Genomic DNA, 128,140 nt, shown 5'->3' with positions numbered 1-128,140 from the left:
CAAATTAAATTAAGTAAACAAGAATCTTAATGTGACAAAATCGGGTTTTTAATGACTGACAGAAGAGATCAGTTTCAACTATTTTTTGTAACAGTGACCTTGATCATAGGGGCCCCAAACTCAATCGTATGGAAGTCCTCCATAAACTCTTCCTACGTCATAAATTTGGTGACATTATGTCAACCATAACTAAAGTTATTCAATACCGAACAGTAATCTATTTTTATTAACAATGACCTTGACCCTGTGGGGCCAAAAAGCAATCCAATGAAAGCTCTGCAAATACATGCCCTATATACCAAGTTTTGTCACACTATGTCAACCCTTTCAAGTTATTCAGTACTAACCATACTTCTATTTTTAGCAACAGTGACCATGACCTAGACCATAATTCTCGGGGCCCAAAACACAAGCCCGGGAAAGGGCTCTATAAACTCTTCCTAGAAACCATTTAAGTTTGGTCACCATATGTTGACCCTTACTTAAGTTATTTAATACCAACCATTTTTCTATTAATAGTATCTTGGACCTTTACCTTAAAGCTGCAGTCTCACAGAACGTTTTGCCAACTTTTTTTTATTTTTTGTCTTGGAACGAGCCAATTTTTGCGAAAATGCATTGAAACCAGTAACTAGTATATCAGACTGCTGGCAAAAATTAGATCGCACATTTTGATTTTTATGTTCAAAAATTGATATTGTATTCGTTTTTTCTTAAACCGTTAGTAACGGTTTAAACAATAAAACAGTAATTTTCGAACGGAAATATGAAAATCTGCGATCTGATCTTTTGTCGGCAATCTTTTATCATTGGTTTGCAGATATTTACGCAAAAAAGAGCAAATCTTTCCAAGACAAAAAATAAAAAGTTGTAAAAACGGTATATTTGTGAGAATGCACCTTTAATCCTAAGGGCCTCAAACATATTCCAATGAAAGGTCTCCATAAACACATACATGTAAGGTGACCTTTGACACTGCCGCCCCCCCCCCCCCCGCCCAAGGGACATACTTTGTGTATAGGGTTAAAATGGAGTGTGTGACCTTATTGTAAGATGGTTTTCATTAATTGTGCGAAGTATTTAGTGAATTGAATGAAGGGTTTATAATTTATATATTAAAATCCCAACTTGCCCTAAAACTTTAACCTTCCGCAAAACTTCCACCAAAGTTCCTAAGTCAATCAGAGGCAAGAACTTGTACTAAGGATAATATGGAGTTACGTAACCCCATTGCGTGATGGTCCTAAACACTTTTTTGAAGTATTATGTCTATTGAATGAAGGGTATAGAAGTTATTAATAAATATCCCAACCTGCCCTAAAACTTCAACCTAAGTTCGATAGTCAATAAGGGGCCATACTTTGTTTAAATGGTTATATGAAGTTATCTAACCTCATTTTGTGATGGCCCTGAAAAACTATAGGAAGTATTAAGTGAATTGAATGAAGGGTATTGAAGTTATAAGTGAAAATCCCATCTTGCACTAAAACGTTAACCTCCCCTGAAACCGAAGTATTATGAATAATATGGAGTTATGTAACCTCATTGTGTGATGGTCCTGAACGCCGACGCCTGTAGTAAAGACCTCCTTATTCTACGAATAGTCAAGCTAAAAAAGAGAAGAAAATCGATGCCCAGGAACGTTTATATTCTTGTGTATTCATCTGCACATGATCGGTTTTATAGCCCATCCGCTGAAGAATAATAATAATCCATCGGCAAGTATGTCATGTCCAACGGAGTTGGTCATTTGAAGTAATGAAATCATTTCATAACGAAGTTAAAAGTTGGAGTTTTTTTATTTTAACCATATAAACATACTCTTATGTAATTAAAATTCATGCAGTACATTAATCATAATGGCAGTTTAAAACAGTACAACAACAATAAACATACAATGTATATTGTAACTTGTTAACTTTAACACAATAACATGGCAATAATATGCTTAGGTAAACAATCACTACTGTACTGCACATTGCAGTACTTAATTTCATTAATGATTATGTTTACCTATATATCTGTAATATAATAATTAATAATATAAATTATTACACATACACAGTTCTGTAGGTCAACAATCACCAAGTACTGTACAGTACATTGCAGTACTAAATTTCATTATGTATACCTATATATATGTAATAAAATAATAAATAATATAATTTATTACACATACACAGTTCTGTAGGTCAACAATCACCAAGTACTGTACTGTACATTGCAGTACTAAATTTCATTATGTATACCTATATATATGTAATATAATAATCAATAATATAAATTATTACACATACACAGTTCTGATATTTGGTAACATTATTTATTAAAAAGGTGTAAAAATTTAAAATTCATCTTCAAAAACATGCCTTATCACTTAATAAATAATCATTAAAAGTATACAAACAAATGATTTTAAATGTAACACCAATATTCAGTGTCAGTAAGGCCTAGGTTCATTTCTGAATTCACGAGGTAAAAACAAAACACAAAATGTGATTTGGGTACGCCTAAAGATCTTTTTTAAATAGTGGTCTTATTGCATTAGTAAGCTAAACATGCTATCACTTTAAAATTACCAGTTACCCCGTTTACTTGCTTCTGTATTGCTTCGCTAAAAAATGTGAAAATTGAAATTCAAAAGGCATAGCTGATGATCAGCACTATTTAGACCATTTCTTGAAATGCATGTATCCTTTCAAATTCATTCAGAGCAATTTTTCTTCATTGCCCTCAATATTCTAATAACAATCATAGCTTTCCCTACATTCATTTATGATGATTCATTCAGTAAATGTTCTCCTAAGAAAATTATTTGAACATCAATCATCCGCTGGTTTCATGAACTGTTTCTTAGATTTTTTACTGGATGTAGGAGCCTCTTGCTGGGACATTTCAACTGATGTGCGGTCTCGCTTCTTTGAGAACTTCTTGGCCATTGTTCCGACTAGCGTGCTGTACCTAAAAAACAGAGAAAAGCCCCAATTACATTTAACCAATAAAGTATGTTCCTATTCAAATGGCATAACAATTTTCTTCCGCATTAAATAATGCATAAATGATGCCATTTTCTTATTCTTCTTTACATAAAAACCCACATTCAACTAACTGTGTTAAAGCTGCACTCTCACAGATTGAACGTTTTGACAACTTTTTTATTTTTTGTCTTGGAACGAGCCAATTTTTGCGAAAATCCAATGAAACCAGTTATATAAGACTGCTGACAAAAAGATAGATCACAGATTTTTATATTTAAGTTCAAAACTTGACATTTCATGCATTTTTCTTAAACCGGTTTAAGCCATAAAACATTAGTTTTCGAACAGAAATATGGAAATCTTTGATCTGATTTTTTGTCAGCAATCATATATCACTGGTTTGCAGATATTTACCCCAAAATTTGCCCTTTCCAAGACAAAATATAAAAAAGTTGTAAAAATGGTAAGTCTGTGAGAGTGCAGCTTTAGAGCATTTCAAGATTTAACCATTTTTAACTGTTATTTCCTGAATTTAGTTTTATAGACAATTTTTCTAGATTTTATATCTGAGTTTAAAGCTTCACTCTCACAAATTGACAGTTTTGACCTTTTTATTTTTTGGTCTCAGAATAAGCTCATTTTAGCATTAGTGCCTTCAAATCATGTAAGATAACTAATTATAGAACATCTCAAATTATTTGGTAAATTGTCTAAAATTTCATTCTTAACCATTAGTAACGCTTTTAGACATAAGACATAAATGTTCAAACATAAATACTAAAACTCTGATCTGTTCTTTTGTCAGCAGTCTTATACCACTTGGTTTTCTGACATTTATGTAAAAAATTGGCTCATTCCAAAACAAAACAATTAATGAAGTTGCCAAATCAAATAATCTGTGAGAGTGCAGCTTTAAGATTTTGTGATTGTGACAATATCAATCAGTGTGCTTGATTCATTAAGTGACAACAGCAGACAATTTCAATAGGCTTTCTACAGTGTTCTTTCTTCTGACTATTTGGGGCTGAAATTTAGCCCGATTATAAATTCCTCATGCCAAAACGTATACTTTATTCCCCAAATCATTGTAATGTGAAAATATTTGTTCATATATGTTTAGGAAAAACACACACTATAAAAGAAATTGGGCCGCTAAACTGTTTTTGAATGGAAGAGTTGGAGTGTTCAAAAAGAAAACAAGCATATATCGCATTTAGATTCTTCTTTGAAGTTTTCTATCTGTTCCAATTATAGTCAAATGAATGCATTTTTCCCAATCAGAAAAGCCTGGCCCAAATCCTAAATGAGGAGAAATAAGCATAAAGGTATTAAATATTTAGTACAGTTTGTGCTAAAGGTAAAAGATCCATAGGTCTTCTGACTTCTCTTTAAATCTTTACTATATACATGATTAAGCAAAAATTCATAAATAGTTTGACTATTTGTGCCAAGGCACAAAAATAGCTGCGAGACATTCTATTTTTATGCCTCTCTAGTGGTCATGTTTTTTGTGCTTCCTTCATATTATGGAAAAAGGGCTAGGAAGTTAAAACAAAAAAACAAAAAGAAGAAACTAACTTCCCAACATTGGTATGGAATCAATTGCCAAACAATCTTTTATACTAAATGTGGCTATGGGTAAATACTGGTTTTAGGCAACATTTTTTAGGTAAACATTCTAATTATCTAATCTAAATTGTTTTTAATCTGTAGTTTTTATATTTATAAAGTACACAATGTCTCACCTTTCAGCCATTTCCTGGTCATTGACGCTGTTCTCATTTTCTTTCCTCTCAGCTTCATCAAGGGCTAACTGGTTGTTGTGAAGTTTCATGAGTTTCTGCAAATAAAGTGATAATCAGAATGATGAAAGAATGGCCTAATGCTTTGTTAGGAAATTAATTTAACATCTTGCATTCACGAAAGTACACGATGAACATTGAAAATATCATCATATTATAAATATGTGCATTTCAATTAACAAAATGTATGTCTTATACAAATGTATGTCTTGTACATGCTTGTCTTATATAAAATCAATTATCATTGGCAGGAGTATTTCGAACAGAGTTGGGCCATTCTCATTCACCAGAGGTTTGATAATGTTAAATCTAAATCTATGTTGTACACATAGCATCATCACTCTGGTGTACGGGAATGAGTAGAGCAAAACTGTCATGTGTTACTTAACTTTTATAGCCATAGCTTAATGCTTAAGAAATAAGTTAAGATAAATTGATCATGTCATACTTATTACAGTAAAATCAGAATTTTTATTTTTATTTTTAAAGAAATATCGTACCTCAACTTCTGGATTACAACCTTGAAAAGACATCCTTCCAAACAGCAGGTTTTCACATCTTGCTATGCTTGACTCTATCACATATTTGCTTCTGAAATTGGGAATGGATATAGATTGATAAAAATGATATAAATACACAGAGTTTTTTTTTCTCAGGTTTAATCTTTGCCTGCCCATCAGAGACCTCCATCCTCACCACTTTTTATAAGTTACAAAAATAGCCTTTATAGTAAAGAGTGGTCAAAATTCAGGAAAATGAAAACAGCATTTCAAGTGGTATAGCTACATGTATTAAATAACATAATAATAGTATAAACAACAACCAAATCTGCTCATGCACCACATTCTCCTCTTAGAATCAATAGTGAATCTTGCATTTTTTCCTGGCCTTTGATTTCAGTTGAAAACCATTTCATGTATAAAATGTGATATTAATTTATTGAATAAAATTCCAGGCCTTTAAGTTCAACTGAAAAACAGTTTATTCATAAAATGTGATACAAATTTATAATTGTAATTAGTGCTTTTCTACCGGTACATTTGATAATTTGCATGAACACAAGTTAGTATCATGTAACCTACTCCTTGCCCTCAATTTTCGGCAGGTCTAGGACCCAGTGTTCGTCATCAATTATCAGCTTGCGTTCTTCTTCACTCTTCTCTTTTTCAATCCTTAGAGCACTTCTCTTCATAAACTAGGAAATAGAACAGATCTTTGTAACTAAAAGCCATGATAAGATTTTTATTAGTAAATGTTGTATCAATGACATACTCATAGTCTGATAGAAATACAGTACAGGTGATCAATTAACGGGCTTATTAGTCAATTAAAAGCAAATGAAACTACAAGGACAAGTCAATCATTGATCTGTTAGCTATTTATTAATAGAAACTCTTTAAAAACTTAAGCTTTCAAGGTTTATTTTTGACACCTATTTCAATGTCTACATTCATAATGATGTGACATTAGCCCACCTAAATGGCCGTCAATGAGTCTTTTGATGATTTTTTTTACTATGGCATACTTGAGCTACAGGGATACATATGAAATATCAAGTAGCTAGATGTGACATTAACATGCAATTTTGAATAAGCTGTTTTTGTGTGTGAATGTGATTATCATCATTAAATCAATCAATGGGCCAATTGTTCAGAATTTTGTGTTTAAATTTACAACCTGGTTAACGTCATCAATCATTGATAACTTTCAAAATTTTAATTGTTACAACTTTGGAATTAGAACGATATACTTGGGATGTGCTGTATTTCTTAAAAGATTTGTGAAAGACTATTCAGCTGTACTTGTTTAAAAATTTCATTTTTAAAAGTAAGCAATCATGTCTTTAATTATGTTGTTAACTTTAACAAAGTCCTGAAAAAGTGGCACAATGTTTCAGATCTTAAAAGCATTACAATACTTTAATGCACACGTAATGTGTTTGTCGCCTTGTTAATATTTACCTACATTTCTTCAATTATCAGCACACGTAATGTGTTTGTTGCCTTGTTAATATTTACCTACATTTCTTCAATTATCAAACTTTTTCACATAAATGCAGGCAAAAGCTAGATGACAAGCAACTTGTGATGGCCCATGTCTGGCAATGGTTAAACCATTGCTTCTAAAACCCATATAAACAGCCGCTTCAGAGTCTTTTCCAATTTTTTATTTGGGAACTCTACGCGTCCATATCCCACTTGTTGTTTTCCTAGCCAAGAATGACAGATCCCAGTGCTAAGTATATTGAGCGGAAAGATAACGGGCATCTGCTAGATATTGCTAAAATGGCGATGTTTTGTTGACAGAAGTCGTTCTGAATTTGTGTTTCATGAACACTTAAGTGTAATAAGAGAAAGGTAATGGCAAAACATAATTAATCAATGGAGTGTTAAGTTTTGTGGAGTTTCAATTGAAGAATATATTTTACATTGGTATATGGATCAGTTGACTTGTGGCCTTTAGGGGACAGAATGAATATCCAGATGTTAATAAAAAAGTTACCTATACGGGCATTATTGTGGCTAGTAAAACCCAAAAATTTGGGAGATGGGAGGGGTGGGGTCATAAATTAGCTGGCTAATGGGCTAAGAAAAAGTCCAAGATACTTGCCTTCATCTGCAGAACATTCCCAGAAAGACTGGTTTTCGATTCGTCCCTAGCCATGTTGATATGTTGGGGCAATAATTAAAAGAAACAAATGTAGAATTATTTCGTAGATTTATGCCAGAAGTATGGCCTTCTACGTATTTGAGCAGATACAGATGCAGAATATTTTTAAAGAAACGTTTTGGGCAACAACGTTTTGATGCATTTCGCCCATGTCGGGATAAGCAATTATTTTGCGATGTATTTGCTGTGATATTTCGATATATCAACATATTCAATCGATAATTATTTAAGATGAAACTAATTTGTATTCAAATGATAAACACAATATTAATATATTCATATAAAAAGTACAGGGTGTTAATTACATTGTTATATTAATATGTTTAAAAGCTAGTCCCTTAAAAGTAGCACACAACAATATTTGCAAATCTCCTAGCGAGAGTTAACGCTCGTTGCCTTAGAATCATAAGCCTGCAGATTATTTATTCATCTTAAAAAATCGCATTTATATAATTATTTTCACAATATCGATTAAAACTTATGCACACGCCAACCTTCGAATAGCTTTTTACAAAATATTCATGTTTATCTATGTAATTTATGTAAGATTATTAACCTTTTTTGCAAAACAAATTGCAGTTGAAATCATATAGGTTTGACTAACAATATATTTCGCACAAAATGGACTATAGGTCCATGCTGGGGTCAATAACAAAAATCCTTCTCCTTGGTCCGTGTTTATACAAACAAAGACATATAGACAAACAATTTGTATCGGTACCTAGCTGTGTACAAAGCCAAGCGTATGAGACATTTTTGTTATCACAATCGCTATGCAATATTGTGCAATCTTTCCTCTTCCATTCCCATTAAAGTCCAGTCCATAGAATTTTTTTTTTTAAAAAGAAAAGTACTGCAGCTCGTCCCATTCCTTTCTTGATTGTTTGCCATTATTTCCCAATGCCATATTTTTGAATGCGTAAATATATCTGGAGTAAAATTTGACAGATTCAGCTTGGGGAAAATTGTCGTAAATAATATTTTAAATATGGTGCCTGGTACCAATAGGATGTACGATATGATCAAGCGTTTTCTACATTTTGTAAATAAACCAATTTGAAAATCTGTTAATATAAGAAAGGACATCCCTTATGAAAACCTCCACTTGAAAATTTTCAATGCTTTAATTGTTGTCTAGTACATGACTGAAATTCCTTTGAGGGTTTAAAGGTAGAGGTTCGAATCATCCAGTAGCTCAAATATTAATGTTGTTTTTCTCTTTTTCTTTGTTTTCAGTAGCTAAGAATATTAACAGAAGTTGATAATTCACAAGAAAATATAGTGTGAACCAACACATATTTAAAAAACAAACAAGACAATTTGTATTACAACAATACTTGGGCAGATAACTGAACGATTTTTACGAAAATTTTCACCAAAGCAAACTTTTATAATTAACGATTTAAACTAAAAGTAAATATAAAGCCAGCGTATCAAAATTCAGATATATAAAAGATATACTGATAAACATTGTCATGGTGCAATAACACATTGAAAACATTCAATATACAAACATAATTATCTGTAGTTAGAGATTTTTAGGATCTAACACATTGTTGAACATAATTGATACATTTTTTTTCGATACATGTTTTAGCACACCGCGCTCTTAAGAGGCTAAAAAAATACTTAAATACTTGTAATGCTGTTTATGTTTATATGCAGTTTGTTCATGGTATTTTTTACCTGAATACGTTTATGTCTAAATCTTACATCTTTGAAATAATACATACATTAAATGTATGACATTTTTACATTAAATGTACACCACACTTCCAAGTTTTATTAATTAAGTAATTTACGACCACCGGCCCATAATACAGAACATATTTACATCAATGTCATTCCAAAATATCATTGTCATACGTGGAAATCTTCCTAAATACAAATATCTATAAGTTGAAGAAGTTAAAGAAATAATACCAGGTCGATTACAGCTTCTAAATATCAGTATAAATGATAGGAGTATGCTATAGATAGTATTGTGTATGGTCCTAATTAAGATTATTTAGAATTCATACAATCATTGATAAAACATATCGACCTCTACAAGAATAAACCTATTTTAACAGGGGAGATTTTTATACTGTTAAAGACCCTCAAATAGACAACATAACAACGCATAACAATTGCAGCAGACAAATTAGTATGATACTCGAAAGTATTTGGGCTCTGTGACTTAGTTTTTGACCCCAGATGACCCATATTCGAATTTCAACTTGAAATCAATTTAACAACCCCTCTGACAAATTTTCAGGATATTTGGACTGAAAAGGTAGCCTCTAGAGTGTTTACAATATTTTATATTCTTGGGTTATGTGACCTAGTGTTTCATCCCAGACGATCCATATTCAAACTAACTGTTGACGACCGACGGACGACAAACGACGGTCGACGGACATTCGCTAAATGGCTAGAAATAAATTTGTTCGTAATAAAACATGTGCCAACTTACGACATGAATTCAATGTAGCAAAGTCCTACTACATTAATTTGAAACGAAAAACATAAAATAAATTTAATTTGAAAGAAAAAGAATTTTTGGCAAACCTGAGTAAATCAAAACCCAAGGAATTTTTGAAAAAAATCAAAGCCAATATAAGAAAGACAACCCAAATCTGAGAAATTAAATGCGTTGGATTTACATGATCTTTTCACAACACTATATAGTACTCAGATTATATTAACAAAACAGAATTAAGAGCAAACATTAGCGATGAGTATCTTGGTAAAGAAATAACATTGCCAGAGATCAAGGAAGCTGTATTTTCCCAAAACAATAACAAAACGTAACGGTTTAAATGGAATAGTCGCGGAAATTTATAAAACCATTATTACAAATATATCACCGTTCTATTGAAACTTTTCAATAGCATCGTTTCCAAATCCTTTGGGAAAGGTATAACAGTACCTGCTTTTAAAGGGGGCAATGTAGACGAGAATTATAGAGAAATAACTATCATTAATATTATTTCGAAAATTTATTCTCATATATTACTTAATAGACTAACGATGTGGAGCAGTATTAATAATAAAATTATTAAAAATCAACCTGGATTTCAAAAAGGAAAGTCTACGATTGATAGTGTGTATATTTTACATTCAATTAATTGTTGCAAAAACACTTTCTTCGAAGATGCAATTGTATTGTTATTTCATTGACTATGAGAAGTGTTTTGATAATATTACAAGATCTCATCTATTCTATAAGATAATAAGTTAATAACTGAAAATATAAGCACCCGTTTCGTAAAGGCTATCGAGGCGATGTATGGTACCGTCAAGGCATGTGTACGATATAAAACAAACCTATCTCACTTCTTTACATCAAATATCAGCGTAAAACAGGGAGACCCCAGTTCAAGTTTGATGTTTTTATTCTTCGTTAACGATATATTATCAAATATTTATCATAATATTATTAACGCTGCTAAATTATATCTGCTTTTGTTTGCCTATGACGCGGGTTAACCCAGTTTTTCTAAACATTTCTTCTCATAGACGGCACAATTATCCCAAACTAAAGATGAATATTCAAGCAAAGGGCGCATAAACGAGATGTATATTTGATTAAGCATTTTTCTACCAAGTTTATATCTTAACAACCTCAATGACCCAAGCGCTTAAGAGACTGGTTTAATAATTTGGCTTATATGTTCATGGCATGTTCCATTAGCTGTAAACCAAAGCCCTACGTGTTTATGGTTTTGAATAAAGTTAAACAAGTTGCCCTCGAACACGACATTTGGTAGAATCTGATTGCACAGCGTAAAAATCATAACTTCAGTGACAGTGTTTAGGAGATTGAACTGTACAAGCCATTGTTTTGCCATATTTGAAATCTTTATAAGATCGATATTTAATGTAGATTCAATATAGCTATATAGGTCTATATACAACGCATATAAAGAATAATTCTGATGTATCGCTTACATTCAAACATAGCGGCTCTGGTAGTAAATTTTCATAATCGCGAATTAATTTTGGACATATCTGTGCACTTCAATATACGGCAACACCAACATGAGCTGAATCGTCGTTTCGAAATATACTTTCAAAGCCTTCACCAATAGACACGTCATCGTCGCCTATAGCGTTTGTAAGATGTGATTCGGTAAAATACAAAATATCGTAGTCAGAGTAATTGTCTTGGATATATTGTATTTTATTGCGTACAATATTTTGATGCACGATTGAAAGACATCCATTAGTAATGTAAGATGGACCCGGGTTACTTTCAATATCACCACACAATAACAGTAGCTGTTGTTCTATTGGAAATTGTAAATTGTGTAGAAATTCAAAATGAATACAATTGGCAATGTAAGTACCGCTTTATGAGTTGATAAAAGGTTGAAAAAAAACCAACACTTTCATAGCATACAAATGCTTATATTTGAATAACCATGCGTTAAGAACATGGAATGAAAGTATAGCACATACGAAAAAATCTAGAATAATGATCAGAAGTGTAAAATATATACGTGATTGCTTTTTAATAACAAGCGCCCTGTAGTGAAAGCCTATAGTCATTCCCCAAGCCATTATATCTTTCGTTTTTTCTTTACCCATTATGATCTCTATGGAAATGCATTTAAAACAAATTATAAGCGGTGACCATAGCGCGAAACGAAAACATGTCTGGGGTAGATTATCAATGGAAAAAAAGAAGTCAGAGGCGGTAATCACGTGGTACATTGTTTTGATACCAAGCACTAAAAAAATGCTGCGCCCAGTGAGACGGTATATATTTTTGTTTATTTTCTCTCCATAATTAAACAATTAAATTTCCTAACATCAACCATGTTCCAGCGCCCAATTTTCCCTGTGATATGGTACCTTCATTTTGTCAGACAGTTCTGTAGTTTAGTTGAAATGCGTGTCACAAGTTTTCAATCGAGGCGAAATGTGCTGCGGAAATCTTTGACCCAAGCATTAACTGTCCATTTTTTCAAAATTTCGCACGTAATATACGCAATTTCGTTTACATAACTATTCATAAACATTGACCGTACATCTATCAATATGCCCCAAGTTATGTTTTTATAGCAACGTACGCATTTTTTTCTGAGAACAGGACGTTTCGGCCATTACCAATAAGAAGCGAGGTAGATTTACAAAGCTCGATCAAGCGTTGCCCGTGCGAATCGATCACTTGATCCCTATTGACGAGTGGTCTAGCTAATCTCAACAATATTTGACATAAAGCTGTCATCATTATCAATGTATCTGTCAAAATATTTTATGTCGGATAAATCCGCTGTCTTTGAGTTCATATCACCTGAAATAAATATTTTGCCAAGAGATTTAATTCTTTCAATATCGGATTCAATAATCTCGGAAAAATCTATATCATTTTGGTTTAAAACAGTGGAACCTTGTGGTAAAATTTATGTATTACAGAAGTATGTATACATTATGATCAAACTTAAACAATGAACTGCATAATCAAACCTATATTATACCGCATTGCTGTTTCATCACAATATTTATTTTACTCCTTAAACAATCTTTATAGTAAATTGAAATACCACCGCTACATCGACCTTTTCTTGTATTTAATGATTTATTATCATATAAATGTTCACTTAAATATCCTTTAATGTTTAAATTATGTATTAAGAAAGTCTGGGTCTGCAAATTTTCGTGATTGTCCATTAATAGTTCTTGGCATGATCTTTAAATCCTGACATCCCTAGTTCTGGCCCTGTGCGTTGTCACGTGAAGGATCGCATACTTTCCCGTTGACGTACGCCGTCTTGAAGAGGTTGCCGTTTACGTAAAGTTTATCACCAGCAAGCCTTGCGGTTTTACCATTATTCCTCGGCTTTGATTATATCAAATAACGCTTTCCTGGCAATTCTGGTATATTGCGGTGTCTGGACCAAGACCCCCTGCCGTTGGCCTCTTTGAGTGTTTTTGACGTCTTCGTCGTACAATTTTGTCGTACCTTTTCTATGTCGGCGTAATAGTGAAACTTATCGACTATTGGTCGGGGTTTTGGTGCCTTATTCGAGCCTAAGCTATGTATTCGGTCAAATAACAAGAATTTTGTTTCATTGCCGAGTCTAGTGGTTATTCGATCCTTTACGAGAGTGTCAGAGTTTTCCTTGGGACCATGTTCTTGTATTCCGTAGAAAATCAAGTTATCCCTAATTGATCTTGATTTTAAGTCTAAGAGTTTGTCATTCATTTAATCTTTTCGATTTTTTAAGACACCACATGTTTGTTGCAATTATTTAATTTCAATTTTTGCGCCGTTCACTTTTCTGTCACTCAGACCCATTACTGATAAAGCAACATGATGTTTTTACTTCCATAACCTTTTATCCAAATTGCATCATAAGTTATTTATAATATATTTTTTTTCTCTAAAACTTATCGGTTTTATCAGTCTTATTTTCGCCAAAAAAGAATTAGATCGCCCCAAAACTAGCTATATTTTGGTCAAAAAGGTTATTGCGAAAATAACTTTTTTTTCGCCAAAACTTACAGTATTTTCAGATTTTATCAAAGTCTTATTTTCGCCAAAATAACTTTGTTTTTGTCAGAAATGTTATTTTCGAAAAAATAGTTCTTATCAAAACGGTTTTATTCGCGAAAAACCAAAATAACTTTATTTTTGTTAAAATGTTCTTTTCGCCAAAACTAACCCTATTTTCAGATTTCTATAATAATCTTATTTTCGCGAAAATAACTTTATTATTATCAAGTTGTAAGTTTTTATTTATCAAGGCATATAATATGCATGTGATATAACAACACAATGAAACACATACAGTATTCATTTACATCAAATAAAACAGTGAACAAACATGTCAAACACACAAAAAAGAAACTTTAATTAACAACATCAGTGAAAAATATGAAGTAAAAAGACACAGTGGAATGGATTGTTATCATCAACAGATCTTTAGTTAATCAGAGTATGGAGAGTGAGTCATCTGAATTTCATATCAAAAATAACGTTTTTTTCGGATTTTAGTCAAAAATACTATTTTCGCGAAAATAACCATATTCGCGAAAGGGCTGTTTTCGCATTTTAGTCATACCGGACCCACGAGATGTCTGCAGCTGCAACAACTGAAACTTCTGCTGCAATTTTATAATAACATATATATTATCTCGCCGCAAGGCAAAGTAAGTACACTTAATACTGCCTTTTAAATGTTTGACTAGTGGTTTGCATTTTGCACAATCGTAGTATGACAAAATGTAAGCCGAAATCTATAACTTGTTTAGGTTGAGAAATACTTATTTCGGATCACAGACACAGTGTTTCGGATGTCCCTTTTTGGATATGGTCGAATTTTTAGATTATTAATTGCTGTTTTGCTTTTTACAGTTATCAATACCTGTTGTCTAACAAGTGTAGTTTCATTTAGAATGATATTGACTTTTTCGAGTCAAAAGTTATTTAAAAAAAAATCCGGGTCAACTCGGCCCAATTACACCTTATAGTCCTGTTCGGCCTAGTTGCACACCGGTACCCGGTATCGGTACAGTACCAAATAGTCGATTCAAGTACCGGTATATACTAGTACTGTTTTGTATATACTGTTTTGTAAAAAACATTTCCCATATCAATACTTCTCACATTAAAAATACAAATTCTATTCAAATCCCATCCTTAATGAACACATAATAACGATAAAAGTGAAAAAAATTACGTACTTACCTGAAATAAAAATTACGGGTGACATTTTACGGTTTAAACACCGTGAACTAATTAACCTAAGTTTAGTCTAAAATAATAGACGTGTTATACGGGATTCTTCCAATCCCTAACGTCTAAACGGGAATGTGCAAAAAACGGGGGTGTTTTAAAAATATTGAAATTGTTTTAAATGAAGTATTTTATGGTTGAAATTGATCTTAAAGAGTTATATTCATATTTTAACATGTAAGTGAAATGTTATTTTGCACTAAACAAGCATTTAATGCATTAAAACAAGTTGTTTACCTTTCCAATAAAACGAAAGTTGACTGACACAGAAAACAATTATGGGAAGGGGAACAACTCGATACAATCGTAATACCTCGGCCTCCTCCGACAAAGCTTGGAGATAGACCTCGTTATACAATCGTAACAACTCGGCCATAGCCGAAATGTTCCGAGCGATTTAAAACTGTGCCCTGAAGCCTTGCAGGTGCCCTTCATGTATATATCATTATGTTTTGGCAGAATGAAATGAAAAAAAGCCGTCAAACTCATAATTATAAGTTGGATATTTATTTTTTGTGTACGGAACTAATATAAAATAACATTATCTGGTAATATTTCTTGTTTTTATGATATTTTATAGACTCTGTATGCTTTAACCCGGAATCCTGATCGGAACAACTACCCACTTATGATACTAAACAATTTGTACGTGAAGGATTTGCCATATCAAAAATCTAAAAAACATCCGCCAACGTACAATTATTTGGACTAACCTAAGTTTTGCTCTATTACATATATTTTCCGAGTGTTGTTCTTCCTGTCAATATAGATGAATCCATTGAAAACAAAATGTGTTTATACACTATTTATACTGGTTAGCGACCTATTATTCGCCCATACCACTTTTTCGCCCACCCAGTTTAAACCAGTCAAAACGAAATATTTTACACAAATTAGTATGGCGTTTTATTGCGGCATATTTTTTGACAGATATCAGCTGTTTTCTGCGTTAAAATGTAAATAATATGTGGAATTCGACCTAAATAAACATTGTTTACACTTCTAACCTTGTTAGTTGCACGCGGGGATGACGTCATCACGCGCGCGCTCACTTGCATGAGGCCCTGTAATGATTATTTAATTTTCCTTATACCTTGCACTATCAGACGACAATATTGATTTGTCATTATAAAGTATAAATTATTCAAATAACATGAATTGCTGTTTTTAAGTTCTATTTTCGAAAAGGCAAATGGTAAAACCTCAAAACGGTGAAGTAATCGCCAAATTTTTCTTCTAAGGGAAGCAACTCAAATTTCAATTAATCATTACATTGTTGTACCAACAAGCGTTGTCCCTCTTCGGAAGTCTATTAATATGCATACATTATGTAAGGTCATGTTTCAAGAAGGAATCCCAGTGGCTTCTTAAATTTTCTGCTAAAAGAAGAATTACCGAGTAGGTGTTGTATCATTTTACACATACATTAACAGTATGTAATAGTAAACATGTTATATATTTATTGATCAATTGTCGTTTTAAACGGTGGCTAGACTGGTCAAATAAAATAAAAATGTTTGAAGATATAGTTTAAAGAGAAATATATGAAAAACATCGTAAGAATAGCGAATTAATGGGGTGGGCGAATAATTGGTACAGTAGGGTGCTTATTTTAGCGAAATTATAGGGGTACTTTGCGCGTGGGAATATTCGGAATCCCTAGCTATTTTCAAAAACAAATTACACAGTTTTTGTGGGAAGAGCCAACCTATCTGAGTGTAAAGTTTTATCGTAATAGCTATCTTGTGTCAAAAGTAACGTAGGAAAAACCTCCATTTCCGGCCGAAAAGGGGTCGCTAACCAGTGTATATATAACGAACGAATAAATGATTTAAATAATACGAAACTAATTTGTAAACATTAAGTGAGCCTTGTTTTTTAGTTGCAAATTTTGTCATAAATATTTGCTTATCTGTTTTTTTGGACGCTAAAGAGCTTGACAACTAAACAACAATAATAAAACAACGATAATAATTTTCTATTATTTTGTTCTGTCCTATTCAATTCTGTATAAATAATGTAGATTGATCAAATGATACGAAAGTAAATTTATGGCAACAAGGGCAATCGGAGCACCTTTGGTATTGCCTACAGAGCTCAGGATATTTTGCACAATATTCAATTTCAATATACAACTCTATCAGTACTCCAAATACTTTTCTTCCTGTTAGTTATGTATAATGGTAACACAATTTTAATGCATACATGTGCGCTATTGAAAATGTTTTTTGCTTAGCAGGAACAATTTATTATACGTCTTTTAGCTCATTGTTCAACCACAGGGTTTTGTCTCGATTTATTTATCCTGCATATAATCTATAGCATATTATCAGTATGTAGGGTGAAAAAATTGAGAGAAACCCCTGTGTGTTCAACTTGTTAGTGATATAGGGCTTGATTTTCAGCTCGACAATTCATAGAATACTATACTACTCGCCCCAGAGTTGGTTAAGGGCAAGTTGGGATTTTCACATTTTCACTTAAAAGTCAAAACCTTTCATTCAATTCACTTAATTAAATTATTGCCCCTGATTAACTTAGGAAGTTTTAGGGCAGGTTGGCATATTAATTAATTACTTCTTTACCCTTCATTTAATTGTCTTAATACTTCACTAAGTTGCTCAGGACCATCACATAATGAGGTTACATAACTCCACATCGTTCACACATGTTATGGCTCCTGATTGACTATGGAACTTAGGTTAAAGTTTTAGGGCAGGTTGGGATATTTATAAATACTTTTATACCCTTCATTCAATTGACTTAATACTTCACACAGTTGTTCAGGACCATCACACAATGAGGTTACATAACTCCATATTATAAGTTATGGCCCCTGACTGACTATAGAACTTAAGTTAAAGTTTTGGGGCAGGTTGGGATACTTATTGATATCTTCTATACCCTTCATTCAATTGACTTAATACTTCACACAGTTGTTCAGGGCCATCACATAATGAGGTTAGATAACTCCATATTATCCTTAATACAAGTTATGGCCGCTGACTGACCTTGGAACTTAGGTTAAAGTTTTAGGGCAGGTTGGGATTTTTATTAATAACTTCTATACCCTTTATAGATGAGACTAAATACTTAATGCAGTTGTTTATCACACAATGAGGTAACACTATTCCACATTATCAATTAATACAAGTTAAGGCCCCTGATGGACTTAGGAACTAAAGTTAAAGTTTTAGGGCAGGTTAAAGATTTAGGGCAAGTTTGGATTTTAATAAAAATATTTTATCCCTTAATTCAATTAACTTAATTCTTCGCACAATTAATGACGACCATCTTACAATAAGGTTACATAACTCCATTTTAACCCTAAGTACAAATTATGACCCTTGATTGATTTTTTTTTAATTTTCTTTTGACAGGCACATTTTTATATTCTTAACCAGGTTTTCACAAAGAGAAAACAAGTTATTAGAATGACCTGGTCATTGTTCGGGCAGGCTGGTGGGAGGGCAGCGACAAAGTCACCTTATGTATTGTATAATTTTAGCTAGGTTTGACATATAGTGACCAAACTTGGTATATAGGAAAAGTTTATGGAGGCTTTTCATGGGATTGCATTTGAGGCCCCCAGGATCAAGGTCAAGGTCAAAGTTACGGTATTGAATAATTTAGGTAAGGGTTGACAGATTGCGACCAAACTTGGTATATATAAGGAGTGTATAGGGACCTTTCATGAGATTGTGTTTTGGGCCCCCAAGAGTTATGGTCACTGTTTATTTTTATGCCCCCTTTTGAAAAAAGTGGGGTATATTGTTTTGCACATGTCGGTCGGTCGGTCGGTCGGTCTGTCTGTCTGTCGGTCGGTCGGTCGGAATACCAAATGGTTTCCGATCAATAACTTGAGAACGCTTTGACCGAGGGACCTCATACTTGGTATGTGTATTGGTCATCACCAGCAGATGAACCCTATTGATTTTGAGGTCAGTGGGTCAAAGGTCAAGGTCAGTGTGACCTTTACATGAAAAACGGTTTCCGATCAATAACTTGAGAACGCTTTGACCCAGGAACCTCATACTTGGTAGGTGTATTGGTCATGACCAGCAGATGAACCCTATTGATTTTGAGGTCAGTGGGTCAAAGGTCAAGGTCAGTGTGACCTTAACATGAAAAACGGTTTCCGATCAATAACTTGAGAACGCTTTGACCCAGGGACCTCATACTAGGTAGGCTTATTGGTCATGACCAGCAGATGAACCCTATTGATTTTGAGGTCAGTGGGTCAAAGGTCAAGGTCAGTGTGACCTTTACATGAAAAACGGTTTCCGATCAATAACTTGAGAACGCTTTGACCCAGGAACCTCATACTTGGTAGGTGTATTGGTCATGACCAGCAGATGAACCCTATTGATTTTGAGGTCAAAGGTCAAGGTCAGTGTGACCTTAACATGAAAAACGGTTTCCGATCAATAACTTGAGAACGCTTTGACCCAGGGACCTCATACTAGGTAGGCTTATTGGTCATGACCAGCAGATGAACCCTATTGATTTTGAGGTCAGTGGGTCAAAGGTCAAGGTCAGTGTGACTGTAAGCTGAAAAAAGGTTTTCTGATTGTCCATATTTTATTTTCTTATATAGTAGACAGTAGAAATTTATATGTCACTAAATGCATGAGTTGAAGTATCAGTTTTCAGTGAACATCTAGTTTAATTATGCCCCCCTTCGAAGCAGAGGGGTTATATAATTGCTTTGCACATGTCGGTCGGTCTGTTGGAAGACCAAAGCTTGTCCGAGTGATAACTCAACAATTCCCGGACCTATGGTCATCAAACTTGACATGAAGATTAGGTATGACCAGTAGATGACCTGCCTCATATGCATCCAATGACAAATCAGCTGTCATTTCAGTCCATGCATATTTCATTCAATTGTCCAAATATTTCTGGCAACTTGGCGCTCAGGGGGCATAATGTTTGACAAACATCTCTTGTTTAATTTGATTTTGTTATTGCTTTTGACAGGCACATACATCATTATCGTATTCACTTCTAAGTCAAAGGGGTGAAGTCGAGCGCCCTGTCTTACAACAGCTCTTGTATAATATATGTTTCAATATAAATGAATAATTGAGCCCCTAAATGTACACAGATACTCCTTTATCTGGAGCTCTTATATAGGATAACTCAAACTGTGTCAATTTGTAAGTTATCATTGGTTGTCTTTCATTGTTAACTTGTTTGTTGACCTTAAAAGTAAATATTATGGTTACCCGTATGTTGTCTTATATTAATTCGAAGTGTTTAACTAGTCAGTCTACTTAGTCTACAGTAGGATTTACTTCCTTGTTTGTTCATCTCATTGTTTACTGTTGGAATAAAAAAAATATTTCAGGCATATGTGTTCTGTTATAAACATTAACTTTATTTATAGCAAATTAATTTAGTTTGATTGCTAAGCTTTATTTAATTTTAGTAACAGTAATCCCTCAAAATCCAAATTCTGAAAACACAAAACAGTACTGGTGTAGTGTTGGTAGATTATCAAGTTTAAACTTAAGTACACCACTTTTACTATTGGTGTATATCTGTACTTAATTACAGTGAATGTAATTTAATAAGTTGATCAATACTTGAACCTTGCAGTACATAGGTAGAAACCATTAAATGATTTGTTTGGTACCAGTATTGGTATCGTTAAAATACAGTTTTGTTTCATTGGTATCGGTATTGCACCGTTTTGTCCTGAACGGTATGCAACCCTAATGTAAAGGTATATAGATGCTGTTTAGAATATTAACACACATGTTATTTCTTCATAGACAAAATAGATTCAGAAAGAAAAAGACATATGATGTTTTAAAATAAGTTAAGTGGTCATCGCTCTCTTCTGGCAAGATAACTACATAAAAATATTTTTGGCCATTTTAATCAACTGAAAGTATGGTTTTGTTGATTATTTTTACTAAACATGACATATCATTTTATTTTGCTGTTTTAGGTGCACATTGTCAATGTCGATCAGTTAAAAGTACTGTACACCAGTTTCATCAAACATGGAGGAAGAAGTGGTTCTAGAACAAGTAATGGTAAGTAATCAGTGGTTCTAGAGCAAGTTGTGGTAAGTAATCAGTCGTTCTAGAGCAAGTAATGGTAAGTAATCAGTCGTTCTAGAGCAAGTTGTGGACAGTAATCAATTGTTCTAGAGCAAGTTGTGGTAAGTAATCAGTCGTTCAAGAGCAAGTTGTGGTCAGTAATCAATTGTTCTAGAGCAAGTTGTGGACAGTAATCAGTCGTTCTAGAGCAAGTTGTGGTAAGTAATCAGTCGTTCAAGAGCAAGTTGTGGTCAGTAATCAATTGTTCTAGAGCAAGTTGTGGTAAGTAATCAATTGTTCTAGAGCAAGTTGTGGTCAGTAATCAATTGTTCTAGAGCAAGTTGTGGTAAGTAATCAGTCGTTCTAGAGCAAGTTGTGGTAAGTAATCAGTCGTTCTAGAGCAAGTTGTGGTAAGTAATCAATTGTTCTAGAGCAAGTTGTGGTCAGTAATCAATTGTTCTAGAGCAAGTTGTGGTAAGTAATCAATTGTTCAAGAGCAAGTTGTGGTCAGTAATCAATTGTTCTAGAGCAAGTTGTGGTAAGTAATCAATTGTTCTAGAGCCAGTTGTGGTCAGTAATCAGTTGTTCTAAGGCCAGTTGTGGTCAGTAATCAATTGTTCTAGAGTAAGTTGTGGTCAGTAATCAATAAAATAATTTCATTGTTCTAGAGTTGTGGTCAGTAAACAGTGGTTCTAGAGCAAGTTATGGCCGGTATATGTGGTTTTGTATAAATTGCGTGAAGTCATTAATTGGTGATTTTGGAACATGTTATTAAATGGTCAGTAAAATGTGGTTCTAAAGCAAGTTGATGTCAGTAATCTGTGATTTTAGAGTATGTTATTATATGGTCTGTAATGTTTGGTTTAAAGATGCACTATTATTAGAAAATAAGATTTAACATATTTAATACATTTGTTTTAATACACCAAAAGGGATGAAATAATGTTGAAAACAAAAGTTTTTATGGAGGTACCAAGTTCAATTTGAAAGAAATGTGTAGAAAACACGGTATTGCTATCTTATGAGATCATAGTAGATTTCAGTAAATCTTTTAACATTCATCAATCATTTAATATTTTTGAGCTTTCTGCTATTAAATACACAGTTATAATATTGTTAATAATAATTAATATTTTCCATAAATGCATTATTTTGCCCCCCCTTCGAAGAAGAGGGGTATATTGCTTTGCACATGTCTGTCGGTAGAGCAAAGCTTGTCAGAGTGATAACTCAACAATTCCTGGACATATGGTCATCAAACTTGACATGAAAGTTGGTCCTGACCAGTAGATGACACCTATTGATTTTAGGGCTCATCCGGTCAAAGGTCAAGGTCACAGTGACCTTTAATGGTAAAATTACTTTAAAGCTTGTCTGAGTGATAACTCACAATGCCTAGACCTATGGTCATAAAACTTGATATGGAAGTTGGGCCTGACCAGTAGATGACCCCTATTGTTTTTGGGGGTCATTGGACCAAAGGTCAAGGTCACAGTGACCTTAAATGGTAAAAGGTTGGCTGTGTCATTACTCGACAATGCCTGCACCAATGGCCCTCATACTTGACATGGAGGTTGGGGCTGACCAGTAGATGACCCTTATTTTTTTGGGGGTCATCAGGCCAAAGGTCAAGGTCACAGTGACCTTGAATGGTAAAAGGTTGTCCGTGTGATAACTCGACAATGCCTGCACCCATGGCTCTCATACTTGACATGGAGGTTGGGCCTGACCAGTAGATGACCCCTATTGTTTTTGGGGGTCATCAGGCCAAAGGTCAAGGTCACAGTGACCTTGAATGGTAAAAGGTTGGCTGTGTCATTACTCGACAATGCCTGCACCAATGGCCCTCATACTTGACATGGAGGTTGGGCCTGACCAGTAGATGACCCTTATTTTTTGGGGGGTCATCAGGCCAAAGGTCAAGGTCACAGTGACCTTGAATGGTAAAAGGTTGTCCGTGTGATAACTGGACAATGCCTGTACCCATGGCCCTCATACTTGACATGAAGGTTGGGCCTGACCAGAAGATGACCCCTATTGTTTTTAGGGGTCATTGGACTAAAGGTCAAGGTCACATTGACCTTGAATGGTAAAAGGTTGTCCATGTGATAACTCGACAATGCCTGCACCCATGGCTCTCATACTTGACATGGAGGTTGGGCCTGACCAGTAGATGACCCCTTTTGTTTTTAGGGGTCATCGGGCCAAAGGTCAAGGTCACAGTGACCTTGAATGGTAAAAGGTTGCCCGTGTGATAACTCGACAATGCCTGCACCCATGGTCCTCAATCTTGACTTGGAGGTTGGGCCTGACCTGTAGATGGCCCCTATTGGTTTAGGGGTCATTGGGCCAAAGGTCAAGGTCACAGTGACCTTGAATGATGAAAGGTTGTCCGAGTGATAACTCAACAATGCCTGCACCCATGGCCCTCAAACTTGACTTGGAAGTTGAGCTGACCAGTAGATGACCCCTATTGATTTTAGGAGTCATTGGGTCAAAGGTCAAGTTTACAGTGACCTTGAATGCAAAAATGTTTTGAGTGATAACTCGACAATGCCCACACCCATGGCCCTCAAACTTGACCTGGAGTTAAGTCTGACCTGTAGATAACCCCTTATGATTTTTGGGGTCATTGGGTCAAAGGTCAAGGTCACAGTGACCTTGAACGAAAAAAGTTTGTTTGTGTGATAACTTGTCAATGCCTGCACCCATGGCCCTCAAACTTGACATTTAGGTTTTTGGTGACCAGCTGATGACTCCTATGGATTTTGAGGTCAAAGGTCATGGTCATAACACACACTACCCTCACACTTTGAATGGTCATAATCTTAAAACTGCCTCAATGGCATCCATTGTCAGGAACAAATCAGCTGTCATTTTGGTCTATGCATATTTCATTCAATTGTCCATATAATCCTGACAACATGGCGCTCAGGGAGGGGGGCATAATGTTTGACAAACATCTCTTGTTAAGTAAGTTTTTGAGGGTTTACCACTTAAAATTTAGGTTTGTTTTACATATGTATGTTTTGATTTTGAATAAGAGTCACTTTAATTATTTGGTCTAATCATACTTAAATTATTTATAATTTTATTTGGTATGTTGAATTAAGCTCATCATAGCATTTGCACTGTCACAGTCAGGTACTATTATTATCTGTCTGTCCCATACTGGTATTCCATATTGATTGTAATAAAAAAAATGATGGTAACCTTTGTTTGTAACCATCAATTGTAACTGAATGGAAATTGAAACAAGCTTAGATAGTGATCAAAATTCAAGCTAACTTGCCGGTTGAAGAGTTCATATACCAGAAGTTACCTGCAGGAAACCATAATTTCAAACAAACATACAGTAAAATAATTTAAAATATCCTTCCTAGGTTGACAGTCATGGTCAGATTTTGGCCAAAGTCGTCAAGGAGGCGGAGCAGGATGGAGATGGAGTGTTTAAGGATTATGAGGAGATGCTACTGCAACTGAATTCGCTGCTGGACAACAGACAGATGGCTTCCAGCCTGCCGTATCACCCCACTGAGGTAGGATTGTGAGCATGTCATCATAGTCGCAATATCTAGTTTTGGATACTACCCTAGCCAGTTTTGCTGAGGAGTCCTTTTAACTACCCACTTAGGAGTCCAGCAAATGAAGGAAATTCCAAAATAAAAAAGTCTGTGGCAAGATTAAGCTACCCCCCCCCCCCCCCCCACCTTCTAAGTTATGCAAAGATGTAGGGTGCATCAATTAGAGTTTTGGTAAAGGCATGTAGTTTAGCTTTTGATCATGAGAAAGAAATAAAGTAAAACATTTGTTAAACAACAGCTTGAAACACTTTTTGCCAACAGCTTTAGAGAAATCATTAGAATTGCTTTTTTGACTGTAAATCAAACTTTGTATACAATAATATTGACCTTTTTGTCATGTCAGTTGTGAGGAAAAGAGACAATAGCACATTTACAGCAAGCAAATAATCGAGATGTTATTTTTTTTGGCTATGATCCTTTTCTGACTGTCAAAGACAAGTGTTGAAGTTTTCCTTTAACATCGTTCTTGTTCATACTTGTCATTGGAATGTGCATTATGCCATTGATGTGTTAGAATTTTTGTAAATGGTTTAAACTGGGGAACATTTTGTTTACAATTCAATACAGAAGTACATTGTTTTGAATGAAATAAGGTTTCTGTCTACCAAAGATTTTAATCATCTTTTTATTTACAGAATGAGCTTTGTGCAGGGAAAGTGGAGTCAATATGGTTTCGGGTAGAAGTGAAAAACGTTCTGTCAAGAAAAAGTGGGCCTCATGGCACGTAAGTATGACCGGAATATAAAGACTGTCAAAGCATCCGTCTCCCCGGGGCAAACATGTGTAGTGTGTTGTTGGTGATGTCACATATATAAATGAAGTTACAAGCTGTTCTCAAACATTTTTGAAGCAATAGCCATGAAACATTCCAGTTCATAGCAGTGGTCAGCACAAGCCTTGCACTAGTTCAATGGTTTCTGAGTGGCTTAAATTCTTTTTTTAATATAGCAGTGCTTGTAAAAAGAAATTGATGGAAAGCCCAAGGATAAGGATTTGGGAGTCTAATTTCGATGACCAATATTTGGTTACAGTTTGGTAAGGCCTAAAAAAAATATGTCCGTTTCGGGTAACCCAACCCTACCTATAAAAATGCGCCGACCCTAACTATTTCTTTCCATTTCTGAGCAAAAAAATATTCGTTAGCGAATGGAGAGTTACGAAGGGCGGATAAATGTGGATTTTAATCAGAATGATTGTTTATATGATAAAACAAAGTCAGGCAATGACAGTAATGTAGGAAAGACTGCCATGTGCAAGAAAACACTCTAAACTTACGACAGATTTTGAAAAAAAAATAACAAAAAATCCCTACCTACCCTACCTAGAAATTTTGGGAAGGTTACCCTAAACAAACAATTATTTTTTTTGGCCTAATGTAAAATGCCAAAAAAGCACTTGAGGCTGTTGTTCTGCAGTTTCTATTAGACCAAGACGAGATTTTAAACACCTTGGGTCTTCAGAATTTTTCATTTTACAGGGACTGTAGCACTGCTGTTTTCTGTAGCTTTCTATTGATTGATCAGTGGCATGTTTTTCTATTATAATGAAGTGCAAATAGATTTTTTTTTTAATTATAATCAACATTTAAATATTTCATGTCTATGTTTAGGATATTTGCTGGCTAGATTATTGATATGCTTTGTGAAACAAAATTGTTTTGGTTTTAACGGCTTAAGCCACTTGCGGCAGCTACATTAATGTCAAATACCATTCAAATTGACATTTATGCTTCTGTTTGATAGGTGTTACAGGGTGGATGAAGGCGACACATTGACGATACCCGTGGCACAGTAAGTATTGGTCAAGTTTTGGTACATTTAGTTTTGAATTGTAGAGAAAGATATAGTAAAATTTGTATCAGATAAGTTTTGATTTTTTGCTTGACTATTTGAAGAATAGGTGGGCAATACTACTCAACCCGGCGTCGGCGTCCGGTTAAAGTTTTAGGGCAAGTTGGGATTTTCACTTATAAGTCCAATACTCTACATTCAATTGACTTAATACTTCAAGCAGTTGTTCAGGGCCATCACATGATGAGGTTAGATAACTCCATATTATTCTTTACACAGATTATGGCCCCTGATTGACTATGGAACTTGGGTTAAAGTTTTAGGGCAAGTTGGAATATTTATTAATAACTTCTATATCCTTTGTTTAATTGACTTAATACTTCACACATTTGTTCAGGACCATCACACAATGAGGTTACATAACTCCATATTATTCTAAATACAAGTTATGGCCCCTGATTGACTAAGGTTAAAGTTTTAGGGCAGGTTAAAGTTTTAGGGCAAGTTGGGATTTTCACTTAAAACTCCTATACCATTCATTCAATTGACTTAATACTTCACACAGATGTTCAGAGCCATCACATAATGAGGTTAGATAACTCCATGTTATCTTTTATACAAATTATGGCCCCTGATTGACTATGAAACTAAGGTTATAGTTTTAGGGCAGGTTGGGATATTGTTTAATAACTGCTATACCCTTCATTCAATTGACTTAATACTAAACACAATTGTTCAGGACCATCACCTAATGAGGTTACATAACTTCATATCCTTAATACAAGTTATGGCCCCTGATTGACTTAGGTTAAAGTTTTAGGCAAGTAAGAGTTAAGGGCAAGTTGGGATTTTAATAAAAAAAACTTCTATACCGTTCATTAAATGCACTTAATAAAATTCAAAATTCTTAAAGACTATCTTACAACAAGAAACATAACTACGTTTTAAGCCTAAATACAAATTATGGCCCTTGAATTAATTTTTTTATTTTATTAATTTCCTTTGAAAGGCATATTTGTATATATATTCTTAACCACATTTTCATAATGGGAAATCAAGTTACCGTAAATGACTGGGTATTAGACGCACTTTTTTCCCTCAGATTTTGATGCAAAAAAATGCCTGCGTATAATACCCAGTAACAATTTTTTTTAACTTTTTTTCTGAGGTCAATTTCAAGCCGAGAGTTTGTTTAGATTTATGTAGAAAGGGATGTTACTCGCGTCATATTGATCGAGTATATACGGGTTAAAACGGTAGTTGAAGATCGGGATACGGTATATCGTAAGACATTTATAATTTCAACAAAAATAAAAAAAAATAAAAATTATTTCCCAAAATAATTTATTTTGCGTACCTAATTTTCGGGCACCCAAAGGACATCAATCATAACTTTCATAGTTACCAAGTTTCACAGACGAAGATTATTGATTTTTATCTTTACAATGCCTGGCTAGATTACCTTACCGTATACACAACTGAGACAATTTAATTAGTTACTACCCATCCTAAACGATTTATTGCCTGTTGAAAAGGAAGTGTGATATATTTATTTGAGGATTAAACAAACAAGGGCAATCAAGGGATTAAGAAAACATCGACATGGCATGTTTGTAAAACGATCTGCCAATAAGCTTTTAAACTTGTACCACACTTATAGACTATATGAAGCAATACTCGTACAGTTATACATTAATCCTGCATAGCAATGTCCATGCTCTCCACGAGATCCTCGTGGGTATAACTGTAAGTTATGTGACGTCACACAGTGTGACTCTTTGATCTGAAGCCGATAGAATGTGTTTATTCAGTTCAGTGCATGTATAAAATGGTGTTTTAATTAACTTCATGAAGGATTTACACTTATAGGCGTAATAAATAAGTTTATGACCATTGATTACTACGGATAAATTAATAAGTGGTAAAAAGCAAACATGAAGAAAAAAGGCAAGTTAAACAAACATGTAAATAAAATGTAAAAATGATAATTTTCTATGTATTCGGAGAGCGAAAAAAATAATTAATTTATGGTGTCCGCACTCTTGTGAATTACGGTATTCAATATTATTTTGAATAATAAATTGAATTAAACAATAATCAAACTTACATATAAAAAAGCAAAGTTGGGCACTGTCAAAATATTTTTTGCATAACATAACTTTTCATTCTCGACAGTATGGTTGTATGGTTTTAAAGATAACCATCGCCATTTTCACGAAAAAAAATTTTTTTGTCACTGTCAACAAACATGGTGGCTGAAAATGCCGGACGATTTTGACATTATTTCTATGCGTCTTTTAACCAAAAACATAGATTAAAAGTTTTTTCCTCGGATTTTTCACAGATTTTTTTCCCTGCGTCTAATACCCCCTATCGTCTTATACCCAGTCATTTACGGTATTTGAATGACTTGCGTCATTGTTGGGCGGGCTGGTGGGAGGGTAGCATCAAAGTCACCTTATGTATCGAATAATTTTAGTAAGGTTTGACATAAAGGGACCAAACTTGGTATTATTACATCGTTATTGTATTCTAAGTCAAAGCGGCGTAGTCGAGCGCGCTGTCTTACGACGGCTCGTGTTAATAAGTTGAGCCATACATGTACTCGTCACATGTTACTCAATTGTCTGTGCTAATCATTAATTATTTCTACTGATTTTTATCCCCTTCCTTCCTTCCTTCCTTCCTTCCTTCCTTCCTTCCTTCCTTCTATCCTTCCTTCCTTCCTTCCTTCCTTCCTTCCTTCCTTCCTTCCTTCCTTCCTTCCTTCCGTCCCCTGCGTTTTCTCAGTAACTAGCCGGTAGAATTTCATGAAACTTAAAATAAATATGAACCACTATACTGGAATGATGCCTGTCCAAAAAAAAAATGATTGGTCAATTGTCCTTGGAGTTATTGCCCTTGATTTTTTGAAAAATGCACATTCACAGCCATTTCTCAGTCACTAGCTGGCAGAATTTCATGAAACTTATAATAAATATGAATTACTATACTGGGATGATGCCTGTTCATTTTTAGCTCACCTGTCACTTTGTGACAAGGTGAGCTTTTGTGATCGCCTTTTGTCTTACTTGGCTTACTTGGCCTAGAGCTTAGATATTTGTCATGATTCATCGTCTAGTGGACCTCTACAAAGTTTGTTCAAATTATGGCCCTGGGGTCAAAATTGGCCCCGCCCCGGGGGGTCATGGGTATTCTCTATATGTTTATAGTTAAAACTTCAAAAATCTTCTCCTCTGAACTTACTTGGACTAGAGCTTAGATATTTGGCATGATTCATCATCTAGTGGACCTCTACAAAGATTGAACAAATTATGGCCCTGGGGTCAAAATTGGCCCCGCCCCTGGGTGGTCATGGGTTTTCTCTATATGTTTATAGTAAAAAAAAACAAAAATCTCCTCTGAACTTACGTTGCTTAGAGCTTAGATATTTGGCATGATTCATCGTCTAGTGGACCTCTACAAAGATTGTTCAAATTATGGCCTTGGGGTCAAAATTGGCCCCGCCCCGGGGGGTTAGGGTATTCTCTATATGTTTATAGTTAAAACTTCAAAAACCTTCTCCTCTGAACTTACTTGGACTAGAGCTTAGATATTTGGCATGATTCATCGTCTAGTGGACCTCTACAAAGATTGAACAAATTATGGCCCTGGGATCAAAATTGGCCCCGCCCCTGGGTGGTCATGGGTTTTCTTTATATGTTTATAGTAAAAAAAATCAAAAATCTCCTCTGAACTTACGTTGCTTAGAGCTTAGATATTTGGCATGATTCATCGTCTAGTGGACCTCTACAAAGATTGTTCAAACTATGGCCTTGGGGTCAAAATTGGCCCCGCCCCGGGGGGTTAGGGTATTCTCTATATGTTTATAGTTAAAACTTCAAAAACCTTCTCCTCTGAACTTACTTGGACTAGAGCTTAGATATTTGGCATGATTCATCGTCTAGTGGACCTCTACAAAGATTGTTCAAATTATTGCCTTGGGGTCAAAATTGGCCCCGCCCCATTGGGGGGTCATGGGTTTTCTCTTTATGTTTATAGTGAAAACTTCAAAAATCATCTCCTCTGAACTTACTTGGCTTAGAGCTTAGATATTTTGCATGATTCATCGTCTAGTGGACCTCTACAAAGTTTGTTCAAATTATGGGGTCAAAATTGGCCACACCCCGGGGCTGATGGGTTTTCTCTATATGTGTTATAATGAAAACTTAAAAAATCTTCTCCGAACTCACAAAGACAAGTAGCGTCTTAATTTAAACTGGATAACATATTTAGTACACAATTAATAACAAATATACATATATAGATACACACGTAAAATCAAGTAGTGACAAGAGCTTAGATATTTGGCATGATATATCATCTAGTTGACTTGTACCAATATTGTTCAATCTTTGGCCCTGGGGTCACAAAATGGCCCCACCCGGGTGGTCATGGGTTTCCTTATATATGTATATGATGAAAACTTAAAAAATCTTCTTCTCCGAAACCAAAAGGGGAAGACCTTAGATATTTGGTATGAAGCATTGTTTATCGACCACTATTAAGATTGTTCAAACTTTAGCCCTGGGGTCAAAATTGGCCACGCCCTGTGTTCATAGATTTAGGTTTTCAATATTTGTATATAATGGAAGAATGTGCAATATATGACAGGTGAGCGATTCAGGGCCATTTGGCCCTCTTGTTTTTTGGATTGGTCAATTGTACTTGGAGTTATTGCCCTTGATTTTTTGAAAAACTCATTTACAGCCATTTCTCAGTAACTAGTTGGTAGAAATTCTTGGAACTTGAAATAAATATGAACCAACATACTGCGATGATGCCTGTAAGCACAAACAAGCTATCAAGCACAAACAAGCCATCGTTGGCGGTGGATATCTTATCACTGAAAATGCTTGTTTTTGTACAAATATTGTTTGAAGGTAAATCAATTATGCTTTCAGTTTGCGACACCTCCCTGCATAATTTCAAAAACCCAGCATAGTCTTTTTTTCTGAACCCTACTTAATATTCTAAGCATAACTTCACTGTTTTGTATTATCCAGTTTGCGCCACCTTCCTGCCAAATTTCAACAGCTCCCATACCAGGTCCATCCAATCGTCCTTCACGGCATCCAGCCTTTCTCCCTGGTAATCTCGGAGGAAGACCTCATGGTTTATCCTGGGTATGTATACTGGCTGAAGTTTATACTGATTTCTCTTAGCTCAATTGTTACAAAAGCTGATAAATTAACTAACACCCACATCTCTTTCCTGGGTAAGAACCATTGATGATATCTTTCTTGAGAAGAAAGTTCTTCTGGTGGGGATAGAACCCAGGACCAGTTGGTAGAAAGGTTGACATCCTTACCACAAGACCATTCTCGCACCTGGCTTTGATGATATTGCACAAGAAGCATACAGATTTCTGGCCTCAACATTTGCCTGCAGTAATTAAACAGATTTATTGAAATCCATGTTCTTTGCTGCATTTGGTTAAATGAATTGCACCTTTTTGATATTTTCAAAAAATAAATAAATTACATTTTAAGGGTATCTTGGCATGGTGTCTTGATTTGGGGACTGCTTTCTGTTTATGCTTGTAGTAATTGTTAATTTCTCTCTCAAGTGTGAACTCATTAAATTAAATACCTTAGCTTGTGCAAGCATACTTGTATCAGTTGTAGTGCTGGTTACTGTTGGTTGGTTGTTTGAGTCTCCAAGAGATTGAAAAAGAAGAAAGACACCATTATTGTCCCCTTGGTTTCTAATTGTGATGAAAGCTATAAGCTTAAGAATCACTCATGAGTCTTTTTCCTTGGTAGAATCCAGTTCTGGTGTTCATTTTAAACGGCCATGATGAAATACCCCTGTTTGGGCTCAAACTCACAGCCTTTGGGTTAGAGGTGACACCTATGCCACTGGACCACTAACACTCTTATTTCCCCCTTAATGGTGCCTATTTCACATATTAACCACATCTGAAGGCAGTGTTTCAGTTCGCTCAATTATTCTGCATTCTGAGCCCAATGCTTATTCCTTTTCCTTAGGACACATAGGGGGCCATCTTTTTAAAGTACTTATCGCACATTCGCTTTTTTAATTACCATAATGAAGTTAGTCAGTTTCGGGACTGTTAATTTCAATTTGCAAGTTGAACTTTTAATTTGATTTGTGACACACTAAATCATTATATAATTGAAATTCTTGGTTCTACGATATTTTGTCGTTCCCTTGTTCACTTATGCACCAGTCAATTGTAACCACGGCCCTCCCAGGTCCGGGGAATAGCGGGACAGAGGCAAAACCACCGCATTTACCTGGCACTGCAGGGCCACCTGGAAAGTAAAAACACGGTCCATTTCCCCGGCTATCCCCGGTATACCCCCGGACCTGGGGGGCCGTGGTTACAATTGACTGGTGCATTATTCATTAGATGACCCCATTATTCTTATAATAAGCAGAGAATGCATTGTTTTGAAGTAATATGTGCACACAACATGACTTGGTACTCAGATTCCTGGGCAGGAACTATTGTGATCAAGTTATGTGAGTCATTTGGTAGCGGTGTGGCCAGTTTCAAAATGAATCACAGCAAAGATAGGACACTTATTATCTGTTTGCAGAGTCAGACCTCATTGGGATGAAGCAGCAGTAAAGTACATCCATGACAACATCAAAGGTAATATTTTTTCTTAAGAGAAAACATTAACATCACCAAAAGATTCTGAAAATGTGCATTCAATTATTGACGACATCAGTCTGAAAATATCACTTTTTCTTAGTACTCGATCTTGATTCTAACCCATATTAATGTTATAATTGTTACCTTCTTTAATTACAAAGAAATGGTTAAAATAGATAATTAAACTATGTTTATAAGGTGCCCATTTAATGAACATGGGTATCACACAGAATTTTGTATTTGCCAAAATAAAACAAATTTTTATAAATGTATCAACGCATTTCAATTTTGCAAAAAAGTTATTCATATAGATAGCACCCTAAGGATGGATGCTGGTGATACAATTTTGTCATGTATGTTTTTTTCTGTCTTATGCCTCTTGATTGGGAATCTAAATGGTTAACTTGAAGAACCATTTAAGGACTATTCAAGTAAAACATATAACCCCCGGGGGGAGGCAATTATTTAAGTAGTATATAGGTGTGTGTCTTGTTTTCCTTGTTTGGACCCCACAAGGGTAAATTTGCTTCTGTAGGGGGGTAGCATAATTATACCCCCCAAAACAAAGTTTGGGGGGGTATACTGGAATCGGGTTGTCCGTCTGTCCGTCCGTCTGTCCGTCCGTTTTTTTTTTGTCCGGGATTCATCTTTGTCGTTATTGAACAAATCTTTTTCAAACTTTCAGATATTAATGGCCATGATGTAAACTTGCGCCTCTGTGAAATTGGTACGGGTCACATGACCCTGACCAGAGTTATCTCCCCTTGATGTGTTAAAGTAGGCAAAATAAGCCCTGTCCGGGATTCATCTTTGTTATTATTCAACAAATCTTTATCAAACTTTCAGAAATTAATGGCCATGTTGTAAACTTTCGCCTCTGTGAATTTGGTACAGGTCACATGACCCTGACTGGAGTTATCTCCCCTTGATGTGTTAAAGTAGGCAAAATAAGCCCTGTCCGGGATTCATCTTTGTTATTATTCAACAAATCTTTATCAAACTTTCAGAAATTAATGGCCATGTTGTAAACTTTCGCCTCTGTGAATTTGGTACAGGTCACATGACCCTGACTGGAGTTATCTCCCCTTGTAGGCAAAATTAGCTTTGTCCGGCCTAACTCCAGGGCAAACAACCTAGACATGGAGGGGTGGGGGGTATTCGTTAGCCTATGGCTTACAGTTCTAGTTTTAAAGTGCCTTTCCCCTGGTTGTTATATGTTTAAAGGGAATAGCCTTAGGTGGAAATAGAAAGCATAGATATATAGGTTGACAGGGCCCTGTAAGCACTTGTTAAATGATGCAATAAACATGCTACATATTTTTTCCTTTTTTTCAGCTGCGAAGGAAGTTCGCTGCAAAGTAGTGAATGAGGGCTCTGGTGGGGCCTTGTATGTTCTCATGTATCTTAAGACAAGGTCCGGTCCCTGGGTTTTCCTCAATGAAACACTGAAGAACCTTGAATATGCCACTGATTTCTCGGGTATACTTGTATTATCTAATTTTGTACTTATTCGATTATGGTTAATGTATGGAATAATGGATCAACAATTGGCCTGAACGCAACAGAAAAATGTCAAGATGCATCAAAAATACTTTATCATTTACCATTAACTTGCTTTTAATGTTGCAATTGCATTCAAAATCCTTACTGTGCATATTTCAACTTATGGTTATAACATTTACAGTGAATTTCTGATGGTTCAGGTGTAATTATATATAAATCCGGCAATGTTACTGTATTCTTCCTTAACCTTTATGTAATTGCAGACTTCTGACATATTACTAACCTAATAACATCATGACCTTCTTTTTTCAGAGGATGTTGAAGTACCAATTGTCAAAACCAAAGAAGATCTGATTAGAGAAAGATTCAGAAAACAAAGAGAAGATAGAAGGTTACGCGAAGATTTGTCATCACGATCTGACCACGAGTTTGCATGTCATCCTGGGAGACCAACTGGTCGCTTTTCACCAGTCGATAGAGGGTATAGGACAGATGGTCAGTATAATGACTTGGTGGCGAGAAAAACGAGCCCCATTTCAACAGATGAAATGCTTGCTAATGAGAAACGACAAAAGGAGCGAGTTGTGTATGTTCAAGAAGAAAGGCTGAGGGAAGTGCCATCAGGTTTTGCTATTAAGCATGAATCCAAGGGGGACCCACAGGGTCCAATTGGAGTCAAGCTTGGTTCTCATGTGCAGCATGTGAGTGAAGGATCTTATGATAAAGAGGCCATGAGATTGATGAGTAGGCCAAGGGCTATGATGCAGAGACTGGAACGGGAGCAGAGTGACTTGGATGACCATAATATGAATAGTAAGGGTTATGATGCTGGAAAGGTAGAAGGACCTAGTAGAAGTTTCAGTGGAGACTATTCAACAACTGAAGAGGCTATGACTTCAAGAAAAAGTGTTGAAGGCGCCAGTCTCCATGCTGGATTATTCAGAGGCAGAGGTTCCGTTGGGTCGCTGAGTGATACCAGTGGAGAAGGAGGGGTACAGAGACTTGGCCGTGGGTTAATGTCCCCACAGTTCAGAGGCCTACCTGACTCTGGTGCTCAGAGTGACATTGAAGGGTTACTGAGAGGTCGAGGTGCAAAGTCCCCATTGACCTCAGTGAGTGATGATGGTAATAATTCTACCAGGAGTAGGAAGTCTTTATCACCATTGACAAAAGTCATGAACTCTCAACTTACTGTGGGTAGTGGACTGAGCTCACTGTTGACCTCAGGGATTGGCCGAGCCAATAGTCCAGGCAGGGGTAGATCATCGGGAAGAGAGAGCGATGGTGCTAATTCAAGTGCTCTGTCTGCCGATGAAGGTGGCTACAGGTTGCCATTGCATGGGAGAGGGGTCGATCCTAAACTGCCCCAAAGTCCAAAAGGTGTTCTTTTGTACAGATCTCAAAATCTTCAGAGTTTGACAAACTATGATTCTCAGAGTGAGAATGAAAAGTTTGAAAATGCTCTTGATGCGGAGGGTAAATCTGATACTCATATTGCAATAAGTTTGCCAAAATCAAAACAAATTCCTTCAGATGTGTTCAACCAGTATCAGCATTTATCTATCAGAAGTGCCATACATTCAGAAATGGTCATCAACCCACAAACACTAAAAACTGACTCAAATTTAAATGCCTTAAATTCTTTAAGAGCTCAGTCTCAAGTTGATAGCTATGGGAGCGATACAAAGCTAAATACCTCACATCAAATGAAAACTATCTCCCGAGAGGAAAGCTATGGTAGAGGTGAAGTACTGTCGGGATCTGAGTCGTCTACTTCGATTGTGTCAGCACAGATGATGGGACAAGCTGGCTTCAGGAAGGCCAGAATTCCCAAGGAAACCAGCGTGAAACCTAGGGGCATTGTTCACCGGAGCATAAGCAGGCCGTATGTATTGATAGCTTTTAATATTATGGGACATTCCTTTTAAAGGGGCTGTACTCTGTATGATGAAATAGCGATAAAGAAGGAAATTGTCAAAAATTGACATTAACTTGGTATCGATGTGTACAATGCATTGAAACTTACTAACTGAAGTACCACATAGTTTACAGTTAATTCATTTTTCGCAGTTTTTCGTATTTTTTCAAAAAAATAATTTCTATGTACCTTAGTAGAATTCATTCCTTATGCCTGATTGGCTAGTCGATGTTATCACGTGATGTAATCGAGTTAGGTATATAGCTTGAATATTCCAACTGTTTAGGGTAAGCCTTCGTAGCATAGTGGATACAACACTGGACTGTAATTTTGGCGCCACTGGTTATGACCCGGTCTCCTACTCATTTTGCAATTTTTTTTACAATTATGATATCAAAGAGTAAAACATTTTATTAAACAATTGTCCTGAGATTCGTTACAGGAAATAAAAAATTTTTGGTGCCAATCTAGTGTTCAGTCCCTTTAAGTTGTATTTTGACTACAAAACCTCTTAGGCCTAAAAAAAAAATACATTTGGTTCGGGTTACCCGACCCTACCTACGGAATAGGTGCCGACCCTACCGTTTTTATAGTCAGTTTGAAAAAAAAAAAAATGTTTATTTTTTTTTTGCTTTTCAATATAAAGTTTTAAACCTTAAATGCTTATACAGAAGATAACTTTAACACCATTCTCCAATGATGAAAATGACATTCTTATGTAAAGCCTAATATAAAAATAAAATTATTTTTTTTAAAAAGCCTACCTACCCTACCTATTTTTGAAAAGGATGTAACCCTAACCAAACAAATTTTTTTTAGGCCTTAACATTGGTCAAAACATATATTGCAGTCATTGAAATAAGACTTTTGGATGAACAGGCCTGCTATCTTACACAAGTGCTTTGCATAAAACAAAATTCTATAAGCCTTGTTTAGTAAAATACCAAATTCGAGCAAGCCTGAAAGCATTTTACATATGAAAGGCTTTCGTGCTTGTGCAAGTATGTTTTTTTACTAAATGCATTTAGTGTGCTAACTTTTGATGTAACATGATGCAGGTAAACTTTGTCATTAAACATAAGTGTTTTACTGATTTCACTGTGGGATATAAATAATGGTTTATAAGATCATCAAAAAAGATGTAATGAAGTGTGCAAGCTATTTTTATGAAACTTGATGTGGATATAGATCCATTTGCTCATCAGTAAATTTTATTTAAAATATTCTAGATCATCTATTTGATGATAAAAAAATTTGTGGTGATGTGATGGTGTTGGTGTTGTCGTTGACAACAGCATTTTGCAAAACTCCTTTGCCACAACCCCAAAATAATGTAACATCATTAATAAAATAGTAATGTCGAAGATGTGTGCTTAATATTCATGTATTTAGCACTCAAAATCATTGTGTAACAAGATCATAAAATGAATACTGTATTTGTCCTCAAACCTTAAATTGAATTTTTAACTAAAACTGATAAATCTCAATTTATGTTAAAGTCAGTCAGTCAAGACTGAAGACTTGTTTTAACCAGTTTAATAAAAAAAACATTTATTTTTTTTAAAAGTTTGTATTGCATGAAATAGTCCATTTTGAATGGCTATGGTACTCGCTGTATTATTCTCTATGACGATTATATTAAATGATCTATTTTTTAATCAGATCAGACAGCGATGACAGTGATCGGCAGCTTAACATCTCCCAAACCTCTTCCATTCTCTCTGAGCCCCAGAACCCAGGCCAGGTTGCCATGTCAACAAGGGTGAAGTTCAGAGGTGTGGAAACCAGCCCTGTTTCCAGGGGCAACAGACCCCTCGCAACCCAGCATTCTGGACAGGGGGATTGTAGTGAGACGATAAATAGTGACGTTGAGCAGAGAAAGGTGGCTGTATCGCAGCAATTGCCCAATACATTAAATAGTAGGCTTCCTTTAACAATACCTCCGGAAACAATTTCAGCTGATGCAGGTTTAAAAGAGAAGACAAAACTTGTAGATTTAAAGAAATTGCTTCCTCCACAATTAAATAAGTCAAAAGCTACTGATGTCAAAAGTGAGTCTGTACTTAAAGACGCAAACTTAAAGCATGGAAGTCCAGTTACAACCAATGTTGAGGGAAACAACTCTGCTGCCCCTGTAAGCAGAAAGCAGGCCCGTGAAGAGGCTAAGGGGAAGACAGCTAGAGACTTTGTAGACATCTCACCTCCTTTCGCCAATAAAGTGGATAGGAGGTACAAGAAACTTTGCGTTATGCCTCACATTTTCTGTAAATATTTAGCTGACATAGCACAAAAGTACTTTAACTCTTTGATAAGGGCTTCGTTCTGCTGTTTTATGGCTCTTGTTTCCTATGTAAAATGTTCATATGCCAAACTGTATAGTGGTTATAAGCTCCTTGATATAAAAAAAACAACAATTATTGTCTTTTTACATCAGTTTGCAAAGCAATTTTCATGTCTGATTCTTTGTTCCAGGACAGATTCCACAAAAACTGTGGCTGATGCTGTGTTAGGAAAAATGCAGGGTCAAAGGTTAGTTATGTCTCCCCCATTCATGGGGAGACATATTGTTTTAGCCCTGTCAGTCAGTCAGTCAGTCAGTCAGTCAGTCCATCAGTCAGTCTGTACATCACACTTTGTTTCCGCTCAATAAGTTTAGAACACTTAGACCCAGGAACTGCATACTTGGTATGCTGATTGGTCATGTCTAGTAGATGACACCTTTGATTTTGTGATCAGTTGGTCAAAGATCAAGGTTGCGGTAAACTTGAGGTGAAAGAACAGTTTCTGCTCAATAACTAAAGATTCTTGGATCCAGGAACTGCATACTTGGTATGCTAGTTGTTTATGACTAGTAGATGACACCTATTGATTTTGTGATCAGTTGGTCAAAGGTCAATGTCGCGGTAAACTTGAGTTGAAAAAATGGTTTTCGCTCAATAACTAAAGATTCTTGGTATGCTAGTTGTTCATGACTAGTAGATGACCCTTTTGATTTTGAGTTTAGTAGGTCAACGGTCTAGGTTATGCAGTAAACTTGAGGTGAAAAAACGGTTCCCGCACAATCACTAGCACAATCACTAAAGATTCTTTCGGTCCAGGAACTTCATACTTGGTATGGTAGTTGTTCATGACTAGTAGATGACCCCTATTGATTTTGAGATTAAAAGGTCAATGTCGTGGTTACCATCAGGTATAAAACGATATGTTGGCGTTGACCTTAAGCTTAAAAATGGTTTCTGCTCAAAACTAAAGAGCACTTGTACCCCAGAACTTCATACTTGGTATGCTAGTTGGTCATGACTAGTAGATGACTCCTATTGATTTTGAGATCAGTAGGTCAAAGGTCTGTGACCTTGAGGTAAAGAAATGGTTTCCGCTCAATAACTAAAGAATGCTTGCACCCAGGAACTTCATACTTGATATGCTAGTTGGTCATGACTAGTAGATGAACCCTATTGATTTTGAGATCAGTAGGTCAAAGTTTAAGGTCGCCATGACCTTGAGGTGAAGAAACAGTTACCGCTCAGTAACTAAAGAACGCTTTCACCCAGGAACTTCATACTTGGTATGCAAGTTGGTCATGACTAGTAGATGACCCCTATTGATTTTGTGATCAGTCCGTCAGTCAGTCCAGCCGTCAGTCTGTACGTCACACTTCGTTTCCGCTTAAAAAATAAGGAATGCTTGCACCCAGGAACTTCATACTTGGTATGCTAGTTGGTCATGACTAGTAGATGACCCCTATTGATGTTGAGATCAGTAGGTCAAAGGTCAAGGTCACTGTGGCCTTGATGTAAAGAAACTGTTACCGCTCAGTAACTAAAGAACGCTTGCATCCAGGAACTTCATACTTGGTATGCTAGTTGGTCATGACTAGTAGATGATCCCTATTGATGTTGAGATCAGTAGGTCAAAGGTCAAGGTCACTGTGGCCTTGATGTGAAGAAACGGTTACCGCTCAGTAACTAAAGAACGCTTGCATCCAGGAACTTCATACTTGGTATGCAAGTTGGTCACCAAACTCCTACATAAGAAGAGGTTTTGTTGTTGCTGATTTTAATCACTCCTTAAAACATCTCATTCTGACTTGAACACATGCTTGTGCAATTACTCACAGATCATCCAACAGCTTACAACTACACAGAGGACCCTTCTTGATCATATATATATATATTAAAAATGTGAACTGCAAAGAATCTGGTGTAATTCTAATTCATTACAGCTACCATGACATCACATATGCATTAGTCAGCTTTCCACAAAACCATCAGTGATGATTTCATACTCAAGATTGAAATAAAACAAAATAGCACTTCTTACATCCATCTATAACATTAAGTCTTTATATTGATAGGATCACTGATCTTATGCAGTAGATGTTAACTATTTAATACGGGTGAATAAACCAAACTTCACTGTTGGTTCGCCTCCAGTCCAAAATTATAAATTTCATGTCAATCATTTGTCTTTTCTCAGCTACGACCACACTATAGGGGAGACTAGCACTTTTTCAAAAAAGCAATCTCTAGTAATTTTCAGTTATAACAATATTCTAAAAATAGAAAATGAAAGTAGTATAATCCCTGTACTATGTACATGGAAAACAAAAGTAGAATTTTAACAATGTTAACTATATGGAAAGAGAAAGTATGGAAGATATAAATAACTACTTTATACATGCATATTAGTAATAAGGAAATAGAAGTAGATTTTTAAAAAACCAGCATATCAAATAATTATCTTATAGCCATATGACACATTTGCAGGATTCTAGAAAGACTGACCCAAGGGGCAGGGGTGTCCAAAAAACAAGCCATGCAGGTAAATTTTGTCATTGAATTTAAGTGTTTTAATGATTTCACTGTAGGGTACAAATAATGGTTTATATGATCATCAAAATAGGTCATTCAGTATGTCATGAAGTGTGCAAGCTATTTTTATTATGAAACTTGGTATGTGGATAGAGAGCCATTTGCATATCATTTAATTATATTTAAAATATTCTATATCGTCTATTTCATGATATAAAAAAATGTGGTAATGAGATGGTGTTGGTGTTGTCGTTGACAGCAGCATCTTGCAAAACTCCTTTGCCACAACCCCAAAATCATTTAAAGTAATCAATTGAAATTTGGTACATGTTTCTAGTGACAATACACATATATTTAGCCAGGCCTATAACTCTGCCTTAAATTTGTTGAAATATGCCCCTTTTTTGACCAAATAAACGAAAATCTTCAGCCTTATATCCAAAATCATTGGAGAAATTCAAATGAAACTTGGTAAACATGTTGCCAAAAACAATATGCGCATTAATAGCACAGCATGTAAATCTTGACATTAATCATTGCCCTGTTATGTACCTGTTTTGAAAACAAACGGACGAACGTTTGGCGCTCATACCGTGGCGCTTTGTTTTTGGTTGCTATGGTAACCAATATAGCGAATATATCACACTGATCTTGATCTTTGCACGAATAAAAGGTATTAAAGCTGGATCTTGCACAAATGAAATGCATTAAAGCTGGATCTTGCACAAATGAAAGGTATTAAAGCTGGATCTTGCACAAATGAAAGGTATTAAAGCTGGATCTTGCACAAATGAAAGGTATTAAAGCTGGATCTTGCACAAATGAAAGGTATTAAAGCTGGATCTTGCACAAATGAAAGGTATTAAAGCTGGATCTTGCACAAATGAAAGGTATTAAAGCTGGATCTTGCACAAATGAAAGGTATTAAAGCTGGATCTTGCACGAATAAAAGGTATTAAAGCTGGATCTTGCACAAATGAAATGCATTAAAGCTGGATCTTGCACAAATGAAAGGTATTAAAGCTGGATCTTGCACAAATGAAAGGTATTAAAGCTGGATCTTGCACAAATGAAAGGTATTAAAGCTGGATCTTGCACGAATAAAAGGTATTAAAGCTGCCCTCTGGTGAAACAGTGTATAAATTAATGCTAGAGATATTGCAAAGCATAGAAATCAATCCTCATCTTCGTTAATGTGTCAGTATGTTTTCAGGGGGATGGCGCAGAAAGCGTCAAGTTCCAGTCAACAGACAGAGTTTTGGTTCATGGAGGATCTCTGAGACATCCCTGGTTTTCTATACAGGATACACGCTTTGCTCCCACCATCACCAAGGTGGGTTTCGATAAAGGCCCTAATTATTGTGCTATTTAGGAGGTAAGTTTCAGTCATAGTTCAAGGAGGCTCTTTGCAGCATCCCTTGTTACCTATTGTTAGGTTTGGATTGACGGTAAGTACTGGCAGGTTACTGAGTTGTTTGAGTTTGTGTTGTCTGCGGATGATAATGACAAGATAGGATTTAGTTTCAGGGCCGCTCCTATAGGGTTCAGTCAGGATTAATGTGTGTAAAATTGTAGGTTGATTGAGCATTTAAAATATCATATTTGTGTCGATTATTAATAATCTTCAGCAGCAGGTTTTTCAAGATGATTCATTATTGTTTTTCACATGTACTGCCTACTAAGAAATGAATTAGAATATAAAATTGTTATTATCATTGATTTTCATTTATAGATTAATGAAATATTGTTAATGGCTATTTGTTACTTTCTAAAAATCCAACAAAAACTTATTTATTCTCTTGATTTTTTTGTGCTCCAGCCAGGAATTGAAAACAACAGGGTGCTAGGACAGAAAGGGCATGTTTTATGTGCATTGAATGGGCCTTTATGGGGAACTCTCAAGGGTCAATTTTCTATTCATATTGTGTAAATACTATGTGTAGTAACTAATTTCAATACTAAGGGGCATCCTCCCTGTTATTTAGGCCTAGCTGGATAACAAAACTCCACTGAATATGAATACATAGTTATTACCATAATTAGTCCCAAAAGGTATTGAAGAGCGTCAATTTTTATAACATTGTACTATATTCTTTCCTTTGCAGTCGTTTGAGGACCAAGATTTCAGATCACCACAGCTGGTTCAGTCTTACAGCTGGCCAATCATTGTGCGAGGGCGTCACCTGGTGGCATTGTCCCCACCCAGTACAGGGAAAACCCTTGCCTACCTCTTTCCTCTACTCAGCGCTCTTACTGTGACAAGCCACTATGATGAGATCAGGAAAAATGGGTCTGGAGTGAGTAGCACCTTTCTATTACAAGTGTAATAGAAATCTAAGGTTTCTTGCTTTCAAAACATCAAAAAGTGGCGGTGTTATAACTCTGCCCTAATCCAAGATCATCATGATACTGTCAGTGATGGATCTGTAAGAATTACCAACCAGCTTATATATTAAGATATTTGGTAAAACCAATAATTTGATTCGCATTCCTGTGAAAGACAACGTAATGTGTTGATTTCAAATACAAAATCAAAGCCATCAAAACTGTCGAGATCTAACTGTTGAAACTATTCATGTTTGGGTGGTATGTCCTGACCTTGGGCAATATCCACCATTCTTTGGAGTCTTAGTTTAAGTCTTAAGTCAGAAATACAATTTTTTTCAATGTTCATATCGTTCTTTTGGCTGATAGATTAGCAAATGAGGATTGAAAATGAATTATTCATTAAGTCAAACAGACCATACTGGTTCTTTACTTCTACTCTTGTAGTTAACATATTTTTTTTATATAACAGATTCATGGATTTTTTGATAACATTTTTATGTACAAATTTTTCCAGGCTTTTGTTGTGATACTGACTTGGACATGGGAACGCGCCCAGGTGGTCTACGACACTTTCACCCAGCTTCAGGGCAGCAACAGGAGTCTTAGGGCCCTGCTTATACACGGGGGAGGGCTGGAGGAAACCAAAACAGTGTGTTGGGCTAGACATTATGGGGCTATTTTGGTTAAAGGGACCGGACACCAGATAGTCCCAAACTCGGCAAATACAATAACTCCTTAAAACAAGCATAAAATTGGCGATACAGGCTAGAGTGTGGCTGATTATACATTATTTTACATGATTTAAAGAATATACACAAACAGTCATTGTCTTACACGCTGTCTCAGCTGAGTTTCCCTCTTTATAAATAGCGTGGAATGGTTTTTCCAAACACCTTGCAAGTCACGTGATTGCTTCACATACTAACAAGTCATTGTCCTAACCAGTCACATTTTAGCTAATGCGCTGTCATTTTCAGCAACTGGTAATATCTTCAAAAGTTTCCATCGATCAATTTCCATCACGGAGATTAATGATATTAATTGGGCTTTGTGTTTACGTGTTTTTACAGCAGTTTTCCGATTTATTGCACTGTCCATCCATTTGGAGAGCCATGTTGTGTGTAAATTTAGAATGTGAAAGTCACATAATTCTGTCGTGTTTTTTTAAAATCCACTGGGTAAACAAACAGAGATTTTTAATTTGAAAAATAAGCAAAGTCTGGTGAAGATGAAGATTTCATAAGTGATGTGGTACACCAGTAAGTAGTGCACAATAAACAAATTATATAAAAGTTTTTTAACAATTTTCCTTTTTTTTGCAATTTAATCATCTGGGTCTAGTCCCTTTAAGATGTGCAAATTATTAAATAGCTTAGCTGTTTTTAGAGAAAAATTGTTTAGATATTGTCATCCTTTTGTTCTAAACTAGCAGTGTGAATGGCAATCTTTACAAATGTTGCTTTGAAATTACTTCATGAAGAATTCATTTTTTATCTTGCATCATGAATCGAACCTAAGACCTTTTGTTTCTTACCGCAGCATTAATCCATGGCAATTAAGTTAACCCAGCATTGAAGACCCGTAAAATTCAACATTAAACCAAACTTTACAATCAGGCCTTCTGCTTAGCAGTTTGGTATTTGAGAATTCGGCCTACAGTAATAATTGAAAAAAAACAACATTTGGATTGGGTTTGAAAATTCCAGAAAAAACTTGATTGAAATATTTTCCACTTTGGAATGATTCAGCGTATTTGAACCTTCGAATTGAAGCAAGTGTTATTTTAGCCAAAGTTTGAACACAATCATATTTTTAACTTTCCCCAAATAAATTTGAATTTTCAGTATGAGTTGATTAATGGTTGTGACGTGCTGGTTGCTACTCCCCCCAGCATGCAGCGGATTCTCCAGAATGGCTACACCGACCTAAGACGCCTTTGTCATCTGGTAAGTGTTTTTGTATGTGGCATGGCCATCCAGGTCATAGTGCAAAAACTTGAGACTCGGCCATAACACAAAGTAGATATTTGAATGAAACTTGATTAACATGTTGCCAAAGACAATACACACATGTACAGCAAGGCCCGTAACTCTGGATTGAATTATTGTGCAGTTTATGCCTCATTTTTTGAAAAGAAAAACAGCAATATCATACAAGTGTTGACTTTGTTGTGTTGTGCTCTTGTTTGTGGTAATATTCCGGTAAAGGAAATCTTAGATATTGATCCTTTTGGATACAGAAAATAATGGATATTTTTTTGCTGTAGCACCTCTGATGAAACATCAGTTCTGATGTTTATATGGCAATCTTACATATACCTTGAAACACTTTTGAAGGTATGAGTATTTTATTGATGCATGTAAAATGTATCGAAAAGCTTAGTTTAATGCATTGAGAGTATGATAGTCACCATGTTATGAGGACTGCATAGTATGAAAGGTCCATTAAATGTTTGATGGTTCTCCAATTTCAATATCTTTGTTGTTTTTTAAGGTCAAATTTATATAAATTATATAGCACATTAAAAAGATTTTTGGTACCTTTTGTTGAACATGAATGGTTTGCACTGGTGATTATTAGTGGTCTTTCATTACTATGGGAAAGAAACACAAAAAACACTATTGAGTATGTCCTTTATTGTACAGGTTGTTGACATGTCAATTATTTTACAGGTTGTTGATGTGTCCAATATTTTACAGGTTGTTGATGTGTCCAATATTTTACAGGTTGTTGATGTGTCCAATATTTCACAGGTTGTTGATGTGTCCAATATTTTACAGGTTGTTGATGTGCCCAATATTTTACAGGTTGTTGATGTGCCCAATATTTTACAGGTTGTTGATGTGTCCAATATTTTACAGGTTGTTGATGTGTCCAATATTTTACAGGTTGTTGATGTGTCCAATATTTTACAGGTTGTTGATGTGTCCAATATTTTACAGGTTGATGTGTCCAATATTTTACAGGTTGTTGATGTGTCCAATATTTTACAGGTTGTTGATGTGTCCAACATTTTACAGGTTGTTGATGTGTCCAATATTTTACAGGTTGATGTGTCCAATATTTTACAGGTTGTTGATGTGTCCAATATTTTACAGGTTGTTGATGTGTCCAATATTTTACAGGTTGTTGATGTGTCCAATATTTTACAGGTTGTTGATGTGTCCAATATTTTACAGGTTGATGTGTCCAATATTTTACAGGTTGTTGATGTGTCCAATATTTTACAGGTTGTTGATGTGTCCAATATTTTACAGGTTGTTGATGTGTCCAATATTTTACAGGTTGTTGATGTGTCCAATATTTTACAGGTTGTTGATGTGTCCAATATTTTACAGGTTGTTGATGTGTCCAATATTTTACAGGTTGTTGATGTGTCCAATATTTTACAGGTTGTTGATGTGCCCAATATTTTACAGGTTGTTGATGTGTCCAATATTTTACAGGTTGTTGATGTGTCCAATATTTTACAGGTTGTTGATGTGTCCAATATTTTACAGGTTGTTGATGTGTCCAATATTTTACAGGTTGATGTGTCCAATATTTTACAGGTTGTTGATGTGTCCAATATTTTACAGGTTGTTGATGTGTCCAATATTTTACAGGTTGTTGATGTGTCCAATATTTTACAGGTTGTTGTTGTGCCCAATATTTTACAGGTTGTTGATGTGTCCAATATTTTACAGGTTGTTGACATGTCAATTATTTTACAGGTTGTTGATGTGTCCAATATTTTACAGGTTGTTGATGTGTCCAATATTTTACAGGTTGTTGATGTGTCCAATATTTTACAGGTTGTTGACATGTCAATTATTTTACAGGTTGTTGACATGTCAATTATTTTACAGGTTGTTGATGTGTCCAATATTTTACAGGTTGTTGATGTGTCCAATATTTTACAGGTTGTTGATGTGCCCAATATTTTACAGGTTGTTGACATGTCAATTATTTTACAGGTTGTTGATGTGTCCAATATTTTACAGGTTGTTGATGTGTCCAATATTTTACAGGTTGTTGATGTGTCCAATATTTTACAGGTTGTTGATGTGTCCAATATTTTACAGGTTGTTGATGTGCCCAATTTTTTACAGGTTGTTGACATGTCAATTATTTTACAGGTTGTTGATGTGTCCAATATTTTACAGGTTGTTGACATGTCAATTATTTTACAGGTTGTTGATGTGTCCAATATTTTACAGGTTGTTGACATGTCAATTATTTTACAGGTTGTTGATGTGCCCAATATTTTACAGGTTGTTGATGTGTCCAATATTTTACAGGTTGTTGATGTGTCCAATATTTTACAGGTTGTTGATGTGTCCAATATTTTACAGGTTGTTGATGTGTCCAATATTTTACAGGTTGTTGATGTGTCCAATATTTTACAGGTTGATGTGTCCAATATTTTACAGGTTGTTGATGTGTCCAATATTTTACAGGTTGTTGATGTGTCCAACATTTTACAGGTTGTTGATGTGTCCAATATTTTACAGGTTGTTGATGTGTCCAATATTTTACAGGTTGTTGATGTGTCCAATATTTTACAGGTTGTTGATGTGTCCAATATTTTACAGGTTGTTGACATGTCAATTATTTTACAGGTTGTTGATGTGTCCAATATTTTACAGGTTGTTGATGTGTCCAAAATTTTACAGGTTGTTGATGTGTCCAATATTTTACAGGTAGTTGATGTGTCCAATATTTTACTGGTTGTTGATGTGTCCAATATTTTACAGGTTGTTGATTTTACAGGTTGTTGATGTGTCCAATATTTTACAGGTTGTTGATGTGCCCAATATTTTACAGGTTGTTGATGTGTCCAATATTTTACAGGTTGTTGATTTTACAGGTTGTTGATGTGTCCAATATTTTACAGGTTGTTGATGTGTCCAATATTTTACAGGTTGTTGATGTGTCCAATATTTTACAGGTTGTTGATGTGTCCAATATTTTACAGGTTGTTGATGTGTCCAATATTTTACAGGTTGTTGATGTGTCCAATATTTTACTGGTTGTTGATGTGTCCAATATTTTACAGGTTGTTGATGTGTCCAATATTTTACAGGTTGTTGATGTGTCCAATATTTTACAGGTTGTTGATGTGTCCAATATTTTACAGGTTGGTGATGTGTCCAATATTTTACAGGTTGGTGATTTTACAGGTTGTTGATGTGTCCAATATTTTACAGGTTGTTGATTTTACAGGTTGTTGATGTGTCCAATATTTTACAGGTTGTTGATGTGCCCAATATTTTACAGGTTGTTGATGTGTCCAATATTTTACAGGTTGTTGATGTGTCCAATATTTTACAGGTTGTTGATGTGTCCAATATTGTACAGGTTGTTGATGTGTCCAATATTTTACAGGTTGTTGATGTGTCCAATATTTTACAGGTTGTTGATGTGTCCAATATTTTACAGGTTGTTGATGTGTCCAATATTTTACAGGTTGTTGATGTGTCCAATATTTTACAGGTTGTTGACATGTCAATTATTTTACAGGTTGTTGATGTGTCCAATATTTTACAGGTTGTTGATGTGTCCAATATTTTACAGGTTGTTGATGTGTCCAATATTTTACAGGTTGTTGATGTGTCCAATATTTTACAGGTTGTTGATGTGTCCAATATTTTACAGGTTGTTGATGTGTCCAATATTTTACAGGTTGTTGATGTGTCCAATATTTTACTGGTTGTTGATGTGTCCAATATTTTACAGGTTGTTGATGTGTCCAATATTTTACAGGTTGTTGATGTGTCCAATATTTTACAGGTTGTTGACATGTCAATTATTTTACAGGTTGTTGATGTGTCCAATATTTTACAGGTTGTTGATGTGTCCAATATTTTACAGGTTGTTGATGTGTCCAATATTTTACAGGTTGTTGATGTGTCCAATATTTTACAGGTTGTTGATGTGCCCAATATTTTACAGGTTGTTGATGTGTCCAATATTTTACAGGTTGTTGATGTGTCCAATATTTTACAGGTTGTTGATGTGCCCAATATTTTACAGGTTGTTGATGTGTCCAATATTTTACAGGTTGTTGATGTGTCCAATATTTTACAGGTTGTTGATGTGTCCAATATTTTACAGGTTGTTGATGTGCCCAATATTTTACAGGTTGTTGATGTGTCCAATATTTTACAGGTTGTTGATGTGTCCAATATTTTACAGGTTGTTGATGTGCCCAATATTTTACAGGTTGTTGATGTGTCCAATATTTTACAGGTTGTTGATGTGTCCAATATTTTACAGGTTGTTGATGTGTCCAATATTTTACAGGTTGTTGATGTGTCCAATATTTTACAGGTTGTTGATGTGTCCAATATTTTACAGGTTGTTGATGTGTCCAATATTTTACAGGTTGTTGATGTGTCCAATATTTTACAGGTTGTTGATGATGCAGACGTGGTCCTGGAAAAGTTTATCCCCGAGATGAACTACATCATTAAGGAGTATGACCTGTTGATAAACAATGAGATGAAACACTACGAATGCCCAAGGCAGATCTTGGTCTTTGGTAAGATGGGTGTTGCATTATACACAGTGATTTCCCCTGTCCAAAAAAAAGACATAAAATTGCTTGAGGGTCAACAGGGACTCTAAAAGACTATTAGAATAGTGTTTAATATACAGTTTTTACTATAGATTACCAGAATGCAAATCAGCATATATGAGGATTAATGATTTATTGATTTTACCATTTATTTTTCAGGCTCCATGTGGAATCAAGGGGTGGACAAATTCATGGCTACAATGAATGAGCCAATGTTGGTGATAACGTCACACCTGGAGGCCTCTATATATGGGGGAGTGAGACAGGTAGGTGGAATTCCATATATCGGGAGTGAGACAGGAAAGTGGAAGGTCAACACATATGGGGGAGTGAGAGAGGTAGTTGGAAGGTTCCATATATGGGGGAGTGAGACAGGTAGGTGGAATTCCATATATGGGGAGTGAGACAGGTAGGTGGAAGGTCACATATATGGGGAGTGAGACAGGTAGGTGGAATTCCATATATGGGGAGTGAGACAGGTAGGTGGAATTCCATATATGGGGAGTGAGACAGGTAGGTGGAATTCCATATATGGGGAGTGAGACAGGTAGGTGGAATTCCATATATCGGGAGTGAGACAGGAAAATGGAAGGTCAACACATATGGGGGAGTGAGAGAGGTAGTTGGAAGGTTCCATATATGGGGAGTGAGACAGGAAGGTGGAAGGTCACATATATGGGGGAGTGAGACAGGTAGATGGAAGGTCACATATATGGGGGAGTGAACAGGTAGGAGGAAGGTCACATATATGGGGGAGTGAGACAGGTAGGTGTAAGGTCACATATATGGGGGAGTGAACAGGTAGGAGGAAGGTCACATATATGGGGGAGTGAGACAGGTACGTCGAAGGTCAAATATATGGGCAGTGAGACAGGTAGGTACACTACATAAATTCCTTGTGAAAATTGACTGACAAAATCTTGTTGAAAGAATATGCATGAGGCAAGGGAAACAACTCTTCTTCAGATGAATTTGTTTGTTACAATTGCATACCCTTCGATAACCCTTTATTGTCAGAAGCCACTATAGGCAAGTGCTCTAGACTGCTGTCACTAACTATTGTACAGAAAAGGTGGATCTGATTGGATTCCATCTTTTGCCAGAGTACTTTTTCTATGGAAAAACATTAGTATGACCATTTGTGCATATTTCTGCATTTGGTGCCTTGGTGAATTAATGAAACTGCCTCATGAACCATTTATGATTACAAGAATTTCCAAGCCAAATTGCCGCAGGAACACAAGGAAGCATATTGTAGTAGAGTATTGGGGGTACATGTATTTGTTAAGAATATATGTACAGAACAGAGCTTTCAATCGTGCTTCAGGTGCCACATATGTGTCGCCATAACAACAGACTGGACACAGTTCTGTGCATTGTGCAAAATTTGCCCAGCTACAACAGCAGCAGCAGCAGCAGCAGGGCTAGGTTGAAGAATGGGAAGGAGGTCAGAGCAAAGACCATCATCTTCTGTTCTCAGAAAAGTGATGTTGGACTTTTACATCAGGTTTGTTTTCTTTATTCCAGCGAATTTATAAATGTCCACGCTATTAATTAGTGGCCTAGTGTACTAAGGTCTGACAGATATCTGTTTTCTCTCTAACTATATAGAACTGAACAATCCATATTCTGTATGATCATAATACATTGTGCTTTTTCCTGCAAAAAGCAATCTCAAACTTGTCAAAATGTTGATCTTTTTGTAATCATGTGGAAATTAAGAGGGTCAAAACATTGTGCCAAACTTAAGGAATACAAGTGGGGGTCAAAGTGACCAATTATTTACTTTAAGTTTTTTATATGTTGACTGTAAGCGTACTTGTTAAGTCTCTTAGCTCTGAATTTTTTTTTGTCACTTTGGACCATTTTTTTCTAAGAATTATTAGGATTTTTATTAAAAAGGGATTTTTTGTTATGTTGTATATGCATATTGTGAATATATCCAAACTTTGGCTGAAAGAAGTGCTGGTGATGTTTTAAACTTTATAAAACTGATAGTGTATGAAGACATATTCCCATTGCAGACCCTTCGCCAGTACTCTATCTACTGTATGATGGTTCACAGTGACATGGACCTGTACCAGGCACTAGATGTTGCTAAGGAGACTGAACTGCCCTTGCTTGGTGAGAAACCTTTCTTCATGCATAATAGACATGTATGTTAGTTTCTGTAATTTAGCTGGGCCGGGAAATGTAAGTAACCTAAGGTTGTAAACTTTCGCATTTAGTGTAAAATGTGGTTTTCGATGTACAATCATGGAAATCATGTTAATTTTTTTGTCAATATGATATTTAGACCAGTGGGAATATGGGTCCTCTAGGGTTTAAGTCGGGCCATTGTAAAAATGCTCAGCTCTCAGCCGTATTAACCTTTTCTTCTATTAACGTACATCCTGCTGTGAAATTGCATTTGTCAAGATGAAAAATTTGGCTTTAATGAGGTGTCTGCATTGACCCCATTACTGTATTTTCAGTATGTGATGACAAGTATGTCTCAGAGATGCGGATCAGGGATGCCACTGTCATCATCCACTTCGACATTCCCAGGTCAAAGACCGAGTTCAGTAACAGGATGGGTTGCTTGAGGCAGTACTTCCGTGACTTCTCAAAGCCTGAGAATGAACAGGTGACTGAATATCTGTGTTGTTTCTTATTGTTAACAGCTTTAAACTTCTGAGCAGGAAAAGCAGCTTTGTTTGTATAGATTTGAACACATCAAGTGTAAACAGTGTTTGTTTGGCAACCAGTTCAGTGTATCTTATCTAACATTTAAACGGAGAAATTTGCAGGTATGCCAAACTTGTAAATATATAAGATAGATATATTTAATTTGATCCATTTTAGTGCAAGAGCTGCCAGAATGTGGAGTATCTGGCCTTGTAATAACTTAGGAGAGTTGGCAGCAGGCCTAGATTTGTTGGTGTTGATGTTATAGCAGTATAATAACCTGAATCATTTTCTACTCATGTGCCTACACACACAGTAAAAGGAATGTCTCTCCTTAGCATGACAGAGGTGTGTTGGCAGCAGGCCCATATCTGCTAGTGTTGGTGTTGGGGCAACATGAAAGCCCAAATTATTCTCGACTCATGAAGACCCCAGTAAAAGGAGTATCTCACCTTACCAAGACAGAGGAGAGTTGGCGACAGGCCCAGATTTGTTTCCTTAGCACATGCACATAGCCGCCAGTGTGTCTTATCTTGTTTAAGCCTAAAATAACTGGATTATTTTCCATCCGTGTAGCCCCCCATACAAGCAATATCTCACCTGATCATCACAGAAGAGAGCTGGCGGCAGGCCAAACCCGTGCACGACCTTCTTGTGCGCTCAGGAACCAAACAAACTCCAGAGCTACAGAAGTTTATGGGAGGGATTGAGCAGGTTTGTTGGGTTTATAACCATAAGGGTCGTAATGCTGTAAAGCTATTTTCCACATTTATGAATTATTTCTTTATGGCCTATGACACTGCAGTAGTGACTTCCTTCCTGTCATGAAATTGTTGTAGAAAAGATATCTAACATATTGATCTGACTGCATTTTGTAGCAAGTGACCATCGATGTGTACTGTCATTTTTATTACAATGAGCTGCTTCGTAGTTTTTAGTTTGTCTGGGTTTTCTTTAGGAAAAAAGTTGAGGTATTGAAGGCATTTACGATATTCAAATTCAACTTGGTACATATGTTGCCAGTGGCAATATGTACATGTACTTAAAGACCAAAACTTACTTAAATTGTAAAATTTTATCCCTTTTTCAACTAAAATACTGACTAGCGTTTGGCATCTCTCTGCAGCGATCATGATAGTTATTGTGTTAACTAGACATATAGTTTTTAACTTGACTTTTGTTAGAATATGGAGGCTTTACTTCTTGCCCAGACATCGTCGTAAGATTAAGGTTTAAGGGTAAGTTGGCATTTTCACTTTTTGCTCAAATACCCTTCATTCTATTCACTTAATACTTCAGACAATTGTTCAGGAGTGAGCACCATCAGACAATCAGGTTAAATAACCTAATTTATGGAGACTGCCATGGGATTGCAACTTGGGCCCCTAGGTTCAAGGTCACTGTTACTTAAAATAGATAACTGTTTGGTACTGAATAACTTAAGTAAGGGTTGACATATTCTGACCAAACTTAGTTTATAGGAAGAGTTTACTGTGGACTAACCATTGGATTGCATTTGATGACACTAGGGTCAAGGTCACTGTTACTTATGAAAGAAATAACGGATGAAACTGAATCCCACATCAAAGGTTGAAGTTCTTCTGTCATTTAATGAAAACATAGTTTTGGCACTTTGCAGGGCTTCTCCTTTACGTTTGTTATTGACTTTTTTAATTGCTTTTGACAGGCACATATTATACCATTATTGCATTCAATTCTAATACAAAGAGACCTATAGCTGTATGCACTGTCCAAGACAGCTCTTATCTGTATCTGTAGTTTAAGCTCATTTGAATGTTGCTGTTTGTAGTTTAGATAAAAAGTGATAAGCAAAGTCTAATATTTTATATTTTTCTTTTATCAGAGACATGAAGAGGATGAAAGTCGTGATCTATGTGACCAACAACTTGCTTTTGGTGTCTGCAGGTATCTTTATGTTGGATTATATAAAGTTAAAACACAAAATTTACATTACATGTAGGTCAGGGTAGGTTTATAGCACTAAATTCGCTTTCATGTGATAGAATCCACTGAAGGAGTACACATTTCAAATGTTTAGTGAATTTTAATTATAAATGCTTGTGTCAACTCTCATGTAAGTCAGGTTTGTTCATGTATGGTATAAAGATACCTGGATGTATATTTTAATTTCCAAAACCCTCAGCTTAACAGTTTAACTAATAATGCTGTCTGTTTAATGGTATTTTGATCCAAGTTTTAAGCTCGACTATTCGAAGAATATGGAGAGCTATACTACTCGCCCAAGCGTCGGCGTTGGCGTCACCCCTTGGTTAAGGTTTTGCGTGCAAGCACACAGGTTAATATCTCAGCAACTACTTGAGGTATTGCATTTAGACTTGATACAATGGTACTCAACCATCCAACCTACTTAATTAACCAAGTTAGATAACTATTTCTCCCACCTCAGATAAGTAGATCCATTAATTTAACCATGCTAGGAATTCTTATCTTGCCCACGGGCGAAGATAAAATGCCCGGATGAAACTTCTTTTAATGGTCACCACATTGCAATTACATCCATTGTTGAAGACTGTCGTCTGTAGCCCATCATGGAAACCTTGTCTTATGGCATTATTTAGAACGTGAGTTTATTATTTCTCGCTTCAAATGTCACCAGAAAACAGTTTTCACGCACCTTTCAAGAAATAATGCATCACTCTTCTTAGAACTATTTAAACACCGATCAGACCATTTACATACTCTGAATCACTGCGCGAATATCCATGACAACCACGAATTATTGCATATACGTACGCAATTATTTTCACTGAGTACAAAAGAGTTCCGGCAAAAAAATACATTTTTACTTAATTTTGTTTAACTGGGGTGGGAGAAAAAGCATCTACCATAGCCGCTCGTGTGAGATAGGTTCATCCCGACCCTCGCGCCGGGTGTTTTGTGGAAACTCGGTAAACCTCGTTTCCGCAAAACACCCTACACTCGGGTCGGAATGAACCTATCTTACACTCTCGGCCATGGAAGATGCTTATAAGTTTGCATTTAATGCAAATAATAGGCCTTTATTATTTGACTTAGAAATTCTGGTTAAGGTTTTGCGTGCAAGCACACATAGGTTAATATCTCAGCAACTGCTTGAGGTATTGCATTGAGACTCGGTACAATGGTACTCAACCATCCAACCTACCTTATTAACCAAGTAAGATAACTCCAGTTTGCATTTAATGCAAATAATTGCCCTTTATTATTTGACTTAGAAATTCTGGTTAAGGTTTTGCGTGTAAGCACACATAGGTTAATATATCAGCAACTACTTGAGGTATTGCCTTGAGACTTTATACAATGGTACTCAACCATCCAACCTACTTAATTAATCAAGTTAGATAACTCTAGTTTGCATATAATGCAAAATAATTGCCCTTTATTATTCGACTTAGAAATTCTGGTTAAGGTTTTGCATGTAACCACATTTAAGTCAATATCTCGGCAAGTATATCATGTATTGCATTGAAAATTTAGATATGTATTCCCAACTATATAACCTACTAAATTAATGAAGAAAGATAACTTTTTTTTTGAATATAATGCAAATTATGGGCCTTTATTATTTGACTTAGAAATTCTGGTTAAGGTTTTGCATGTAAGCACACATAGGTTAATATCTCAGCAACTACTGGATGTATTGCATGGAGACTTTATAAAATGGTACTCAACCATTCAATCTACTTAAATAACCAAGTAAGATAACTCTAGTTTGCATTTAATTCAAATAATGGCCCCTTTTTTATTCAACATAGAAATTCTGGTTAAGGTTTTGCATGTAACCACTTTTAAGTCAATACCTCAGCGAATACATCATGTATTGCATTGAAACTTTACACACAGGCTCCCAACCATTTTACCTTCTTATTTAATCAAGTAAGATAACTCTATCTTTCATATTATATAATTTTTGACCCTTTATTATGTGACTTAGAAATTCTGGTTAAGGTCTTGCATGTTAGCACACATAGGACAATATCTCAGCAACTACTTGATGTATTGCATTGAGACTTTATACAATGGTATTCAACCACCTAACCTAATTAAATAACCAAGTTAGATAACTGTATTTTGCAAATAATGGCCCTTTATTATTACACTTAAAATTTTGCATGTAACCACATTTATGTTAATATCTCAGCACACCATGTATTGCATTGAAATCTAATATAACAGTGATCCATGCATGTTTTGCCAAAACTTTTCAATCCTTACACTGAAAAGCTGCGGAGTAGTCGAGCGCGCTGTCTCTGTGACAGCTCTTGTTATAATAAATGTTTACCCATGAAAATTTGATATCAACGACACAGTCCATCATACCATGATATCTAAAGGCTGAGTACATAATAACTTGTCAACAAAGAATTCAGTTCAGAATAATTTGACTACTAAAAAGTCTGTCTACTTTAACATAACAACAACAGACTCGGTCCATGATAACTTGACAACTAAGAACTCAGGCCATGATTACCGTAATTGGCAACATAGAACTCAGACAATGGTTACTTGACAACATAGACCTCAGTCCACGATAACTTGATAATAAAGAAAGTCTAAGTCCATGATTTTTTAACAACAAACATCTCTGTCCATGATTACTTACTTATATAGCCTTAATTCATGATAAGTCCATGATAGCTCAACAACTCAAAACAAAGAACTCAGACAGTGACAACTTGACAACAAAGAACACAGTCCATGATAACATGACAACAAAGAACTCTGTCCATGATAACACAACAACAAAGAACTCTGTCCATGATAACACAACAACAAAGAACTCTGTCCATGATAACACAACAACAAAGAACTCTGTCCATGATAACACAACAACAAAGAATTCTGTCCATGATACATAACAACAAAGAACTCTGTCCATGATAACACAACAACAAAGAACTCTGTCAATGATAACACAACAACAAAGAACTCTGTCCATGATACATAACAACAAAGAACTCTGTCCATGATAACACAACAACAAAGAACTCTGTCAATGATAACACAACAACAAAGAACTCTGTCCATGATACATAACAACAAAGAACTCTGTCCATGATAACACAACAACAAAGTACTCTGTCAATGATAACACAACAACAAAGAACTCTGTCAATGATACATAACAACAAAGAACTCTGTCCATGATAACACAACAACAAAGAACTCTGTCAATGATAACACAACAACAAAGAACTCCGTCCATGATAACACAACAACAAAGAACTCTGTCCATGATACATAACAACAAAGAACTCCGTCCATGATAACACAACAACAAAGAACTCTGTCAATGATAACACAACAACAAAGAACTCCGTCAATGATAACACAACAACAAAGAACTCTGTCCATGATACATAACAACAAAGAACTCTGTCCATGATAACACAACAACAAAGAACTCTGTCCATGATACATAACAACAAAGAACTCTGTCCATGATAACACAACAACAAAGAACTCTGTCCATGATACATAACAACAAAGAACTCTGTCCATGATAACACAACAACAAAGAATTCTGTCCATGATACATAACAACAAAGAACTCTGTCAATGATAACACAACAACAAAGAACTCTGTCCATGATACATAACAACAAAGAATTCTGTCCATGATACACAACAACAAAGAACTCTGTCCATGATACATAACAACAAAGAACTCTGTCCATGATAACACAACAACAAAGAACTCTGTCCATGATACATAACAACAAAGAACTCTGTCCATGATAACACAACAACAAAGAACTCTGTCCATGATAACACAACAACAAAGAACTCTGTCCATGATACATAACAACAAAGAACTCCGTCCATGATAACACAACAACAAAGAACTCTGTCCATGATAACGTAACAACAAAGTACTCTGTCCATGATAACACAACAACAAAGTACTCTGTCAATGATACATAACAACAAAGAACTCTGTCCATGATAACACAACAACAAAGAACTCTGTCAATGATAACACAACAACAAAGAACTCTGTCAATGATAACACAACAACAAAGAACTCTGTCAATGATACATAACAACAAAGAACTCCGTCCATGATAACACAACAACAAAGAACTCTGTCAATGATAACACAACAACAAAGTACTCTGTCAATGATAACACAACAACAAAGAACTCTGTCAATGATACATAACAACAAAGAACTCCGTCCATGATAACACAACAACAAAGAACTCTGTCAATGATAACACAACAACAAAGAACTCCGTCCATGATAACACAACAACAAAGAACTCTGTCCATGATACATAACAACAAAGAACTCTGTCCATGATAACACAACAACAAAGAACTCTGTCAATGATAACACAACAACAAAGAACTCCGTCCATGATAACACAACAACAAAGAACTCTGTCCATGATACATAACAACAAAGAACTCCGTCCATGATAACATAACAACAAAGAACTCAGTCCATGATAACATAACAACAAAGAACTCTGTCAATGATAACATAACAACAAAGAACCCCGTCCATGATAACATAACAACAAAGAACTCTGTCAATGATAACATAACAACAAAGAACTCCGTCCATGATAACATAACAACAAAGAACTCCGTCCATGATAACATAACAACAAAGAACCCCGTCCATGATAAAATAACAACAAAGAACTCTGTCAATATTAACATGACAACAAAGAACTCAGTCCAAGATAACACAACAACAAAGAACTCGGTCCAAGATAACACAACAACAAAGAACTCTGTCCATGATAACATAACAACAAAGAACTCAGTCAATATTAACATGACAACAAAGAACTCAGTCCAAGATAACACAACAACAAAGAACTCGGTCCAAGATAACACAACAACAAAGAACTCCGTCCATGATAACATAACAACAAAGAACTCTGTCAATATTAACATGACAACAAAGAACTCAGTCCAAGATAACACAACAACAAAGAACTCCGTCCAAGATAACACAACAACAAAGAACTCTGTCCATGATAACATGACAACAAAGAACTTAGTCCAAGATAACACAACAACGAAGAACTCAGTCCTTGATAACATGACATCAAAGAACTCTGTCCATGATAACATGACAACAAAGAACTCTGTCAATGATAACACAACAACAAAGAACTCTGTCCATGATACATAACAACAAAGAACTCTGTCCATGATAACACAACAACAAAGAACTCTGTCCATGATAACGTAACAACAAAGAACTCTGTCCATGATACATAACAACAAAGAACTCTGTCCATGATAACATAACAACAAAGAACTCTGTCCATGATAACACAACAACAAAGAACTCAGTCCAAGATAACATGACAACAAAGAACTCTGTCCATGATAACACAACAACAAAGAACTCTGTCCATGATCCATAACAACAAAGAACTCTGTCCATGATAACACAACAACAAAGAACTCAGTCCAAGATAACACAACAACAAAGAACTCTGTCCATGATACATAACAACAAAGAACTCTGTCCATGATAACACAACAACAAAGAACTCTGTCCATGATAACATGACATTAAAGAACTCTGTCAATGATAACACAACAAAAAATAACTCTGTCCATGATACATAACAACAAAGAACTCTGTCCATGATAACACAACAACAAAGAACTCTGTCCATGATAACATGACAACAAAGAACTCTGTCAATGATAACACAACAACAAAGAACTCTGTCCATGATACATAACAACAAAGAACTCTGTCCATGATAACACAACAACAAAGAACTCTGTCCATGATAACATGACAACAAAGAACTCAGTCCAAGATAACACAACAACGAAGAACTCAGTCCTTGATAACATGACAACAAAAAACTCGGTCCATGTTAGAATGACAACAAAGAACTCGGTCCATGTTAATATGACAATAAAGAACTCAGTCCATGATAACATGACAACAAAGAACTCGGTCCATGTTAACATGACAATAAAGAACTCTGTAAATGATAACATGACAACAAAGAACTCTGTCCATGATAACATGACAACAAGAACTCTGCCCATGATAGCATGACAACAAAGAACTCGGTCCATGGTAACATGACAACAAAGAACTTGGTCCATGATAACATGACAATAAAGAACTTGGTCCATTAAGACATGACAACTTGATCACTGAGTATAAAACATTTGTTGATCTTCAGGGATGTTTGGAGGTGCAGATACCGCCATTCAGTGATGCCTGATGTGGATGTCCACCCAAGTACAGACTGGCTGCCAAATGAAGGGGAGATCAAGGTTGATGATTTTGTGCATAATATTGTCCATTCCTGTTGCATGCTTGTTAGATGATTAGGACATGTGTTGTTATTTTTGTATTCTTGATTACTGTTATGAACATTTATGTTTTCATGTCTTCTCCAAAAAAAGTTATATAATTTTTAGTCGAAAATTAAATGAAATACTCTTGGTTGGGCCATGATAAAAGTTGTTAAAATAATAGAATTCTTGGCAGAACAAGAGTAGATATGAAAACGACGCGGAACAATTTTGAATAGAATAAATTTGGCATCTGTAACACTTTTGTAATCACGAAATAATAATATGATAGTTGTCTGCAGGTTCTGGTGACCCATGTAATAGATGCTAGCCACTACTTTGTGAGAGTTCTAGGGGTGAGGCGGTTGGAGGGGGGCAAGATGGAGGATTTATCGGCTGACTTCTCTGAGCTACAGATGAACCTTGCCCTCTGGTACAGTGATCAGGCTCACCAGAAACGGCACTGTGTGTAGACTTGGTATTCCTTTCATTGAACAGAGTTAATCCAATCTTCTAGAAACTCAGTCTGAATATGTCCCAGCACGATATTTGTTGCCTCTTGTAACAGCTATTATTCTCTATTCTTTTATCATGCTAAAGCACCATCAGCTCTGCATGGGTGTTGCAGTGCTAGGGATTGGAAATTGGATTAAAACCATAATTGATGACCAAAATTTGTTTCTAACCTATATTGATGAATGATACTTAATTATTGGGTTTTCAGCATAGGAATGAATTCTCATGCCCAAAACATTGTCATTCAAGTATTTTATATCAAAATGCAATCCAACTTGTATCACAGATATGTTTAACTTACCAGGTACATATATTATGGTATGTTAGTACCTCGTACATTTTATTTTACACAGCTGGTGCCAGGATTGGTGAAATTTGTGGATATCAGGAAAATGAGATGTTCTTTAGGTAAGAGGTTCCTTTAATATCATAAACAAGAATGTATTATGTTTTTTGAACATAGGTCAAAATAGATGTATTTCTTTTAAAAAAATAATTGTTGTTTACTATCAAATACCAGTTTCTCGGATGAAGATATTTACAAGACATAATTTTATTAGTTGTTAGCTCACCTGAGCACAAATTGCTCAGTTAATATTGTTTTTAGCTTGACTTTTCGAGGAATAAGGGGGGCTATACTACTCGCCCCAGCGTAGGCGTCGGCTTCCGATTGACTTGATACTTCACACAGTTGTTCAGGGCCATCACATGATGGGGTTAGATAACTCCATATTATCCTTTACACAGATTATGGCCCCTGATTGACTATGGAACCTAGGTTTAAGTTTTAGGGCAGGTGGGATATTTATAATAACTTCTATGTCCTTCGTTCAATTGACTTAATACTTCACACAGTTGTTCAGGACCATCCCACAATGACGTTACATAACGCCATATTATCCTTAATACAAGTTATGGCCCCTGATTGACTAAGGTTAAAGTTTTAGGGCAGGTTCAAGATTTAGGGCAAGTTGGGATTTTTACTTAAAACTCCAATACCATTCATTCAATTGACTTAATACTTCACACAGTTGTTCAGATCCATCACATAAAGAGGTTAGATAACTCCATATTATCTTTTATACAAATTAGGGCCCCTGATTGACTATGAAACTTAGGTTAAAGTTTTAGGGCAAGTTGGGATATTTATTAATAACTTCTATACCCTTCATTCAATTGACTTAATACTTAACATTATTGTTTAGGACCATCACCCAATGACGTTACATGACACAATATTATCCTTAATACATCTTATGGCCCCTGATTGACTTAGGTTAAAGTTTTAGGGCAAGTTAAATTTAAGGACAAGTTGGGATTTTAATAAAAAAACTTCTATACATTTCATTCAATGTACCCTTAATAAAATTAAAAATTAATTACGACCATCTTACAACAAGAAATATTACTCCATTTTAACCCTTAATAATTATGAATTTTTTTATTTAATTTCATTGGATTTCTTTTAAAAGGCATATTTGTATATTCTTAACCACATTTTCAGGGCAGGGCAGCATCAAAGTCACCTTATGTGTTGAATAATTTAGTTACGTTTGACGAAAAGAGACCAAACTTGGTAATATTACATCATTATTGTATTTACTTCTAAGTCAAATCGGCGTAGTCGAGTGTGCTGTCTTACGTCAGCTCTTGTTAAAAGAAATATTCAGATTGTCAGTTTTTGAGCATTTCCTAATTGATAAAAAAAAAAAATCTCTTTTTATTTTCAATTACTATACACATCAATTTCAACTAGTAAATTTGTAATTTGTTTATGAACATGCAGAAAACAATGTGTTTTCTTTTTTTTTTGTCGAAACATTGACATTAAAGTTGGAACATTTACAACTAGGCAGGTAGTCAAGAGCTAACATCCTCGTCACCTTAGGGCAAACACTCAATAAGTACATACATGTATATATAAAGAAGCAGATAGTGAGTTTTGCATTAAGGTGACAATGTGCATTATCTAACCTTCAGACAAACAACAACTCTATTCACTTACACACTCACTTACGTAATTGTGTCTTCTCCTTAAATCAGGCAACATATTTTGATTTTACTTGAGTTGTCTGTCCATCTGTCTGTCTGTCTCAAATTGTGTCCACTCCATATTGCTTGAACCATTAAAAGGATTTTGAAATTTGAACTGTTTCACATATTGAGATGACCTGTAGAACGCATGTTACAAGTGGGTCCGTTTAAGGTCAAGGTCACACTTAGAAGTCGAAGGTCAATCTCTTGACTTGCTTGTTCATCATATTGAGACAATGTTCAAAGTGAATGTTTCAACCAGTAGTTCAAGGTCAAGGTTATGCTTACAGGTCAAAGGTCATATGTCATATTTAGATGTCATATTTTGTGTACGCTCGGTATGAATTGAACAGCTTGATGGATTTTGAAATAACTCACCACAAATGTTTGCCATATTAAGTAAATATGCAGAGCACTTGTTACGTTACCATCTGGGTTGATAAAGTCCATGCTAAGAAGTCAAAGGTCATATGAATACTTTTCATGTCCACTCCATATCTATTGAACTGCTTTAAAGATAAAAAAATATTACCAGAAATGTTCACCATATTGAAACAATGTGCATAGGCATTTTACTACCAGCTAAGTTTAAGGTCAAGATCACACTTACTCATAAAAGTTCATATGACTATGCTCCATTTCTCTTCAACCGCTAATAGGATTTTGAACTCACCATTACTGTTCAACACATGGAGATTAAACATATTGCCATGATGTGAATAGGGGGATATTTACAGGGTTAGAATTTAGACTCGCATACTCGCAAAATGCGAGCGACATTTGCAAATTGCGAGTGACTTTTTTTCAAGCTCGCAAAATTCTGTGAGTGGCTTTTTCTAGACAACTAAATGTTAAAAGGAAAGTAGAATAAACATGAACTTAACTTCGCTACATAGTCGAGTGTAAACAACCTATAAGTGGCATGTTTACACTACCAGTAAAGAGAAGACAGTACGGAGTCACGCTCAAGTAAGTTTTCAAAAATAGGACAAATACGGAAAAGGCCGAGTTTTATCTTGAATCTGTCCGGGATGCTCCGAGGCGTGCATAATACAAAGTGAATACAAATGACGTTATCACCTAGCTCAATCATTGGCTAAAAATAGCGCTTTCGCGCACTATATGTAAAACCCATCAACCTTTGAATATATCCACTCAACTGCCAAAGTGAATAGACTTTGATATATTTTATAGTCCAAAGCATCCACGCTACATTTACTGTTGCTTTTATTTATTCTAAATTTATAGTGTTATTGTTTTTAATAATCAGTTAATGAAATCTGTAGCGTGTTCGCCGAATGGGTATTACCCGATGGCGAAGGTAAATATACCCCCCTCAAAGTTAACAATGTCAAATTATTGGACAGCTTTGTTATCAAAAAGCGGCCAGCATCCGATGAGTCATCCGTACCCCCCAAAAATAATTTAAGCCATCAACAAGTTCTAGTAGTCGAGTCACTCAAGATTGATACTTTTTTATATTCATAATATGTCTTAGGTGTTAATATCTACTTAAATTAGACAATATTATAAGGGAATAATAAAACAAATAAAATGGCAAGTTGATTTTTCATTTTGCGAGTGCTCCGCAAAGTTAAATTCGAACCCTGATTTACTTTACAAATATCCTCCTGATTGAAATAATGTTTGATGAACTATAGGGTGCAGGTTCTACAGTTGAAAGAGCAAGGGAGCCATGAAAAAGGGGCTGCAACCACTGATGCCGTGGTATGATGGAAATATTCAATTTCTATTACATTAGTTTGTATGTGTATGCTTTAATTAAAAGTGATCATCACAGACTTAATTTAAATAAATTGCATTTAAGTTTGAAAAATTGATAAAAACATTTGCAAAACTGATGAATACAATTAATAAAAAGATGTTTTTTGACTATAAAATGTGTTCTAAAATGTGTTTTAAAATCCTGTAGGGCTGCAACATCGCCTTATCTGTGTTGCTACATATTAACTTCCTAGGAATGAAAATATATGTTATGTCATAGCCTTGGTGTCATTCTTGTAGGCAGTGTCGAGGGAGTGGCATCACTAACTTCCACTTTCAAAAACATAAACCTTGGCCATGACTCAAAAACTGTTCAAGGTATTCGATTAAAAATTGATAACAAATGTTGGAAGAGACTGTAGGCCATACTTAATCAGGATTGCTATGTGTGTTTCAGATCATGCTTATTGACAGTGGTAGGTTAGAACAGATTCCGGTCTTCAAACTGTATAAGCTGCCTGGGGATTTGAGAGCTGTTGCCTTTCAGGTAATGGAATAGTTCTGAATAAGTTGGGTATGTTGTTGTGTTGATTGGTCAGCCTACAACCTGTATAAATTGCACCTTGACATGAGAGTCGTGGCTTATCCAATAGTGGGACAGTTCTGAGTAATTTGGGGAGCTTTCCCAGCTTTCCTTATACAAGTGTAGTAGATGATATCAATATGAGTCTTTAAGAACTGTGATATACATAAATCAACAAAAATTACTTTACTAAGGAAATGTCTTTCGTGGAATAAATATGATTATCCTAAAGTTTCAAAATTCAATGCTTTAAATTAGCAGGTCTGACAACCTCCAAGAGATGAGTGAAAGCATGAAGTGAATCTCTGAGAGGACTCTCACACCATTCATACCATGTCTAAATATGACAATTTGACTGAACAATCCCCACTTCTTACACTAGTGCCTGACATGAAGATGTGTAACTAGTCCTGCTATGTAAACTTTAGAATTTGAGCAATTTCAAAAAGCATATTACCGGTAACCATTGTATGTCTTGCAGGGTTGTGTTTATTTTAATGATTGGGATTACGTTTCATAATAATGTTATAGATGTTATGAACTGCATGATACATCCATAAACATGTACATACATCTCTATTTCCAAGGCAGTGGAGGTGTTTCTAGGAAGAGTGAAGCCGAAAGACAAGGACATTAAATGGACAGTCAAGGTTTGAACATAATTGTGCTCTCTGAATGGATAACTAGATTTTCAGACATTACTTCATGTTAACACATGATTGCATTCTCACACCTCACTGCATTCTGGTTTTCTCACACACATCACTACATTCTGCATCCTCATAAACTACTGTTTTCTCTTAAACTACTGCATTCTTGCATATCACTTCATTCTCACATACTTCTTGATTCTCACACACATCTGCATACGCACACATCACTGCATTTTCACACACAACTGCATTCTCACACACAGCTGCATTCTCACATAAAACTGCATTCCCACACACAGCTGTATTCTCACATAAAACTGCATTCTCAACCACAACTGCATTCTCAACCACAACTGCATTCTCACACACAACTGCATTCTCAACCACAACTGCATTCTCACATAAAACTGCACTCTAACACACAACTGCATTCTCACACCAGCTGCATTCTCACATAAAACTGAATTCCCACACACAGCTGCATTCTCACATAAAACTGCATTCTCAACCACAACTGCATTCTCAAACACAGCTGCATTCTTATATAAAACTGCATTATCACACACAGCTGCATTTTCACATAAAACTGAAATCCCACACACAATTGCATTCTCACACCAGCTGCATTCTCACATAAAACTGCATTCCCACACACAATTGCATTCTCACACACAGCTGCATTCTCACAAATCACTGCATTTTCACACACAACTGCATTCTCAACCACAACTGCATTCTCACATAAAACTGCATTCCCACACACAATTGCATTCTCACACACAGCTGCATTCTCACAAATCACTGCATTTTCACACACTACTGCATTCAAACACACAGCTGCATTCTCACATTAAACTGCATTCTCACACACAGCTGCATTCTCACATAAAACTGAATTCCCACACACAGCTGCATTCTCACATAAAACTGCATTCTCAACCACAACTGCATTCTCAAACACAGCTGCATTCTTATATAAAACTGCATTCTCACACACAGCTGCATTTTCACATAAAACTGAAATCCCACACACAATTGCATTCTCACACACAGCTGCATTCTCACATAAAACTGCATTCTCACACACAACTGCATTCTCAACCACAACTGCATTCTCACATAAAACTGCATTCTAACACACAACTGCATATTCACACACAGCTGCATTCTCACATAAAATTGCATTCTCACACACAGCTGCATTCTTACATAAATCTGCTTTCTCACAAATCACTGCATTTTTACACACAATTGCATTCATACACCCAGCTGCATTCTCACATAAAACTGCATTTCTCACACACAATTGCATTCTCATAAAACTGCATTCTCACAAATCACTGCATTTTCACACACAATTGCATTTAAACACATAACTTCATAAATTTAAACATCATGAGCAATCAGCTTGTGTTTCCTGTATTGAGCTAATTAGCATATTCTTTCATTGTTCCGTTTCCAACAGGCAAGTGTGTTTGTGCATACGGAACTTCATGGTCGAGAAATGGAGGGCAAGATTGTGTTACGTCTCGGTCATCGCCTCTGGCTGGACCCTCTCGTGATGCGATTAAAGCTGGGGGAAACACGCACCATCATTAACAAGTTTTCTGTACATACAGAACTGATTAGGAACGGACTGGCTGATGAAAATCCTTCAGTAAGTATGACAATAAGGTTTTATGTGTCTAGGTTTGGTTAAGATTTAATTTAAGCACTAACCAGTCTTTTTTGTTCATAAAGGCTTAGATAAAGAAGTACATGTGAAAGGCACTATAACCCAAAAACAGGAAATTTTATTTTCTGAATTGTACCAGGTTGACTGTGTATAGGACTCATTTTTTTCCTAGAGAATTCCTGAGAAAAAATGGCTGTGTCTTAATTATGGTTTTTGATTTTTGACCATATTGTATTTAAATAATAAATAAACATGCATATTTAAAGACCGATCAAACCATTTACATACTGTGAATCACTGCGCAAATATCCATGACAACCACGAATTATTGCATATCCGTACGCAATTTTTTTCACTAATCACAAAAGAGTTCCACAAAAGAGTTCCAGCAAAAAATCAGGTGGGAGAAAAAGCATCTACCATAGCCGCTGGTGTAAGATAGGTAAACCTCGTTTCAGCAAAACACCCTACGCTCGGGTCGGAATGAAATCTTACACTCTCGGCCATGGAAGATACTTATAATCTTGCATATTATATAATTTTTGCCCCTTTTTTATGCGACTTAGAAATTCTGGTTAAGGTCTTGCATGTTAGCACACATAGGTTAATATCTCAGCAACTACTTCATGTATTGCGTTGACACTTTATACAATGCTATTCAACCACCCAACCTACTTCAAAAACCAAGTAAAATAACTCTAGTTTGCATTTAATGCAAATAATTGCTCTTCATTATTCAACATAGAAAATCTGATTAAGGTTTGGCATGTAAACAGACGTATGTTAGTATCTCAGCAACTACTTGATGTATTGCTAGAGACTTTATACAATGGTTCTCAACCACCCAACCAACTTGAATAACCAAGTTAGATATTTGTATTTTGCAAATAATGGCCCTTTATTATTGGACTTAGAATATCATTATATACAAGCTATAATCCTTTAATGTATTACATGCTATTTCGCCAATCCTTACACTGAAAAGCGGCAAAATAGTCGAGCACGCTGTCTCTGTGACAGCTCTTGTTATAATTAAAATTGGCATTGTAAGCAAACATTATGGATTTTTTAATTTATGATATAAGATAATTTTAGTGTAGACAATTTAGGTCTTTTTTCCAGTTCTTTATGTATTATTTGCCTGCTTTTATGGATGCGTGCTATACACAGTCGTTTATGGTAATACAGTTTTTATGGTAATACAGTTTATCAACAAATTGTATTACAATTCATTATCATTGATATATTCATTGTGATGTAAGTATTACAGTGAAAATTCATTGACAATATTTCCATCATAGCTAGAAAATATACATAAACAGTTAAAAAAACCATTCTTAATAATATTTTGTACAGTTTATAATTCTTGATTACATTTGTAGTATTAAAATTGATTCAAGGAAGTTCTCTTTTCTCTTTATGCTCAGACAGTTGTTTATGCCTCTTGTTTCAGCACTTGGAGCGACTGTTCAAGATGATTCAAGGGAAGGTCCATATTCCCAGAGCACTCATGATCAAAACAAAGTTAGTCTGTTATTTTTTTAATTTAATATGTTGCATATTCACATGGGTCAGGAAATCACCAATACTTGAATGCTTCAATGTTATATAGAGGATCTCAAATGAGTGTTTATTTTGTATCATATTTATTAAACGAGTTCATTTAAAAATGATTAAAACGAGGCTCTGCAGAGTTTTCATCTTTTAAATGACGAGTAATTAATTTGATACCAAATAAACACGCTGACTCATAGGCTGAGTGGTCGATTACAGCATGGATTTTGATGGATGTGCACAAGGACATTACCTCTGAGAATTGGAGCACCATAAATGTTGTAAAATCCACCAGAAAAAGTGAGATTTAATGTGGAATCAGTGAATGTGACAATGTGTGAACTTGAGCTTTGCTGGTGAACTGCCTAGATGAATGCAATGAAGTAGACGGATATTTTGACTTGATTACAGAATGCTTGACATTTCCTTGTGTTGATTTGGATTTATGTGGCCATAGTTGTTTACAGATGCAATGTTTTTTGTACCGATGTCTGCATAAATAATCTGGTTCGCATGACCATTGCTATCATTTCTGGCGCTGTAATCAGGGAAGTGTTTGTTTGGATTAAGCCCAGCCTTCTTCACCATTCGTTTCTTCGTGGAATTGAGTTTGCTCACACCGACATGATTTCTCTTTTGAAACATCGTTTCTGATGTTTGTTTACATTTTTTGACAGCACGTAGGAATACATTTTTCTGTGATGCGGTTACCTAATTTGCATAGTTATTACACTAGTTATAAATACAAACTATTGCATGGGGTTATATCACTCCTGCGCCGTAAGTTTTTCATAAACATCAGTATGGTAATATTTAGCTGTTGACTAGCTGATGCATTATTCTGGCCACATGCCAATTGGCTGCATTGTTTCTGGGGCAGATTTCCAATGATGTTAGATAGCATATCCATGCAACATCCAATCTGTTTTCAAGTTCATAGCAGTTGCCCAGCATGTTTAATGCTGTGTCTATGTGACCATGGCAGTAACTCTCCGTATATATATAGTGGTATATATAGTGGTGAAGCTTTTCTTGGGCTGCATGTTTCCTATAACGCATGTTCAATTGCCTGTATGTGAGGTACTGCAGATAGTAGAGGAAAGGGATACAGTCAATCATGACTAGGTCCATCCACTCATAAAAACTTGCTGGGCGTCTCTGTTGCCTGTCTTCATCTCCTACAGTTCTGAACATTTCATACACCAGGTGTTCTGGTACACAGCACATTTCTTGAGGCATGAAATGTACACATATGGCAGTAAACTTCTGTAGTATGTCTTTATTAGAGGACTGTTCAGCCTTGTCTAGGAACTTACTGCTGGGTATGGGGGAAATTCTGCCATAACATATGCATGATTGCCACACTTCTGGCCCCAGCAGTCTCTCACAGTAGACCAGACAGTTTGCTGCTGCATCATACTGCCCATTGCAGTACAACATGGAGGCAAACTTTAGTCTACTGGACAGAAGGTCAGAGTCAAAGGACAGGTGGTATAGGTGGAGAATGTCCTGTGTTATTGATTGGCCTATGTGAATACACATTGAGGCTATGGGGGAAGCAAATGAACTATACATCAGAGGCATCATCACTGTAGCTGATTCTTGTTCCAAGTCTGTCCCATTTTGGGATATTTGTTGTAAAGTGTGAAGATGTTTTATAATGAGTGCATTGATCTCATCCCAAGTGCACATAGAAAAGTCAATTATGACATGCTGATACCTTGCTACCATTGAATCATTGTATTCATTATTCAGATTTGTTAGGATCAGTTGATTGTTTTTCTTCCTTTCGTAACTTTCACAAACAAGGCTTCTGCTTATACCCAGCATCTTGTCTCCAAGTAAATCCATGTCTATCTGTGGAATGTAGGGCATATTGGATTCCATTAAGGAGGAAAGCATTGCAGACAATATTGGGAGTTCATGTTTGAATAGTTTCCCTGTAAAAAGATTCACTCTAGCTATAGTGTAGTGTGGGCAGTGTTTCAACTTCAGCCACCTGCGAAGTGTGGTCAGACAGTAAATCACACACTGTACTAGGTTTTCCTCCCTCCATATCTCTGGTGGATATGTCTCTATTGTGAACAGCATTGCAGTCTTCATGTGAAACGTACTGAGACGGTCTCCAACAACAGGCTTTAAGAAAGTTTTTCTTAATATTTTAATGAATACATATGTCTTGTACTGCACAGTGTTCATGTCAAACATCAGTAATCTTTCCATCATTGATGTAGAAAACCTCCATTCCCAGTTTGACTGTGGATAGTATAGGTTATTTGGGGTGACATTGAGTGCAGAAGAGCGACATCTGGTCGGTCTTGAAGGACACTCTGAATATCCCTGTGGCACCAGAAACACTCCAGTTTGTCTGGCCCTGGCCAGTGTGTCAGGTCTGGGCCAGTGTCCAGGCCGGGGTCTGTGGAACAGGAACTGACAATCATTTGGGAGACTGCAACAGTGATGGGCAATAACACGATCATTTTCATCATTGCTTCTAGATGGACCATGTTGCACTATTTCACCTGTTGAGCTATATTGTCTGATAAAGTCTTGGTGTTCCACCTGAGAGTTTGTATACAGCACTCTACCCTCATTGTCTATCACATCACTGGGGGATTCGACATGTGTATCGGCTAATGGAATGTCAGGTCTCAGCCATTGAAGCCAACAGTGCTGGGGTGGGAACTGATCTGTCTTGACAACAAGGAGTTGATGCTTTCCCTGCTGCCACTCATCCCAGTCCAATATGACGGGAAAATCAGTGCAGAGCAATGTATCAATGTCTGATTGCATACCAAGTGTTGTAGTTCCCTCACTCTGGCTGCCAAACTGATAGAATTTATAGTTTTTACCCCTTAATGTTGCACCGATTGTCATGCTTGTCTCCCTCATCAGCCACAACCTCCTCCGCCTGGCGATCATGTACCTATTTACCCCGATGTCCTCCAAAACACGGGACAAACGTAGAGACAACACTTGTTCCGCTTGTTGCTCCATCTTAAAAACCAAAATGTATAATAAACTAATATTGTTTTATATAATTATTGATGTGTGCTTCCTTTAATATTAACATACGTTAACTTTTTAGTATGTGTATGTTTACATTTCATTGCATGTATGTGTTCAAAAATCAAGTAGAGTCGAACCCTGTTGGCTCAAACTGCCATGTTTAATGTGTTTCAATAAATACATTAACTATTATTATTAATTAATGATTGATCGCATTTTTTCTTGAGTTTATGCTGTATGAACGCACCAGCGCTTTTTGGTCATTTGCTCGCTTGCATTACTGCGTTTATACAGCATAAGAAGAATAAATGTGGTCAATACTTATTTTTACATCTACAAAATATTTTCATTGCTATTAGAAATAAGAGGTATGCTCTGAGTATTTGTTCTTTAAAAAGTGTAACTGACAACATATGTTTGTATTAAAGAAAAGCTGATTTTTGTAGCGTCATATATCATTGGTTAAATGATGTCATGCTTATCCAATCGGAGTGCAACATTGAAATAAACAATAACGTCATAACTCTTTGTGTGTTGTACAATATGAACATCAAGTATAATCTACACAAAGAACTAGGAGAATGTAAATATATAATAATATTAATAAAACACAATCATTATTATTATTATTATTATTATTATTATTAATTGGTTGATTTAACTTATAATTCAAATTATATATTATATGTTAACAATATTAGGAGCAACATTTTTACATGAGAAAAACGTTGGAAGTTTAATATACATACATGTTAAAAATGCTTTACATTTAGTAACCTTAACATGTCATTTGCATAATATGTCTGGTGTTTATATTATGACGTGAATGTGTGGATAAAATTCCTGACACAACTCACAATGAATGTTCTAAATTTTTAATTATCTCCACAATATAAACACATACGTATACAGTTCTATGGAACACCCATAGAAATAATTTATACAGTGTCATCAATAATTCTTGTAGCATAAGTGTTTAAGTATTTAAATTTGTAACACAAATTATTAAACACACTTAGGCCAGAGTTTTTATATCTTTAGATTTACGGGAGCGCCGTACCTAAATATTGCAAAACCCAAATAAAAATAAAATTCATTTTCGTAGTTTTATTTTTATTTTTTCCGACGAACGTTGCTCCAATGTTAAGAAAAAAAATAAAATTAGTGTTCTATAACCCATATCTCAGAACCAACTGGTGTACCAGTTGTCATTCATTATCGGTCTTTTTACTGCACAAACCATGTAAACCAGTCGGAAATACGCGGGAAAACAGAACAGGTACCCGTTACCATAACAACGTCCTGTCAAAAGTGAAAGTACTTTTTGTCATACCCCTTATTTCTCACAATTTCTGCAGCTATATAGAAATGTTTTACTACAAAAACGTTCCGATGTTTATGTTTCATTATTTAAATCAAACCGTGGTGAACTTAGAGCGTGTTTATTGTGATTTGTTTTGTAGATTCAGTATGTTGTTCGCGTTTCGTGGAATAATTGCGAAACTTCAAGTCAAAATAAGGAGACAGAAATTCGTGGGTTGTATTGTCTGTTAAAAGTCGTTGGCGCACGTCGTATAAGGATGAATTGGATTACAGCGCAAAAATGTATAGCTTCTGACAAACACAAACTGCAAAATGATATCTTGTTCATCATAGTCAAAATGGATATTTTTTTCTGAATTTGACTCTGAGGAGCATTGAACACACTGCTTCACGATCACATATTTGAAGAGAAAAACACAAGGTATCGTGATATTCGTAGTTGTTAATTGTTAATTAGTTTAATAATGATTTAGAATTTAAATCGTTATAGAATACTGAAAATGATGTAATAATAACATAGTGTGTGTTTCCGATAAAACAGAAAACAATCTGAACATAAGATATCTGGCAGTCAGTGCAAGAAGTCAAACTTATCCGTTGCTTATTGCCAACGGGCAAAGCTGGAATTAGAAGGATATTTTTCAGGACTGATTCTAAAATCAGTTCTTAGACCTGGTTTTTTTGAAACATATAACACTTGTAAAATTTATCTTAATGCTCCCGAATTTTCTTTGGTGAAGTAATAAATGTAGATTTTGACTGTCTGTGTATCCGTAAGCTCTGTCAAACTTTGAAGTGAAGATGAATTTCCATCAGGGCTTCTACTTTTTTGGTTATATTTTCTATATAAAAACCACATCACGGTAAATTGTCACGGTGCTATTTCGTTAAAGACAAAAAAAACATTTGACCTCCTTATTATACTGTGTCTGAAACTGTGTTCAATGTTTGATAACTTTACAATGGAAAGGATATGCTTATATTGTGGGCAAAAGGTTAGAATTGGCCATTTAAACTTTTTTATTACACAGACATGTTTCATAAAATCCATGGGTTGATAATATATGGACCTCATATGCATAGATGCATTCAAACAAATATATACAATTAATTTCAATGAGCGCTTGAACTCACAGTGTTGAGGTCAATACTTTCAGTCATTAAAAGGATCTTTTAATTATGCTTTTGAAACTTTATGGTGATCTATCACCCTTTTTTCAGCCTATGAAAAAGCTGACACAAGTAAGGTGTGTTTTGTCTTCATGATATAAGATTTAAAAAATAAAAAAAATCGGAGAAAAATCCGTTTTATTTTTATTTATTTCTCCTTTGGGACATTTTATGCATTTTATTTTTATTTTTATTTCCTCCTCCTTACCCAACTTTTTGAAAAATCTCCCGTAAATCTAAAGATAAAAAACTCTGGCCTTATTAAACTGTTCCTAAAAATATATATTTGTAACACAATGTCCTTACTTTGGTAACACACACAAAGTATAAAATAATTTTAGTAACACAAAGTCTAAACTAATGTAATGGAACACCATACAATTCAAAGTCCGGAATTAAAGTGACTCTTATAGGCTTTTATATCCAGCATATTGTTGTTTTAAAAGGTTAAAAAATAACAGGAAACTTTAAAATGTCTCACTCAGGCTTATCAAATTTTGTCTAGCAAAGCCTGTTGTTAAAATCATAGACAACATGTAGCCACAAGACATTCGTTCGTTTAAGAATAAGGAACCTTTATGAAACCCTTCAGACGTAAAAGGAAATAAATAAAATGTATGAAATATTGCATATAATTTAAAGGTTCTATATTATAAAGAATATAAATGAATTCCTTATAAAATGACAATTGTTTTCATACCAAATATTATATATTTTATATTAATTAAAGATTTATATCTGAAAAACAGAAGAGACAATATGTACATCTGACTTATGGGACTGAACCATTAAAAATTGTAATTTAAAGATAACAAATATTACGAAGGCAATTTGACACAAAATTGCTCCATAATATTTACTTTAGTTAAATAACATGCACTTAAGTGAATATAAACACAAGTATCTTGTTACCTGTCTTAACAAAAAATCCTTTCAAGATATTTTTCTCTCAGCCATTTTGTGGTGAATATAACACTGATCTAACTTCCTGTTTTAAAAATAAGCAGTGATATCAGGTTTATCATTCTTTAAATAGATCCATGCAATATGACATTTGGTTCATGTATGTATTATGTCTAGTGACAATGAACTGTGGCTTTGATCAAGCAATTTACTTTATATATATATATATATATATATATATATATATATAATATGTATAATGTATAGTATTATATGCTTCAAATTCATTTACTGTATATATTTTTCAAAACTGCTTTTCACATCCAATTTTAAACACGCTTAATATACACTTACAAAACTTCAGGTTGTTTTAAGATTTAAGTGTATTGGTGTACATGATGATGATTATGAGGATGATGATAATGAGGAGGATGAGGATGATGATGATGATGATGAGGAGGATGATGATGATGATGATGATGATGATGATGATGATGATGATGATGGTGGTGGTGGTGACCATGATGATCTTTCTGATGATGGTGGCAGTATTGGTGGTGGTGATACTGATGGTGGTGGTGGTGATACTTTATGGTGGTGGTGGTGGTGGTGGTAATGATGATGATGATGATGGTGGTGGTGGTGGTGGTGGTGATACTTTATGGTGGTAGTGATTATGATGAGGATGATGATGACGGTGGCAGTATTGGTGGTGTTGATACTGATGGTGGTGGTGGTGGTGGTTGTGGTGGTGATACTTTATGGTGGTGGTGGTTATGATGATGATGATGATGATGATGATGATGATGATGATGATTATCATGATGATGATGATGGTGATGATGATGATGATGATGATGATGATGATGATGATGATGATGATGATGATGATACCATTTTCCATACACAGGATGAGCCAGGAGCTGTTGACTGATGTGTTACCAGCCTGCAGGCCCTCCCATAAGGTAGTGATCTCATCTGTCCACACCCCAGATCATCTTTATATACAGAGACATGAGAAATTGGAAGAGTAAGCACATTGACTAATGAAATAAATGCAGACAAAACAAGTCATTGAGACTCAAAAGTATAAGTCATTGAAGTAAAAGTCATTGAATGTAAATGTGAAGCTTATCTGTGATATGTCCTTATTCCTGTAATAACATAAGATTGCTCTTTGATGCTGAAAATGCATTAATAGAAATATGTACCGAAAATGCCAATTTAAGTTTAAAGTTAAGAGAAATGCTTTTGTACGGCGGTTGGGGGGGGGGGCAAGTGTTAACATTTCAGCGTTATAAGTTTTAATTCAATGCCATAAAGTCAACAGTCATATCCAATTGATATAAATTTCTCAACATACTTGTCAACATGCTGTTATGAACATTTGTGAATATACTTCAAATTAGTCAAAAATAAGGTCACAAAAATCTTCGGAAATATTTTCACCTGTCATAAATTCAATAGTTTTTATCCAAGTGCTCTTAAACTTTGTTAGAATACTTCTGTACACGTAGTCTTGAACATTTGTAGATGTAGTTGAACACATACTATCATTGTTGTCTTTGTGTGTGTACGTGCGTGTGTGTGTGTGTGTGCGTGTGTTTGTGTGCATGTGCCAGGTCAAAAACTAGGTCACTAATCACAAATATCAAGAAATAAATGCAGTTTTTTCTCTGCAGGATATTCAAAAAAATCTCCAATTTTCATTACATTTGTTTAGTTTACATACATATATACACACACGCATGCATGCTTTCACCCTAGCACACACACTATTGAAACATCAGCATCAAAGTCAATTATTGCATTTTCAGGATCTTTATAATTTGCCCTTTTGTGATTTTTTCCATACACAAATGGAATAGTTTCTGTTGAAATCTGATCAGGTTATTTATATATGTTGCATATCTGTGATAAGTATAAATATGGGTCTTCTTGGTTAAAAAAACAAACTAGGTCACTAGCTCAAATCTTAGGTTTGAAAAATTGCATCTTTAAATAAAACATCCGTCTTCAATGCGGAGCTGTCGCATTGGTGTATTTTATTAAAAATGAGTCCCAGTTCTTGACATTATATTGTATTCCAGGCTGGAAAGTCTTATGGTCGAGATAGGGGCGTATGTTGAGAGACAAGAGGAGGATGATGTCCTACAGGAACCACAAGTTGGAAAATACTGTCTAGCCCAGTATGCCTCCTTCGATGAGAGGTAGGTCACGATTGTTACCAGTAGGTAAGTCCCTATTGTTAACATGAAAAGGAACGCCAACATTATAAGCAGTTAGAGGTATGTCACTATTGTAAGCATGAAGAGGTAGGTTACCATTGGAAGCATGGAGAGGTAGGTCATTATTGGAAGCATGGAGAGGTAGGTCATTATTGGAAGCATGGAGAGGTAGGTTACCATTGTAAGCATGGAGAGGTAGACCACTATTGTAAGCATGGAGAGGTAGGCCACTATTGTAAGCATGGAGAGGTAGGCCACTATTGTAAGCATGGAGTGGTAGGTCACTATTTTCAGCATGGAGAGGTGGGCCACTATTGTAAGCATGGAGAGGTAGGCCACCATTGTAAGCATGGAGTGGTAGGTCACCATTGTAAGCATCATTGTAAGCATGGAAAGGTAGGTCACTATTGTAAGCTTTGAGTGGTAGGCCACTATTGTAAGGATGAAGAGTTATGTCACTATTGTAAGGAAGGAGAGGTAGGTCACCATTGTAAGCATGAAGGGGTAGGTCACCAGTGTAAGCATGAAGAGGAAGGTCACCAGTGTAAGCATGAAGAGGTCATTGTAAGGATGGAGAGGTAGGTCACTATTGTAAGCTTGTATAGGTAGGCCACAATTGTAAGCAGGGAGCTGTAGGTCATTGTAAGCATGGTGAGGTAGTTCACTATTGTAAGCATGGTGAGGTAGTTCACTATTGTTAGGATGGAGAGGTAGGTCACTATTTTAAGCATGTAGAGGTAGGTCACTATTGTAAGCATGGAGATGTAGATCACTATTGTTAGGATGGAGAGGTAGGTCACTATTGTTAGCATGGAGAAGTAGGTCACTATTGTAAGCATGGAGAGGTAGATTACTATTGTTTGCATGGAGAGGTAGGTCACTATTGAAAGCATGGAGAGGTAGGTCACTATTGTTAGGATGAAGAATTATGTCTTTATTGTTAGCATGGAGAGGTAGGTCACTATTGGGAGAGATTTGACTGGCGACTACACTTGTTTTGCTAATAATGGAAACAGTGTTGTGGATTACTTCTTGGCATCGTCGAATATCTTTGAAACTATTGTCGATTTTGGTGTAGAATTGCTAGACATTTCTGATCACTTTCCACTAAGTTGTTGTTTAAGACTTGATATTAACAAGCCGGGGAATGGGCTTGAACATAGGCCGAATTCACAATCGAACTTAACCAACTACACGCCGTTTAAGTGGAAAGATACGTTACGGTCGTTATTTATTGAAACATTCGCGCCTGCTTTTAACACCTTATTGAACACGGTCAATGACAATAACAGTATTGAAAGTCAACAGCAGTTCGTGGACATTTTACAAAAGAGCTGTGAATGCATGCGCGTGAAAGGCGGCCGACAGCAATTTCCGGCAACGCAGCCTCCATGGTGGGATAAAGACTGTGATAACGCTAAACACGAAAAATATGCTTCGCTTCGATGTCACCGGAAGTCATGCTCACCATTAGACTTAACCACATACTTAGCAAAGAAACGAGTTTTTAAAAGTGTGTGTCGTTCAAAGTCGTTATTATATCAACGTGAAATGAGAAATAAACTAATAGCCAATAGAAAAAATCCAAAAGCGTTTTGGGCTTCTGTAAAAGGCAATGTAAATAAACAGAGACCGCAAGTGCCAATTGACCACAACACTTAGACTGAATATTTTAGCGAGCTCTTCAGGGCTAAGGACTCCTTAGATTTAAACGTTGGCTCAGAAAACATATTAAATGACCTGCGCATTGACAGTGATGACTCCGAACTCGACACCGATATAACGGACAACGAAATCTTGAAAAGTGTTCAGGCCCTGAAAGGTTCCTGTTCATCTGGAGTAGACGGTATATGCATAGAGATGCTTAAAAGCACTATTGACTACACTTTGCCATATTTAAACAAACTGTTTAATGCTGTTCTTTCTACTGGAAACGTGCCTGCAACGTGGTGTGAGACCATTATAACCCCCGTGTTCAAAAAGGGCTCTAACACCGATCCAAACAATTATAGAGCTAGTTCAGTTGGTAATAGCCTAAGCAAAGTTTTCATGAAAATTTTAAGCAATAGACTAACTACCTGGGCTGAAAATAACAGTATACTGGACGAAGCGCAATCCGGATTTCGCACTGGATATTCCACCACAGATAGTATTTTCAGTCTACAGTCCATTATTCAAAAATACCTCAGCAAATGGAAGGGGCGTGTCTATGTCTTCTATGTCGACTTTTTGAAGGCCTTTGACAACTGAGTTCATGAAAAGCTGTGGCAAAGTCTCGAGCGTAAAGGCATTAACCAAGACAGTAAATTGTTAACAGTGTTCCCACTTAAAGTCATGTGTAAAAGTACAAACTGATATCACAACCGGACTAACTAGCTTCTTTGACTGCAAAGTAGGCACAAAGCAAGGCTGCGTGAGTTCTACAATTGTATTTAATCTCTACATTAACGATTTGATTGCATGTCTTAAGCGTTATTCACGAAATGGAATATACGTCACCGAAGTTACGGGCGAGTTATATGGACTGTTATTCGCCGACGATGTATCTACTTTCGCCGACACCGTTAACAATCTACAGAGCAATATTGACACTATCTGGAAGTTCTGTGACGAAACGGGAATGAAAATAAACCTTGACAAATCCAAAATCATGGTCTTCAGAGGTGGTGGGGGCCTTAGATGCTACGAACAATGGTTTTACAAAGGGAGAGAAATCGAAGTCGTACCGTGTTATAAGTATCTTGGCTCGTACTTCACACCTACATTATCGTGGACAAAGACTAAAGAGTTACTGTCGATACAGGCTACAAAGGCATTAAATACGCTTTACAAGTATCAAAAGCAATTCGGCTACTTCAATCTAAATGATGCATTCAAGTTGTTTGATGCGATGGTGAAGCCAATATTGACTTATTTGTCCGAGATATGGGGGTACGAGTACAGCCACCAGATCGAAAAAGTCCAAATAACATTTTGTAAGCGAGTGTCATGTCTCAACCAAAACGTCGCTAACTTTTTTGCACTAAGTGAGTGTGGCCGACATCCGCTCTCAGTCACATACATGTCACGTTGTATACGGTACTGGATTAAACTCACACAGATGCCACGTGACCGCAACCCTCGTCAGTGCTACGAGATGTTACTGCGCCTGGACGAAAGCGGACGCACCACGTGGGCGACACGCGTTAAACGTCTGCTGTTCCAACATGGCTTCGGATACGCCTGGATTGCCCAGGAAATAGGACAAGTAGACATGTTCATAAAACTGTTCACGGACAGGTTGACGGACACTTATAATCAGAAGACTATGGCGGATATCAATAGTTCCCCAAAAGCTTTGTGTTATAGACTGTTTAAATCAGCACTGACGCCAGAGACATACATTTCTGCATCAATACCGTTTCAATACAAAAGGATATTAGCCAATTTTAGATGCTCAAGTCATGCTCTAAATATTGAAATAGGGAGACATCAAAATATTGAAAGAGATTTCCGATTCTGTTCATATTGTCTCAATTGAAATGTGTATGTTGTAGAAAATGAAATACATTTCCTTATTGATTGCCCTTTGTATGATGAATTAAGAGCAACATATTTATTGAATATAGAAAATATTGTTAGCAGTGAACGCCGTTTTGTTAAATTGATGGCTAACGACAGTATCACTTCTATTTTTGCATTATCTAAGTTCTTAAAATCATCATTTGAATTACGAGAGGTCTAATTATATAGTATTAATTAGATATATGTGTTATAAAATATTCTGTTTAAAACTCACATATTATATATATATATATATATCATTTCCATTGATTTGTTTAATTTTTACAACTGTAAATTGTGCATACCATTTATATTATATGAAATCATGTACATCACTTTTTGAACACTGTATATTTGTATTTTGGGCCGGTGGCCTTATGCATTACAAATAAATCACTATTGTATTGTATTGTATATTGTAAGCATGGAGAGGTAGATTACTATTGTTAGCATGGAGAGGTAGGTCAGTATTGTAAGCATGGAGAGGTAGATTACTATTGGAAGCATGGAGAGGTAGGTCACTATTGTAAGCATGGAGAGGTAGGTCACTATTGTTAGGATGAAGTATTATGTCTCTATTGTAAGCATGGAGAGGTAGGTCACTATTGTTAGGATGAAGAAGTAAGTCAATATTGTTAGCATGGAGAGGTAGGTCACTATTGTTAGGATGAAGTATTATGTCTCTATTGTAAGCATGGAGAGGTAGGTCACTATTGTTAGGATGCAGAAGTAAGTCACTATTGTTAGCATGGAAAGGTAGGTCACTATTGTTAGGATGGAGAAGTAGGTCACTATTGTCATCAAGGGGTGGTAGGTAGATCAAACTTGCAAGCATGGAGATGTAGGTCACAGTTGTTAGCATGGACAGGTAGGTCACTATTGTTAGGATGGAGAGGTAGGTCACTATTGTAAGGATGTAGTATTATGTCTCTATTGTTAGCATGGAGAGGTAGGTCACTATTGTTAGCATTGAGAGGTTGGTCACTATTGTTAGGATGAAGAAGTAAGTCACTATTGTCATTATGGAGTGGTAGGTAGATCAAACTTGTAAGCATGGAGATGTAGGTCACTTTTGTTAGCATGGAGAAGTAGGTCACTATTGTTAGGATGGAGAGGTAGGTCACTATTGTTAGCATGGAGAGGTATGTCACTTTTGTTAGCATTAAGGGGTTTGTCATGATTGCAAGCATAACCTGGTAGGCTAATATTGTAAGCATGAACAGGTAGAATACAATTGAAAGCTTTTGGAGGTAGATCACTTTTGTAAGCATGGACAGGTAGGCCACTATTGTTAGTATCATGGAGAGATAGGCCACAGTTGTTAACATGGAGAGGTAGGCCTCTTTTGTAAGCATGTAGAGGTAGTCATAATTGTTAGGATGGAGAGGTAGGTCACTATTTTAGCATGGAGAGGTAGGTCACTATTGTAAGTATTAAAGGCCACTACTGTAAGCATGTAGAGATATATCACTATTTTAGGCATGTAAGATGTATGTGAATCTGCATATGTTTTGTCTTATCTATATCAGATGACAATGAGGCTAGTTATATGGAAAATTTCATGTAAAAAATGCATATGTTTTGTCTTACGATAGAAGATGGCAATGAGGCCATTCAAATAATATGTTTTCAAAGTCATATTAATAGGAACTGTATATGTCTTACCTAAATAGATGGCAATGAGGCCATTTAAATAGATATGTTCTGAAAGGCATATTATGAACTACATATGTCTAACCTATATCAGATGGCAATGAGGCCATTTAAATCAATATGTTCTGAAAGGCATATGATGAACTACATATGTCGTACCTATATCAGATGGCAATGAGGCCAGTTATGTGGAAATATTCTGAAAGTCCTTTGAACAACTACATGTGTTTTTTCTTACCTATATCAGATGGCAATGTAGCCATTCATATGGTAATATTATGAAAGTCACATGAAAAGCTACATGATTTTCTTCTTACCTATATCAGATAGCAATAAGGCCAGTTATATGGAAAATTTCTGAAAATTATTAGAAAATAGAACATGTCTTTCCTATATCAATTGTCACTGATGCAAGTTTTATTGAAATATGTTAGAAAACTTACACGTTTTATCATTCTGTATCAGATGGTACCGGGGCCATATACAAACAGTGAAGGATGACACAGTAGAGATATTTTTCCCAGACTACGGCGACCTTGACTTTGTCCCACGGGATAAGGTGCGAGAATTTCCAGTTGACAAGTTCTTTGAGCTCCCATTACAGGCAATTGAATGCAAGCTGGCCAACATAGAGAAAATAGGTATGTTATGAACTTAAAATGTATGAAAGGGGATGAATGCTTAAAACATACATACACAGCTTGCATTTAACTGTACCTAGTGAGCGTATATTTCCTAACTTTTCCAAGTTTATTTTTGAAGTTTTCATGGAAGTGGTTCGCTTACATTTCATAAATCAACTACTACTTATAACAGGAGACACCTGGGAAATTCGGGCAGGAGATGCATTGTGGGACATGTCACACTTTGTGAATGAAAAGGACCTTCGACCGCTTGTTGCCACGGTAGTACAGGCCAAAGAAGAGACCAAATACGCTGGACGCCAGAAGTTTGTGGTAGAGCTTAGAACAACACAGAGGGATCTTGGTCAGGAACTAGTGTGGAGACAGCTTGCCAAACATACACCAGACTGTACAAAATACACCGTAAGAAAATTAATGTCAGATTACGAATAACTAAGTGAGAAAGCTTCTGTCAGATTACAAAATAAACCAGGAGAAAGTTTATTTTAGGCTGCACAGAATGAACCTTGAGAAATCGTTTGTCAGATTACAAAATACAACAGGAGAAAGCTTATATTGAACTACAAAATACACACTGAGAAACCTTACATTAGGCTGTACTAAATATGTAATAAAAACGCTTATGTCAGAAAACTTAATAAAATGTGATAAAGCTTATATCAGACTTCAAAATACATAGCGAGAAAGCTAATGGCAGACTACAATTACTCAATGAGAAAGCAAATGTCTACCGAATACACAGTAAGAAAGGTTATGTCAGATTGCAAAAAACACAGTGAAAAGCTTATGCAGGCTGTAGTAATTATGCAGTCGAAGCTTTTGTCCGATTACAAAACACATTGTGATAAAGCTTATATTAGACTTCAAAATACACAGTGAGTAAGTAAATGTCAGACTACAAAAAACGCTATGAGAAAGTTATGTCAGATTACAAAAAAATGCTATGAGAAAGGTTCTGTCAGATTGCCAAATACACAGTGAGAAACCTTATGTCAGACTACAAATTACAAAGAGGGAAAACTTACGCTAGACTGTACTAAATACGCAGTATGAAAGCTTACGTCAGACTACAAAAATCACAGCAAAAAGCTTATGTCAGAATGTACAAAAGACACTAAGGCCAAAAAAAAAATACCTGTGTTTCCGGTGACCCGACCGACCCCCTATTTTTTTCCTCGCCGACCCTTATCTTTTTTTAGACATTAAAGTAAAAAAAAAACAATTTTTTAAATTATTTCGTAAAAAAATATTTCTTCAAATATATCGTTATTATTTTCGTTGTTTGTCTTTCAATGTCCCCGGAGAATGTACTTTCATTCCTGATTGTGTATTACCGAGACTGAAAGAAAAACGAAATGGCGGAGAGCGGCGAACCCTGTCCGATATCTTAAAATTGGCAAACGCATGTTTACGGTCAAAACACGTGATTGATCACGGGAAACATATTTTGTTGTCTTTTTAATGAAAATATTTTGAATTATAGTTTGCGGTGTTATTTATCCATATCCATGTCCATGTCCAAATTAAAACTTACATTATTATGATAGGGCTTTGCGTATATCATGCAAGCTTCTTACGATTAGGCTTTGCGAATTCATGCAGGCTAACTGCCAGGTTCCAGTACACATTTCATTTATCGTTATATTAATTTATCCGCAATTATCAATTGTTATTTATTTCGCCTTATTTAATTCCCATCAACTGAAATCCAAACAAAAACCTGTGAAAGTTAACACATTTATTGGAATGGGTTGGCTGCAGATCAAACGGTACAATTTGTGACGTCAGAGCACGAGCTGACAAGAAAATCGGCGATTTTCCTCAAGCAAATTAAAAATTTAGTTGATAATTGACTGTTTGGCTAAAACATTACAATCAAAGATTTGTTGAAATTGAAGTGCTGGATTTTTCCTAAAAACCGATCACGACTTATAAACAAGCATTGTAAACAAAAAAGCACCAGATTTCATGGGCAAAATTGGCGGGAAAATACTTTAGTCAAAGGTAAGGAAATGATTTCAGACATTGCTGTTTTATCAGACTTTTTGTAAATTAGGAAACGCATAGATATAACATAATTGATCTGATGCAACAGAAATTTTTATGATATGGAAAATTTAAAAAAAAAGAAAAAATCGCCATGTTACCGGAAACACAGGTATTTATTTTTTTGGCCTAAGAGAAAGCTTATGTCAAGTGGAAGAAACGTATTGTGTCGAAGCTTATGTCAGGATGTACAAAATACAAAAGCTATCCTAGTCGCCCGAGTGTCGGCGTCGGTGTCGGCGTCGGCTTTATGTTATGTTAAAGTTTTTGTAAGAGTTTGTGTACCACCTCAAATATTGACATATGGCTTTGAAACTTTGCACACTTGTTCAACATCATGCCCCCACCCTGTACACAGGAGGAGGTAACTCGATCAAGCATTTTGACAAAATTATGCCCCTTTTTTCTTAGAATTTACGTTTAAGTTTGCGTACCACCTCAAATATTTTCAAAGTCCATTGACATCTGGCTTTGAAACTTTGCACACTTGTTCAACTTCATGCCCCCAACCTGTACACAAGAGGAAGTAACACTATCAAGCATTTTGACAAAATTATGCCCCTTTTTCAACTTAGAATTTATGTTAAAGTTTGCGTACCACCTCAAATATTTTCAACGTCCATTGACATCTGGCTTTGAAACTTTGCACACTTGTTCAACTTCATGCCCCCAACCTGTACACAGGAGGAGGTAACTCTATCAAGTATTTTGACAAAATTATGCCCCTTCTTCTACTTAGAATTTATGTTAAAGTTTGCGTATCACCTCAAATATTTTCCATTCAATTTATGTAAATATCTCAGCACATCATGTATTGCATTGAAATCTTATCTTACAGTAATCCATGCATGTTTTGCCAAAACTTTTCAATCCATACACCGAAAAGTGGCGGAATAGTCGAGCGCTCGTCACTGTGACAGCTCTTGTTTTGTAATATCATTGCTTATTTTCTCATGTTTTAATAGCTGGTAGTGTAGGCCTTTGTGTTCGTCCTTGGAATATATAATAAAATTTTGCTCTATTTTGAGAAACTTTTAAAGCAAATTTGATTTTTAGCTCGACTCGAAGAATAAGGAGAGCTATACTACTCACCCAAGCGTCAGCGTCACCCCTTGGTTAAGGTTTTGCGTGCAAGCACACATAGGTTAATATCTCAGCAACTACTTGAGGTATTGCATTGAGACTTGATACAATGGTACTCAACCATCCAACCTACTATATTTACCAAGTAAGATAACTCTAGTTTGCATTTAATGCATAATAGGCCTTTATTATTTGACTTAGAAATTCTGGTTAAGGTTTTGCGTGCAAGCACACATAGGTTAATATCTCAGCAACTGCTTGAGGTATTGCATTGAGACTCGATACAACGGTACTCATTCATCCAACCTACTTAATTAACCAATTTAGATAAATCTAGTTTGCATTTAATGCAAATAATTGCCTTTTATTATTCGACTTACAAATTCTGGTTAAGGTTTTGAGTGCAAGCACACATTGGTTAATATCTCAGCAACTACTTGAGGTATTGCATTGATTCTCGATATAATGGTACTCAACCATTCAACCTACTTAATTGACCAGGTTAGATAACTCTAGTTTGCATTTAATGCAAATAATTGCCCTTTATTATTCGCATTAAGAAATTCTGGTCAAGGTTTTGCGTGTAAGCACACATAGGTTAATATCTCAGCAACTACTTGAGGTATTGCATTGAGACTTTATACAATGGTACTCAACCATCCAATATACTAAATTAATAAAGTTAGATAACTGTAGTTTGCATTCAATGCAAAATAATTGCCCTTTATTATTCGACTTAGAAATAATGGTTAAGGTTTTGCATGTAGCCACATTTAAGTCAATATCTCAGCAAATATATCATGTATTGCATTGAAACTTTACATATGTATTCCCAACTATATAACCTACTAAATTAATGAAGTAAGGTAACACTTTTTGAATATAATGCAAATTATGGGCCTTTATTATTTGACTTAGAAATTCTGGTTAAGGTTTTGCATGTAAGCACACATAGGTTAATGTCTCAGCAACTACTGGATGTATTGCATGGAGACTTTATAAAATGGTATTCAACCATCCAATCTAGTTAGATAACCAAGTAAGATAACTCTAGTTTGCATTAAATTCAAATAATAGCCCTTTTTTTATTTGACATAGAAATTCTGGGTAAGGTTTTGCATGTAACCACTTTCAAGTCAATCCTTACACTGAAAAGCGGCGGAATAGTCGAGCGCGCTGTCTCTGTGACAGCTCTTGTTTCTAAACTTTTCGCAATTACTAATTACAAAGTACTAATTGCCAAAATGAAAAAAAATCTATCTGCACTTAGGGTGCATCGTATGAGTGTCAGAAGGGGGGTCTTCCAACACCTGCGAGAGTTAACATCCTTTATGATTTAGCTAGTACTTAATGATTGTCTTTATGCAATTTAATTCGCTGAAAAAATAAGATGTATTCTGAATTGTTGGTAAATTTGTGCCAAATAGTACAATTTACACTGCTCAACAATGTTTGTGTTCAAATTTACAATTCGAGTTATACACACAACCCCTGTTCCCTATTAAAGTTTACATTCTTTTTTGTTTGCAGCCATTGTTACCCCGGTCCACACCGGGAAAGAGGGTGTTCCCATCAAGACTCCATAAGATTCCTGGCCTCTGTTCTGCTGTGTATTGGGAAAAGGTAAAACTGGTTATTTAGGGTGATTTCAAGAAAGAAGAGTTGAAGTTCTGCATATACTTTCATAATTTTCACTTTATTATATGTTTTCTACCAAACATTACTTGTTGAATCCCAAGAAAGCTAGTATTTTTTTTTAAAGATTTTAAATCAAATCTGGCGACTGTAATTAGTTATATGCAATATGATGCAGGCAAGAAAAGTATATGAGTGTAGTAAGTTTTGTTAACGTATGTCTATAAATGTGTGTTTTAGGACCTTTGTAAGGCTACCAAACTTGCCGAAGAGCTTTACAACATCCTTTCAGAATGTCTTGGAAGGTAAGTTCTCCAATTATCGTTTCACCTGTTAAGTCTGGATAACAGCCTTTGTCTGTGGTGTCAAACGTTTGTGTTTGATCTCTGTTTGTGTTTGATCTCTAACGTTAGTTTGTTGAATAGCTTGTTAAAAAGATTTGAATTTGGATATATTCATTTGTCATGATCAGTAGAAGACCGTTATTGATTTCGAGTCAAGAGGTCGGGTGAAGCAACCAATTTGCGAAATTTTGGTGAACATATATAGTGATAATAATAAAACGTCCTATATAGGCAGTTCTTTTGCATATCTGTTTTATCGAAGATAATATTTTGAGGTACATGTATCTGGTTGCCCTGGTGGCAGCATCAATTTTGAAATGGCGTTGTTTTACAAAGACTTTAAACTTGGCCATACCTTTACGAAATGAAATACATATTTTGTGACATTATCAACAGCTTCCAAGTGAGCTGCAGAGTTAGTTGATCCAATCAATGAAGTAGACAATGAGGTAGATTATCTTTCATAAATACCTATGTACATCATGTGTATTTCAGTTTAAGCACCACTCAGGAGTCAGTTGCAAAAGAAGGACTTGTGAGCTTGGTTAAGATGGTGGGCAGGGTAACACAGCCGGAAATCCACAAAACCATATTTGAGTGTCTACTGTGTTATGTCAAAGCGGGTGACAGGTAATGCATTGTTGATTGCATACAGAGTACATAAGACAATGTATGAATTGTACTTGCTATTGTGCCTGTAAGTGGAGAACATGCACTTATGAATGTGTACACTACAATATAATTTTTTAAGCAGTTGGATAAGAGCATTGTAGTTTTTCCAAAAATATATCTTGTCTCCAGGAATTATTTAAAAATTAGTGTTAGATTGTTTCTAAACTGTTCAATCAATATCTTCATTCTATTGTAGAATGTGTGACATCCTTTTGGAAGAGAACATTGTTCAACTTTCAACTTATTGCCTAGAAATGGTGAGGTTTCCTTATTATGCCCCCCTCCGTAGAAGAGGGGTATATTGCTTTGCACAGGCATGTCGGTATGTCGGTCGGTCCGTCGGTAGACCAAAGCTTGTCCGAGTGATAACTCAACAATTCCTGGACGTATGGTCATCAAACTTGACATGAAGGTTGGGCCTGACCAGTAGATGACCCCTATTGATTTTAGGGCTCATCGGGTCAAAGGTCAAGGTCACAGTGACCTTAATAGTAAAATAATTTTAAAGCTTGTCCGAGTGATAACTCAACAATGCCTAGACCTATGGTCATCAAACTTGATATGGAAGTTGGGTCTGACCATTAGATGACCCCTATTGTTTTTGGAGGTCATCGGGCCAAAGGTCAAGGTCACAGTGACCTTGAATGGTAAAAGGATGTCCGAGTCATAACTCGACAATGCCTGCACCCTTGGCCCTCATTCTTGACTTGATGGTTGGGCCTGACCAGTAGCTGACCCCTATTGTTTTCGGGGCTCATCGGGTCAAAGATCAAGGCCATAGTGACATTGAATGGTAAAAGGTTGTCCGAGTGATAACTCAACAATGCTTGCACCCATGGCCCTCATAATTGACTTGGAGGTTGGGCCTGACCAGTAGATGAACCCTATTATTTGGGGGTCATCGGGCCAAAGGTCAAGGTCACAGTGACCTTGAATGGTAAAAGGTTGTCCATGTGATAACTCGACAATGCCTACACCCATGGCCCTCAAACTTGACTTGTAGGTTGGGCCTGACCAGTAGATGACCCCTATTGTTTTGGGGGGTCATCGGGCCAAAGGTCAAGGTCACAGTCACCTTGAATGGTAAAAGGTTGTCCGTGTCATTACTCGACAATGCCTGCACCTATGGCCCTCAAACTTGACTTGGAGGTTGGGCCTGACCAGTAGATGACCCCTATAGTTTTGAAGGTCATTGGGCCAAAGGTCAAGGTCACAGTGACCTTGAATGGTAAAAGGTTGTCTGAGTGATAACTCGACAATGCCTGCACCCATGGCCATCAAACTTGAATTGGAGGTTGGGTCTGACCAGTAGATGGCCCCTATTGATTTTAGGGGTCATTGGGCCAAAGGTCAAGGTAACAGTGACTTTGAACGATAAAAGGTTGCCCGAGTGATAACTCAACAATGCCTGCGCCCATGGCCCTCAAACTTGACTTGGAGGTTGGGCCTGACCAGTAGATGACCCCTATTGATTTAACGGGTCAGAGGTCAAGGTCACAGTGACCTTGAAAGCAAACTCGACAATTCCTGGACCTATGGTCATCAAACTTGACATGAAGGTTAGGCCTGACCAGTAGATGACCCCTCTTGACTTTAGGGGTCATCAGGCCAAGGTCAAGGTCACAGTAATCTTTAACGCAAAAAAGTTAACAAATCTTCTCCCAGTGATATCTCAACAATGCCTGAATCTATGATCATCAAACTTGACATGTAAGTTGGGCCTGACGAGGAGATGACCCTTATTGATTTTAGGAGTCATTGGGTCAAAGGTCAGGTTCACAGTGACCTTGAATGCGAAAATGTTTCAAGTGATAATTGGACAATGCCTGCACCGATGGCCCTCAAACTTGACTTGGAGTTGTGTCTGACCTGTAGATGACCCCTTATGATTTAAGGGGTCATTGGATCAAAGGTCAAAGTTACAGTGACCTTGAACGAAAAATGCTTGTCTGTGTGATAACTTGTCAATGCCTGCACCCATGGCCCTCAAACTTAACATTTAGATTTTTGGTGACCAGCTGATGACTACTATGGATTTTGAGGTCAAAGGTCATGGTCATAACACACTCGATCCTCAAACTTTGAATGGTCATAATCTTAAAACTGCCTCAACGGCATACAATGTTGGCGACAAATCAGCTGTCATTTCGGTCCATGCATATTTCATTCAATTGTCCATATAATCCTGACAACATGGCGCTCAGGGGGGGCATAATGTTTGACAAACATCTCTTGTTAATGTTTGTTTATCACCTTACTCTACAGCAAAATAGTACCATGAGAAAATTATACTTTCAATTTCAAATTTCATGTTAAGCAACTGCTATGGCGATTTGTAATGTTTGAAAATCAGACTCCATTTGCTATCGAAAAGCGAAATCTAATCGGATTTCAATTTTCTATTGGACAATAACCAAAAGTTCATAATATAATTTAGGAAAACATTCTTTATATGCTATAGTCATGCTTTATGCAACAGTAAGTAAATTTCCATAACCTTTGTCTGTCTATTAAAAAATAGCACAAAAACACATACTTCATGAAAATAACTGCACATCAAAATTGAAAAAAGATGCACACCACATGAAGTAAGTTATCTTAGCATGTTATCCATGTAAAAGCATATTAAATATTTGTTATTCAGCTTTAGATTCAATAACCTGTTATATTGCAGATTTCATTAAAATATATTATTATCATAATACTTCACAAAAAAAGTAAATTTGTTTATAATGAACCATACCAAAAAAGGTTTGAAAAACAGAATGCATCGAAGCAGGATGCCCGATAATTGTAGTTAAGACCGGACCCACTACACTATAGAGACAGATTATTGAAGTTTTATGAAATATGTTAAATACAATTTGTAATTTTGGGAGTGTTTGTTAGTTTTCTAAGCAAAAGTGTTTACGTTAACCGCTTTTTGTGTCGCCTGAAAAGACGACATATAGGGGTTACTTTTGTCGTCGGCGGCGTCCGCGTCCCATTTTCGCTTGTCCGGGGTATATCTCCTAAACTATTAGTGGTATCAACTTGAAACTTCATATGTAGATAGATCTAATTGAGGGCAAGTGCAGTGCACAAGAACTGTTACTCTTGCTTCCATATTTTTAGAGTTATTGCCCTTTGTTATTTTTCATGCTTAAAGTTTTGTCCGGGGCATATCTTGTAGAATATAAGAGTTATCAACTTGAAACTTCATATGTAGATAGATCTCATGGAGGGCAAGTGCAGTGCACAATAACAGTAACTCTTGCTTTCTTAGTTTTAAAATTATTGCCCTTTGTTAATTTTCATGCTTAAAGTTTTGTCCGGGGCATATCTTGAAGAATATAAGAGGTATCAACTTGAAACTTCATAGCTAGATATATCTCATTGAGGGCAAGTGCAGTGCACAATAACAGTAACTCTTGCTTTCTTAGTTTTAAAGTTATTGCCCTTTGTTAATTTTCATGCTTAAAGTTTTGTCCGGGGCATATCTTGAAGAATATAAGAGGTATCAACTTGAAACTTCATAGCTAGATAGATCTCATTGAGGGCAAGTGCAGTGCACAAGAACCGTTACTCTTGCTGCCATATTTTTAGAGTTATTGCCCTTTGTTAATTTCTTGCTTAGGTTTTGTCCGTGGCATAACTCGTAAACTATAGGAGGTTTCAACCTGAAACTTATTCCGTAGGTATATCTGATTGAGGGTTCAAATGCCACCTACACTTGAAAGTTAAATGGCAACATCATTGTCTATAAATGAATAAAATGCCAATCTAACAGCTATAATGTCGACAGTAAATAATTTGTCAGGCGACACATCTGACTCGCGGAGTTCTAGTGTGTAAGAGAGTGGCATCCCTTGTTAAAATGAACACATCAAGATTTTCTATTGTACTCGATACTGAGACGTTTCATTACAAGTGATTTATTTTCATGCTGAACCTGTATGAATAATGGCAATATGCTCACATAACTTGAACACATCAAAGCAAAATGTGTTATTCATTAAAAATGTAATGGTAATATGTATATACAACTTCAGAATGCGTTTTTTAATTTCATCAAAATCGCTTTTGCCACTGACGTTTATCTTTGAAATAGAAATGGAATTATAATTTTAGCTCATTCACCCATTTTCCCCTTGAAAATCTGTAAAAGAAAAAAATAATTTGATGTGTCCACAGCAAAACTACATGTATACTATTGTACAAATTCATTTTTTGAAGAAGTATAGAATTTGAATTTAAAAAATGCAATGACTAATCACTATGCTGTTGTTTGTTTCCAGAATTCTTGTTCAATTTACCAGCGCCAGGCTGCAGACTTTATCACCCAGGCTGCTAATATCTCAGTCAGGTAATATATGAAACCTAGAACTTGTGTAATTTCTAGGTGAAAAGTATCATCTCTGATACTTATTTCAAATTCACGTTTTTCACCCTTTCTACATGACATTGTATTTTCTGCCTATAATGATGTTATATATTATCATATTTATTAAATTGAATAAGTAGGTTTATTTTTTTTCATGTGCAAATATCTGATTATCAATGTAAGTTGGTTGTGGACAAAATTCGAAATTTTGTGCATGATAGGTCTCTAGAAGTTTCCAGAATTTCATTTCTCTGCGTCTCTGTGACCGGAGTTCCGAAAAAACCCACCTGTCCGGCTTTATGACCACATACCAAATTCAAATGTGACCAGGACGGGATTTTTACCCGGGTCACCTAGGTTGGAAGCCAGTGAACCTTTTCTACTTCAGCCTATATGTTTAATCTGTTTCAGCATACATGTGTTAACATAACATTTTTTGTTTATCTTTTGCTTCAGACTGCAGGAAGCCTTCAGAGGTCAGGACTCAACTGATGTTCTATTTGAACTAATGGAATCCACCATGTGTCAGCAGGTTTGAAAATATAGAAGCATTATCATTAGATGTGCTAACAAGGGTCTATAAACAATCAAAACTTTAAACAAAATTGTTCATTATTGGTCAACCAATTGTCTTGTTTTGTGCCATATGGGAAGCTGTTTTAGATACATTCAATCCGAACACTATTTAAAAGTAGTAGAATTGATTTTTTTTAATTTAAAAAGCTAGCATTATGATATTAGTTGCTCTTGTCATTTGATGTTTACATTGTTTTCACCGAATATGGTTGCTGTACAACGAGTTAAATACTGGAGCAAACATATAACATATTATATCAAAATTACGGGCTTTACTTGTCACAACAAGCACAACATTCATTACATTGTATGAAGTTCAAAATGTCTAGTTAATTTTATTAGTCTCCTATATTTATTATTTGTCACAAACCTTTGCATTATTGTACCATGTGAGTCGCATATTTTCATCTTTATTTGATATCAACTTGTGCATGCTTGTTACATATAAGTCGGGGATCGAATTTTACGGTTGCTAATTTCAAAACGCAAGTAGAATATAAAAAAATGCGAGGTGAAATTCCTGGCACTCGAATATTTTTGCGAATGTGAAGTAAATTGGCGTATTTGCTCAAACTGTCCTTTTCTCTTTAAAAACTTCTTTAAGGTAGTTTATAAAAAAAAATAACGTGACTGCGTGTAGAGGCTTGTCGCTGTATTCAAATGATAATGTACATAATGCAACAATATATCAAATTATTGATTTGTCAAACTACTGGAAGTAAAACAACCTTTAAATAATTGCTAGAGGAACCCACCATTCTGCTTGTTGAAAAAATGGCACTAGCAAAATGGCAAAATAATTAAACTAGATCGCTGTAAGTCTCATATTTCCGTTTGTTTTATATGTCATCAACATGCACACATCTAATGTTCTAATATATGAAGCCTTATATTTGCAGGTGCAGGGAGCTGTGTGCCAGGCGTTTGCTTCTCTGACCTCAGGATCAGACGGGTAAAGTCCATTGCTTTTAGATTAAGACATGATTATATTTTCAAAGAGTTAAATAACACCTTTCTTTAACAACAGTTGGTGGGCTCCATATCCAACGCTATCCTTGCTGTTTTGTGTAAGCTTACTTAATCGTGCTTAATTATTGGTCAGTACATGATTGAAAATATTTTGCAGGAGTTCTTGCTTGAAACGTTTGTACATGTGCCGCCTTGAAATACACAAATTACTGTTAGTGTTGATGTTTTAGTTTTTGTTGATTCAATTAACTGGAACATAATGAAATTTTACATTCATAGACTGTTTAAGTACCTGATGTACCCAGGACATGGCCTTGTTCAAAAGATCGTCTCGTTCCTGTCAAAGGCTACAGATCACTCGGTTTCTGAAGGAGTTCTGTCTCTTATTGCAGCTCTTAGTCAACATGATAGGTTAGCAAACTATTCTTGTTCTTCTTTAGGAAATTAATTAAACTTATGGGCAACTAATGAAACAATAGTTTCTTTTTTAAAGTTTTAGTACAATGATGCTTTTTATTATGAAACTCTATAATCACACAGATTTAAACCTTTTATTTTATAAGGCAGACTGTGTGTAATGAAAAACAAATGTTATGTAAATGAGACTTGATATATGTAAATGAGACTTGATATTGATGTATATGCCTACTGTGAAGAATTGTACTTCAACTTACAACTTTATTTTTGTAAAATATTATAGTGGTCATGATGATTTCAAGAAAGAATCATTAATGGAAGCCATTGTTAAGAATCTCCAGAAAACTGATTGTCCTAAGGTAGGTGTTCCATACATGTAGCAATGTTTATTGTGAGAAACCTAAGGATTAAATTATCAAACTTTGATATTATGTCAGACTATATATGATGATGATCTGGTAATTATGCATCACCTTTATTTAACACATAATACTAGAATGTTTTTCATATATATGCCAATATTCTAAGTATCTATTAAAATATCTTAAAACAGAAATAACACAGGTTTAATCAAAGGTTTTAAGCTTGTCTGTTTTTCAAAGAAAAAGGTCAAGGTCATAGACTAGGCTGAAGTAAGAGATTAACATGTGCAAATCATTAACTTTGGTCATAATTTAGAACTGCTTTAGGTATTCAAAAGATTCTTGTTATGCATGTTTTCGGTGACAATGCCCACATACATAGCAAGACACATAACTTAGGCTTCAATGATTTTCTGGTCATGGCCCTTCTTAGACTGGAAAAGAAAAAAACAGACACGCTTTGGCGTTTACTACAAGGTGCTCTTGTGGAATATCCTACCAGCACAAACATTTTGCTTTAAGGAAACATAAACCTTTATTGAATTAAAGACTGAAATAAAATTTTATTAATTTAATTTCAGTGTATTGCGTTTTGTGTACAGCAATGTGACCACTTTGCCTCAACCCGTCGTAAACACAAGACCTTCCTCATAGAGCACCACATGATAACCATTCTCAACAGGTAAGGGTAACACACATGCTGTAAACACAAGACATTCCTTAAAGAACACAATATAATAAGTCTCAACAGATCAAGATACAACACCTAGTGGGAACACAAGACATCCCTCCTAGAGCAACACATAATCACCATTCTCAACAGATCAATGTAACACACCTGGTTTAAATACAAGACATTCTTTATAGAGCATCACATGGTCACAACTCTCAACAGGTCAAGTAAACACATCTGACATGATTCCTAGACCCTCCTCATTGAGCTCTACATGATCACTAGATGTATTCTCAGGAGGTACGGGTAACACAAATAATGTAAACACACATGGCCTTCCTCATAAGGCACACTTAATCACTGCCATATGGTAAGGGTAGCACGCCTTGTGTTAACGCAAGAACCTCCTTAAAGAGCACCACATGATTGCAACCCTCATGTTTGCACTGATCTCAGATGAAGGCCTGCCCTATATCACACAGCACCTATGTATGGGTTGGCATACTTCCATTGACTTAAAATGTTTGTTGACCGACTATGATCTACCACAAGCTACAAGCAGTTTGGTATCGGCTCTTATACTTCCCTTCATTTCAAATACGGGAGTATTTTGTACATGATCTTAGACATGGAGCTACAACCAGCCACAAAGCAGCTATTTAGGGGCTCACATACTTCCATCGACTTTTAATGTCTTTAAAGAGTATATTTCAAATGCTCTTATACCAAGAGTTACCACCAGCCATAAAGAAGCCTTACCTTGATTTCAAATGTTGTTGTTGGTGTTGTTGTTTTTCAGAGGATCTGCCACCAGTCACAAATCAACATTTTAAGCTTTAAAAGCCTTTGAATATGTGTGTATTTTACAGAATCTTAGACCTAGAGATGCCTCCTGCAACAAAACAGCTTTGTAAAGACCTTAAGACTTCCCTTGACTTCAAGGTCCCTTCTGAGCCGATCAGAGGGCTTCTCTTGAAACCAGGAATGCAACATATGGGTCCCATGTCAGACAGGTATTGCTTTTCTTGTTTGACTTCTGGTAAAGGCTCCACTATTCTTTATGACTATCAACTTTGTTTTCAGTTTTAACCTTTAAAAAGTTTTTATGTAACGCAAAATTACTTAGAGTTACCTGATATTCTTAATAACTACTTATTTTGTTTTTACTTTTAATCTTTATTGATTTTTAGGTTTTATTAATTAAGTAACCTTAAAAATCACAAACAATTAAGACTTAAATTTTATAGTAAATTCTTGAACTGCTTGATATAATAAGCAAGGGGTGTTGGTAAATAGGGGTGTATAACTTAAAAGAAGAGAGTTTTGGAGGATGGGATAAGGTTAAAAATGTTAAAATGAAATAATGTTTTGTTGCATGAAATTGATACCAACTTGTTTTTCAGTTTGGTTGCTCCAGAGGTCCGCTGGAATCAGAACTCCTTTGTTATGCTGTTGGTGATAAAGGTTTGTGATGTCAACCCTGCAGCCCATGATCTTGTCACCTTCACTGAGGATACGATCTCATTCAGGTGTGTTAAGGTAGTTTCTATAACTTTTTTGCTTGTAAATCTCTACCTTCCGACTATATAACTTCTATTTCACTGACAAAGCCACATCCAGTGGCGTCAACTACAGCTTTAACTATCAACTATGTAACTAAGAGTGTTTCCACTTCCATTTCCCTGACAGGGCCCTATCCAGGGGTGTCAACTACGGGTTCACCTACCGGCTGTATGACCGAGTGTGTGTTGAAAAGTGTACGTGGCATGTAAAACAACGGGAGGTCCTTGTGTCACTCAAGAAACAGGAAAAGGGCATGTGGAGTCGACCTCTTCATGACAAGATCAAGGTTAGTGTGATACAAGGGTTAAACATTTTTGAAAGAAGTTTTTGCTTTCTTGTCAATACTGAATATGACTTCTGCTGTCACTGTGAAGGTTCGTAGAATTTATTTTGGAAATCCATGCCCCTTCCTTGGAACACAACGCTTTAAGGGATTTATATAAATTAAAGCTTGATTTTTTTTCAAGAAGATTTGAAAACGGATGTTTATAGCCCAAAGCCAAACTTATGTTTTGGTGTAACCTGGAAACCATTAAAGATAGCATTAATTTCATTCTAATGTTCATTAAGACAAAACTTTATTTTGAGTGACATGATCATGCTTAATAGGTTGAAATATATTTTGCGTTTTATCTGACTGGATGAAATAATCTTATGATTGAATTGAAAGATTGTTGCTTCTCAGATTTGTGCCGTGATTACATTATTTAGGATTAGTTTGAATTGTTTCAATATCATCTGCTATTAATTAATATTGAAAACATACGCTTAGAGGAATTTATACATAAACTTTAAGTGTGTGCAAGTGACTCAAATGTCGAAAAATCATATATTTCCATGAAAGTTTATTAACAAATGTTTAAACCACTATTTTACTCCTGCCTACATGTGTATAGTAAATGGTTAGTTTCATAGAGATACCAATTTCATTTGAGATTTAGCTGAGCTTCCTATCAACAAATTACTTCTCCATGAAATAAAACTGATACCACCCTAATGCAAACAATAATATGTATGTATGTATGTATTTGTATTCGCTTCAGCATGGGAATGTGGTGGCCGATTGCGAGCATATTCTGGACAGTTCCGACTCAGAAGAGAAAGATGATCAGAGACCCTTCCTTCTTTCAAGTAAAACACTGTTGTTCAGTTGCATTAGTGTGCTGTTATTTTCTAATATTTCTTACATATATAACAAAAGCCTTTTCTTTGGAAGAAATCCATCTATTGTTATTTTGGCTAATGCAAATCAGCTTTGCCCTTGTAGTATTGTATGTTATATGAACATATATGGAACCAACAATTAGTTTGATTTTTAGCTGAACTGTTTTCAAAGACAAAAACCATTTTAGAAGGAATTAAGTTGAGGTATTGTGATAGTCATGTTATCGTCACCATCAGCATTGTTTTTCAAACACTTGAACCTTTACAATGAATCACAAACTGTTCAAGGATGTTTAAATGAAGCAAGGTTTACATATTGCCAGAAACATAACTCTTGGTCTAATTAATGTCGAGTTTTGCAACTTGTGCATCAGGAAAAACAGCAACAAACAAATTTAGGCGATTCTCCCAGTGCTTTAGTTTTATTACGCCATATAAATGTTTTATTAAAATTAAATAATTCCCATTGGTTTGAACATTCTCATTCATCAAAGTAAATACGGAAAGCATTTTCGCTCTGGTGTACGATTAGTATTTTAGCCCTAAATATAATTTGTTTCGTCAATTTACATAAAAATCAACGCTGATGGATGGAATACGTAAGATTTTTTTTCTCTCCAGACATACATCTAATTAATGAAAAGTCTCTCCAATTACAGAGGGAAAGAAGAAAAAAGCCATGTTCCGAGGGATGAAGCAGTCAACGGTTCAGGTTCGCGAACCCGAGGATACGGAAACGGACACAAGCGACAGCCTCGAAAACATGGATGACTTTGATAACCGCACTGACTACGATTTTAACAGCATTGCCTACCAAAACCCAATTTGAAAACATGAACGACTTTGACAAGCACACTGACGTCACAACCTAGCTGAGACTGAAAGTGATTGTGGATCGAGATTTGGTTGGAAAAACCAATAGCCAATTCGACAAATTGCCAAACAGACATTATCACTAACTTCTTCGTGACAGAAAGTGATTGTAAAGGTGGTTCGTATTGATTTACTCTAATGCTCCAACCATAGACGTTTTCATAAATGGGCCATCGATCTGATTTAAGGTTAAAGCAGGGGACATTATTCCCGCCAATGAAATGTTATAGTATTTTTTATAACCATGCTCACAATGGCAATTGCCTCATGCGTGGCTAGTTCCATTGTAAAAAAGGTTGAGTTTTGCTCCTTGTCTAACTGTGTCAAACAGCTGGACACGTGTTTTCATCCACCTTTGCAGTAGGAAGTGGGTAATCGTGCTATTCATAATTTCTTTGGTTGTAAAAGCATTTAACCATAGTTAAGACTTATGCCTACTGCTTACATCTTTTGTGCTCGTTTGATTATTTTCATGGCTTTGAAGTATTGAGTTTGCGTGCTTACAAAATTGCCCTGACATTATATTATTGACCGTTCAGGATTATCAAATGAAACCTGAACAAGTTTTGCCAGAAACAATAACCACATGTACAGCAATGCCTATAACTCTTTTCGCCTTGAAACAACGGATGAGCCTTGCGTTCAACTGTGTTGCACTTTTGTTAACATTATAAATTTTAAAAAAACTTTGGCTTTCATCAGCAATGAATTGTAATTTTGTACAATGATCTGTTAAAACACAGTACAGCTTTGAAAATCATGTCGGTGATTGTTTTTGTGATAACTAACAAAAAATGTTCTTTTTTAGGCAGATGTTTTAGCCAGGTTTAGGAATAGGTATTTGAAAACGTTTTTTTCTTTTTTCTCGTCTTTTGGAGTTTTTCTCTGGTCAATGATACACTGAAATGTTTGTATTATAGTGTTGTTGTTTTTTTCTCAACTGTACATATTGTATTGGCCTGTGTCAGGTCACAATCCTGAAGTGGGATCCAAAAGGACATAGTTGTTCTGAACATTAAATTGTTTCGACATACTATCTGATCAAGACTGTATATAAAAATAATATCCTTGGAAAATCTCATCGCTTTTCCTATCGGCAATCATCCGTCCTATTAAAGTCGCAATTTGTTGGCAAGTGGCTGGTGACTGAGGACTCAAAATATTAAAGATTTTTTTTTTGTACAAATGGATAAACAATTGTATTGAGAAGAAAAATAGATTATTTTATATTGACATTGCTTGATACAAAAAAAGCAATAAAATTGATGGAACCACTGACTCTAAAATCGAAACTGACACTTTTCGTTTACAATGATTTCAGGATTTGTTCATCAACATCTTTGAATTTGTTTCTTGTCATTTTTCATAAAATCGTTACTGATTTTCACATTAATTTCTTAACTTTGCAACAGAATTGTTTTTACGTTTTTATGTTATTCAACACAAAAAGTGTAACATTGTTTTTAATTACTTGAATAAAAAACATAAATAATTATCTCATCTTTGTTTTATGTTCATTTAAGCTTGTGTGTATCAAATTTTCAAACACAAATAGTTCATATTCGAGCAATCAGACTATTGTGACAACTTTAACTTTTGAGTTTCCTTGAAAATGCAAGCAGCGCCTTTGACCTTGGTAGTAAGAATTCCAAATACAATGTTCATATCTTGACGAGCTTGTAATTTTAATATTATTTTGGTTTTCGACAATATGTATCATTTCTGACTAAACTTATTTATGGAAGGAAAGAAAATGTCACAAGAATTTAGTTACCAGCATTTGGTTAAAATTGCCCCTTTAATGCACAAGATCGCACCATTTATTGCCCACAAAGACATTTCGTGGTACTTCTCCACGTGGTTTTGTTTAACAAGAAGTCCTCCCCCCCCCCCCCCCCACTACACACTGGTTATTTTGAAAGTTATTGAGGGGAAACTGCGTTCATAAAATAATCATTAGTGACCTTGTCCCTTAAACCATTATTCTAACCTCGACATGAGCTTGCTCCATACTATGATACCAAACTATATTGTTAAAACATCATTGATAAAGGGAGATATTAAGCAGCCTTTGAATTTAAGTAACTGTGGCGTTGGCCACACAAGGGGAAAATCAATGTAAATTATCTATACACCAAATAAAACTCCATATAGTTCAAAAGTTAGTGTGCGTTATCTCTTTTTGGTTGCAACAAAGGTTGTTTAGTGTATGTTCGTGCGTGCGTTTGTCATAGTTTGTATCCCATTATAAAAAGTAGCAACGTTTTACTGCTGCTACTGTAAAGACACCTACATGTATTTATAAAGGCCTATTAAATAATTATCGGTTTTTAAAAGTCCAGAAAAATATCTCTACTGAGGAAGGAACCATGGTCTTCTCAAATAAAAACGCTTTAAACAGTCTCCCAAATGGAACTTAAATTGAACAAAAAACTTTCAATGATTGTTTTCAGACCGGTGAGTGTGTTTATTTATATTAAGAATATATGTGGTTATCATAGCCTGCATTCGCTTGAAATGCCTTTAAATGTTGTCTAAAAATTATAACTTTACATTGAATTATATAGGGAATAACAATGGTGGTGTGTAACCTAAAAGGGACCAAACTGCTTTGTTTGAAAAGTGTTATTTTTGGTAAGAAATGTATTGCATTTCACTATTTCTGGAAAATTTTCACAATTAAATGCATTTATCTTGTCCGGTTGATCAAAATATGCTATTTCCTGGTTTTCACAACTTTCGCCTATTTTTTTTTAAATGAGTCGTCTGCAATCTTACGAGCACTGAAAATGTCCAAATTTGGTGAAAATTTGACTGCGAGAACTTGAAATGTGTGCAAAGATGTGTAGAACTGCCCCCATTTGATGCTTATAATGCCATTTGAGTCAAGGTTCAGTTGAATTACCTCAAAGTATGGCATTTTGGGCCAAAACGCCTTAGAAAATACAGACGCACAGGCCCTTGGGTGACAGGCAGTGAAACTGGAAAACCTGACACAGACTATCAGATTGAGCTAGCTTTGGTTGTATTTATGTATGAAGGACTAATCGAAAGCGTTTTTCATAAAAAAATGCAGGGACGGGTTTAGTTAAAAGGGACCAAACTGCTTTGTTTAAAAAGTGTTATTTTTGGTAAGAAATGTATTGCATTTCACTATTTCTGGAAAATTTTCACAATTAAATGCATTTATCTTGTCCGGTTGATCAAAATATGCTATTTCCTGGTTTTCAGAACTTTCGCCTATTTTTTTTAAAAAAAATGAGTCGTCTGCAATCTTACGAGCACTGAAAATGTCCAAATGTGGTGAAAATTTGACTGCGAGAACTTGAAATGTGTGCAAAGATGTGTAGAACTGCCCCATTTGATGCTTATAATGCCATTTGAGTCAAGGTTCAGTTGAATAACCTCAAAATATGGCATTTTGGGCCAAAACGCCTTAGAAAATACAGACGCACAGGCACTTGGGTGACAGGCAGTGAAACTGGAAAACCTGACACAGACTATCAGATTGAGCTAGCTTTGGGTGTATTTATGTATGAAGGGCTAATCGAAAGCGTTTTTCATAAAAAAATGCCGGGACGGGTTTAGTTAAAAGGGACCAAACTGCTTTGTTTAAAAAGTGTTATTTTTGGTAAGAAATGTATTGCATTTCACTATTTCTGGAAAATTTTCACAATTAAATGCATTTATCTTGTCCGGTTGATCAAAATATGCTATTTCCTGGTTTTCACAACTTTCGCCTATTTTTTTTTTAAAAATGAGTCGTCTGCAATCTTACGAGCACTGAAAATGTCCAAATTTGGTGAAAATTTGACTGCGAGAACTTGAAATGTGTGCAAAGATGTGTAGAACTGCCCCATTTGATGCCTATAATGCCATTTGAGTCAAGGTTCAGTTGAATAACCTCAAAGTATGGCATTTTGGGCCAAAACGCCTTAGAAAATACAGACGCACAGGCACTTGGGTGACAGGCAGTGAAACTGGAAAACCTGACACAGACTATCAGATTGAGCTAGCTTTGGGTGTATTTATGTATGAAGGACTAATCGAAAGTGTTTTTCATAAAAAATGCAGGGACGGGTTTAGTTATAGGAATGACGTCACCATTACGTCATATGTACTTCCGTTGTGTGGAAAATTCTCAATAAAAAAAAATGTTCTTATGATTGATAGACATGTTTTCACATGCTCAATACACTGTAAATCAAAACTATCATTATTCCTGAAACTTTTATACCTTAAGTATCTATTCTTGCTTGATTTATCATTTAGAGTAGAGATTTAAGCATAAACCGCTGCCCTATAGTTAAAGGTCATTTTGGAAGAACTGTCATGGCGGACGGTGCAATTTTTAGAGTTTGTTTTTCAAGTGGAGTGATTTTTCTTAGGAATAACTTGACCCCCCTTTTTTATTGGCTTAAAAGGTAATTTAAAGCTTGTACTTTAAGAATATATGTGGTTATCATAGCCTGCATTCGCTCAAAATGCCTTTAAATGTTGTCTAAAAATTATAACTTTACATTGAATTATATAGGGAATAACAATGGTGGTGTGTAACCAGTAACCTGAAAATTAATACCGGAAATAAATAACAACAGGTCGTCCTGCAAAATATTCCCGACAAAAAAGACTGTCAACAAATAGGCTGTTTTGCGGTTACCCGGACCTGATTTTGTCCTGACACGAGGAAATTTTGCTCGCGAAGAATGTAAAGCTTGGAAATACCTTCAAAAAAAGACGAAGTCGACGTTGCAGGTTTAAATTCTATGTAAAAGAAGTTCAGAAAATAGAGGAAATTCAGCAGTAAACAAAAAATAATATGCGCGGCCAAAAAGTAGGTGCGGGCGCAAAAAAAAAAGTTTTTTTATTGTTTTTTTCGTTTTCCGGATTTTAGGTGCGGCAAGTCCGACGAACAAATGATCAATTTGTTGTGGCCTTATGACCACAATGCAAGAGGTCGGGGCCGGTATTCATATCACATCTTGAGTGAGTTCCTAACTTAAATCGATTGGCTGAGTTGTTCATTTTAAAGAACAGTTCAACGTGATACATAAATATATATATATACATAAAAAATAAAGTGATTAAGTATTTTTTAAGTTATTATATCATATGAGCAGTATGATACTTAACTTAAGTATCATACGCTGTTTTATAAATACCGGGTCTGGAAGTTTGAAGCTTAATGTTAATTAATTCGTAACAATGTTGCTCACATTTAAAATGTTATTAAAACATTCTGTTAAATGGTTAATTGAATGCTAACACGATATATTGCTTAAAAGTGTTCAAAAATATGTCGTAACAGTAAAGCAGTTTCTGTAACGCGCTACAAGACTTAAAAATAACAAAAATAATTAAACAATTGATACACAATAAAACATACCTTTTTCTAATTTATATATCTATCCTTTAAGTGAATCCATAACTATTATTTTGGCATACAGACGGCATGCGGCATATATCTTCAAACAAACACCCAAAGATAGCCTCATTCATTTAGTTAATTGATCTATTCTGATAAACTATTCTGTAAATTATGAATATCGATTTTGAAGGCGACAAGAAAGGTTAAGCTTATAAAACATGTCTATGTAGAAGGTATATCTATCGAAGTGTACAATGTCAACATAGAAGCTTTATTCAAGCAACAAAGATACGCCTTTAAGAGACTCGCTCATGTTTTTGCAAATTGCACTTTTTATGACGAAATAAAGTTTGGCAAATCATAAGGAGTGATGAAACTAAGATCATTCAACAAATGGTGTTTACGATCAGATATTTTATGTTTCAAGTCCACGATTTTGAATACTTAGCGTAAGTAACACGAGTTAGCAAAAGGTTTTATTGTCACTTTTCTAAATCTTGACTGGACCAGCGTTGGTAAGCACCCCTCTGTTTTGTATTCTAAGGGTATTGTTTTCTGCAATTCCGTATCAAAGAGTAGAACAGTTATAACTTACTTGTTTTTAGATGCATTACCGGGGAACAAAATGGTGCCAAAACATGAGCGAGTACCACTATTTATGGGAAAGCAGTTAAAAGTTGTAAACGAGTGTTAGAAAGAAACTATTTTCTCTCAGGCGAGTACTCATGATTAATACATTCACGCTTACCCGATTACATCAGTTCTAAATTTTCGTTTCATTTATTTCAGCTAAATCGAATATAATCGCTGTATTTTGACCATTTTATTAAGCGGGTGACATCAAGTAGGCCCCATCAATCGGTTTCGATAACATGTAGATTGGTTCTAAACTGTTCATTCAATAAAAAAAATCATTCTTTTGTAGAATGTGTGGCATCCTCCTCGAAAAGAACATTGTTCAACCTTCAGTCACTTGCCTAGAAATGGTGAGGTTTCATTGATTTGTTTGTTAACTGCCCAGCTATATCCTTTATTGTTCACATCACAGCTGCTTGCTTAGAAATGGTAAAGTTTAGTATTGGCTATTGTTCACATCACAGCTGCTTGCTTAGAAGTGGTAGAGTTAAGTATTGTTTTTTGTTCACATCACAGCTGCTTGCCTAGAAATGGTAGAGTTAAGTATTGGCTAATATTCACATCAGAGCTGCTTTTCTAGAAAAGGTGAGGTTTTATGTCTCTAATTTTTCACCTTACATTAACTTGCCAAGGAAAGTTTATGTTCCGTATATATGTCAGTGTTTACCTCACAGCCACTTGCCTATACATAATGAGATTTCATATATTTCATTGAAAACTTCACAAACGCTTTACTATAAAAGGTGAGGTTTCATATATGCTATTGTCAGCTCACAGCCACTTTCCTATCAAGGGTTGGTTTTGAGCGTAACGCTTACTAAGAATAGAAAGGAATTGCTCTCTGATTATTTGTTTAATGAAATAAGTGTTTGATAAACATCATTATAATATATTTCATATTGACATTGGGAAACAAATAGCTAGTTTGGTTTAACGCCGCTGGTGTATATGGATTATTTAGGCAATATCAACAGTTGTTCGTCAGGTTTACCTCTCCTCTTTTTTACATCAAATATCTTCACTGTTCACAGGTTGATTAAGTACCTGATGTACCAAGGTCGGGGCCTTTTACAAAATTACACCCCATAATTTCTCTGTTTAGAGGTTCTTTAAGTTCATGATGTACCCGGTTCAAGGCCGTGTACAGAATAACACCCATTACATTCAGTGTGTATAGGTTGTTTAAATACCTAATGTACCCAGGTTAGGGCCTTGTCAGAATATATGTCGTTTTCCTGAGAGCCATATAACGTGCTAGGATGAAATACCTGCCAAAATTACTGACATTGAAGGAAAAAGGGTCCAAAGTATTGCAGCTGTAATAATTAATGTGGAAAGAGCAATTGATAAATTTAAAGGCCTAGTTTAAAGAATGTTGGGCAGGATAATCCCCTTCTGTGCATCTCCTGTTTATAACACTGGTGTCAGAGAAGCTTTTTCCTTTGTGTTTGTTTATTGGCATAGGGCCATTTAGCGTTGACACTTTTCATGATATCATTAAATCATATAAAAAAACATGCATAGCCAATGCATTTATTTATAAAACCGATTGGAAATGAATTATAAACAAATAATAAATAAACAAAAAACAAACACTTTAAATGGAACTTGTATCAAAGAACTTTGGCAACACAGCCTTTTTAAGTGAAAATTGATTGTTACTAAGAACTTAAATAAAAGGTATATGAACACGAGTTTATTATAAGCACAGCATGAAAACATTGAAATGCATTATCGTGATTACAGTTGTAATTCATGGAAATATATTTAATCAAAATTTAAAAAAGAAGCAAAACTACGTATTATGAATATGAGGGAATTTTTTTTAATTGGTACTATAAACCACATACACATAAATATATATTCCAAATCCAGGATCAAAAACTTTTAACTTAAAAAAAAAACAAGACAATTCAATGAGCAGACAGGAGCACTGACAGTAAAATAGTAATCGCAAATACATATTTCAGAGAAACAACTACAGAACATATAATTTTAATAAAATAAAAACCACACTTAGACATTTAAGTAAAATAATAACAGTACATTAGATTTCAGTGAACTTTTTATAGCACACACAGATCAAACATTGTTAAACCAGAACAACAGAAGTGATCATTTTTAACCAGCTATTCATTAAAATTATTATTCTATATAAGTTATTCATTTGCCGGAATAGCTGATTTGAGCAAGTGCATTTTCTTATATACATGCATCTGTCATGGTTCTAAATTAAATGCAAAATCTTGGTAACATCACCGGTGCATTATATGATTATTCAGTGTTACAATAATTTTGCAACAATCCACCCTGCAGCCTTGTGGTTCTGCGTTGCAATGTAGTACAGGCTAGCATCATGGCTGTAAAATTAAACATGGATAAAGGTAGTGAATGGCATTGTTTGGTACATAAAACAAATGTGTTTAAACATATTCTTTAACAACAAAACCCGCTTCACTCAAAATTATTCAATTTATTTCGATAAAATCCAAATGGAAAAGAAAAGTCGAGAAACTATCCGAAATCCACTACCCACTTCGATGACAGGATTTCTGATAAAATACAGTATTTTTTTTTGGGGAGACGCGGTTCATTGTTAGAATGATATACTAGCAAAATAAAAGTAACACAATTACCAAATTCGACAAGATATACAGCGCATATGATTGATTTCCTGTAATGTACAGCGATAATCAAAGCAGGTTTATGCACATAAACTGGTTTAAACCCCCAGTAAATTTACATTTTACTGACCGTTCCAAGGCGGTACCTATAACAGTGCTTGATAAATAACCCTTTATATATAGATATATATATAGTATGTATGCACTGTGCTGTTTGTGGAGTTTTGTGCTGTTCTTCTATGTTTCTTGTTTGTAATTTTGTGTTCTATGTCTTTGGCGTTTGCCCAATGTCACTAAACCGGGTTTATGTTTTAACCTTTTGCTACTGAGCTTGTTTCTGTAGCGTTTTGCATAAATATTGCTACGACCCTGTATGCATTTTGAAAATGCTCATTCTGAATCACGTTTTCAGACATGACGCGCTACTAAAATCTCATTTCAAAGATGCAAGGTTTTGCGAAATTCAACTTTATGACATAATACGAGTGTGTGTTTTCTCTTGACCTTCTGAAATTCAGTGACTTATCGGTATGCTACTGGACAACAAAAGTGTTCTCGAAAAGAACGTACTGTCCAATCCTAAGACAACGTTTGAGCGAATATTTAATTAAATATGATATTGTAGGAAATGCCGTAAACATATGTTGTGATAGGGAATCCTCCAAAGCAAGCCGCATTGAATTGGTAGTTGTACGAAAGTCAACAAGGCATCCTTTTTATCAAACTAACCTTGTTTGAAACATGTGATCGTACGAAACTTTCGGGAAGATTCGATGACGGGGTCATTGCAGCCTTAATAGGAATGTACTTTATTTACTTACTTTACTTTACTTATATACTGACAAAATGTCCCTTGCAATACTAACATTGTTTTAGAACATAATGTTCATTAATTGCAATATTAAATTTCAAGTTTTCTCTATCATAAACACAAAATTCGCGTTAAACGTGGATTAAATACATGTAACTGATTAAATGAACAAAGTCATTGGATGCATTAAATATTTTAAAAATTATTTGTATTTTATTGCAAGGCGTACTCAAATGACATTGAGTACCATTCAGATTTTAAAAAATCCATTTTCAATAAAGAAATGTTAGATATATTAAACATAAGTTCTCTTGTAATGAACATTTTCTGAAGGCGTTTTGAAATTTCTTATTGCCTGGGCCCACGCCAATTTCTAACATAGCTCATGTATGTTCTGTTAATGTCATTTTTTATTGTTCTGAGACCATAAATATAGCCGGTAACTATGATATCTCAATGGGACTTGTCATTATTTTGGCAAACATTCATGATCTTATTTTCATCTATAGTTACATACATCCTTGACTGATAGGTGGTTCTTTCTAATTATGAGCTTTAATGAGGCAAATTAAACCTTCAAAATATCTGCGCGATTGAGCAGTGTTATCGGTGTTCTAGTTTTCTATTAATACACGCTTTTATTTATTGAATGTCATGGCCACATCAAATGTCAAAACTTCTACATTTGCACTTAAATTATGTAAAAAGAAAGAGAAAATATTCTAAAATAAAACGGTTAAATCCATACAAAAGTTGAATGCAAAATAAAAGAAAAGTATGTCAAAATTATAACATACTAAATAAGCGCGGAAAATATTGTTTCATCTATTGAGCAAGAAATTAAAACGTTTTATGAAAAGTTTATTTTAATTTTAAATTTTGAGTCAGTATAACTCGAGTTTGAGACTACAGTTTCGGCTCCGCTCCACTTAACTCCAATCAGCGCCCTAAGACGACCGAAGATAAGAGAATGCATACAACGTTACCAGTAGTGGCATTTACAAGATCACAAGGAAAGCATTTTATGCGATAGTTGATCGGCCTCCTTGTACAAGTAAAACTATTGAAAACGACTGTTCAAGGTATTTGTTCAACTAATGTAAAATGCATTGTTTCTGTATGAAGAAATTAAGTGTGGTAAAATATTAGGAGTGTTAAAACTAAGATACTTAAAGCTGGAAACCTTCAGCAAATAATTGCTCAAATCTCGTCTATGAAAATCACAATTTTCATAAGCGTCTTTAATTTAAATTACTTGGCCCCCTTCCTGTTCACGTGTTCTGACATTTTATAACCTTGCTTTACAAATGTTTCGCAAAAGGTTTTGTATTTTTCTGTATTCAATACGTCGTAATTTTGGCAAACAGAAACACATGACTGTATTTCTAAATCGAAGTAGGTATCAATAGCTGATCCGAGATATCTGTTTTTGAAAAATAAAGGTCACAGTGTATATAATGATTATGCATATTATCATTTATATTCCAAGGTGTTTTCATCACTAAATAGCAGAATAATTAACTTATTTTAAGCGCTAAACTCAATATCTGTTTCAAAGCATTGGAATTGAACAAAACATTAGACGACTTGCATAAAGGACGGAGAAGTTGTCAATTGATTATAATGAAAGAACCGATATTCTTTTCAATTATTAGGGCCTGCTTTCAATTGACAGTAAACATACCAGCCGCGTGAGACACACTTTGAAGGGCATACATGCATTTGCCGCATGAATTGAAATATACTATAGAAAACGTTTAATAAAACCTCTTTGTGCACAGATTGTTCTAAAGACTGTGTTCTCAATTTCGGCTCTGGTAATTTATACTTTTTTTGAGAAATTGAGTTAGAACCAAAGCAAAATCCAGCGGTTTTTATTTGCTTTATCGATCATGGTATACACTTGGTTGTCCTTGTTAATACACTTAACCTATTTAGACAAGTCACTGCCGATCAAGTACTCATGTTCTATTGAAATGTTACATAAAAGAAATATGAATATGCCAGACTAGGTTTACAAATTAACGATAGACGAAAATACTTATACAGGTATAATTATGTCACAAATTTAAGTTATGTTCTAAAATCAATCTAGATAAAAAAAAACTTAGGTGTAGTGCTGCTGCTGCTGATAATGATGATGATGATGATGAGCAGAGTGCTAATCTACTGCAAAATTAAACAGACAATACAAGCGGTTTTCTTATCCTATAAAAAAAACATTGTTTACAAATATATTTATTTTTTACGTTTTCAGACATGTTGCTTCTCAAATTTACTTAACAATGATCGATGCATTTGTTTGTTTCTTCCGATAAGCAATATTGTTCTTTGACTTTGACATAGCCAATGTAATAGCGTCCTCCTAAATTTTGTTACAGAGACATATAGTCATGACTTTATTTCTATTTGTAAGTATGCATGCCTCCAAGGCTGATAGTGGAAAGACATTTTCAGAAAATGAAGGTCAACTAAACTAGTTATTGCTCTAGTTTTTGTTGTCTTACACTCAGTACACTCATACTGTTTATTTTGTTCAAGTGTTATTTTACTTTAGGACATGAAATATGTTTTACATTTTCATTATATTTAAATACAATACAACTAAACATATCGAATAAAAGGTGCACTGAAATAAAATAAAGTACTCATTATTCCATTCCTCAATTTCTGGGGGTAATAAAAAGATAATTAAGGGTATCATTGTTGCCGTAATAGATTCAAGATTGGAAAAAGGCTACAGACTGAATTGTTTGTGAGGTTGTACATCGTCTTGATCGTCATTCGTATGACCACTTGATTGCGATTATATTAGAAGTGATTATGTAACTTGTTTTGATGTTGTTGGGTTTTTTTCAAAAAAACGTACATGTGGACTTCTTAGTTTATCAATTACCATATCTTGCGTAAAGTCCAAAACCAGCTTGATCGTCTCAGTAGTTTTTTAGTTGCATGTAAAGAAGAACTCCTCATATGTTTTTACTTAAAGTTCGAAGAAGAAATATTAAGCACTATTAGAGATATTTAGTTCTAAAGACTCCGACCTATGGAATAAGCTAAATCTCTGACAGCTCAATCAGGCAATTCCAACTTAATGTTTTGTGACCGTACCTATGCTTAGTTTAATATACAAAACGGTAAAGCATTGGTGTCAATTATTTGCAACGACACGACGGCCTCCAGTCAACGTGTTTGTGGTAAGGACAAGCCATTACGTTGATTATAATATTCAAAACGAAATTTAATCAAGAGGAACAAATGTATATCGCCTCTTAAGGTTTTGGTACTACCAGTTCGTAAGTATCTTTATACAAAAAGTTGCTAATAATCCGTAAGTGTTTCAGGTACGTTAGTTATTTCAATTCTTTTTCAAACAGCAAGGAGCAAGGTTACTATTTGTTATTAATATAAATTTATATTTTTTTAATCTGTTATAAGTTTCTTTAATCTTAATCCAAAGAAGATATAAAGTGTTGGATCTTTTTTTTTATTATCTAATAGAGATTAAGTTCAAAATTGAGTTCTAATAAAACAAATGGCGCTATTGTTTGTTTTCGAAAAATGTGTAATGTTCCCGGTATCATTAAGTCCGGTGCCCGGAAAATAAACATCTTCTGTCTTAGACAACTTCAGATGTTTACACCAAAACATGAGTTCATACCACGGATAAGGTTTTATATCGGATGATGATACTGACTGTGGACACTTATCGTCCTCAAAACCAGATGAAGCCCAAGCAGACCAGAACCTAGACAGATACGTTTCTAGGCTTACTAAACGGCTAAGTTATACACCTGATGACAGTACTGTTCAAAATAAGTGCACTATGCAGCCAGCTATATTTGATTGCACGGGAGCATAGACGGACATTTTGGGGTATGCATTCAGTTGAACTGATGGTCTAAAGAAGAGAAAGGTTTGTACCTTCCGGTATCATTGAGAGGTCATGCCTTGCAAACTTTTGGAAACTTGAGCTGAAACCCAACTAACTATAAGGAGTAAGTCAGAGCACTCGTGGACCGAATGAGACTGACCTATACAGGGTTCAACTTCCTGTTAGGCGGCAGAAGGCCATGGAGAACATGGGATAACTAGAACAGGATATAAGATACCTTGTGAAACTGACATATCCTAGTTCACATGTAGATGTAAGGCAAACCTTTTCAAAAGAGCAGTTCATGGATGCGTTGGTTAATTCAGACATGACGCTTAACATCAAACAATCCAGACAAAACAGCCTGAATGATGTTGTGAAGCCAGCTATATTTGATAGCACGGGAGCATGGGCGGATTTTAAGGCATATTTTGGCGCCACCACTACTCGACATCTTCATCACTAGTGCAACAGAGCCAAAGCTTTTATTATTATGTGCATATTTCCTTTTTAAAAAGTGCTTATTAATTTTGTTGTGTTCCGGCGTAAGTACTTAATATAACAGTTATATTTACAAACGCAAGTATGTTTTTACGGTGTATGTAAGCATCGAGGTATACTTGAATTGCTAGCAGATCTCACAGTATGCACAAGCCCAATTCGGAAGAATAGCTCCTCGCACAACAGTTCGCACATTATTGAAACGAAATATAAGCAGTCTGCAGTCTCCGATTTACGAAATATGTCCGTTTTATTAAAATATCAAATAAAATATAAATATTTCTCACGCGTGAACACAGCGCACAGCTGCACCACGGAAGGGTCGACAACTCATTTTCTTTGCAACACCGTTAAGTGGTGGAGCTGGCGTTTAGTGGCCGTATATAACGACTTTATAACAAATTTGTGTATTTAACATAAAAGTTATGGTTTTGCTATTAATTGTCTTAACTTAGCTGGTATATAGTCGACATTTTTTGCACCACCGTTAAGTGGTGGAGCTCGTTAAGTTGCCATGTATTACGTCTTTATAACGAGTTTGTATATTTAACAGAAAAGTTTTTGTTTAACTATTAAATGTCTTAACTTAGCTGGTATAAAATCAATTGATATGAAAGAAGTTTTTATGTTTAATGGGTATTACGTTAATAAATAGAGAAACTTTGAAGTTTTGTTTGTTCTGTTTTAAGCAAATTCTTTACTATTGGAGACTTGGAGAACTTAAGTGGAGCATTGCGCTATTGCTACAAGTGGTCAGCTTCGGAAACCCGTGGGGTTTCTAATTGGCTTCTTCGTAAGCCTGAATCATTGCGATACAGACGGAACAGGGCCAATGGTTTGATTCCTCGTATGCAAGCATACACTAATAACGTAATTAGTTTGGGGAAAAGGCAGTACGAAAAAAGGTTTATAGGTTGATTAAAGGAAACGTGTCCGAGCTATCAAGGGAAGAAACGTTGCAAATGCAAAACTATGTTACATTAATTTCGCTCGTCCTCTCAGTCTATTCCAAAAATATTATGCAAACAATATATTGGGCGTGGCCTTACCCATTATGTAAAATTCAGTGACCTTATATAACATGGGTGCATTAAAAACTATTTGCTTACTGACTACTCGTATGTCAAGTAAATGACCAAAAATACATTTAACATAAAGTTATTACAGTTTAAATATATGTTGTTTTGAATTTCAATCGGCCATAACATCAGATATTTTGCCTAAGAAGAGAAAAAAAAAACGCTTTGGTTTTAGTTTATTCGTGTTCTTTTGATACACACAAGTACTTTACAAATAAAACCAAAATAATGTGAGCTCAATAGGGGATCCGAAATTTACATATTTCTTGGTCGTCATTTTTCTCAAACACCAGAGTAAACAACTGCAACAAAAAAAAAGAGAATTGTCGCTAACTTACATTAGATTGATATCATTGTTTACAACGCATCGAATCAAAAGCTACTGTCACACAAAATCCGGACCCAGCACGGATCATTCCGGATTAACACGGACCACCACGGATCCAGATATCTTGATCCGGGGTGGTTCGGGTCGGTCGTGGATGAAATTGAATCCATGGTTCCTCGACGGTCTCAAAACATCGGCCCAGCCCGGACGCAACCAGCATCACAATGGATGAACACGAAGCCAACGCAGAGCCAACACAGAGCCAACATTGATACCCTGGTATCATCACGGTATCACTGCGGTAGCGCCATAGATCAGGGCCGTTTCGTTATGATACGGACCATCCTGGACCAACACGGTGTCAACACGGACTTCATCCATGACCATCCCGGATCAGATACACACAGGGAACAACACAGACCGCCTTCGGGTGATCCGTGTATTAAACGACATGCCGGATCGCCCATACTCAACACGGCTACTTTACGGCCCTTCCCGGAGCCAACAAGGTTTCTACACTGACCTTCCCGGACTTTCCCGCATTGAAAAATCCTCTCGGATGGTACCGGACGGTCAAAGATCACAACAGCAGTTGTTAACAGTTTAAAATGGTCGCGGTGGTATCCCGGATTATCCATGGCTATCATGGACGATACCGGGCTGCCCAGGAATGTCACGTACTGTCCCAGGTCAACAGTGACCCAACACGGATCCAACACGGATCTGGGCGGTAGGTGGTATTGGAGCTTTACTGAGTGCAATTGACTTGCTTATTGCGTTTATTCTTTAGTCATTTGAAATGATGTAGGATCGCCCACATACTAGCTCCTATTACACTGACATTTCTCGGTTTGTTTTGGGGAATACTGTATTTCCCGATTTTCGGACTACCTGTTGGCTAGCCCTTTTATAGAAAAAAAAACACTTGTTATGTTTTACAAGATGACATCATCAGTACCTTGAACAAATTTGGCGACACATATCTATATGCAAAAGTGACGTAGTTTATCGTCAAAGCATACGCTTATTATACATTACAAGTTATACAAGTAACTGAAAGTCACTCCTTTTAGAAACTATTGAAATAAGAGAAAGAGTGTTTTTTGAGGGGAGGGAAGCTATTAAGATATAATTTTTACTTTATCTGATTGTCATGCCATGCCAACAAAAACTAAATCTCTAAAAAAATACTTCAAACTCATTTTCACAAACTAATATTTTTTACAATTTAATGCTTTCATTTCATTTTGAGTTATTTTAAATACTTAATTGCAGAACAGTTACGTTCCGGGAATAATGTCTGTTGTCTCAGAGACTCGCTTATTTCTTGATCATCCATGTATAATGTATACTGCACTACTAGTATGAGTCATTGAATGGAATATGTTTTCAAATTATTTCCATTAATTTTAACACAAAAATCAGTAGGTAAAGGGAGCTAAAACCTGATTCTGTCGGCCTTGTATCAGTATTATCGAGGACTACTAGAGTAAGCTATATTAATCTTTATCGTAACCTTCTTTGTCTGGCTAAAATGAGATTAAACTATAAAGCCCAGAAAGTAAAAATTATGTACATAAGATACGCCTTAAGATTATTTTTTATCTAAGACTACACCCAAACGCTGTTTTGTTATCGGATTCACCGCACAATTACAAAAAGAAAAAGAGCTGCGCACCAAAATGATCTTCAAATAAACATTTAGATGATGGTACCTTTTCTCAACAAAGCTCAGCTGCCATTCGGACAAGTGATATGAATTATTTATCCATAACATGCCTAGAAATACAATAAATACCTTGTTGTGTTGTAATATGTAAATCTTATAATGGTGCAATACTTTGAGGTACATGCGCCAGCAGAATATTATAATTGTTATGTCATGTAAATTATGCAGATTTTCTAGCTTTACTATCTCATATAGGGATTATACATATATGACTTATACAGTACTAGAAGTATAGATGACGAAAATGATTTAAATGTATTCCCATGTATCACATAAAGCTTATAGGCAAAGGGAGGTAAAGCCTAAAGCTGTATAACTTGTAAACCTTATAATCGTTGACTACAAGAGAACACTACCTTAATTTCTACCTTATTCTTCTTACTCAAATATATTAGCACTGAAAGTAAAAGGTGATAAAATGAAGATCTGCTTTAACATTAAAGTGTGGTCATCAGATTAACCGCACCGATTTTTAAATATAAAACAAAATGTATATTCATACAGCACTGTGAACCAAAACAAACATTCAATAAAATTGCGGAGGGTTACATTCTTCAACGAAATTCAATTGCCAATTAGATTGCTTTTGTCACCATTGAATTGTCAAAATATATTGAACCTTCCATGCAGCCTTTTTCCGCACCTGATAATGAAAAGGCAAATATACGCATTTGCAATTGCCTTTATCTGACGTCTATTTAACATCTCTCTAGCATACACATTTCTATCCCAATCTTATTTAAAATTTGATATGTTTTACACTTTCAAGTAAGGGAAAATTGTCTGGGTCAGCACACGACAGCTATAGAATTACAGGAATTACACAGCGTTACAAAAATAAAATGCGTAACGCGATCTGTGTGTTGCTTATACGTTCGCCGAGGTCCATCTTACTTTTAAGGTTGATTGGTCACTTAAAATAATGACATACGACCCGAAGTTATGCGTAACATTTTTTAAGTCGAAAGCACTATATAAACTATATTTTTATAAAGTAGTAAACTAAATGTTCACATCATTTAATTCAATATTGTTAGGAAAATGAAACAATTTTAATATTAAAAAAAATGTGCAGAATTGTCCTTTTGTCTCCATGCCTGCACGAACTTTCAATGAAAAACGTTGGAAAAACTTTTCTTGTTTCCACTAACTAAACCGTATTTTTGATGTCAGTCATTTTACCATTTGAAAATAATGTTCCCTTTTTACATTGTGTACCATCTAATAAAGGCAGGTTTCTGACATTCGTTTTTTTACCTTTTCTTTTTTCTTTTTACTTACATAACTTCCATTTGTGAAGTATCAATTTTCGTTATCTGTTTGAAGCTATGTCAATGTGCAATTTATTAATCAGTTATATAAAAATAAGAAGGACAACATTTATTCAAAAGCATTATATACGACATATATGTTTGAATTAGGTCAATATGACCAACGAAACATGCTATGTAGTTCATATAATTCAATATCGGTGGATTTTAATTCAAACAAATAGTTTGAATAAGAACTGTGCCTGCCTTTTCACGAACTCTGGTCCTACTACTGATATCGTTCCTGGCTACAAAGGCGTTACAAAAAATAATCACACATCTCTCCGAAATACGACACTTGCATACAACTTACTAATACCCATCTCACTCTCAATAACAAAACAGTACATGTTGAACTACAAAAAAGCATTCTTATTAAAAATGCAAACGAGAGTGAAAGACAGGTAAAAGCGATAAAAGCTGATGGAATAGCTGCAAGTGTAAAAAAACAAAAATGTTATTGACATTCCGATGGGTAACATTTATACATTAAGAACAAAAAACAGAAGTAGAAGCAATAGTAGAAGCAGAGGTGGTAGCAATAACACATGCAGGAGTACTATCGACAGCAGAAACAGAAGTAGTAGCAATAGCAGAAGCAAAAGTAGTCGCAATAGCAAAACCAGGAGTAGTAGCGACAGCAGAAGCAGGAGTAGTAGCGACAGCAGAAGCAGGAGTAGTAGCAATAGCAATAGCAGAAACAGGAGTAGTAGCGACAGCAGAAGCAGGAGTAGTAGCAATAACAAAAGCAGAAACAGGAGTAGTAGCAATAGCAATAGCAGAAACAGGAGTAGTAGCGACAGCAGAAGCAGGAGTAGTAGCAATAGCAATAGCAGAAACAGGAGTAGTAGCAATAGCAATAGCAGAAACAGGAGTAGCAGCAATAGCAATAGCAGAAACAGGAGTAGTAGCAATAGCAATAGTAGAAGCAGGAGTAGTAGCAATAGCAATAGCAGAAACAGGAGTAGTAGCAATAGTAATAGCAGAAACAGGAGTAGTAGCAATAGTAGAAGCAAAAGCAAAACCAGGAGAAGTAGCAACAGCAGAAGTAGGAGTAGTAGCGATAGCAGTACCAGAAGTAGTAGCAATAGCAGAAGTAGGAGTAGTAGCGATAGCAGAACCAGGAGTAGTAGAAATAGCAGGAGCAGGAGTAGAAGCAATAGCAGAAGCAGGAGTAGTAGCAATAGCAGAACCAGGAGTATAATCAATAGCATAACCAGGAGTAGAAGCCAGCTAGTAGTACTAGTGGTAGTAGTAATGGTAGAAGAAGTAGAATAATTAGTATTAGAAGTAGCAGCAGTAGCAAATGTACCAGCAGTAGTAGTAATAGAAGCATCCATAGTCGTGGCATATCTCAGCAAAACGATTTATTCCATAATGCGATTGTGGTTGTTTATTCTTAAAACATAGAAACAGACCTTTCCGGTGAAGATTTGGTTTACGATATACAAATTGGCTTGTCGTTTTATTGGGTCATTTGTGATATTGAATAATCGTAATAAGGGTCCAGCGACCTAGTATGTCCTTGTTACTAATTGTAAGGTCATTGTTTGCCGAAAACTGATAACGCGAAATAGATTTACAAATATTATTTCAAGGCCATAAAAGCTTGTTTATGGCAAATGGTTTCTCTATTCTTGTAAATGATACAAACAAATACGGGATTGCAGGCATCCAAATTTCTCAAACTCTTACATTCAATATATTTTTACGTTTATTTGATAGGCACTGTTTGTTTATATATAATCACGTTCATTAAAAATGCATGTAAATGTTATAATATCTACGCTAGATCAATAACCAATCACTTAGGCAAATGTTCGAATTACTGATGAAACGACACATTTGATCCGTCCCATCATTCGGTGTAAAATAATGTTTGGGCAGGATTGCATGTTTTAAGGGTTCTGACAAACATGATGTTGTCTTGGAGTAGATCATATATAAACAATGCAAAAGTCTTTTTTAAATAATCTGTCCAATTTATTTTATTTTTGAAATTCAATTTGTTCAGTTCGGTTTTACATTGAAATGATGAAATCATCCAACTGATGAACAAAATGAAATTTCTTATACCGGTAATGAACTTCCTCAATCAGTGGAAAATTACAGAACAAGCTCAGTAACCAAAAGTTTAAACATTAACCCCGTTTAATGGTACAGGGTAAACGCCAACGAGATATAACACAAAAACAAGAAACATGGAAGAACAGTACAAAACTCCACACACAGTGCATACATACTATTTAAAAAAAACAAGGTATGCTTATCAAGGATTGTTAGGAACCACCTTGGAACGGTCAGTAGTGTAAATTTACTGGGGAAAAAGCTGTTTACGTGCACAAACCTCACTGTTTTCCCTACAATCCTGAAAAAAGAAAAATGTAAAAGGTAAATCTTATCAAAGTATAACTTAATCTAGTTCAGTTGAGTAATGATATGTTAACAAAAGCAGCAGCAGTATGACAATGAACCGAAAGGTAAAAGGTTTACTATAGTATGCAAACAAGTATAAACTTCAAAAGTTCTGGAAAATCGGCAAAATAATTGTTCGCAGGTGTTCGTAAGGTCACAACTATCAAGCATACACGTAATTTGATGGCCTTGCAAAAAATAAGTCGATAGGGAAGTATCAATAACTCATTTCCTCTTGAATTTGAATGTACGATATTTTGTTAAGTGTAAACACGTAACCTTAAGCTACATGTGTTGGCGAAAATAATGAGTTGAGCAAGTTAAACAAAGAAATATTTATAAGATATTTGTTGGATTCCGTATGCATTTTTTCTATTGTTTATTTGAATATGTTTCGTGTCGAAATGTTTGCGTTTACGTGCGCCCTATAGCTCATGTAACAAATGTTTAAGCGGTAATATTTGTATTTGTTAAAAGTTTTAAAAAGTGCATTTAGAGCATTATTGATGTGGAATTTAATGAAAGAAGGAATCTGTGTGTGTGCGTGCGTGCGTGCGTGCGTGTGTGTGCGTGTGTGCGTGCGTGTTAACAAACCACACCCCAGCTTCCTTTTTACGGATGATATCAGTAATTGCCCTAAAGGCAAAATATATTGCGGATTTATACTGCATTTTATACTGCATTATACTGCAGTTTGTTTTCCTCTTGTCGGCTCCGGCTGCGATTAGATTTTACTTTAATATTTGTTTAAATAGCGTTATAATATATTAAGTTTGAAACAAGTGTGAGATTCCGTACTTTTAAATTTGCTTTATCCTCCTAGAGAACTCTAAACTCCAAGGCGTAATATTTATCAATTTTTATTATATTGTAACATGCGAGACCAACAAACACCAGCAGATCCCTTCAGAGAAAAGCATGCTCGACCCTGAAGAGTCCACTGGTCTTTATAAAAACTAAATTCTCTATCAACACAGAGCCTGGGCTTTGCTAATTTGCATATTACCAAACGAGTTAACATACATACTATGAACGTACTCCCGTTTATAACGGAATGCTATGCTATAAACGCACATCCGCCGATTTCAGCGGACAGCTACATTACTTTCCCATCCGAGAAGACTCTGGGTATCTTATGGGTAAGGCAACCCCGTTTTGGCAGTTGTCATCATCCCACCGCTGCCACCATTTGTAACGTGCGAGACCAACAGACACCAGCAGATCCCTTCAGAGAAAAGCATGCTCGACCCTGAAGGGGTTTCACTGGTCTTTATATACACTCAATTCTCTATTCACACAGAGCCCGGGCTTTTCTAATTTGTATATTACCAACCAAGTTAACATCCGTTCTTTGAACGTACTATTGTTTATAACAGAATGTTATTATGAACTCACATCCGCCGCCTACAGCGGATCGTTACACTATGAACGCACATCCGCCGCTTACAGCGGACCGTTACATTACTTTCCCCTCCGAGAAGACTTGTCCCGAGTCTTGGTATTGGACACTCAAGGGTAAGGCAACTCCGTTCCGACAGTTGTCAATATCCCACCGCTGCCAACATTTGTAACATGCGACGTCAAAGAAACACCAGCAGATCCCTTCAGAGAAAAGCATGCTCGACCCTGAAGGGGTCCACTGATCTTATAAACCCTAAATTCTCTATCAACACAGAGCCCGGGCTTTGCTCAGTTGTATATTACCAACCAAGTTAACATACGTACTATGAAAGTACTTCCGTTTATAACGGAATGATATGCTATGAACGCACATCCGCCGATTTCAGCGGACCGTTACAATATTTTAATCATTATACAAAACGCATTATTATCGACGAGTTCACCAAGAGTTATTACCGTTTTATAAAAAAAGTACTTTCAATTCATGAATCAAGCATGGTACAATTTATTTCATAGCTGTTTGACATTACTCCCCAATTGTGTTCAAAGCATTATATCTTATGGCAGTGGATTACCCTGCCAATGGTAAAGTTTTTTATCCTTTAGTGTATACGCAAAAGGTCAATATCATACAGTAAGATATTTCAAAATTTTTCGTATTTTTACTTTTCTAAATTGATTTCCAATGTTATTATTAACGTATTAACGACTAGAATATGGTTTTAAAGAAAGCTCTGTTTTTACACTTAGACTTAGCTTGGACAATAGTTGGGTAATGGTGAGGTTAAACGGTTTAACCCCATTCCCAGTGAAATATTGAACTCATTGATAACCTAAGATGGTAACAGAGACACCGTTTCAACACTTTTTTATTGATACTCAAATAATAATGACACCTTCCTATTACCTTGTGGCGCTATGAGCCTCGTTTGATAAGCGTTAATTGTGTTATCCATCCTTGTGACTTTTAATATTATAGTTGTTGTTTAATCCTGGTGTCGTTGCTTTAGTTTTTACTGAACTACCCCACTTTGTAAAGACAAATGTGTGTTGTTGTTGTTGTTGTTGTTGTTGTTGTTTGCTTTATTAAGTACGTGCATTGTATCATAAAGCTGATTTTAAAATTGACGGTCATTGTCCAATAATTAAAAGTTCAACATCAGGGGTTAAAATAATATTGTGTGATAGTTGTATTGTGTGGTTACATACACTTTTGTTACTGCGTTGAAACATTGGCCTCCTTCGGATCATAACTTTTCATTGAAAGAATGTAGATGCAAGGCTCGGGACACATGTCAAGCTACCACCATTTATTTTGAATAAGCATCGAATTGTGTGACAATCATGCTCAACTGCCCTGCCTTATATTAGTTTAATTAAAGGTGAATGTAAATTCATGAAATCACAAACCTCCAAACCCTCCCCCCTATATGGTAAAAGTAACACGCCTCTGTGTAAACACTAGATCCTCCCCAAAGAGCACCACATGGTTATAACCCTCATATGTTCACTGATCTCAGACCTAGACATGCCCCATATGACACAGAAGCTGTGTATGGGTTGTCATAATTGTCTTGACTTTAAATGTTTGTAGAACGACCATAATCTACCATCAGCCACAATACAGTAAGGAATGGGCTCATATACTACCCTTGAACTCAAGTACCAGTGTGTTTCACATGATCTTAGATATAGAATTACCATCAGCCACAAAACAGCTGTTTAGGGTCTCATATAATTCAATCAATTTTAAATGTCTATATATTGCAAATGATTTTAGACCTATAGCTACCACCAGCCACAAAGCAGCATTTGAGAGGATTTTATACATACCTTGGCTTGAATGTTGTTTTATTCCTCGGGATCTGCCATCAGTCATAAATCAACATAGAGATCTCAAGACTACATGACTTTGCATATGTGTGTGTTTTACAGAATCTTAGACCTACAGATGCCTCCTCCAACAAAATAGCTTTGTAAGGACCTTAAGACTTCCCTAGTATTCAATGTCCTTTCTGAGCCAATCAGAGGGCTTCTCTTGAATCCAGGAATGGAGCATATGTATTGCTTTTCTTGTTGGATTTCTGGTTAAGGCTCTTGTATTCTTTATAACTACCAATTTTGTTTTCAATTTTGATCTTTAGTGGTTTTATGCACTTCAGAGTTACCTAGAGTTTAAGATAAAGCCTTATATTTTATAGTAAATTCTTCAATTGCTTCAAATTATAAGCAATGAATACTGGTAAATATGGTTGTGTATTTTTGAATTGAATATGGGCCCGTATTTGAATGCACAGTGATATAAGATTTTCAAGCGATAACTCTTAGGGTAAAAACATTATTTCGTTTTGAGCTGCTGCATCAAAATTCAGTTTTGTTAATATAAAAGCAACCACTATAAATCTCATTCAATTTACATGCAAATGACAATCGTAATTATCAATTTCAAGTATATGGTCCATTAAAAAATAAAAGGTTTAAAGTCATTTCTGATTTAAAGTATGTGCGCCATAATAGTTTGGAATGGTGTTGGTCATTACTGTTTTAAAATATGTTGGTCTTTATGGATTGAAATTGTGTAGTCCATTTGCAATTTGATGTAGGTATGTCACCCATAAATTGACACTGATTATTATCTTACTTTACTACTGTCGATCTTTTGAGAATGTAAAATTGTCCAAAATAGATATGCTATGATCATGAGGGTGTTTAAAGTTAAAACATAAAGAGTATTTTGACGGATGGCTTATGGTTAGAGATGTCGGAAAGAAATAATGTTTTGTTGAGTGAAATTGATACCTACTTGTTTTCCAGTGTGGTTGCTCCGGAGGTCCGCTGGAATCAAAACTCTTTTGTAATGCTGCTGGTGATAAAGGTGTGTGATGTCAACCCTGCAGCCCATGACCTTATCACCTTCACCGAGGATACGGTCACATTCACATACAGCTTCACTACGGGTTCACCTACCGGCTGTATGACCAAGTGTGTGCTGAAAAGTGTTCGTGGCATGTTAAACAACAGTCATTTCTGATTTAAAGTATGTGCGCCATAATCGTTTGGAATGGTGTTGGTCATTACTGTTTTAAAATATGTTGGTCTTTATGGATTGAAATTGTGTAGTCCATTTGCAATTTGATGTAGGTATGTCACCCATAAATTGACACTGATTATTATCTTACTTTACTACTGTCGATCTTTAGAGAATGTAAAATTGTCCAAAAAAGATATGCTATGATCATGAGGGTGTTTAAAGTTAAAACATAAAGAGTATTTTGAAGGATGGCTTATGGTTAGAGATGTCGGAAAGAAATAATGTTTTGTTGAGTGACATTGATACCTACTTGTTTTCCAGTGTGATTGCTCCGGAGGTCCGCTGGAATCAAAACTCTTTTGTAATGCTGCTGGTGATAAAGGTGTGTGATGTCAACCCTGCAGCCCATGACCTTATCACCTTCACCGAGGATACGGTCACATACACATACAGCTTCACTACGGGTTCACCTACCGGCTGTATGACCAAGTGTGTGCTGAAAAGTGTTCGTGGCATGTTAAACAACGGAAGGTCCTTGTGTCACTCAAGAAACCGGAAAAGGGCATCTTCATGACAAGGTCAAGGTTAGTGTTTTACAAGGCTAAAGTATGTTTGAAATAGGTTTTTGCTTTCTCGTCAATACTGAATGTGACTTCTGCTGTCACTGTGAAGGTCCGTAGCATTTATTTATGAAATCCATGCCCTTCCGTTGGACATTCACGCTTTAAGGGATATATATATATATATTAAAGCTTGATTGATTTGTAAGAAGTTTTGAACACGGATGTTTATAGCCCAAAGTCAAACTAATGTTTTGGCCTGGACAGGAAACCATTGAAGAAACCGTTAATTTTATGCTCAAAACTGGGTTTTTTGAGTGCCATGATCAATAGCTCATGTTGAAATATAGTTTGAGTTTTATCTGACAGGATGAAAAATCTTGTGTTTGAATTGAAAGGTGTTTGTTTCACAGATTTGTTATATAATTACATTTTTTTAGGATTAGTTTAAATTGTTTCAATATCATCTGCTATTAATATTGCTCTTAGAGAAATAGATACATAAACTGGAGGTGTGTGCACGTGACTCAAATGTCGAAAAATCATATTTTTCCATGAAAGTTTAACAAATGTTTAAACCACTATTTTTCTCCTACATACATGTGTACAATAATAAGAAAAATGGTTAAGTTTCAGAGAAATATCAGTTTCATTCCAAATTAAGCGTAGCTTCCTTTTAGCAAATTACTTCTCCATGAAGTGATACCACGCTAATGCAAACAATATGTATGTATGTATTTGTATTCGCTTCAGCATGGGAATATGGTGGCCGACTGCGAGGATATTCTGGACAGTTCCGACTTAGAAGTGGAAGATGATCAGAGACCCCTCCTTCTTACAAGTAAAACACTGCTGTTCAGTTGTATTAGTTTAATGTTATTTTCTATAAGCCGTTTCAACAAGTACAACTAAAGCCTTTTGTTTGAAAGAAATACGTGTATTGTTATTTTTCGCTAATGCAAATAAGCTTTGCCTTAGTAATATCGTAGGATATATGAACATATGTTGGACCACCATTAAGTCTGATTTTTAGCTGAACTGTTTTCAAAGACAAAAAACATTTTAGAGTTAATTAAGTTGAGGTATTGTGATAGTCATGGTTTCGTCGTTGTTTTTAAACACTTGAACCTTTACAATGAATCACAAACTGTTCCAGGATG

At 35.6% G+C, this 128,140-nt stretch overlaps 3 protein-coding genes across 4 annotated transcripts; 1 reads left to right on the top strand and 2 right to left on the bottom strand.

Annotated features, from left to right (window-relative positions):
- Window positions 1-1,780: 1,780 nt before the first annotated feature.
- LOC128243490 (M-phase phosphoprotein 6-like) lies at window positions 1,781-7,600 on the bottom strand. The gene is made up of 5 exons (XM_052961282.1): window positions 7,391-7,600; window positions 5,863-5,975; window positions 5,281-5,371; window positions 4,724-4,818; window positions 1,781-2,961 (listed from the first exon to the last, which is right to left on the bottom strand). Exons 1-5 carry the CDS (start codon window positions 7,442-7,444, stop codon window positions 2,823-2,825), a joined length of 492 nt encoding a protein of 163 aa, XP_052817242.1. The 5' UTR covers window positions 7,445-7,600; the 3' UTR covers window positions 1,781-2,822.
- A 6,910-nt stretch (window positions 7,601-14,510) lies between these two features.
- On the top strand, window positions 14,511-102,808 carry LOC128242797 (uncharacterized). The gene is made up of 50 exons (XM_052960126.1): window positions 14,511-14,590; window positions 21,133-21,220; window positions 24,610-24,765; window positions 25,446-25,534; window positions 26,553-26,600; window positions 31,646-31,765; window positions 33,206-33,261; window positions 34,600-34,743; window positions 35,080-36,652; window positions 38,348-38,914; window positions 39,158-39,214; window positions 41,452-41,506; window positions 42,710-42,829; window positions 43,602-43,793; window positions 44,339-44,473; window positions 45,669-45,770; window positions 50,218-50,347; window positions 50,543-50,649; window positions 51,711-51,890; window positions 52,408-52,507; window positions 52,858-53,009; window positions 53,627-53,764; window positions 54,915-54,976; window positions 61,246-61,339; window positions 61,663-61,825; window positions 62,230-62,284; window positions 65,572-65,638; window positions 66,093-66,182; window positions 66,806-66,868; window positions 68,337-68,528; window positions 70,000-70,070; window positions 77,416-77,535; window positions 78,596-78,715; window positions 84,395-84,570; window positions 84,746-84,975; window positions 89,233-89,325; window positions 89,578-89,642; window positions 90,177-90,311; window positions 90,550-90,610; window positions 94,631-94,698; window positions 95,173-95,248; window positions 96,192-96,244; window positions 96,541-96,672; window positions 96,962-97,037; window positions 97,622-97,722; window positions 98,583-98,726; window positions 99,117-99,242; window positions 99,403-99,562; window positions 100,320-100,407; window positions 101,100-102,808. Exons 2-50 carry the CDS (start codon window positions 21,188-21,190, stop codon window positions 101,267-101,269), a joined length of 7,305 nt encoding a protein of 2,434 aa, XP_052816086.1. The 5' UTR covers window positions 14,511-14,590; window positions 21,133-21,187; the 3' UTR covers window positions 101,270-102,808.
- LOC128242799 (uncharacterized) lies at window positions 68,602-106,835 on the bottom strand. Of its 2 annotated transcripts, none has more exons than XM_052960128.1 (2): window positions 106,700-106,835; window positions 68,602-73,097 (listed from the first exon to the last, which is right to left on the bottom strand). In XM_052960128.1, exon 2 carries the CDS (start codon window positions 73,095-73,097, stop codon window positions 70,914-70,916), a length of 2,184 nt encoding a protein of 727 aa, XP_052816088.1. In that variant the 5' UTR covers window positions 106,700-106,835; the 3' UTR covers window positions 68,602-70,913. The 2 variants fall into 2 exon arrangements, with proteins under 2 accessions (XP_052816088.1, XP_052816087.1); XM_052960127.1 differs by lacking the exon at window positions 106,700-106,835 and adding an exon at window positions 76,515-76,587.
- Window positions 106,836-128,140: the final 21,305 nt, after the last annotated feature.

Source organism: Mya arenaria, chromosome 8, assembly GCF_026914265.1.
Source record: "Mya arenaria isolate MELC-2E11 chromosome 8, ASM2691426v1".
NCBI lineage: Eukaryota > Metazoa > Mollusca > Bivalvia > Myida > Myidae > Mya > Mya arenaria.
Note: the sequence above shows the minus strand (reverse complement) of the source record. Positions and strands in the feature narration are given on the sequence as shown.

Coding starts and splice junctions, on each gene's coding strand:
- LOC128243490 (XM_052961282.1), bottom strand. CDS start 7,444: ATGGCTAGGGACGAATCGAAAACCAGTCTTTCTGGGAATGTTCTGCAG. Junction 5,976..7,390: donor GGAATGTTCTGCAGATGAAG/GCAAGTATCTTG, acceptor TCTATTTCCTAG/TTTATGAAGAGAAGTGCTCT. Junction 5,372..5,862: donor CCGAAAATTGAGGGCAAGGA/GTAGGTTACATG, acceptor TCCCAATTTCAG/AAGCAAATATGTGATAGAGT.
- LOC128242797 (XM_052960126.1), top strand. CDS start 21,188: ATGGAGGAAGAAGTGGTTCTAGAACAAGTAATG. Junction 42,830..43,601: donor TTGCTCCCACCATCACCAAG/GTGGGTTTCGAT, acceptor TTTCCTTTGCAG/TCGTTTGAGGACCAAGATTT. Junction 94,699..95,172: donor GCTGCTAATATCTCAGTCAG/GTAATATATGAA, acceptor CTTTTGCTTCAG/ACTGCAGGAAGCCTTCAGAG.
- LOC128242799 (XM_052960128.1), bottom strand. CDS start 73,097: ATGGAGCAACAAGCGGAACAAGTGTTGTCTCTACGTTTGTCCCGTGTT.